Source organism: Grampus griseus, assembly GCF_964374135.1.
Source record: "Grampus griseus genome assembly, chromosome: 2".
NCBI lineage: Eukaryota > Metazoa > Chordata > Mammalia > Artiodactyla > Delphinidae > Grampus > Grampus griseus.
In genome coordinates, this window is record NC_139018.1 from 113333791 (window position 1) to 113476092 (window position 142302).

The window sequence follows — 142302 nt, forward strand, 5'->3', positions numbered from 1 at the left end:
CTTTTAGAGATTTTCATCAAAAATAGAGAGGGAGGTAGGAATCTGAAAAGCAGAAGTACTTTAAAGGGAATTGTGATGGGGTGAGCATAACTCAGGCAGCCGTGATGCCTCCACATGTGGCAAATTATCTTCCTCTTCCTTAAAATAGGACTTTACCCCTCAATTTTATTATCTCTAAGATTATCTGCTAATTAATACATTATTGGAGGTTAAACATACCTTTTCACAGTAAAAATTCACTTACAGTAGTTAACAAGTTATCAGTAATTTACAAATGAATTCATTTGGTCATACTGCTTTTTTAATCCCTGCCTCAGAAAGCTCCGCCATTTCCTATCTTGAAATAGAGGTGAGGGAGATCAAGGAAAATAGGAGTCTATGGTGGGCCTGTATAAGGGGGTGCAAAAATGGAGGATTTAGAGTGAGTGCACAGGAGGCCTGAAGGGACACAGGTAATGAATGCACAAAGAGAGCAGAAAGGAAGGCAAAAAATACCAGAGACAGACATCTACTTTAGAAATTTGTTTGAAATATCTGTTAACCAAGACTAAGATGAGAGCCACCTGTCAGAATGGCCATCGTCAAAGAGTTTACAAATAACAAATGTTAGAGAGGGTGTGGAGAAAAGGGAACCCTCCTACATTGTTGGTGGGAATGTAAATTGGTGCAGCCCCTATGGAAAACATTACGGAGATCCTTTAAAAAACTTAAAATAGAGCTACCATATGATCCAGCAATCCCACTCCTGGGCATATATCCAGAAAAGATGAAAACTCTAATTCAAAAAGATACATGCACCCCAATGTTCATAATAGCATTATTTACAATAGTCAAGACATGGAAGGAACCCAAGTGTCCAACAGATGATTGGACTACTTTAAGATGTGGTATATATGTGTGTGTGTGTGTGTGTCTGTGTATATATATATATATACACAGACACACATATACAGTATGCTTAGTGAGAATATTATGCTTAGTGAAATAGGTCAAACAGAGAAAGACAAATACCGTTCGATATCACTTATACGTGGAATCTAGAAAATAATACAAATAAATCTATATACAGAAGAGAAACAGACTTACAGACACAGAAAACAAACTTGTGGTTACCAAAGCGGGGGAAAATTAGGGGTGTGGGATTAACAGATACAAACTACTATGTATTAAATAGATAAGCAACAAGGATTTACTGTATAGCACAGGGAATTATACCCAATATCATGTAATAATCTATAAAGGAATATAATCTGCAAAAATACTGAATCACTATGTTATTCACCTGAAACTAACACACGATTGTAAATCAACTGTACTACAATAAAAAAAAATAAGGGGAAAGAAAAAAAGTGAATTCTTCCTCGTGGACCCAAATAGACCCAAAATGTGGACTATTCTTACTCTTAGTCACTGCATATTAGTCACCGCATTATTCCAAAATTTAAAAGTTATTTACAAAATAGCTTATGTTTCTTACCATCAAGTCCGATGGAAGCACTTAGGAAGATGCACCCTGTTTATCTCATGGCATGTGCCCCAAAGGGAGTTTTTACTCCGGTTTGAAATGATGTGCTGGACCCATGGGGGAAAGGCTGGCCGGCTTCACAACCAGGAATAACTGTGCTCTTCCTAATGGATGCTGTGCCTCACATATGTGATGTTCACTTCTTTGCATTGGCTGGTAGAAAGTAGAGTCAAATTGAGGCCAGTTCCAGAAAAGTAAGCAGAATATTACGGTATTCATGGCATGTTTTCTGGATCCCAAGCTGTTGCCTGCTTTTCCTATACTTTTAGTATTTACCATTCCCCTCTCCCTCACCCATATTAAGAAGAAAATTGCGAGCCACCTTAAAATCTTTTTTGTAATGAGGTAGGGCAAAAATAATAAATATGCATATTGACATTTCCTTGGGAACCTAAAATGTAAATTCAAGGCACTAGTTCCTTATTCTGGTTAGACACCAGATCACAATTAAATCTTTCTCAAATTCTCTGTTGTCCTGGTAACTGCTCTCCACTTAGAGAACACAGAGGGTGAGATCGCCCAAAAGGGTCTGGAAGGAGAGCAAGAGCATATTAAGGGATTCTTTCTGATGTTCATAACCACACAACAAGCTGTGCCAGAATGGTAGCACAGAGCTGGAGACAAGCCCTCCTCAGGTTACTCCAGTTGCTGTGATGTATTCAGGCTTTGCTGCAGTTAAGTGGCTATGTACATTATAATAACAAGATTGGCTATGGCACACCAAAAATATTGACAATGAATAGTATTTTGGATAATCACAGATTGCAAATCCTCTTAAATGCATTCGACTCTAACAGATATATTTAGACTTAGATGAACAGTAGCTGGGGGAATTTCTTAAAGTGTCAATTGGTGTGAATGAATAAAGATGGCTTTAAAGGAGCTATACTGCTTAGGGATTAAGGCCAACTGGAAAAATTCACTTTCTCAAAACAAGCCTCCAAGCTCAAGAGAGCAGCCCCTCTTTATTTGATTGAGGCGTATACACTTCAATCCTTAGGACTTGTGCTGGCAACCCTGTGATTGTTCATCTCTCTCCATTTGTACAAAGAAGAGTTTTTAATTGTGCATGAGTGGGAACTTGCAACTCCTGTGAGACAATCTTTGTAGCAACAACAAAGAGGGGAAAAATTTTAAGTAGCAGTCATTTTTATTTTGGCTTAACAGATTTTAGCAGGAAGACTCTGAATATGAAGCGGCTTCATTTTTAAATCCTAAAGAGAATTTCTGAAACAGCCCATAAGGTGCCACTTTAGTTGAAGGCAATTAAAAAAATCCTAGAATAGCAAGAAAGAAAATCACAAAATTTGTTTGGACATTGTAGGGAAAAAAGTTACAAATTACATTAACTCCTTTCCTCCATCCTCCCTGAGTCTATTTGTTCTCAAACTCCTACATAAAATTCTTCCCCAGTTTTTGGAGGTGGGAATGGGACAGGAGGTACGATGCAAATAGTAAGAAAAGTTTATATTATTTAAGATATCGCTTGTCATGATTTAACTGCAACAATGTCAAGTGTTATACGCACTTAATGAAAGGGATGGTGCAGACTTTTGGATGGTGCAGAATTGCTCCCCGTAGGTAAGTGGTTCTTCTCAAGAGTCAAATTCCAGTCCTTCCTTGACAATGTGGGCATCACTAGAAAAAGGTAGACGCTTATTAGAAGTCACTTCTCTCTAGGTCTTTTGTTTTCATAGTCCTTAAGGACCACTGGAGAAGGCATTTTCAAACTTAAATTCTTTACAATGTTGAGCTACCTGGAAACTATTAGAAATGTGGTTCCTCAAAGTGAAATGTCAACAGAGGGCACCCAGCTACTTGGATTTCCTGCAGGTACCACTTTTAAAGTGGACTTCACCATATTCTTCCAGCCTGTAAGAAAGCTACTTAATGATGCATAAAACTAATTATTATTTAAAAAGATTAAATCTGAATGGTAGCTGTTCACAATGTGGAAAATCACACTTTTTCATGGCCTATTTTCTTTTAAAATGTATGCCCTTTTCCCATCCTTAGTGTGTTCTGTACACGTAAAAATAAATACTCTTCACAGCAGGACCCGGGCTCGGAGGCCTTAAAACCCAATAAAAGAGTCCTGTAGTTTAATGGTCCTTAAATGCTCGACATCTTTTTCACTTAATGTAAAATCCATCTGATCTTATAGCCATGACTGAATTACAGATATATAATTTTCTTCTATTAAATGTTAATCTTCTGACTTGGCAGAGCAATAGAAGCTCTAAATTATTAAGAAGGCAATAACCTCTCTAAACTCTTTCCTGAATTCAGAATATTCTGTTACCTTGAAAAAAAAATTGCAAACCTGTTTAAAATATAAAAATTGGGCTCATTAAGTAAACTTGATGCCAAATATCAATTATAAAGGGCATTGTTTTTATCGATGTCCCTTCTATTATTTCACTATATATATATATATGCACGTGATGTATGTATGTGTATATACACACACACTTATAACTGGAGAGGCAACCCTCACAAATCTTGGCTTTTTTAAATTTACATATGACATTTTTGTAACCTTCTCTTTTTGGTTGAATTCATTCATCATCAATGTTTGCTCATGCAGGCACAGATAATGAAAATGCCCTCTAACGCATAAATGATGCCACATGCTCTATTATGCTCAATACAAGCACTCTCACTGCCCAGGGAGTCTTATTGGAATGCCATCTTTGCTGCAGTTTCTTCTTTATTTTTTTCTTTAAATCTCTACATTCATGACTCTCATGAGCCAAAGGTCCATATATACTGTAAGAAACAGAAGCCACGTTAAGAAGCAGGTTAGTATTTACCTGGAGAGGCTAGTATAGACAGTCTTGTTTCAAACAGCCAAGACCAAAACACAGGGAAGAATTTAATTTCCAACAACAAAGTCTTAAATCCAGTTTAGTTGGAGACATCACTGAATGAAATGGGAGCTGAAATATGTATTTTCCATTTTCCATTTTGTGCACGATATATTTTATGGTGCCATTTGCTTTTTTTCTCTTTCTGAAAATTACTCATAATAATTGTTTTTTTCCTCTCTGAAATTTATTCACAACATTTAGCAGCCAGGAATAAGGTCCAGGTTCTTCTTCCCCTGCCAGACATGTGCAACCACATTTTGCATGATTATCACAGGCAATTCTCTTTCAATCCTTATTTTGGTGCCAGAGGTACTGCCATGACTTTGATGCACAGAACTTGTAAGATGAAAAAGGATCACCACAAGGTTGCAGAATCCAGTGACGAGGAAAATAAAGAGGCATCAAGAAGCAGTTTTCTTCCACCATGGTGAAGCAGATGTCAAAAGAAGCTTGTAACCACTACTACTTCCCACTTGGCATTAGTGTAAGCAGGCACTGATGTATCTAGTCATCATGGACACCAAAAATTAATTTGAAACTCTTCCCTTTTCTTCTTTGAAACAAGTGGACTGAAAACATGAACCACGTTCTCAGTAGATAAGAAGCTCGTGTATGAGAACAATATTTAGGTCCTTGTTAGAAGAAAACTGGATAACACTGGGGGAAAAAAGTGCTCATGTTCTAAAGCTACAAGATTTTTAAAGCAGCGATTATCCAATGCATTTAGAATAATAGAAAAATTTAAACTGTATAATGTTGGTTAGGGTCAAGAGGAAAGGTTTAAATAAAAAACAAGCTATAAGAAAGATTAAGCTAAATTCATCTGGAATTTTAGAATAGCACAGGTGTAGCTAGTGATTAGAGTCACTGTATTATTAAATTTTAAGATGTTCATTGCATTAATATTTGATTTTATTTTAATAGTTCTTTATAACACTGACCCTCTATCAAAAGGAATGAGATTTTCTGATGAAGCGGGAATGATAAGAAAAAAAAAACAAGCAACCAATAGTAATAAAGCTTTCAACAAAGGACTGCGCTCCAAAAGGAATTCAGTGATTCTTTCAGACAGCACTCACATCTTAGACAACTGATTTTCCTCTTGGCCTAAGTTCAGACTTCATAGTCTTCCTGAATACAGAATAGCAAAGAAACCAGCATCACCCATTGTGCATGTTCCATTTGTTAACTATCTAAGAAACTTTCGCCTTCAGTGTTGTACATGCAAGCTCTGCCTTTGACCCAAAGGTGAGTGAATGAGAAAATGGGATTAATTCAAGCTTACTTGATATTGCATTCTACATAGCTAACTGAAAATGGGTGTCATCATCTATACTTTGCATTCTATCATTCTCTCCCCCAAATTCTCCAAAAATAGCAAATGGACTGGTTTACCGTGTAAATCTCTTACAAGATGTTCAAAACAATATTTCACAGAAAACATTTTATTGATGGTTGAAGACAAAATAAAACATATATAAACCCATATAGGGGTTCCCTTCCCACCCCTAATAAGGAAAATATAACACTGAAATGTAAGTATTCAGTTAAGAACTTCTCTACTCTAGAGCTTCAATAGGTGACCTAAAACTCATGACACAGAGCTCATGCTGAAGGACAACATTAAATATAAAAATTAAAGAATCCAAACATTGTTTATTGTATATACCTACCTAAAGAATTCAAAAGAAATCCGTTTCTGACTTTTCGCTTCTGTTTCTATACTGAAGAAACACAATGGCTTATTCTTTGGTGGAATAAGTTATTGATATTTTGATGGTTCTTTGTCCTTGTTATTACACAAAAATGGGATCAAAAATCTGGTTCAGGATGCTCAAAGATTATTGCTAAGGCACATTTTGCAATTTAAAAAGCTTGGCTGCAATGATTCATTTGTTTAGTTTATTTGCTAACAGTCAAATTAGTCATTTTCAATCTGAACTGTAAATAAAATATTAATAAAATAACAAAACATATAAACTTTCCTTAATGAGATGTAGTTAATAAAAATGGTTGGTTATAATATTTACTATAAACATGCCCAATTTCATTATTTTCTTGCTATCTATATTCTTACAGTTTACAATGTTATTGCACTTTTGTCTAAAACCTTAAAGATCTGTCTTCTAAAATCAATTTTCTAATGCTAATTTTGCAAAAAAAAAATGCATTTCACATTATTAATCTCATTAGTGCAATTTTCCTATAAATAAGTACAAAACATTTGGAGGATGAATATATAATGAGTGCTTTGCTACTACAGTAGCAAATGTCAGAGTAATTACTAAAAAAAGTCTAACATTTTTGACACTTTGAAAAATCCAGTATACCATTTATCATAGTTCTCTTCATACTGTAAAAAGAAAAGTCATTACAAGTGAAAATTAAGATACCGCTGCGGAGATTATGAGGAAATTTTATTATAAATTCCTGATATATTCCACCCTTGCCTGTTCTTAGCCTAAATGTAATTTAGCACTGCAAACCATTTGTGAAAAGAAATTTATTTTAAAAGGCATAATACTTACTAGTGTAGAGAGAAAAAATATCTGTACCTCCAAAAGAAGTCAAAAGCACTCATTAAGTTACTTTAATAAAAATGGAACTTGGCCAGCCAAGTTACCATGCATTCCTTGAAACTGCATTAGGTCTCATGGCTTGACTGAACATCTGAAAGATCTCTTGATCCACTTAAAAGTTGCTACCAACCCAATTAATTTCTCTGGAAGAAAACTTTAATAATTATTTCAGCCTAATCCCTCTTCATATGGACCCACTCATATGACTCATGTTTTATTGAGTACTCAATCAATTAAAAATAAGTAGCCAATCCAAGGCAAAGTGTTATGTTGTTTATCTAATTGTAAAATTAACGTATAAAGAATATAAGATTTGAACTGATATTGAAAAACTCAGTAACGTATTTGTCTAAGTTAAAAACCTACTAATGGATCAAAATATACTTTATTTTAATTATACTAGCACCAGCAGGGAAAGCTGAGGGAAAGTGAGGTCCAGAAAGGCCATGGAGTTGCACACAGAATGCTCAGCACCAGCAGGGAAAGCCAGCATCGGCTGGTGGGTGCTGATGCTAGCACACAAGCCCTTGCCGCATCTGTATGATCTGGAGTAAGGCCGCCTGCACATCTTCATCCATGTGACCCTTGGGAGAAAGAAGAAAGGGGAGAAATATTTTATGTCATCTTCATTTACACACAAATTCTAAAGACAAGGGCTTTATAATAGAACCTTGTTGGTTGTGATTCACCAAATGCTAAATCCTCACCATCGTGGTGATATTCTAAAGGTTTTATTGGAAAACAGAGTAGAGCTCTATCATAGAAATAGAGAAAATCAATTTAAAAGTAGTGCACATCAGTTGCTCTTAACATCTATTATCAGAGAAGAGACGGACAAACCTCTTTCTTTTTTTTACATAATGGCTCAGATGATAGGGGTAGCATAAGTTACAGATGAGCAAAGTAAACTAAAAGGAAATTTTTTTTTGCTTCTGCTGAGTTTTATTTTTTTTTTATTAGAAAAGTAACTAATGAAAAATACCCATATTTATCTTTTTTACATAAATAGGATCATATATATTATTTTGCAACTTGCCCTTTCACCTAGTTATTGCCTTAATTATTTTATTGATTGATTGGCCACACCGCGCGGCTTGTGGGATCCTAGTTCCCCAACCAGGGATCGAACCCAGGTCCACGGCAGTGAAAGCCCGAGTCTTAACCACTGGACCGCCAGGGAATTCCCTGCCTTAATTATTTTAAATTGTTGTGTAATATTCCACTGTATGGATGTATCATAATTTCTTTATTCATCCTCCTAATGATGGGCACTTATGGGGTTTCCAATCTTTATGGGCAGATTCCTAGGGAAGAAATTGCTAGGCCAAAAAAGCAGACTCAATTTTTAAATTTTGCTAAGTACTACAAATATCCCTGTATAGAGATAATAACGATTTACACTCCCACCAGCAGGGTATAAATGCCCATTTCCCACAATGCCCTGGCCAATGCTACAGACTATCATCTTGTTTAAAATTTGCCCATCCCAGAATTGAAAAATGGTACCTCCTTGTTTATTTGCATTTCCTCCTTTACTGGTTAGGTTGAGACCTTTTTACATGAATGTTTATCCGCTTAAATTTAGAAAGAGACACTTTAAAGTTAAAAAGACGGCAAGAGGTTGATTAAATGCAAGTCAGTATGGTGGGCTTAAAACACCCCCCCTTCCCTTTTTCTTTGCTTGAGCACTTGAATGGGTTTCAGCATAACAGTTCCTATTAATATAAAAAGTTTTGCTTCCAAAATCTGTTTCTATAACAGCAGGATGTTTAAATTCCAAACATTAGCCATAGTTGACTAAACTGAATTTCTTAGTTAACTTTATGATGCCAGAAGGCAAGACTATTTCAGATGCCAATTGCTTTTGTTATGTTTCATTAGGAGTCAGTGGAAAATAATTTTGAATTTCAGAAGCATACATGAAAAAAAGTTGAAAGCCTTGTCAGTTTGCGGTCTTTCAGCAAGAGTATGCTGTTCCCCCCTTGGCCAGTATCAGAGCCAAGTGAGTTCCTCACCCTCACTAACACAGATCTTCTACACTTTTCTACTGTTTTCCCTCCAAAGAACTCCCCATTCTGCCGCCCGTCAATAGTTTTGAATAATTGCAATAATAATATACTTCCAAATCCCAGCTTATCGTCTATCTACTAAAAAGAAAGTAGCCAAAGATGCTTTATCATATCATTCATTCTTTTACATTGGTTTCCCCCTCATCTCCTATAGAAAAGGCAGGCTCTTTTATTTCAAGAATTTGATATCACAAAATCTTTTCCTTTTTATTATTTAACCTAGTTTTTTCTTTCCTTTTTTTTTTAAATGATGATCTTCTCTGAAGTTTTCTCTCAACACCTTTTTTTTTTCAGTGTGGACACTTCAAATCCTAAACAATTTCTATTACATCTCACTTGCCATTCTAACATTGTCTCGATTGTCTTCCCCCCAGAATCTGAGAATTTTGGAGATGCTGATCACAGGGTTTCTAGAGCATTAAATATAAAATCCTTCATATGTTAAACATGTTTCTTAGTGTGATTTTTTTTAATAGCTTTCTCATTACACCCCCCAAAGAGGGCAATTCGTAGTCTTCTGCTTCACTGAGATTAAGGCTCAACAAATAAATATTATTGATATTCTAGCAGAACCACTTTTTTCTTAAATTATTAAAATTCTGTGCACATTTTACTTGTCATTTTTGCACTTTTTTGGTATTCTCTACCTTTCAAAGAAACACTCCTGAGCTACCAAGAAACAATGAAGTCCTTCCTACTCTCCTCTTTTAGCTAACAGACATGTGTGGATGTCAAGGCATCATCTCCAGCTAGCAATACCATTAACGTGTGCTGCCATCACATGTTGCCAAACTGTCTATAAAATGAATGACAAGCAGATGGAGACAACACTAAATTTAAGATGCTGTGTTGCCATACAGCTTTGTAAATTTCTCTGGGAGATAATGCAAGCCATGATTAAAAGAAACAATTTTAAAATAAGCATATGGGGGTTCAACTACTTTAAACATCAATGACTTTCACATAAATTTACTGGAAAATAAAAAATTATTTTCTCTGAAACAATATCCTAGCCAAAGGAGTAGTTCTTCTTTACCTGTGCAGCACTAAGAAGGTGTGTCCGATAAATTGCAATTACTTCTTGGTGCTGTCTGTCAGCATCCTACAAGTGTGGAAAGATGGACAGATCAGAATATCAGCATTCACATTTTCAACCACATGAAGGCTTGTGACAATGCTGTCCTCAGGCTTGATGCTTCTACACGGTAGTAGTACTATTTTTTTTTTTGCGGTACGCGGGCCTCTCACTGTTGTGGCCTCTACCGTTGCGGAGCACAGGCTCTGGACACACAGGCTCAGCGGCCATGGCTCACGGGCCCAGCCGCTCCGCGGCATGTGGGATCCTCCCGGACCGGGGCACGAACCCGTGTCCCCTGCATCGGCAGGCGGACTCTCAACCACTGCGCCACCAGGGAAGCCCTACACGGTAGTATTATTAAAGTGCTCCTGCTACTTCTTAAAACAAACCACCTTGGACCCACCAGACGCAAAATTCCATTGCATAACAATAGTATAAACTTTTCTAAAGAATGTGTGGGAACATTCACAGTGAAAGCAATGCACTTACCCTAGGTAACATGAAATTATTGCCTGAGTTCATATCTAATGCCATGAATTACCCAAATACTTATCAACTTATGCTTTGGATTATTGCAGAAACTTCCCATCTCATCCTCTGTCTCTAGACTTTATTCCTTTTCATGCTTCCAAGACTGAGGTAGCTCTTTCCTCGCATCACTTTTGACTCAAAAACCTTGGGTGACACCTCATTAGATATAAGAGAGAAATCAAACTCATCAGCTTGATTCTCAACAGTCTCTACAACTTGACCTCAAACACAGCTCCCATGCCTAGCCAGGCTGAGCAGCCTTTTACTACCCCTGGGGCATGCCACTTGATTCCACCTCCATGCCTTCCTTCACACTATTTCCTTTGCCAGGGAGAGTCTCTATTTTCCTTCCACCTACCCGAACACCATCTATCTACAAGTTCCGGCCAGGTACTCCCTTCCTCTTTGAAACCAGCTCCCACCACATCAGTAATCTTTCCTTCCTGGGAATTCATATCACTTAGAATCTGGGATCATATTCTTAGTTCTATATTTGATATTTTTTGTCTCGTTATTTTACTTTTCATGGATCTATATTTTGCCTAACTGCCCAGAACTCCTTGGGGACAGGAACTGTACACTCTCTTTATCCCTGACAGTACTTAGCATAGTGCCATGAACATAATAAACATATTTCTGAATACTGAAGAGACTACCATATCCTTTCGATAAGATCCAAATCAGTAATACGTCATCATTAATCTGTAGGGCAACGGTGTCATAAAATGAACACTTTAAAAAATAACTTTCTTCTATTCAAAAATAACTCATGACAAACTTCTATAGAATAGGAAAATATTACCCAACAATTTACATTTGGTTGGGCTATGTTTTACTTAGCCCCATAGCTCATCCAATTAAAAAAGCAAACAAACAATCAGTTCGTATTATCCTATTTTTATGGATGAGGAAGTCAAGGGTTAAGAGGAATGTTCCATGTCACTCTCTTTTAAGTGGCAGGGCTTAGAACTGAGATCCCAACTTCAGCTTCTTAATCCAGATGCTTTCTTTTAATATATAAAGGAGGTACATATCCATATAGGTATCTATATGAATATATATACACAGATGTTTTCTTTTAATATGTAAGGATATAATGTATAAAACCATAGGAATGCCTACCTTCATTCATAAGGATAAAAGACTATTAAAAAAACTTCCTTCAGTTTAGTGGACCAATATTTTAGAGAGTGTGCTACAGTTGGAAAGCTATCAGATTTGGAGTCAGCAAGTCCCAGGATTAAATCCTAGCTGTATGACCCCAGGCATATTTTCATCTTTGTTTCCTTAAGAATTAAATAGGGGGGATAAAACCTTGTAGGATTGTGAAGATCAAGTTTAAATATCAAGTATGTAAAATGTTTAGTGTAGTGCCTGGTATACAGTAAGCACACAAAAAATGATATTATATCATTAGTATAAGTAACTATTAGCAAAAATGATTACATTCTTGGATCTGAACATAGCCGAAGATCAATCTGGTTTCTAAATGAGATTTTACCAACAAACAAACGAGACCCTGCACAGATCAGCACGAAGCCCTACAGGCCCCGGTTACTCACCGCCAGCTGCTGCTGCAGGGACTTGATCTGGTGCTGCAGACTGCCAATCAGCTGACTCTGCCTCTTACTGGGACCCCTGCTCGCGCAGGTGAGCTGGGAAAGGCCACTGAGTGCTTGTTTTAGTCCTTCCACATCGCTGAGCAGTTCAGTTATCTTATAAAAAAACAAAGGAGTTGTGGGAGAAACATGTATTAGTCACTTATTCACTTACAATGAACATCTTTACACAGAACTCATTCCTTGAGACACAAAATTTATCTTTATATACCAGAAAGTTGAGGAATGAACGCTGTCAAGATTGTTATCAACAGTATGTGCAATATATAATTTCCTCTCAGTAAGGGGAAAACCTTTCATAGTTAAGAAAATTAAATGAAATCATAAATACATGTTTGGTATGTAGTATATGCTTAATAAATAGCGACAATTGTAAGTAGATATTAATAACTTGCTATTATAATTATACATTATATTCATAACTGACTTCCACAAAGCTGAGAGCACTAAAATTCTGGGTCATATGAGCAGACATGTCAGAAAGTCAGTACTTGTACCTGTCCACTGAGGAGGGCTGGGGCTGTGTCTGCTTTCACTTGTCACTACATCCCCAGCATTAAGCATAGTACCTTGCAGGTAGAAGGCATTTAATAATTATTTGTTGAATGGGTAAAACTGAACTCAATCTCCCTGATTTCTCATCTTCATAGTACATACTTTATTCAACTACCAGTACTGAAAATATTATTGAGCACCTATTCTGTAAATTGTACCATGAGAATGAATGATAAGATGGAAACATAAGTTATGAACCTGCTCTTAAAAACTAGTTGGAAAGGGCTTCCCTGGTGGCACAGTGGTTGAGAGTCCGCCTGCCGATGCAGGGGACACGGGTTCATGCCCCGGTCCGGGAAGATCCCACATGCCGCGGAGCGGCTGGGCCTGTGAGCCATGGCCGCTGGGCCTGCGCGTCCGGAGCCTGTGCTCCGCAACGGGAGAGGCCACAATAGTGAGAGGCCCACATACTGCAAAAAAAACTAGTTGGACAGACTAACCACATCATTTTTTTTTTTAATATTTATTTATTTGGCAGTGCCGGGTCTTAGTTGCGGCACACGGGTGGGATATTTAGTTGTGGCATGTGGGATCTAGTTCCCTGACCAGGGATTGAACCCAGGCCCCCTGCATTGGGAGCGTGGAGTGTTAACCACTGGACCACCAGGGAAGTCCCAACCACATCATTCTGACACGGTAATATATATGTTGTAAATGGATGGCAAAACCAAAATACAACATGCATTTTGGAAGAGGAACAGTTTACTGTAGGCTAGATTGGCCAATGAAGGCTTTAGGAAGGAGGGTTAAGTGATGAAGTGGGCATTAAGGAATGTAGAGGATTTAAGCAGGTAGAAAGGAGGGGCAAGATATTCTGTCTGTAGGAAGATACGGGGAAAGGATGTACAATGAGTTGGAGGGCTCAATTTACTGGTATGGGTGAGTGCCAAGATCAAGTCTGGTGAGCTCTGCAGCATCCTTAGTTTCTCACAGCCCAGAAACACAGTATTTTTTCCTCCTCTCCCTCACCATTCTTTAGGTACCTTAAAACCCACTGGGTTTTGACCATTCATTTTTGAGGCAAGTGAATCTTGAGTTTCCCCATCTTACCTCAATTCTTGGCTGTACCAGTTGAGGAAACAAAAGGAAAACTACTTTTGATTTTTGTTTGTGTGACTTTACCTTTTTGTCAACTCCAATTCTTTTTTTTTTTTTTTTTGCATACTCATAGTCAAACTAAAAAGGTGGCATTTAATGGTCACTTTGTTAATGCTTTTGTAAACTTGTCTTGTGGAGTGCTATGGTAAAGAGTCCTATTCTACTCTGGCAGTTCTGCTCTGGGGTTTCCAACACCAAGACATGCTTACCTAAAGTATTATTATTACCTTATTATCTTTAGCTTCGATCTGTTTGGCGGATTCCTGTATTCTTCTCTGTAACTCTGTGATTGTTGTTAAGGACTTATCGCATCGTTCCTGCTGATCCTTGATTTCTTGCTCAATGCTGAAATGGAGCAATTCCTTCTCATCTTTTGCAGACAGTTCCTTCTTTTTGGCATGCAAAACCTCCTCACATACTTCCTCATACTTCCTATTCAGATTGGCCAATTTTTCATTTAAGTTGGAAATCTGTGTCTCCAAATCACTTTTCGTTGCTTTATATTTAGACAAATCAACCACCTCCCTAGTCTCTAATTTTTTTAATGCTTGTTTCGTATTCTGAATCTCAGACTGGAGTTTGGAGACCTCTTTGGTTTTGTTTTGGCTCTCTTCTTCCTTTTCTCTCAAGCTAGCTTTTATGATTCCAACTTCTTTCTCAAATGCTTCCTTAATCTGCAGATGCTCTGCCAGGGGCACAGAGGAGTTCTTCTGATTCTCCAGCATCTGCCGCAGTTGGGTCACTGTCTGCTGCTCTTTCTCATAACACCTTTGCTTACTCTTCAGTTCTTCCTTAAGCATCTCAATTGTGCCATTAAGAGACTTTTTCAGGGCCTCAACCTGTTCCAGTGGAACATGCTGTTTCTGCAAAAGAGTTTGTGCTGCAAGCATCTCAGAGGTCTGCTTGGCATTTTCCTCCACCAGCTTCTCTTTCTCGTTCTTTACCTCTGTGTATTTCTGCAACAGGTCTTTTAACTGTCTGTTCAGCTCTTCTGTTTTTCTGCTTAATGCTCTTTCCATTTCATGAGAATTCTCAACAAGAACATTTTTATCCTTTAGATCCTTCTGAAGAGTGAGGATCTCCTTCTTTAACTTGTCGTTTTCTTGCTTGCACTTCTTGGCCTCTTCTTCGCTGATGTGATACTTTTGTGTCTGCTCGGATAACTGTTCTTTTAGTTCTTTCTCGGTAGCTTTAAATTTTCTCTCACACTCTTCAAAGCTGATAATTGGGGCATATTTTAGCTTGATGCATTCTTGTATTGTGTCAAGTTCCCTTTTCTGGGCCTCGATCTCGGCATGCAGTGTTACAATCTCCTCCTGGCCTTTTTTGTAGTTAGCCAATATTTCGGCACTGTTGTCCTGGACCTTCTTCATGCTCTTCCTCACAGCACTCATCTTTTCCTCGTGCTCTCTTAGGCTTATGTACTCAGCTTTTATTTGGTTCTGAGTGTTCTCCAGGTTTCTTTTTAATATTTCATTCTCATCTTTTATTTTCACAAATTCTTGATTTATATCTTCACACTTCTTCTTCACGTCTACTAATTCTCTGCTGGTTTTATCCAATGTGCTACTCAAAGCAGTTTTAATCTCTTCGTGGGTTTTCACTGGCACATACTGATTACTCATTATCTTTTTCAAGTCAGTGTTTTCAGATGTGAGCGAATATATTTTCTCTTGGTCATCACCACATTTTTTATCAAGTTCAGATAGCTGCTTCTTAAGTTCAACAATATTAGATTTCAGGGCCATTATCTCTTTTTCGTGTTTCTCTGGAGGTATGAACACAGTTTCCAGGTGGCTAACGTTCTTACTTAAACTGGCATTTTCCATCAGCAATTTCTCCATTTCCAACTTCTTTTCTGTGTATTTGTGTGTCACATCTGAAAGCTTTTTATTCAAATCATCAACAGTTACATCACGTGACTTTTTCATTTCTTCACTTACTTTTAAAGGGACGTAATGATTTTTCATTTCAGTCGTTAAGTTATGCACTTGTTGGTTGAGGAGCTTATTATCCAGATAGACCTTTTCGATCTCCTTCTGTAGTGTCTGATTTTTCGACGTTAACTCACTGATTCTCTTCCCAAGTTCTCCTGACTTTTGCTCTAATCTGCTCTTGAGCTGCTCATGTTCTTCCGGCTTGACCTGCTGAGCCAGTTTGGCCTTCAAATTCTCAAGTTCTCTCTTTAACGGTCTAATTTCGCTAAGTGATCTTTCGTATTCCCTTTCCATCTCTATTAATTTTTTTGCCTTCTCATTTACTTCATTTGACAACAAGCTCTTCATGTTTTCAAATTTCTCTGCCGGAATGGAAAGGGCCAGCTTGGATGACAAGTCCTTTAACTGGCCTTCCATCTCGGTGACCTTTCTCCCTCTCTTCTCTCGCTCCAGTTCACACATGCTCAATTCCTTCTGCAGTCGCTTAGTCTCTTCCATTAGCTTGCCTTCATCCCTCTTAAACTCTTCGACTAACATCTCATTTTGTTTGATTTGGTTTCTTAATTTCCCCACTTCTGCAGACGCACCTTCATATTTCACTTTCATGTCTTTCAACTGATCCTTCAGTTCTTCTGTCAGTCTGTGGTTCCCAGTAGCTGCGTCGCTTGTTAGGTGCTCTTTCAGGGCAAGAAAATGTGTCTGCATTTGTTTCACTTTACCTTCTGACTCATACATTCTCTTCTGAACATCTTTCAAGGCGTCTTCTAGTTGCTTTATCTGCTCATCTGAATCCTCTTTGATCCTTTCACATTCCAATGCTAAGGCTTTGCACTCTGCCACCTTGTGAGCCAGTTCATTTTGGAGCTTGAGTCTGTCTTGTTTTGCAGAATCACAGAAAGTTCTCATTGCTTCTAATTCTTTCTTTAAAATTTCATTTTCTGAATATGAGGTTTGATTAGGTAAGGCCAGTTCTAGTGGTCTTAACATAGATCTGCTTTGCATATGGGCTGGCATACCTGTGGAAGTACACTGCAAAAATAATAATAATAAAATAAAATATCAATTCCAAAAGCCTAAAGAAGACACTTACTTACTTACCAAACTTATTTACCAAACTTACCATTGGTAATACCTACCCACACATGAATATCAACTTTATCAACATACATTTACTATTTCTATGTTTTATGGCATATAATGTGCTTAGAACTTCAAATTCTGAAGAAAGTCATCAGAACCCTTGAGTAAAAACAAGGCTTTCACAATTTTACATCTGCAAATAATTCCACAGAATATTATTTTCTAATAACATATATTGACTTCTAAGTTCCCTCAATGTTAACTCCAGTGTACTGTTGTTTAAATTATAAAAATACTACCAAAATAATCCTAGCTAGTATAAGAATTGTCAAGAGAATGATGTTAAGCAACTCACAAAATAGAAACACGTTTTCTTCTCTCAAAAAGAAAGATAAATTAGAACTTAGCATACGATCTTACTACAAAGTTGGATTGACATCTTGTTTCCTCTATTACATGCTAACAAAAAGAAGTACAATTTAAGTTCTCATTGAAATATTTCATAAGTATCAGAACATATACCATGAAAGATTAACTATTTCTATTTTTCCCCAGCCACGCTATTACAGTAAGGGCTCTTTTAAAGTCATGTGCTATGAGTAAAAAAGCCATGTGCTATGAGTACAACCCACTATTTTAATAGGCAGGTTTTACTGTTGTTCATTTCAATCCACACTGCCTTCCCATGGATGAAGAAGAAAATTCACAACATGGAATAATTTCTCAGCCTCAGTCTGCTTCTAATTATCTTTCAACTTACCAGTTATCTTTAGACTAAGACTACTATCATCTACCAACAAACTACTTACACAGCTTCACAATTTCCATACTTATTTTATTACAATCAAATATTTATCTTATGTTCTTAAATATTATTCAGTTGATTGACAATCAGTCTCTCAACTTACAATCTTAGAAGTTTCCAGCTTAGAGTGATCTTAGACATCATATAGGCTAATTCACTCTTCTACAGAAGAAAGTATGTAAAAAAACCTTTAAAAGACCAAATATTTATCAGTTCTGCAGTTCACAGAAGGTACTAAAAATGCAAACCTTGTATTTACTGGAAACTAAAAGTGAGGAGCAGTTAAACAAGTAAGAAAATCAGATAACACTCTGCCTTGGAAGCTTTATTTTGTGGTGAATTTCCAAAATATAGAATATATATTTGAATGCAAGGAACAATACATTTAAAAGTCAAGACAAATGCCTTTTGAATTATTCATACCTGTCTCCCCCTTTAATGGGCAAATATGAAGAGGTGACCAACTGCTGTTAAAGAATAGAGGGCTACTGTCAAAGACAACGAAATTGTAATTCAAATCTCTTATTTAAGTCACTGTCACCAAAAATACTCTAGAGGGCACTAGACACAGCAATATCTGCTTTTATTAAACTCAAGACCACAAGGCCAACTTTTCTTTGATAATGAAAACCTTATTCAATGTACATATAGATGATAAATATACAATGCTCTTTTCCTCTTTTTAAAAAGGCACAATTATTTTTATAAATATATTTTAAAATAAAATATTACCTGTGAGTCTGTCATGTACATTTGACCTTGTTTAAGAAGCATATCTTCTTTTCCTAAATAAGTCCAAATAAATGATATCTTAAATATCCATATCAAAGAAGGCTAAGCATTAATTTGGTGTTATTATCTCCTTTATTATTCAAGTAAAAAAGAAGCATGAGTTACAACATAAAATCATCCTTGTTCTAAAATATCCATATTTTTCCTTATTATTCCTATATACATAAGGAAAGTATGTATATTCTTTTGAATAGATACTAAGTTGGTTTTTATATTTTATTTATTTATTTTTGGCTGTGTCAGGTCTTAGTCGCGGCACACGGGCTCTTCACTGCAGTAGTGGCAGCGTACGGGCTCAGTAGTTGCAGCGTACGGGCTCCAGAGAGCATGGGCTCTGTAGTTTGCAGCACGCGAGCTCTCTAGTTGAGGTGCGTGGGCTCAGTAGTTGCAGTGCGTGGGCTTAGTTGCCCCATGGCGTGTGGGATCTTAGTTCCCCAACCAGGGATCGAACCCACATCCCCTGCATTGGAAGGCGGATTCTTAACCACTGGACCACCAGGGAAGTCCCACTAAGTTAGTTTTTTGAATTATGTAAAATTGTTAGACTAAATAAGTTAAATGATTATTATGAAATATGTATCTTAGTTAAAATAAAAATGGTGTTCTTTGCAATTTATAGGATAAATATTTCGATTGTAGTTAGCTAACGGATAATTTAATATTCAACAAGAAGCCAAAAATTAGATTTTTCTAGAGAAATTGTTTAAAATTGGAGAATAAACAAAAGGGAAAATTATGTATAGTCTTAAAGTAATAAATATTTATGGAACATCTAATTTTAAAATGCTTACCTGCACTGAGACTATATCCAAAGATTTCTCCAAATCAGAAAACTATGTTTACGTCTCTTTCCATAAAAAGCAGGCACCAAATATCACAAGATAAATGTCTAACATGCGACAAGGCAAATTTGGTAATGCGTACAATATACAATTTAAAAATCTAGGTCCTAAGGAAAATCAGAGCCTCAGTGATTACCAGATTTTATGTTAGAGACTACAGGAGTTATTTTAATCTCTTCCTAGTTCCATGTTGAGGTATAACACACAAGTAGTTGGATGAAGTTTTGCAGCAGGAATATCATATACAGTTAGACGAAATAAAGAGGCATAAACATTCTTTTTTTTGCTTGAACTGTGTGAACTATAATGATAATCTTTACTTTTATACTTACTGTTACTGAAATGACTTCCCGATCCTAAATGATTGCTCTGAAATCAGAAGGATACATTAAAACATTTTAGGTGAATACTGCTTCATTTTGTTAAATTCTGTATCTATTTTAGCTCTAAATGATCCAGTCATTAAAACCACATTTTCAACATTCCTTGTTTCTCCTGGGTATTATTCTACTCGAACTCACAGAAAGGCAGAACACAGTTAGAGAGATCAGTTGGGAATAAACTACTTCACTCAGCATTTTAATAAAAGCAGCCAAGTATTTCAAGGAAAAACTTGACTGCTCAACAGAAAAAAAAAAAAAAAACAAGCTCCAAATGAAATGAAACAACGTTGAATGTATACTCTCTGCTGTTTCTTTACTTCAAAGGAAGGAAATGCCACATTCACCTCTATAAACCAATTTACTTTACCACCTTTGGGGAGCACGAACCCTACCTCATCGCCTGTGAAACATTAGCCTAACCCCCTCTTTCAGAATTTATGGAACACCAATTACCTTTGAAGGTAAAAGGAGACAGAGAGCAGGAAATGAAACTGAGGCAAAGAGCTACATATAGTTCATAATAAATCCATCAATACATCAGTTAGGAAAAGGAGAATAATAGAGAAATTTTAGATACTCTGAGTTAAAATATATTTGGATTGCTCCTTATCCCAAGTAAGCCAGACACAAAGAACCTAACATAAATTAAAATACTATACTTTTGAGAGTAAAGGTATGCAGATGTACTTCATGTTTGTGTATCTGTCTATATTAGTACTAATAGCTATGTGTCAGACTCTGATAGGTGACCATGATAAAAACGGCCCACAGTTCCATAACTAAATTAATGTCCCATTAATACTTATTGCCCCAAGGGTATGGAAAAATATCTGTAAACTTAGGTAAGCTCTTTGTTCTAAGTAATATTTAATACTAGAGTCTGTAATAGGTAGTAAATGCGCTTATACATGAATGGGTAAGGGGAGGCCAAGGCACATAAGGAGTTCAAAAAACTTAGTTTGGGTTCATTACCTTGACTTGATGACTCAAATGAAAACAAATGCATGAGTTACAACATAAAATTAGCCTTGTTCTAAAATATCCATGTTTTCCCAAACCTGCTCTATAAGGAAAATGCCTACATATTAAGTATTACACGTAACACAGCAATTCTGTTGGCAGTTTATGAAGACTTTTAAGTATGTGAGATGATATAGTAGTGGATATTCAATATTTATAAATTATGATTCCTTAGTTTTTAAGGACTGCTCTCATAAATACTGGGTCACATATAAAGTGGACCCTGGAATTTTCTTTTTGAAGGTTATAAATAATTTCTAGTATAAAAATTCATCTGACTGGGGAAAATGCCCCCATTATATTGAGTGCAAAAACTTACAGAACAGGATAAATAATAAGACTACCTGTTGAATTCATGTACATAACACAAGTTATGTACAAACAAAGGTCTGAAAGGATGTCAGGTGCTAAGAGTGCTGGGCTTATAGGTGTGTTTATTTTCTACTTTTAGTTTAACTATATTTTTAAATTTTTCTGAAATAAATATACGTTGTTTTATAAGAAACAGTAAGTATTTTCCTATAGTTTATAATAACCTCATTCAAAGTTACAGACTTTCTGAAGTTACAGAAAACCATCTATTCTTAAGACATGGGAGTCTACTCTTAGGAGAAAAATAACACAAAAACAGTACCCAATTATAGGTGTCAAACTTTGATGAATACTTCAAAGGCCCACATACACTTCTGTATCTTCTCCAGCTGAGTGTAAAACTAGTATTGTAGTTAGGGGCACAAACTGCCTGAGTTCAGGCTCTGGCTCTGACACTTACTCTTATTTATAAAACCCCGCACGGGTAAACTGCTTTTTGCCTCAGTCTCTTCACTTATGAAGTGGAGATAAAACGAAAACATACCATACCAAGTTGATGTGTTTATTAAATGCATGTAAAGTGCACAAAGCAATTTCTGGCACATGGTTGGGGGTCATGAACTTGTTAGCTATCACTAGTTTCACTACTAACCTTAAAAAAAGTCTTCAAATGTGAAAAAAGATAGAAGGCCCTATACTAGACTGTTCTTTAGCTTATAAAACTGTTTCTAAATAATTTCAGAATTCAGTCTATAAATATAAACACAGGTTTTTGGTTGGTTTTTTTTTAATGTATCAAGGCATAACTCACCTGCAATAAAGTACACAAGTATACAGTGCAATGAATTTTTGCATATGTACACTTTGTGTAATTACAACTCAGATCAAGATATAGAACCTGTCTAGCACGCCCAGAAGTTTCTTCATGCCCCGTCCTGGTCAGTAACCGGCCACCAAAGGGTGGCCTCTATTCTGACCTGTATTAGCATAGATTAGCTTTGTCTAGTTCTGCACTTCACGGAAAAGGAGTCAGGCAGTATGTGCTCTTTGTGTCTGATTTCTTTCATGCAACATTATGTCTTGAGATACATCCATGTCTTTACATTCTTTTTCATAGCTACACCCATATTTTAAAATTTACACACAAAAAATTTACTTTTGTTATGTACTTTGGAGTTATATTCCACAATAAAGATAAAAGACTCACATTGAATCAGCCACTCTCTTCAGTGACCCCAATGATGAACAACATTTATAAAATATATATTTTGGCCTTGCAGAACAAATCTATGCAGTTAAAAGTCTGGAGAGTGGTCACCCTTGGTGCAAGGAGCAAGCGTGAGGAGGCTTCTGGGTACTAGTTATGTGGTGTTTCCTGATCTGGGATGTTAGATTTGTGAAAATTCTTCAACTTACTCACTTTAACATGTTCTTTTTAACGTATATTGTATTTTGATTAAAAGTTTAAAGAAAACATAGTCTTGGGGGCTTCCCTGGTGGCACAGTGGTTGAGAACCCGCCTGCCGATGCAGGGGACATGGGTTCGTGCCCCGGTCCGGGAAGATCCCACATGCCGCAGAGAGGCTGGGCCCGTGAGCCATGGCCGCTGGACCTGCGCGTCCGGAGCCTGTGCCCCACAACGGGAGAGGCCACAACAGTGAGAGGCCCACATACCGCAAAAAAAACAAAACAAAACAAAACAAAACATAGTCTTGGAAAAACTAAGAGCTAATTGAGCCAAGAAAAGATAAGTATATGATCTGAGCCTTATTAACACACTACTCTCACCAAACAAATCCATATACGCACAAGGTCCTTTCTGAGATAATCCTGGGATTACTGCTTTTCACTTAAATGATGCTTTTTATTAACACCATCATAATCATTATAATTTTACAGGTAAAAGTATGTCTTGAAAAGGTAAAGATGACAAAGAGGAAGGCTGGGGAAGAGAAACTGGAACTGAACTAAATGTCAGTTTAGTCAATTTCAATGATCTCATTTAACCTTTAAAACAACTCTGTGGAAAAAAGGACAATCACCCCAGTTTTGCCAAAGCAGCACAAAGCTCAGAGACTTTAAATAAATTGCCCGAGGTCACACTATAAAGAAGAGAGTGATAATTCAAATTCAAGCCTGACTTCAAGCCCTTTACCACGGCCCATTATGAGTTACATGAAATAAATTATTTAAGCTTTCTATACCTCAAAATACTTGAATCTATTTTTCAGAGCCTCAATAGCTCTTAGGCTTTCTTCATGTTGCTTTTCTTTAGCTGCCAAAAGGGACTTCAGCTTTTCTTTCTGAAATGGAAAGAAATAAATACAGAGCAAAATCACCCTGTGCTTGAAATTGTGTTAAAAATGTGTTTTAGAAAATGTGAATTAGAATTACTTTGAGGACTATAGTTAATGAATTCTCTAACCTGGTCAATTTATTTTTTAAAAAACGGAACTTTTTTTTTTTTTTTGGCTGTGTTGGGTCTTTGTTGCCATGCGTGAGCTTTCTCTAGCTGCGGCGAGCGGGGGCTACTCTTCCTTGCGGTGTGCAGGCTTCTCATTGTAGTGGCTTCTCTTGTTGCGGAGCACAGGCTCTAGGTGCACAGGCTTCAGTAGTTGTGGCTCGCAGGCTCTAGAGCATAGGCTCAGTAGTTGTGGTGCACGGGCTTAGTTGCTCCGTGGCACGTGGGATCTTCCCAGGCCAGGGATTGAACCCGTGTCCCCTGCGTTGGCAGGTGGATTCTTAACCACTGTGCCACCAGGGAAGCCCTAACCTGGTCAATTTTTAACTATTAGTAGAGTTCAAAATTTGTAGAACTATACTAATAATATACAATATACACAAACAATATTATGAAAAATTCAAATTTCTGTGGTTTGTTTTAAATCTTATCATTTTCAGACATTTTCTCTATAATGCTTAGAATTTTATATCTTTTCATGAAAAGTTTCATAGAAAATGAGCCATTCAGAGGCTCATTTCAGTAACAAGAAAATGCCTACAATAACCCACGCCACTATACTCAAAACATAATTTTACAGTCACACATAGGTTTTGTTTTTTCCTTTGAGCAATAACCCAAAAGAGAATTCTGTCTCCACGTCAGTTCAGGACTTAAACCTCTACTGCAATGTTATCTTCCATTTACACAACAATTTACAGCTTTAAAGTAAAACTTATCATCCTACCTCACTTTCCAGATCATCAGCAACCATTACTTCCTAAATTTAAAAAGAAGAAGAAATGTATTTTCACTCTCGAAAGTTTATGTTAAAAAGCATGAGCTTGGCAAATATCTTTTAAAAAGACTGGTGCATGTCATTAAGATTGGGGATGAGGCTGTGAGAAGAAAATGCCTATGTGCTACTACTTCTGTGCTCTACGTTGTCATTCATGCTTCTCATTAACCAGGTTCAGAAGCACTTTCGATTCTTCTGAGACCCCATCAGTTACTTAAAACTCTTATCTACTCTTCCTCCTCATGTCTTCTGTCTACTTCTTCCTCTCTAATCCCACAACTCCAATCACAGTTCAGTCCTTTATCATTACCACAGACCAACAGTGTTCTCTGTTCTTAGATCCGACCTTGTTTCATGTAAAGGTCCTAATAAGATATGACTTTCCACAGGGCAATGACCTGATTTTACCTCCTTTAGCACCTGGCACCATGACTAGCTGTGATGGGCCGTCATTAACAATTTGTTACCGATGATAATGACTCGTAGTAAAACAGTTCTGGATTTTTCTGGTATGACGCAGATTATTTACCTCATTCAGCTGTAGTTGTAAACCATTTACTTTATCCAATAATATTCTCTGTTCCTGCTGAATTTTTCTCAACCTCTCTTTCAGATCTTCATTTTCAATCTCCAGATCCTTAAATAGCAAAGATAACAGATGCCAGACCAACTTTAAAGGAGCAATTCTTACGGAAGAAATTTCTAAAAGCAGTTCACTATCATAAACAGATATATACATATATAAAACAGCTTTAAGTATAAAGATACAATAATTTCAATGACATTCAAATAATTTAAAATCTATACATGAGAAATAACACAGAAAATTATAGTCCTATGATAACTAATAAATACAACTATATACAAAGACAGCAAACCATCATGATTCTAATAAATAAGAAATAAAAGCATCATCTGGAAATAGAAAATAGCAGAAGAATATGTCATTTTAACTTTTGCCAAACACCTCTCAAATTTATGAGTTTAACAAAGCATAAGAATATCAATACTTCAGTGCTCTGATAAAACACTGAAGCCTCCAATTGAAGGCTACAGTTCACTTTCTTAACACTACATAGTAAACTATGAAAACCCAAATAAAATGCTTTTGTTTTATCATATGGAAAAGGCTATTCAATTTATATTTTAATGGTATTTCAGTCATAAAATAAACCATTTAATTATGGCTCTTTTTCCAACACAATCCAAATAATAATTATTTTTTGAACACTTTGACGAACATAAAAGGTAAAAAGTGCTATGTGGTTACCGAAATTATTTTTCTTAATCAAAATAAAAAATACTTTAAGAAAAAGTTCAGATTTTGTTTATTTACATTGATAACCATCATTTTTATCACTATAATTAATTTTCTAAAAGGAATACAAATTTATGATTTATGGCCCCAGATATATTTAAATCAACAAAAACTTACAGAAAGTTATTAAATTATTTACTTCCTAATATATATTAAAACAATACTTCTTGTAAGATAATACTGACTCAAACATTCATATCAAAAGTTAATTCTTTTAGAAGGAATTTGGCAAGAAAGTAGAATCACAAAACATAACAAGCTGCCCTTCCATCCCCTACTCATTTCCCCCTCATTTTTGCTTCCTTTCTTTTCCCCAACCCCACTACAAACAATGCTGGAATTCTTTGCAAAGGAAGATACCAATTTTTTTTTTCTTTTTACCTGAATGTTTTGATGCTCCCTCTGATCTGATTTCATATTTACTTCATCTAGCATCTGCGTCAAATTTCGCTTTGGTAAAACATAAGAAAACACAGGTTAGCAAGTATGAGAATATAGAAAAGTACACTTTCCTCAATAGGCAATACACCCAATTAGTGATTTTCAGTTTATCCAAGTTTAAATTTTGCTGTACAAAACACAAGGTGGCAGTGTTTCCACTTAAAACTCCAAATGGAAAGCATTTTTAAGGATATAGGTTTTAAATAAATCAAGTATAATCTATTTTTTAAATACTAAAAAAATAACAGAATTTAAAACCCCTACTGCTAAGTATTTATTTTAACCAAAGTCACCAAATTTTAAAAAGGAGAATTTGTACTAGAGGCAAAACTCACGTTGTACTATAAAGCATCAGCTACCATTCCCAAAAGAAGAATTTGGTGTTTAAAAAGAGGAGGCAGGGGGGAGTTACATTAATGTTGAGAGAAAATATGGAAATTACTTCTTTGAGTACTGATGAGATAAAATATCAAAGGGTGTGATAAGAAAGAGATAGACAATCCACTGACTAAAGCTATATAAAAGATTTCTAAATGACTTGGTTGGGTACATGATCTGTTTTTGTACACTTACTGCTTTGAAACTTTATTCCAGCTTAGAGATTTGCTTTAATAAAAGCACAATACAATCACTAAACAAGAGATAAAATAATTTTTTTGCCCAAATTGATCTTTAAATCTACACAATAATTTAGAAAGGTATTTCTTTCTTCCTTTTTTAGAGCTAAAGAAACAAAACGTGAATGCTTTAATTTTCCAAGATAATTTTATGTTCCACATTATTTGTTGACTCATGTGTTTAAACTATCGTACTAAAGAGCTTGGATTTAGAATTAGAGGAACAAGTTCCCATTAAGACGATGCTCTGTATCCACGATTTGGCCCAAACTACATGTCTAGCCTCATTCCTTCTACCAAAGGGCCGTTCTTGACGTGGAATCTGACCAGTCTCATCATGCATACCACTTTCAGCCCCTGCCTTCCCTTCTGGTCTCTGGTTCCTGTCACTCTGCCCCTCTACTGCCCCACGGGCATGTTAAACATGCTCCTTCATCAGGGGCTTGGTACTTGCCCTTCCCTCTGCCCTTGAGGCTTCACCCACAGAGCCGCTGGCTCCCTCCTCACTTCCTTCAGACCTCTGCTAGAATGTCAGTCACTTCCTGACCACACCATCTAAAATAGCTTCCCGCCCTCTCCCTCTTCATTCCCTAATCCTGTTCTGCTTGTCTTCAAAGCATCTGCCATGGTGCTAAATACCCATCTGCTTACTGTTCATCTCTCTCACTGGGCTGGGAGCTCCATGAGGGCAGGGAATTTGAACGCTGATATCCCCAGCACTTAGAACAGTAATGGGCATATAGTAAGTAACTGAATACATCTTATTTTTTAAACTATACTGTAGGCTTCTTGATAACAAGGATTATATGTCCCTTAGTACACAAACAAATCCTATTTACAGCAGATATTTTAAAATGTATTTAATTAACAACTGAAACAAATGAGTTTTACTGTTCTTAGCAGAATATTAACTCCATGAATTCATTTAGATAATTCCTATTCATTTAGATACCATTCCCATATTAATATTCAATAATTCTTTCTTTTAAATACATGTATATTTCAGAAATAGTTTTTCTCTTAATATGTGTGAGATGCCTGGTATTGATATAAGAGGGCACATTTTATTTCCCTCCATACCCACTTAGGTTATACGAGGAATGGGAGAAAAGTCTGAAACAGCTGCTCCAGATGGGAAAGAAAAGTGACAGCAGATATGACCCATGCAGGGACATATTACTTAATTGTGATGGACTGAAAAGGAAGCATGCTTTCATACAGCTTTCAAATTCAGGTGCAAGCTACAGAAATGATACAGAATGATGACAGGATGGCTCAGAAGGTACCTGATTACTTCTCTTCAGGGTTTGGAAGTGCTCAGGTCCCTCTCATTAGAGAAAAGCTGAAAGCCTGGAAGGGGACAGTCAGCAGAAGAGGAGAGCTGCCTACACTAGCTTTGGGTGAGATGGTTTAAAAGTGCGCAAAGCAATCCCACACACTTTAACTCGAAGAGATCAGGGGAAATGATTAGACATCTACTGAGACTGAGACACAAAACCAGGGTTAAATAGTGATTTGATAATAAACTTAGTGCAAGGTATGAATTATTTCACGTACTGTGTTTTTTTAAAAGTCAAATCCTCATTAAATTAAATACAGCAAAAAAAAGAAAAAGAAATCAAAATGTTAACAGTGGCATTGAAATCACATATATAATCAGTTTTGAATTCTGTTTTCTTCATTTCTTATTGCTTGGAAGAATTTTCCCACATTAGGGGATATTCGACTCTGTTACTAAGGGAGAATAGGAGAAAACTGTCTAGGGTCTACCAAGCTAATATTCATCATCAAAGAAACTCAACAAGGTGCAATATTCCATACTTGAAAAGGCTGGATGTTCAAGACCAGCAATCAGGAGTCTACTTGTTTCCCATTGGATACATTCATTGTAATTAAGACCCATTGTCTCAAGCTGAGTGACAGTGTCTGGATAAAGCCTCAGGATCTCATGACCTAGGTTCTACATGGGCATGATTAACTGGGAAGAGAGAACGGCATGCATTTAAACTCAAAACAGTTATATATAACCATTACCTAGGTTTACTCAACACTTTACTTAAACTGCACAATATACATAATTTTTTAACCTGTTGTAAAGATGGTCCTTTCTTCCAAACTTCTCTCCCTGAAGATTTAAAGAGAAGGAAAGGGAGGAGAAAGAGGAACAGTGAAACAGCAGGTTAACTTGGGTAGATTTGCATTCACCAATTATGTAATTAAGTCAATATTAAAGAAATAAATTTTTAAGTTTCTTTTGAAGTTTACGACCTTACAGTTAAAACAACAATGAAATATCACTTTTGCCTATCTAATCGGCAAAGTATTTTTTTTTTCCTATGACAACATCCCTGTAGATGATATTCAATGCCAGGGAGGGGAGACAGGTGAAAAATACAAAATTTAAAACATCCTAAATTAGAAGGCAACTTTTCGATATATTTTAAAAGCTTAAAAAAATGTGCATAACCTGAAACCTCTTAATTCAATTTCTAGGAAGTTATCCTAAGGGTATAATAAAAATATGCTAAAATATTTATGCATAAGGACAGTCACTAAATGGTTATTTATATTAGTAAAAACTGTATAAACAACTTAAATGATACCTATAGAAAACTGCTTAATTAAATTAAACTTAGATGGAATTTTATGCATCAATAAAAATCATACTGTAGAAAAAATATTTATTTATGAGGGAAAAGTCTTCGAACTATATTACACAAAAAGTAAGCTACAGCTCACTACAGGTGACCTCAATTTTATGCAGAGAGAGAAGACTGGAAAGATATTCCTCAAAATGTTAGTAGAGGCTCCTCAGTGGTAGAATGAGTGGTTGATTTTACTTGCTGTGCTTTTCTGTGCTTTCCAATTTCTCTTTAATAAGCATACGAAAATACTTGGCACAAGTATTCAATAAACCTTACTTGAATATTTTAAATACATGTTTAAACAATGATTCTTTCTTTAAAACTTTTTAAGTACAAGACCTTAAGCACTTCACCCCTCCTTATCAAAAAATATATATTAGCAAAACACTTTATTTGGCTCTTTCTTTTCAGTTCTTAAATTACTCCACAGTAGAGTAGGGTTGACTGGATAAACTGGACAATAAATGTAACACACTCTGCCTCAGAACAAGTGACTATAATGTAAAAACGCAGAGCTGGGGCAGAGAGGGAGATGAACCAATACTGCTTATTGTAAGGAGTGTTTTGCCTCTTACGAACTGTAGCTCTACCACCTAAACCTTTAAAAGCTGCTCTTTATTAACTAGCACTTTTCTAGTGACAGAAAACTGCTGGTACCTTTGCTGGTATTTTCTGATGCAGTCTTCAGTAAGGTTAGAATGTCCAGATTGTCAGCAATTCTTGCATAGTAAGAACTATCATGGCCGAGGGCATCCAGCAAGGTTACATCAGCTCCATTTCTGATTAAGACTTCTACTGCATCTTTGCAACCATACTCGCAACCTAGCATGAGAGCAGTCCTAGAAGGCAAGATGGAAGAATAAAAGACCTTGAGAAGGATCAAAAAAAAAATTTCAGAAATCTCTTTCAGAGGTCCCCTTCTTAAAGAACAGATATTACTTTAAAAAGCCACGTTGTTATAGACACAGATTTGACTTCACATTTTTATCTTATATTTTAACTCCATTGCATTTATAAAAAACATTTGTTTTGTGGCTTAGTTTGCAGAGCTAGCATTTTACATCTACCTACACACATCTGTTACTTCTACTACCAAATTAACCTCCTTTATTCCAGTCCTTCTATGTACTACAAGTTAATTGCCACAAAGATCTTCCACAACTGATACTGTCACCTTATCTGTGCAAAACCTACAATGATAAACCCAAGCTATTTAAATCACTTTGCAGGCCTTTCCGCGTCCCTCGTGGTGGGCGGCAGGACAGAGTGGCACAGTCCTTTCCGAGGGTTCTCGGCCAAGGGCTTCATCGTGGGCCCTGCTGCCGCCAACCCCACTCCTCGTTGGAGAGAAGATGGAGGGCTGGAACAGCGCCATCTCCGCCGGTATGTGCGGGGCCCTTTTCATTGGGTACTGCATTTACCTTGACCCCAAGAGATGGAGAGATCCTAACTTCAAGAACAGGCTGCGAGAACGAAGAAAGAAACAGAAGCCTGCCAAGGAGAGAACCGGACTTTCCAAGTTACCTAACCTTAAAGATGCTGAAGCCGTTCAGAAATTCTTCCTTGAAGAAATACAGCTTGCAAGAGTTACTAGCTCAAGGTGAATATGAGAAGGGTGTTGACCATCTGACAAATGCTACTGCTGTGTGTGGACGGCCACAGCAGTTACTGCAAGTGTTGCAGCAAACTCTTCCACCACCAGTGTTCCAGATGCTTCTGACTAAGCTCCCAACAATTAGAGAACTGTAAGTGCTCAGAGCTTGGCTGAAGATGATGTGGAATGAGAAACAAATGTCAATATAATAATCTCAATTTAAAAATATTTTAAAAATCTTAACTTGAAAGATAATCAGCTCTGGGGGAGTAAGGGCAAATAAGCTTGTTATGGACTGTCCTACACTCAAATCTACCAAAGTTAATTTTTACTTTGTATAGATCCATTTGTCTGTTTTATTTATTTTCCCAGTGAAAAGTGTATTTTGTTAGAGAGGTTTTCATTTTATAAATACACTATCAGTTACTGAAAAAAATAAAATAAATAAATCACTTTGTGAACTGAACCACATCATGCAAACGTCACCAATGAATCCCTTCTATTCCAAAACAAGAATCAGATTCCTGTTCCTGATTTCTCTCTTTAGAAGAGCCTTTCTTCTCCTACACATCTCCTTCACATTTTCACACTTAATTTTAAAATTTGCCTTCTCAAATAAATCTTCTTTTTTTGTTGTTGTACGCGGGCCTCTCACCGTTGTGGCCTCTCCCGTTGAGAAGCACAGGCTCCGGACGCGCAGGCTCAGCGGCCATGGCTCACGGGCCCAGTCGCTCCGCGGCATGTGGGATCCTCCCGGACCGGGGCACGAACCCATGTCCCCTGCATCGGCAGGCGGACTCTCAACCACTGCGTCACCAGGGAAGCCCTCAAATAAACCTTCTTTGATTAACCCCATTATCATGGACCACTGGTTTATTCTGCCATGATAGAATCGTCAGCACTTAAACATTTAACAGCATGATTGGCAGATCATAATAATGCAACAATTAAATCATCATGGAAATTTAGAAGTACTCTAGAAATTCTCTATTTTTACTGCTGAGGCAACCAACACTTAATGAAATGAAGTGACTTATCCTATATATGATTCTGTCTTCAATTGTGAATATTGAATTTCATACGGAAACTGATTTTTGCCTTTATTTGATGTCTGTTCTATTCCTCTTTTATACTCCCCGGTAGTTGCTGGAATGCAGTTTTACATAAAACAGGCATTAACAAATTTTTTGTTAATAGGGAAAAAATGTTATAGGTAAGACAGGAAGAAAGAAAAGAAACTTGAATACAGAGTGTCAGAAACAGATTTTAATTTACCTTTAAAACCATTTGATATGTCGTCTAAATATAATACACATTGCCCTATCGCATTGGTTTTTTTGTGAAGTTCCAATGAAATAACACAAACATACTTGGAAAAATATAAGAGAAAGCATTGTATACGTGGATCAGCCAGATCACCCCTTTCTGATCCTAAAATTTATTTTTCAATCAAATTTTCTTAAACATGCTTGGAGCCAGATCACAGTATCACAAAAACAAAGTAATATAAAAAAAGCCACTTTCTTAAAAATCACATTAATGATTTAATTGCTTAAGAATTTCCTCCTTTGAGATGCCTGAACAATGAAAACAATCAGAGCTATAAAATCTGACATCCAAAGACTAATTATACTTATCTACTTCCAGTGAACTACAAACAATAGAATACGTGTTTAGAAGAATAAAAGTAACTGAAAAGAAACCAACAATTTTACCAGTAATCATCTATACAATCTCAGAAACTTGTCATAAATTACTGTAATGCTTCAACTGGTGGAAGGGATGTATTTCAGATACTTTGTTGTCAGAAACTCCGTGACTATAAACATCAGAATTATAATATAGCAAGCAGCATGATACACTAGACCCAGAAAAGAGGACAGAGAGAATTACAGATAGAAATTGTTAGTGCACACCAACTAAAATAACATCAAATACAGGTGCAGAAATAAATTAATGAAATCTGTATTGGGGTACAGAAATGAACTCAGTTTCAAAGAAGGAGGTGGCATTGTGCCCAGCAGAAAGGAGAGAAAACACCTTGAGAAAATCTACACTGAAACATGTCAAGCTCCAGGACACGCAAGAACTCCCTTACTCTCAAAAGATTCACTAATGAAGAAGTAGAGACTGTAAATGTCATTTTTTATTCTTCTTCCTTATTTGAGCCCATTTCATTAAAGATTATTTTATAAGCTCAAAATAACTAGGATATAATTACTCTTTTCTTCAGTTCTTTGACCTGAACATAGGCCATAATCACTGCCTGTATTTCGAGTTTACCCTGTCATCATCCCCCATTTCCCTCTCCCTCCTTCTTCAGCCAACTCTGAAGAGTAAGAAGAAGTGAGTGCTAATTCCAAGGAAGGGAGAACCACAGGGGATAGAAAGGCCAAGTCACAGCAGCAGAGCTTCAGGATCACTGTGCATCGAGCTGGTGCCTGGGGAGCCGTGATAAAAGAATTACCTGTTTTGTTTGTCTCTGGAATTAATATCCGCCCCTCTATCTATCAGCAGTTGACATATTGTTGGCCTACACATTTGAGTAGCCAGCACAAGTGGCGTCCGCCCATCCTAAGCAACAAGAAAAATAAGACAGCATTCAGACAACGAGTCTCCCAAAACATGAAAGTCAGAATACATGAGTTGAAATGAGAATAAACATAAACTGACTTACTACATCTCTGGTATTCACTGAGGCCCCGTGGTCGCAGAGCAGCTGTATGCTAGAAGGACAGTCTGCCATAGCTTTGAGGAACAAAGGAAAATGATAAATGGTGAACATCTGTTGGTAACACGTGGTGTTTTGCTAGACCCGTATAAGGCCTAAATTCTTCAATCCCTAAAGTACTAAACTTCACATCCTTCACTCTCAGTTTAGCATTATAAGCATTGATTTTTCTATCTGAAAATGGATTAGACAAGATCATTTTGTAAATTTTGTATAATTTATTAGGACCAAGGAACACTGTCACTCTTGCAGAGGACAAGAATATACTGCTGTGCTAAGGGTAACCACTGATAATGAAAATCACACTTAAACTTTCTATTTACAGTATATTTTAAAGTATGGCTATAACTTACTGAATCCTTGAAGTGTTAGTGCAGTTTTTTTAAAAGAATCACATACTTTTTTCTTTATAGAAGACCCACAGTAAATAAAGTATGATTCATACAGTTCATATTTCCTTTTCAAAACAGAAACTGCAATGTCTGCCCTTGATGCAAAAGCAGGGTCATTTTGCTAAAAATTATATTAGAAAATCACATGATGCCTCTTCTCTGATCAACACTAGAGTTCATATTTGTATCAGGAAAAAAGTGGTCAAATTCATAAAGTACGATTGTGTTTATACTTCCCACGAGTTTTTATAAAAGTTTTATAAGTTGATATTAGTTTATTTGCACAAAAAAGTACTAAGTCAGCGTTCTTTTTTTTTTTTTTTGGTGCAATAAAGTAAAACCAAACATACATTAAAAAATCACGTCAATTTTTCATTTCTGATGTCTTTAATCCAGCAGGTCTTTTATATAAAATATATAATCTTAAAAAAAAGATAAATTGAAACTGAATACATTAATTCAGGAATTATAAAATAACAACCATTCAGGCCCAATTAAAAATAAGAAGGAAAAAATGTAAAGCATAAAAAATTCCAGAGTTATACTATACTGAACAAATCAAGTCAGTATTAAAGGTGCGATGATGGAGAATGCCAGCCGTTCATCCTTGTTCCATGGTAATAAAACTGTGTTGGGCACAGGGTGGCTCACCTAGACCACAGTTCCCAGTCTCCTTTGCATGAAGGCATGACCACATGAGTTAGATCATGCCAATGGAGTCTGACATGAGGGACATGTGCTACCTTCTGAGTCTAGGGCTTTAAAAAGTGGTTATACATTCTTCCATAATCTTTCTCCTTCCTGCTAGCAGGATAACAGGTACCTATTATCAGCTTCAGCCTTAAAGATGAGGACAACACCCCCAGGCAATGGTAGAACTGCAAAATAGAAGAAATCTGGGTCCCTGAATGACTATATGAAGCAGAGGTACAAGCCAATCTGATCATTAGGGCTGTGACATGAAAGAAATAAATTCTGTGTGTGTGTGTGTGTGTTTAAAGCAAATGTTATTTTATTTTGTCACAGCAGTATAATCTTATCCCTAACCAAGACAAAAATTGCTATCAGGAGTCAGGTGCTGTTGTAACAGATACCTAAATTATACAGCACTGGTTTAGTGGTTGGGTACTAGGTGGTCAGTAAACATATTTCAGGCTAGAAACCTTGTGATTTTTCTCACACTGTGGCAAAACGTTTGATAGATCTATCATCTGTGCTAATTTACAAGGTACACTGTGTGAGTATGGAGCCTTTCTAGGTGAAGCAATAGAAAAGAGCCCAAATTTTAGGGCATATTGGCGGCTGCTTACTGCTTCTAGTAAGAAAGAGATGAGGTCAACAAGAAAGAGATGAGGTCAAGCAAGAATTAGTTATGAACACAGTTGGAAGGGAATAGAGTTTCTAGATATTTGGGACCTCACAGGTATAGAGAAGCCAATTGTTTCTCTATACCAAACAGCAAGATATAAAACTATTGTTGGTCACAACTTTTCTCAAAGACAGCCCAATAAGGAAAAATGAAAAAAAAACAAAAAAAACAGATCCAGTCCTGGAATAAAGATCAGATTGAGGATACTATATTCCCATCCAAGACTATTATTTCAGATGACTTTGAGGTGGCAGTATTAAAATGAACAAATGAACCTATTTACAAAACAGAAGTAGAGTCACGGATGTAGAAAACAAACTTATGGTTACCAGGGGACGGGGTTGGGAGGGATAAATTGGGAGATTGGGATTGACATAACACACTACTATATATAAACTAGATAACTAATAAGGACCTACTGTATAGCACAGGGAACTCTATTCAATACTCTGTAATGGCCTATATGGAAAAAGAATCTAAAACAGGAGTAGGTATGTGTATATGTATAAGTGATTCACTTCATTGTACACCTGAAACTAATACAACATTGTAAATCAACTATATTCCAATAAAATTTTTTAAAAACTCTGTAAATTAACCTAATGTTCTACACAGTACTGAACATTTTATAAATAAATTTTCTAAATTTTGGTTAAAAAAATAAAATAAAATGAGGTAGAGAATCATGAGTCCAGAAATAAAAACAAGAAATAAAGGAGGGTTAAGAACTTTATGTCCAGAAAATAAATGGTTCCTGACATATGAAAGTGGCTGGCAACAAATAGGCCAGAAACCTACCAAGGTTTTGAGGGAATGCACTACCCCAAAATCCAAAAGCCCAGTCAGCTAAAACTAATAACTCTTCCTGTGCTTAAGCTGCCTATATAGGGGGCATACTTTCCAACATCCAATTTACCTGTGATCTTGGAGGATAATGGACAAGAACCTTCCAGAAGGCAGAGCTAGGGCCCACAGAGGACAATAAGGGATTTCTCCTAGGAAACAAAACTGGGGGGCACCTGAAGGACCTAACCAAGAAATTTACTCCAAGATCTCAGTTGAAAGCCTTTGCAAGTTTTGCTCAGCAGTATCTGCAACCTGCTGTTGAATAGTGACTGCTGTGTATTTCCCAGTTCTCCTGTTTCCAAAGGGGAGTCTTTATTTTACTTATCCTGTTCTTGCTGCATCACTATATTGTGAGGAGCAGATCTCTTTTCTTTGAGTTTATAAACTGTTGGACCATGAAGAGCCATTTCAGAGCCAAAAATACACAAGTGCACATCACCCAGAAATCCCAGACTTTGAGGTGGCTTCAGTGACTGAATTGGTTATGTATCCTCTCCCTTGGGGTGGGGATAATGTTCTATGTGTGGAAAGTAGGGGCTGCAGGAATATCTGGAAGGCCAGAGGGCTGGACTGTGGCAATTGTTACCAAAATTTGTTCTCCCCTTCTTCTACCGTGTGGCAGCTCGGCCATGACTAGTTATCTTGAGATTACATTTCTGGGCCTCCTTTACAGATAAATACAACCAACTGACTTTGGTCTTATTGATGGATTATGAGTAGAGGGCTATTTACCACTTCCAAATCTGGGCCTCAGACTGTGGGCATGCGCTCCTCCTATTCTCCTTCTCTTTCCTGCCAGCTGGAACGCAGATATGACTACAACCCTGCTGCAATGACATTGCTGAGGAAGATACCAGAGGAAAGTGGAGCAACAAGATGGAAAGAATTCAGTTCATGAATGACCTCAAGCCACCTGCCAACCTATACCACTCCATTTTTTTTTTTATAAGCAACTGATATTGGAGTTCTTTTACTACATCAACTTGGTCTTCATTCTAACTTCATCTGTATACCTACTGAACAAATATTAAAATTTCAATCTGTTAAGTTGTACCAGTTTTAAAAACAGGGATAATAAAATCTATAATATACAAAAAATTACACATACTTACTGTACATATTTTGATGAGTTTGGACAAACGCATACACTGTAATACCCTCACCACAATCAAGGTACTAAACATATGGATCACCTCCACAAATTTCCTTGTGTCCTTTTGTGTGTCTGTGTGTTTTTTGGGGTTTGTTTTTGGGGGTTTTTTTTGGTGAGAATACTAAGTACTCTATCCTCTTAATATATTTTAAAGTACACAATACCATATTGTTAATTATGTGCAATACGTTATTACATTATACAATAATTATATACAAGTTTTGTATAATAATTATACCTCAATTAAGCAGTAAAAAAAATAAAAACAACTAGAAAAAGTTGAACATTGAGTAAATGATATTGAAAACATTTTCAAATGCATTAGGTGTAATAATGGTATTACACTTAGGTTCCAAAATAGAATCATTATCTTTCAGAGATAAAAGCTGAATTGTTTATGGATAAAATTATATGATGTCTTGGATTTGATTTAAAATATGCCAAGTAGAGGAGAATAATGGGTGGTGGTATAAATGAATCAAGATTAGCCATATGCTGACAACTGTCTCAGCTGGATGAGGGGTATAAGGTATTTTAATATGATAGTCTAACTTTATGTTTCAAATTTTCATTTTTAATAATTTTTAAAACATGATTATTAACATTTTAAAAACATGATTATTTTTAATTTTTAATAATTATAACATTTTTAATAATTTTTAAAACATGATTATTAATAAGGTTGGATGGATTAAAAAACAACTATGAGAAGGTGGTAGGAGAATAGAAATATCATGTGACATATATTCATACTTCATTAAGCAGCAAAATCATTTTAAAATTTCCATCAAACAATAAATTAGTGCTACAGAAATGAATTATAATTTTTTATGATTTTAAGTTTAATTTATAAATTTGTTTTGATGAACCCATAACTACACAAGCTTGATAAGTATATCACATATGAATCTAGGTCTATGTTTTTATTTATTTTTTAATTAATATTTTTGTTTATGTAAATAGTAATACAAAATTATCATAAAAATAGAAACTCACAGGAGTCATTGTGAGGCTTAAATGACAATGTATGTAAAAATGTTCTGAAAATAATAGCACTCTATACCAAAATTTTAAAAAATGCATTGTGTGAGAGATTAAACTATCACAAAAATACATAAGATTTTTTTAAAAAGGAAAAAAATCAAAAGTATAAAAGTTTGAAGGAAATTTGAAGTATAATACATTTTTAACAGAGACTACTCTAATCCTCTAATCTACCAAGGATATTCCATATACATGAAAGGAAACAGTAGGTTTTGTTTTGTTTTGCTTTTCCTTTGAACACCTAGTTAACTAGGAATTTCAGTCTTAGAGGAGTCTGCCCAGGGGTCAGACTATCTTACATTCCAAAAATCCTTAAATATTTAACTTTTTTCTAATCATTTTCTTTAAGACACCTAAAGAATAATGCAGATAAATTTTGATATACAGTATGATTAATAAAATCTTTGAAATTACTAATATAAATCTCTTTTAAAATACAGCAAATTACAATGGTATGTAATTCAGCACTGACACCTCTAAATCAAAACAAGCACCATCACCATTAATTAAGAAGTTACTACATGCCAGGTACTATTCATGATTCAGTTATAACCACTACTGCAGTAGTATTAGTAACTTCATTTTGCAGATGAGGAAAATGAGGTTCAGACATGTTAATGAGGTAAATATAGTTTTTAAGAAAGAGAAGTCTTCCTCATTCCCATTTCTCCTACCAGTTCCCAAGCAAACACATGGTACTTACAGCTCCTTGAGAGCAGGATTATGGTTTATTCATCTTTGGACTTTCAGTATCTAGCAACCTGGCCTGTAAATATTGGCTGAATGATTCTTTTTAAGCCGTACAATCCAATAAATTTCAAATCTGAATAAATAAAAAATTCATAACATTCTGTTTCTCCATGAATTATACAAATATATTCATGTTAAAACTTTGAAATTAATTTAAATGCCCAGCCATTTTAACAAAGATTTGTTTATGTCCAAGTGAAACCTTTGCTTATTACCTGCATCGTGAAGTGCAGTTCTTCCCTGCAGGTCTACATGTTCAGTGGGACAACTGTACTGTTTTAAAACACAGATATTTAGTAATCTAAGAAAGTTTTATTTCCAAGTTAAATATCGAGACTCAAATGAACAGCTGTTATTTAATCTTAAAAATATTGCATTTATCAAAAACTCTAAAGAGTACTAGACAAGCCATAAATATTTTGACATGCGACAAATATAATAACATTATACTGCAAATTTAACAGTATTCCAGTAAACAGGAAAACATATGGTACATTACAATCGCATGAAATATAGAAACTGTTATTGTTTGGGGTTTTTTTCCAGCAAGAATTAAAACTTGAACAATTGAATCAGAAAAAACAAATGAGTTCTGCTGTGAAACTTAGTGGCAAACATGTTTAAGGAAATGTGTGACTAGACCTTTCAACTGAAAACGTAATTTAGCCCAGTAGTTCACAGAATTTTGTGGTTGCCTGATTATAAGCTTAACTAATGATGTTATTACATAGTCTGAGTTATTGATGTTTATACAGAAATATATAGATCCTATGCTGTATCACTTCATCGCAAGTCATATACCAGATGACAGAAAATTCCAATCTCCAGCTAATGTCAACAGGAAGGTCAAGTCTTTGTTGTTTATTTTTAATACACTGAGTTATGCAATTCACTTCCCTCAGAGTCTTTGCTCTTTATTGTTCACATTCTTTCACAAATGATGGAAAAAATATTATGTAAGCTAATAGTCAAAGCTAGCCTACTATTTTCTTTGATCTCAAGTTCCAAAAACACATCTGTTATTTGCAGTCAAAATAATAAAGTCAAAGTATTAACCACTTTTACTACCTGTAGAAGTTTTTGTAGACACAGTGCATGCCCATACTTTGCAGCCAGGTGAAGAGCATTCCTCCCTAGAAAAGAAATAATTTTAAATATATGATAAGGGTCATTTTCTTCACATGTGAATTCTCCTTAGAAATGTGCTTCAGTTTTCCAAAATCAGTTGACAGACTACTTCATTTGTAGGCATGCTTTAAGTTTCTAAGATGTCTCACCCAGTTTCATATTTTAATTAGAGATAATGTACACACCAAAACAATGAAGATGGGAAGAAAAAATAAACATACAAACTCATTACAGAGCAAGAATTTTGTCTTATTCACCACTGTATCTCCAATACCTGGAGCAGTTCCTGAAACAGAGTAAGTAATTAAATATTGCCATAGGAGAGAAGGGAGAGAAAGAGAAAGAAAAAGAAGGAATGGGGATAGGAGGGAGAGAAAGATAACTAGATTTCACGTAACATTTCTCAACAGGCAGTGTGGATACCAAAATGGAGAAAGGTTAAGAGATGTGAGTCAAAGAAAGGGTATTCTCTAACTAATTTTTATGCTTCAACTAAAATTCAAAGTTTACAGAGAGATTCTGTCTCTGAAAATCAGACAATTTTTTCAAATATGTGATTAAAATGTGCAAATTTAAAGGAAATGATGAGGGGAGCAGGGAAGAGGTCACCAGATAATCTGGAAGGTTAACTCTGAATACTGAAAAAGGTAATTTGCAGAGAACATTCTACCTCCAAACACTATTTCTCCTAATTGTACTTCTTTACACAAATATCTTTCTTGGATGGTGAAAACTACAAGGGTTTCACCAGACTATTCCAGCTTCCAATCTTTAATGCTCTTAATTTCCCTCTAACTTCACAAACTTCTCCAAACGTAATTGTACTTCACAAGTAGACCTTTCTGCTAGAAAAGTAATGTGTGTTCTGTTCATCCTGGATGAAGGAATAAATTGACTTTCAACTCTCATTCAGTTTTATATGCATGTAGATAGGTGAATACGTTTTGCTGGGTCTGATCATTTCTGTGTAGCTAACAGGTTCTAGAGCAAAAGGCAGTGAGTCCAGACCTTTGAACAGGTAACATATTCAACCACTCCTAAACATCCTCTACAAATAAGTCAGATGTAACAATTTCAAATTTCAATTTGCTACTGGTCATGGACAAACTTTCTAGAAACATTTCACATCCTGAAAAGTGACTAGAATAACTGGTGCTTACATGAGAAGTAAGAGAGAGCATGGAGTGGATAGTGAGGATAGACACAGTGGCAACAGTCCCTGGTGTTTACCAAAACGCCACAGAAACTTGGTCACATTAAAATGTCAGGTCAGGGCTAAGGAAATACTAAATCCAGCCACTTGAGATAGGACAGCAAAAAATCATGGAAATATCACATCTAAAGCATATCACCCTGAATTATATCAAAGGCGCGTACCTGGCAAGACCTGGGTCACAAATACCTCAAAACCACACTAACTTGAAATCTGGTTATTTTCAATCTACTTTTATATTGCTAGCAAATAAAGGAGTTAAGATAAAATACATAAAGATTGTTTAATCAAATTTTTATCAAATATCCACATCTGGATTATAACAGACAATATAACAGCAAATGAGACAAGGTCCTTGTTCTCAGGAAAGGACAACTCTAAAGACAAACATAATTAAACCCATCAATAAATACATGACTAAACAACAGCAAAAACAAAAGACGAAATGGTAAAGCAAGGTATGCCAGAATGCAGTATATGAAAAGACGTCGTCTGCTGAGCTTGGGAAAGCATTTGAGCTTCATCTGCACTGAAGGAGGGAGGGCAAAAGTCACTTAGATTGGCCACTAGGCCGAAATGTCCAGAGCAGAATGAACACAGACAAAACAAGAAAGACACGTGTTTGAATTGGAATCAGCACAATAAATAAAGTCTTATGAATTCTGAAATGGTATGCTTAATCCAAAATTTCTAAAAATAAATATTCTTCTGCATCAGTGGAAAACATGTATATAAGTAATAACAGCTTTTTGTTCATTCAAAGGTGGCAAATAAATTGAGTTTCATCTTCAATTAAGGTAACTTTAGGTAAAGCTTTTCCTCACTAACTCATTTGTGATCTCTCTCTCTCTCCCCGCTTGCCTTCCATTTCCAAACACAATGTTGGTTAACAGTAATGTATTTATTTGTCCATACATGGAGTCATAGGATAAAAATTAAAGTTGTTAAGGACATTCTCTGCTCTATGTCAGCTCCCGTATTTAACTGAATAACAAAGTAGAAGTGCAGAGAAATAAGCTGCCACAGGTCTCAGAGAACTGAGAATGATTGTCCAGATGACAGAAAACTAAAACACTGAAGTAAAGCAATAGCTTTATTCAAATACTTAAAATCTATCTTGTGATGTGCAGACAAACTTATGCTGTAATATTTTAAAAGACAGACATAGGTATGACTAAGTTTAAGCAGAAGGCCTGGTAAGAGACAGACTTAAACTGTCTATTAGAAATAATTTTTATAAACATAGCTAGCTAAACACAGACCAGGTCTCCTCATGAGGCATAATGGTTAAAAACACAAACTCTGACTGCGACTCATCCACTGAAAGATCCCGGGTGAGTTGCTTAACAGTGCAGTGCCTTGCAGTCTCATTGGCTTGATGTGAGGATAAAATGAGTTAGTACGTGTAAAGCACTTAGCAGAGTAGCTAAGTCTATGTTAAATAAGTGTCACCTCTTCTTGTTATGATCACTACTGGTGATGTTGTTATTATGAGACAGTTAGTTCCTCAACACAAGAAATGTCCAACCAAAAACCAAATGACCTCAGGACAGTGAGAATTCATATACTGAATAGTATATGAGTATAAACTAAATGGCCCCTAAAGATTCTTCAGAGTCTGAGATTTTAGAATCCTGTAGCACTACCAAGACCAGCCCTAGACCTCAGGTCTCCAGCTGCTCATCCATTCGGTCATCCTTTCTGCTACATGCCCAGTACTTGCCCTCTCCCCCAGAGCAATACCTCAGTTAATTAGAAACAGAAAGTTAAGGACTTCTCTTTGTAAATCACACTTAGCTCTGATTTAGAGCATTGGCAGTGGACAATGCTTGTCTTCTCTGTTTGTAACTGACTATGGAGGCAAACGTACCTGCGGTGTCACTGGTTGTAATATCAATTCCATGTATGAGGATGGCATTCAAACACTCAAGATTCCCCTTTGAGGCTACAACATGAAAGCTAAACAAAAAGAAAATACTTGTTATGCCATGGAAACTACTCAAGGTCAACTTAAATGTTACATAAACGTCACCTTATATTCAATACTCACATACATACACACACGTGTGAACATGCATTTTAAAGGCTACATTAGAACACCAATATATTTAATCCAAGAAAAAAGAAACCTATCTCATATTACTGAAAAACTCATTTTAATCCAAATTTACATTATTACCTCTACAGTTTATCATTTCAATAACAAAGGCACTGGTGTTTAGACCTTAATAAATGCACTGAAAAGTTTCTATCAGATTATTTTACTTAGTTTCAAATATACTGAAACCGCCAAAACAAATGAAGTTACAACGGAATGCTAAGGCCAAAGACAGATCAAAACATTTATCCATCTCTTTAGAATTATCATATTAAACCTGGCACAGAAAAGTCTTCAAAACAAGCTAAGCTACACTTGAAAGCCACAAAAGATCTGGCATCACCTTCTTCCTGAAGTACTACCACATTATTCTTCCTTTTACTCAGAGACCTGTACGACTGGTTCAAATTTCACACAAACAGAGTTGAACACGAAATAACTTTAAGCCATCAAGTACTCAAGATACATGATAAAATATCCCATTGTTTCTTTGATCATCTAATACTTTCTTAATCAATACACATTTACAGAAATATTTTGTGTGCATTAAGAACTGACATTGTAAGTAAATACTGTAGGACTTGTTGGCAAAGGACATTGAACTCAGGTCCTAAACGAGTACCGTACCCATCGTGAAGTTGCCAGGAGGTAAAGGCTCAGCAAGGTGCCTGGATACAGACACACTTGGCAGCACACTCCCTGTCGGGGTCTTCCCTAACCATACCATTTGAAAATTTTACATTTCCCCATCCGCTGCAACCTTAGTACTCCTAGCTTCCCCATCCTGGCCTTCATTATTCTAAATAGAATTACACATTTTCTAATACTATATATAAATTCAAGGTTTATTTTCTTTATGGTCTATTAATCTTTTCCTACTCAACTAACTAGATGAAAGCGGGAATTCTTGTCTGTTCTGTTTCCTATTATATTCCCAGAACCAATGAAAGTACCAAACAGATGATGCACCCTCAAATATCTGAATAACTGAATGCTTAGAGACAAAATCTGGAGATAGCTAGCAAATTCATTTCCAGATATTACAACACTAGTTATGCCTCTATTAGTATTATAAGGGATATAAATGCAAACTAGAGACTGAGCACTACTAAGTAAAGTAAACCAGGTTTGTGTAAAGTTTGAATTAGAGAGAAAGAGATGTTTCTGATAAAAGGAATATAGTGTTCTTAAAAGTCTGATAAGTTCTCCTTAAATTGCTATAAGGCTGAGGGTATCAATCTCTTTGCAACACTGAAGTGGGGAATTATACTATGCAATGCACCATGAGAACCTTTTGAGGAATGGTAATTTCCATCAAGCAAAGGTTTTTAGTCTTCCAACAATCTTGGGGATCTCATTTATTGTCTGCTTGTTTTCATTTCTTAGCTCACAAAATCTGAAAGACTTCTTTCTTCAAAATAACTCAACATTATACTGATGATGCACTTAAAAGGGCAGAAATCACAGCAAATCTACAATGCATTATTAATACTGTTGTGCTATAAATAGTAGATGTGCTTCAGAAAGAAGATATATCAATCATTAAATTGTATGCAGAGTTGCAAAGGAAATTTGGAAAACTGCTTTATAGAAATACTCTTTTTCAATTAAAAAAATCAACTTTAAGTTTTCGTTTTTTAAACAAGACAAGTACTTTTACTTCTATAATAGGAGATCCAGGTAATATGGACAGTCCCCACCTCTGAGGACAACTAGAAGAGCTTCATAAAAAATAATGCATCTGCTTGAAGGTGTCAGTAGGCTAACAAGATAGTGAAAAATTACTAGGCCAGTATGCAGGGAAGGACAGAGGCCCAGAGAGGTGAGCTTGGTATTTGGGGCTACTTTTTGTCTAGGAGCATTTGCTGATTCCAGAGAAAACAGCTGGGAGGCTGAACAGTACTTTTGACAGCCTGAGGGGATGGGGAGACAGGAATTGGAATCCATGGCTCTCCAAGTGGCAGTGAAGCTTCTTGGTGAACCTGCCCCATTTTGCCTGGGCAAAGGGCTACACCCTAGGAAAGAGGCAAACAGGAAGAAAACAGATCCTTGCAGTGACTATGGCTAGGCCTCAAATATTTCATTTTTGAAATTGGATAGAGGTCAAGAAGGACATGTTACTTTTGTCTTAAATTTCAAAAACTGAAAACCAAAAAAATCATTCAAAATAACATTATTTTTATAATTACAGAAAATATATTTGTAATATGTCCTATACTTGACTAAATATAAAATGCTTTAATTAAGAAAGAATACAGTTTGTGTGTGAGTAACAAAAGGAAAATATTTTATCCTATGAATCCCAGAAAGAATTCTACTTCCTACAGTGAAAACCTCAGAAACTAATACTACTCAAATATTTCACAAACTAAAGTTCACTGTTAATCAAATTACACCAGATTTTCATAATTCTGACCATTAATACAAATAATTTCCCTCAAAGTTGAACCTTAGATCAAAAAAACCTGAACAAAAACTCAAGTAATCATTCTTTCAAAACATTCAAAGCATGGACGGACAGAACTGAAGAAATTAGGTTTCACTGAAGATTTTCATCCCAAAGAAGATCCTTTTATCTTTTAACATCTTGGCATTTTGGAAAAAAAAAATGAAAAACAGTCAGTTTTAGATATTAAATTTTCACTATTTATACTGTGAGCCCTATAAATGGTTTAAAATTAGCAAAAATAGCAGCAGGACTCAAAATAACCAGTTTCTGTAGCTATCAAATTGCCTACTTGATAAAACTGAAACAGTATAAAAAAATTGGAACTTCTCAAACTTTATTGCTCTTATGAACAACTTAAAGTCATGCTTTGCTATTTTCACTATACTTAAATATCTAAGCATTCTAAGGTAGTGACCTACATCAAACATTAACTATCCACTTCTTAATAGTCATTTCTATATTTAGTATCTGGTTTCCAGTTATAATAGTCTAAAAAAAAACTTACGCAAGTATAAGGCGGAGAGGAATTTTAGGAAACGAGACTTTTCACCTCTAATTTTGGAAGGTTTCCCAGATAAGGTTTTAACTGCTATATTTATAGAGGGTAGTAACAGAAGCTAGATCTACCCTTTAACCCAACTGCTCCCCATCCTCAACAGGAAGAGAAATGATAAAGACTGGGGAGAGGTGAGAGAAAAGATGCCTGGTTCATAAGCATGTAAAGTCCTCAGTAACAAAAGCAAAAGGGTAGGATCACTACCTGTATCTCCCTAAGTCACACTAGTCATTCTGCCTCCCTACTGCCTGAAACATTCTCATTTAAATTAATTACCCAAATATAAAAATGGATTGGGGGTTAAGAGGAAAAGGCAGTGTAATTTACAGAACTCTTCCAAGACAGAAAACTGGGGTTTACATCACAGACCTGTGACATTTTTTTTTTTTTTTGGCTGCATTGGGTCTTCCTTGCTGCGTGTGGGCTTTCTGTAGTTGTGGCGAACGGGCTTTTCATTGCAGTGGCTTCTCTTGTTGTGGAGCACGGGCTCTAGGTGCGCAGGCTTCAGTAGTTATAGCACGCAGGCTCAGTAGCTGTGGCTCGCGGGCTCTAGAGTGCAGGCTCAGTAGTTGTGGCTCACAGGCTTAGCTGCTCTGCGGCATGTGGGATCTTCCCGGACCAGGGCTCGAACCCGTGTCCCCTGCCTTGGCAGGTGGATTCTTAACTACTGCGCCATGAGGGAAGCCCAGACCTGTGACTTTTAATGAGACTAGACCAAGTTATTTAACCTCTGTAAACTTTTTCCTACTTTTTTCAAAGGGCCACTGCGAGGATCAAATATGATAAGGAGTATAAAAAAGCTTATAAACAAAATTGCACCGAATAAAAATGCACCAAATAACCCAAGCTATGGTTTGCCACAGCGTCCAAACAATTAGACCACTGGGTAGTATTTTAGTATTCTTTCTCTCACTTGAAAATCTTTCATATTGAGAACAATTATTAGTCCAAATTGTTTGAAAGTGATGTTGAAAGATTTTATAGTGTGGGTTTTGATAAAGGTTTTTTTAATTAAATGTTGATAACCATAATTCACAAATTTCATTTGTATCCCAAGGGTCTACCCAAATTTCCTTTAGGGAATTATCGTAATACTCACGCAGATCTGCCTTCCACATCTAGTTTGCCTGGATTGACCCCCTTTTTAGCAAGGATTGAGGACACTTTTTCTACATCTCCCCTTTCTGCTGCTTTCATCAATCGGTCATCATATTTGTTCCAATCTGCTGCTTGCTACAAAAAAGAAAAAAAGAACGTAAACATGGCATACTATATATATTAGTAAGACTTTCGAAAGAAGGGGAGAAAAAAAAAGAGAAGGGAAAGCAGTAATGTATAATACATCACTCAGTTACCAGCTGCACCCCAAATTTCCTTGTCCCTGCTGTTCCAACGTCACAAAAAGAACCTTTCCAAAACACCTGATGTACAAGAAATATTTTAATTATACTTTTGAGAAAAAGGATGTCTCTCATGTTTTCTGCCCTGTTTTCTTTGCCATCAGAGCAGAGAAAGATTGAACACCTACCCTGTTCCAGGCATGAATGACTCGAACGACCCTAGTAAACTAGAATTATCATCCTCACTTAACAGATGAGAAAAATCAAGACTCCAGGGACATTAAACGACTCAAGCAGCCAAGCTCAATCGAGATTTCTCATGACTCCAAAAATCAGTGTGCTCTTTTTTTTCCTATTCTGTAACTCATGCTTTCAGATTTGGCTCTGATTATCTCCCAAGACCCTTAGACACAGTGGAATTCTGCACACCTTTTAAGAACCCCACCACCACTACTCACTTAAAAGGCACTGTTTGAAATATAATTATGGAGACAAATTACACACACGTACACTCAAGAGAAAAAGCAATCCATTATGCTTATACGTTAGGATAAAAAGAAACTTCTACAAAGAATAAAATGAAAAAAAAAGACTCTAAAGTACTAACTACTTAAAAATCCTAAAATTATAGGATCACAGATGACTTTCATTTTCTTCCTTCTTTACATTCAACATATATTGCTTTTGTTAAAAAAGATTTTTTATTTCAACAAAAACAGTGCATGTGTATTTAAAAGGAAGCTCAAAGGCAATTTTTTTTATAGGAGAATGTATCACATGATGTATATTTTAATTATATCAAGGTTATCTTTAGCTTTGATTGGATAAAATATATTCAAGACATTCTGAAGCCCATAACTTCAACCTTTTCTTAGTAAGTAGAAATGTAGAACCCAGCACTAAAATATACATTATTTAAACAAGTAAGGTTTTAGCCTTTTAAAATTCTATACAGTAAACTTATTGCTAAATTCTTTGCTAAGTCCAGCATCATTTCTAGAACAAAAAAAGATGTACATATTTTTCACTTAACTTACAAAGCAATTCCTATATCCACAAACACCATAACAAATTTCTGGGTGGGGGTGGGGAATGAATCACTTAAATGAAGCATATCCTCTAAATGCTGGATCAGTATGATTATTTTATATCTACTATCCCCTCTAAACCAGAAAAAAAGAAAGCAACCAATTTTCTAGCTAAATAAGCAATGCATTCATTAAATACTTGAAGTGAAAAATATAAAAACTGAATATGAAAAAAGATAAATACATTAAAATTTTAACCCACCCCTGAAATCTGATTCAAGTACCTACACAGACTTCAGAATTGTTGTCGCTAGTCAAATTTGGAGATGAACCCACTTCTTTCTAACCTGAAAAGTTCAAACTACCAACTATGAGTAGTGGCTAAGCCCTACTCACTGGCTCAAAGTCTAAACTACATTTTAGGCATCCCCTTTCTTTAACTTTAAAACAAAACAATCAGTTTACTGACTCTAAATTGGGGAGTGGTAGTAGATGTAGGCTTTGTGTTTTCAAATGCCTAAGGGATTAAGTCACGTTTAGCGCACAAACGCTTGCTGTAAATTGATTAGTTTATCCTTTTAGTTAGAACAACTCAACTTTATTTCCAGGTAAAGTCCTGGTGGAGAAAGGAGCTATCTAAAACACTAAAACAATTGTAAAATCCAAAAGTAAGGCTCTTTAAAAGATAATTAAATGAGATTAAAGTCTCATATTATCCTGTGATTCTCAATTCTACTCCACTAAGCATTGTTTTCCATTTTGGTCCACTGTCAGTTAACAGAAATACTGCTCAATTATTAAGATTCTATTATATGCTTTTTAAACACAGAAAAAGAAACAAGAACTTTTGTTTTCGATCACTACCCCCAATCTGCTAATCAAATAAAGCAGAGAGAATATAATAGACAAAGAAACCAAAATTAATAAAACAGTACATTTTAAAAGAATACGGTTCAAAAAGCCTAGCCAAGACTCTTGTTACACTGGACTACAGGGATACCTACTCTGTTCTTAGGAGCACAAGAAAACCAACAGTTCATCATAGACAGGATTTAGTTTCTTGTTGCTAACAGCAAACTACTTCGCATTAAGTTACAAATCTCTGTAGCTCACAAAGCAAGCCCTCAGAGAAACGCCTAACAAGTGACTCGGTCCTTCCCGTTACAACTCTTCCTGTTCTGCAGTCTTCATGCTGGGCTACACTTAGCTTGGATCTCTAACGATATTTTCCTCGTCTTCAGAATCCTTCTCCGCCTTCATAACGCTTGAAAATTATCTTCCTTGCTGTGCAGCACTTGAGTAAGAGCAGCCCCCAAATCAGGTACTGTAACTCCTCCTATTTGTTATTCTTTAGAAGCTGTCTTTCAAAGCTGTCCCTTTTCAGGGACTCCACTGGAAAACTTCAACTCTGCATCCTGCCGCCTCAACACTGCAACACAGACCAGCATCTGTGCACGATAAAGCTGTCCACATCCGAATCATCCCGTAAGCAGTGTGTAGGCTGTCTCCCATTGGTCAGGATCTATTTTAGATTCCATAGGCCTTGACAGCTGAGTGATAGATAGAGAAGAGCAGCTAAGAATATACTGTAAATTCATGCTTCTCCTCTGAGTAATAAACTTGAGGTCTGCTAGGGAAAAATGACTCAAACACATTGTAAAACATGCTTATTATATCAAAGCAACTTGCGTGACATCACGACAAAATTGTTAAGAGACAACTTTGGTTATTCCACAAAACAATATTTAAAACCAGTTTCAGTCTTAGGATCCTCTATCATGAAGTTATAATGACCTTGATAAACAGAATATAAAATTCTATTTTAAGCAAATGTGTCACACTTTAATTTAAGGAAACACACACACACAGAAACATTTTCAGATTTTCTCCATTTTCCTTGTACCCCTATCAGTCTCGTTCAGCATACAACCAGGTTTCAGCTTACAACTGCTGCCAGTCTGTCTCCTAACATGTCAAATGAGAAGAGCCAGAGGCACTGCCAAGACATTAAATAGTCTGCATTATGATGAATACTTTTCAACAAATTTTAAATTTAACTCAGTACTCTTAATTTCCAAGTTTAGCACCCTGCCTAATATAACAAGTAAATATTTTATAAGTGGAATCAAATTATCTAGATTCAGGGATTTTAACAAAGAAATAAAACGATTAAATACTAGAGGAGACAAATGCATAAATCACTGAGCAAGTTTGTAAATAAAACTCCATTTGGGGACAAAGCAAACAACCTCTCCACATTCTCCATGATGCTTAACATGCTTGTACCACAACATTCCTTACATTATCAAGGATGGTGACAAATGTCTACAAGCTCCAGGGTGTTCTGTACCTTCTAGTTCCCACAGTAGCACGAGAGTACTTTACACTTCCTCCAAAAAGGCAGATTTGGGAAGTCATTTCATGGGAATGCTAAACATCCCAACACAACTGTTTATAGGAAGGAGGTAACTCTATACTATAGATCATGCTGCCAGTTAAAAGTTCTGTTACGAATTTCATCAAGAAATCCATTTCCTACTATTTAAATTTAAAATATTAGGTACATATTCTAATTATAAAATATATAAGATCATATACCATAATGTTTTATTTTTGAAACAATGATTTTTTTTCCCCCAAATCACATTAGACATCACAATGGATTCTGGCTGGACCCAGTGACTCCACCCACTCCATTTCACCGGTCTTCAGAGGAAATCTGGGTGGGATAGAACTCAGGCCCCGTCCTTTGGTTAACAAAGCAAGCACATTCTTTCTATATATAGGACAGCAAAGGCAAAGGAAATAAAAAGACAGGGGGAGATCTGTAATGTATAATAAAAGCCATATATGGAGCTGTCTGTGCTAAGGCTCAGGAGATGGGATTTATGTGCCCTCCTATTCTGCGGATATCCAGAACCTCCCCAGCCTCTGTGACTTACTCTCTTGTCCCTACTCTCGCTCCTGCCTTCCCAGGTATTTCCCAAGAGCTCTAAGCAAATTCCCACCTCTGCTGTCCCCTGTGTCTGTAAGGTTCTTCCCTCACCTTCATTCTGGTTCTTCTTAAATATCACTGCGTTAGAGGGCTTCTCCAACCTCTGTATCTAAACAGTACCAGCCCCATTCTACCCTTGCCACTCTTTATCTTTCTGCCCTGTTTCACTTATCTTCATAATAGTTATCAGTATCTGCCCTTATATCATATGTTTACCTGCTTATCAGCTTAATGCCTGTTTCTGGTATTTACTTCAAAAGAAATCAGAATAATCAGGGGGACAGATTGAATTCAACAGCACATTAAAAGGATTACACACCATGACTAAGTGGGATTTATTCTTGGAATGCAAGGACAGTGCATCACATGAAAATTGATCAACGTAATACACCACATTAACTGACTTAAGGACAAAAGTCCATGTAATGGACTTAAGGACAAAAGTCCAACTAATGTAGAAATATCATTAAATAAGATTTAAAATCTTTCATGATAAAAACACTCAAAAAACTGGAAATAGAAGGAAATTACCTCAACATAATATGGTAATATATGGGGGCTTCCTTGGCAGCACAGTGGTTGAGAATCTGTCTGCTAATGCAGGGGACACAGGTTCGAGCCCTGGTCTGGGAGGATCCCACATGCCACGAAGCAACTAGGCCCGTGAGCCACAACTACTGAGCCTGCGTGTCTGGAGCCTGTGCTCTGCAACAAGAGAGGCCACGATAGTGAGAGGCCCGTGCACCGCGATGAGGAGAGGCCCCCGCTTGCCGCAACTAGAGAAAGCCCTCGCACAGAAACGAAGACCCAACACAGCAAAAATAAATTAATTAATTAATAAACTCCTACCCCAACATCTTTTTTAAAATAATCATAATAATGGTAATATATAAAAAGCACATAGCTAACATCATATCAATGGTGAAACACTTATCCTCTAAGACCAGGAACAAGATAAGGATTCTCACTCTCACCATTTTTATTCAACATAGTATTAGAAGTCCTACCCAGAACAATTAGACAAGAAAAGGAAATAAAAGGTATCCAAATTGGAAAGGAAGAGGTAAAATTATCTCTGTTTGCAGATGCCATGATGTTATACATAGAAAACCCTAAAAATTCCACAAGAAAAAGAAACTGTTAGAACTAATAAATGAATTCAGCACAGTTACAGGATACAAAATCAACACACGATAATCAATTGTGCTTCTATATACACTAACAATGAGCAATCCAGAAATAAAATTAAGAAAACAATTCCACTTACAATAGCATCAAAAATAATACAATAATGGGGGTATATGTATACTTATAGCTGATTCACTTTGTTTTACAGCAGAAACTAACACAACATTGTAAAGCAATTATACTCCAATAAAGATGTTAAAAACAAAACAAAAACACTAACTTGAAAAAAATAATAATAATACAATAACTAGGAATAAACCTAACCAAGGAAGTGAAAGACCTGTATACCAAAAACTACAAAACATTACTGAAAGAAATTAGAGAAGACACAAATAATAGAAAGACAGTTTGTGTTCAGCTTGGAAGACTTACTATTGTTAAATGTCAATACTACTTGAAGCAATCCACAGATTCAACACAATCTCTATCAAAATTCCAAAGGCATTTTTTTCAGAAATAGAAAAATTCAGCCTAAAAATTCATACTGCCTTTCAGGGGAAACCAAATAGCCAAATAATCTTGAAAAAGAAAAACAAAGTTGGAGGTCTCACACTTCCTGATTTCAAAATATATTACAAAGCTACAGTAACCAAAACAGTATGGGGGGGGGGGCTTCCCTGGTGGTGCAGTGGTTGAGAGTCTACCTGCCAATACAGGGGACACAGGTTTGTGCCCCGGTCCGGGAAGATCCCACGTGCCGCGGAGCAGCTAGGCCCGTGAGCCATGGCTGCTGAGCCTGTGCATCCGGAGCCTGTGCTCCGCAACGGAAGAGGCCACAACAGTGAAAGGCCCGCGTGCCGCAAAAAAAACAAAACAAAAAAACAGTATGGTACTGGCATAGAGACTGATACTTAGATCAATGAAATAGAATAAAGAACCTAGAAATAAACCCTCACATATGTGGTCAAATGATCTTTGACAAGGGTGCGAAGACCACTCAATGGGGAAAGGACAGTCTCTTCAACAAATGGTGTTGAGGAAACTGGATATCCACATACAAAAGAATGAAGTTGGGCCTTATCTTACACCATATAGAAAAATTAATTCAAAATGATTAAAGGCTAAATTTAAAGACCTAAATTTAACATCTAAATATAAAACTCCTAGAAGAAAATACAGGGGAAAAGCTTCATGACTTTGGATTTAACGATTCCTTAGATATGACACCAAAAGCACAGGCAACAAAAGCAAAAATAGACAAATGGGACTACATCAAACTTAAAAACTTCTGTACATCAAAGGACACAAACAACAGAGTGAAAAGGCAACCTAAAGAATGGGAGAAAACATTTCCAAATCATATATCTGATGAAGGTTTAATATGCAGAATATGTAAAGAACTGTAACTCAATTATAAAGAAACAAATAACCCAATTAAAAATGGGCAAAGGACTTGAACGGACATTTCTCCAAAGACGATATACAAATGACCAACAAGCATATAAAAAGATGCTCAGCATCATTAAATTAGAGAAATGCAAATCAAAATCATAATGAGATATCACTTCACACCCATTAGGATGGCTACTATCAAAAAAATAGAAATAGTAAGTGTTGACAAGGATGTGGAGAAACTGGAACCCTTGGGCACTGTTGGTGGGAATGAAAAATGGTGCAACCACTATGGAAAACAAGACGGAGGCTCCTCGAAAAATTAAAAATAGAACTACCATAAGATCCAGCAATCCCTTTTCTGGGTATATATCTGAATGAATTGAAAGTAGGGCCTCAAAGAGGTATTTGCACACCCATGTTCACTGCAGCATAATTCACAATAGCCAAGAGGTGGAAGCAACCCAAATATCCATTGATAGATGAATGGATAAACAAAATGCGGTATATACATGCAATGGAATATGAATCAGGCATAAAAAGGAAGGAAATTCTGTCACATGCTACACCATAGATGAATCTTTAGGACATTATGCTAAGTGAAATAAATCCCAGCCCCCCAAAGATAAACACTGTATGATTCCACTTATATGAGGTATCCAAAGTAGTCAAATTCATAGAAGCAAAATGTAGAATGGTGGTTACCATGGTCTGGGGAAAGAGGAAAACGGGGAGTTGTTGTTTAATGGATATAGCATTTCAGATTTGCAAGATGAAAACCTTCTGGTGATAATTTACACAACAATGTGCATATACTTAACACTACTGAAAGATTCACTTAAAAATGGTTAAGATGGTAAACTGTGTTTCTTTACCACAATTAAAAGTAAAAATAAAACAAAAGAAATGCAATCTCTCACAATATCATTAGCATGATTCATATCAATTAATAAACTTTTTAAAAACAAAATTAAGAGGGTGAGGATATACATGAAACAAGATTGGCCATAGGTTAATAACTGTTAAAGCTGAGTTACAGGCTCATTGGGGTTCATTATACTAAACTATTCTCTCAACTTCTGTATATTTCATGCACTTTTGATACATGGTCCAATAAATCTGATGTATAAACTTTTAAACTATATTACATGCTTATTACCAAGACCCTTCACTGATTCATTAATATGGCAGGAAATGCAGTATATATCCCTTCCACTCAGTCTTCTCTGGATTAAAATGAAGCTATTGTCATTCACAGCCATATACTTACAAGATGAGCCCTGTGCCATCGAATGAAAGCATTCTAAAAAGAAGCAGTAAGTTTTTTAAAAAAGCATTAATGTTTACCACATTTTATAATAAATATATTTCTATACTTCAGTACTGCACTGGTTTGAAAAGAAGATATTCATCAAACTCAGAATGCAGCAAGCCAACACATTTATGGTAAAAGTCAAAATACAGCTATTTCTAGAGAATAAATATAACATTCTAACACAAAGCAGTTATTTCACTAGGTAGAGCTAAATGGATGATAGCTTTAAACTCTAGATCACCATAAAGGAAATCACTTAAAAGTTCTGACAGTGATTCCCTCATGTTAGCATCAACTGCAAATTTGTAACTTTTTCAGAAATTAAATCATATTTTAAAAACTTTTAAAGTGATTCATCTTCAATGTAGAAAATCTATAATATATTTAATTTTACATATAAAAACATAAATGACCTATAATTCCACCATGCAGAAAAAAATTACCAAAAATTTTGTATATTAAGCTCAAATTTCTTCTCTGTTAAAAGGTTTAATCAAAATTTTTTAAACATAAATAAGTCCAACAGTTGTTTCATTTATGCAATATTTAGGATAGAAGGTCTCCTGAGAAGAACTTTATAGATGCAAATAAACAAGTAGACTTTAAAATATACGCAAATTCATATAAAGTACTTACATATTTAAGGCATGGACTCAACAGACCACAGCTAATATGATTTGAAGACCAGTTTTAGACTCAAGGCAATTTTGGATACATTATCCAAAAGAGAAATATACAGGATTACCACAAAACTTTCATAGAAAACTGCTTAAAACCAAGAAAAGTCATGCTAAAGAAAAGTATCTAATTCACAGATCTTCATCATTTTGGTGTCATAGACCCCAGTAAGATCTGATGAAAGCAATGGACCTTCTTTTAAAAATTATACATAAGCACAGAATCAGAAAAATTTACATTTATTTTCAGATTATTTCATTGACCTCCTCTCTACAAATATGGAGTCCATAAGCCCCAAGATCAAAAACCCCTAATATAGATAAGGAGAAGCAGCAAAAGAGCTTTGTCTTTTACATAATGTTTATAAAAGAAGTACTGAATAACTGCCAAAAGATGGGATATTTGTTCAGTAAAAATTTACTGAGCATCTATGTGTAAAGGGATATGAATACTTGACTCAACATTCAAATATACATGACCATTTGATATGTGCTACACCACACGTTAGGTGCTGGATATACCATAGGGAACAAAACATACATGAGACCTGGCCTCAGGCAATTCACAGGAATAAAACCCAGTTACTTTCTTTAACTGATCTCACAATATGAAAAAGACACAGATATATATGTAAACATGCACATAATCATAATACACTGCTATAATACCACATTAATTACATGTAAGCTATAGAAGTAGTTCAAAAGAGGGAAATCAGAAAAAAATTTGTAGAAAAAAATGACTAAACTATCTACTAAAAGATGAGTAGGGAGACAAGACCAGAGGCTGAACTCTGGATCTGACAAGATGGCTGGGCTACCCCTCAGGATTATCAAGGAAACCCAGCGTTTGCTGTCAGAACCAGTTCCCGCCCGGCATTAAAGCAGAACCAGATGAGAGCAACACCCGTTATTTTCATGTGGTCATTGCTGAGCCTCAGGATTCCCCTTTTGAGGAAGGGGCTTTTAAACTTGAACTATTCCTTCCAGAAGAATACCCAATGGCAGCCTCTAAAGTATGTTTCATGACCAAAATTGATCATCCTAATGTAGACAATTTGGGAAGAATATGTTTAGATATTTTGAAAGATCAGTGGTCCCCAGCACTGTAGATCTGCACAGGTCCAGGCTTTGTGAAGTGCTCCCAATCCAGATGGTCCATTAGCAAATGATGTAGCGAAGCAGTGGAAGACCAATGAAGCCCAAGCCATAGAAGCAGCTAGAGCATGGACTAGGCTATATGCCATGAATAATATTTAAATCAATCCGATCGGCAAGTGTGCATCACTTCTCCAGTTCTGCCAAGACTTCTTCCTGTTTTGTTTGCATTCAATGGACACAGTTTTAGAAACATTACAGAATAAAAGCCCAGACATCTTCAGTCCTTTGATGATTAAATGCCCATCAGCAAATATGCCTTGTCCTGATTCACTGTTGTAAAGCATGAGCAGAGGCTAGAAGTATCATCTGGATTGTTGCGAAACATTTAAAAGCAATGGCCCCTTTCTGCTTTTACGCATTTCCCCCATCATGGTTTAAGTAGAAAGCACTGTGAATGAAGGTAGTTGTCAGGGTTAGCTGCAGGGGGATAGGTGTTTTTCTTTATTTTTTTTGGTGAGGGGGAAGTTAGTTTTATTTTAATTTTATGGGCTCCTTTCCCCCTTTTTTTGATGATCTACTTGCAGTGGTTAAAAGCAGCTAGCGAGTTCTTTAGAATATGCTCTCTAGCCAAGTCTAACTTTATTTAGATGCTGTAGATGGACAAGCTTGATTGTTTGAACCAAAATGGGAACATTGAACAAACATCACAACCCTCACTTATAACACTGTGACTTTGCTGTCAAGTGTAGAATCCTCCCTTCAAGAAAAAGCTTGTAACCATTTTGTATGGCTTGTCTGGAAACTTCTGTAAATCTTATGTTTTAGCAAAATATTTTTTGTTATTCTAAAAATCAAAAATAATATAAAAATAAAAGATGAGTAGAGAAATCACCAGGTTTGAAATAGCACCACAAATTAGGAAACTAAACACAAATGTAGCCCTTTATGGTTTATGAAGCACTTCATATTCATGATATATCAATTTAAAAATCTATTCACATATGACTCCCATACACATTTGCAACCCAGACTTCTTTATCTCCAGGCCCATGTATTCAAATATCTTCTTGACAATTCTTCTTCAGTGTCTTAAAAGTGTCTCCATGTCCCAAACTATAAACATGTTCTTCCTCCTGAAATCTGATCCTATTCCAAGTTTCACTAACACAGTAAATGATACCATGATCCATCTAGTTGTACAAGACAGAAACCTAGAAATGAGTCTTGACACCTGACTCACCAAATCCCAGTGACTTTACCTCCCCATTATTACTCAAATCCACCAGCTCATCTCCAGGTCCATCGACATTACCCTACTTCAAGTTAGCACCATTCCTTACCAGGATGACTGCATTAATCTCCTAAACAGTCTGTCTATATTCATTCCAGCCCCTTCCCTTGGATTCTCCACACTGTAGCCAGAGTGATTTTCAAAATGAAAACCTAATCATACCACCACCACTACACCACTCCCTTCCAAATACCCTCTCCCACCTCGCTTAAAATCCTTCAGTAGTTTTCTGTTCTTGTAGGAGACAGACAAATTCCTTTATGATGTCTACAAATCCCTGAATGGTGTTACCCCTACTACCTCCCTCAGCCCCATCATATGAAATGCTAACAGTGTTTCTCATATTATATGTGCAGAAATTGAGTCACTAGGAGATTACGGGATTTCGTATAAGGCAATTGCAGTTAGTTGCAGAATGATTAGAGAATCCTATTGTTATGACTTGTTGTCCAGTCCTTTCCACTAATTAAGCTATTTCCATTTCTCAAATCATCTGAAAATAAATCTTTGATGTAAAAATGCAAGTATCTTTAAAAAATTTAAACATCATAAACTTAGCTGTCCTTTACAGCAAAAAAAAGGGACAAAAATTGCCACATTTGCATATGCAAACTTTAATGAAGCACCTACTACATGTCATGCATGGCACTAGGGATACAGAAGTGAGTAAGACAGCCAAAGTCTCTCTCCTTTTTTAAACTGCTTTATTAAAGTATCATTGACATGTAAAAAGCAGTACACATTTAATGTGTACAACTCCATGAATTTGAGAATAAGTCTATTCCAGTGAAACCACCACCACCATCAAGGCCATAAACATATCAAAGTCTCTCTTCTAATGGAATTTGATGTTCTAAAGGAACAAAATAGGGTTAAACAACTAAGGAAAAAAAAAAACTATCAGGTGAGAATTGGGAAGGAGATGCGATGGAATGCTGGGGATAGATTATTGGGTTGGGTAACCCAGAAACTTCTGAGAAGGTGATATTGAAGATGGTATCTGAGTGAAAAGGAAGAGCCAGCCTGAGAGAATTTACATTTCAGAAGAGAACAAGCAATGAAGTGAGTTTGGCATGGTTGAAAGAAGGCCAGTTTAGCTGACTAATAATGAGTAAGAGGGATCACGGGATGAGGAGGGGGAGGGGGGCAGGCACTACCAGATCTAAAATGTGAGTTTCCCCAGTTTTGTCATCAAAATTTTTCAAAAGGGACTTATTCAGGAACTAAAGCAACTCTTCTTCATAAGGTTCTTTTGGCCACTTTAGAATCAAGTCTAAAAAAATAATTCATCCTAAAGTGCTACTTTTTTTCACTTCCAAGCATTTATATTGAACAATATACAGCTAAGTCTTAACTTGCCTTGAAATGTTTATAAGATTAATCAATTATCTTAACATAATAAATATCATAATGTACCTCACCCACCTCAGACCTGGAAACCTAAACAAACTTTGCAATGAACTACACTAAAAAAACCACCATAAAAGAGAAATAGCACCCCAAAAAACAGAATTTCACAATCACATCCTCAAGATAAGGCTCTTCAAGAAAAAGAACATAGAGGCAACTAAATAAAGTCTTCTCCCAGGGGAAAAAAATCCTAAATAAAAGCTAAACAACACATACATTTAGGCAAACCCCTAAATATCTAATTGAAACAAAGTACAACAGACTTCCACGGTATCCTACAATTATCACCATTCCTGTTACTAAACCCAAGACGAGCTCTGCCACAACTGAAAATGGAGCAAACAACAGAAAGCAAAGCTCATGAAGCATAAACATTCCTTGAAGATTAGGCTGCACAATTAAAAGCTGTTCTACAGTTCACTGGATTGATGACAGAAATATTTCCCCCATTCCATTTAGTCCAAAGATTATTTACTCTTCTTTCTTATATAACAGCAAATTAGAGCTTACATAATAGAAAAAGGAAAAAAAAAGAATGTTAAAATAAACCAGGGAGACAAAAGCTGCGCATCCACTGTCTTCTTGCCAGACCCCAGACTCTCTTCCCTTTCTGATTTTTCCTTATCCTTATTTAATTAGGCCCCATCTTATCCTCTCAAGCCTTCCACTGTGTGATCTGAAAGTACTATATAGTCAGGACTCAATGGAACAAATAGAGGAAAGGGAAAATTATACCCTATCCATCATTTTTCTGATTAAGATGTTAACAGGCTTAATCCTGCTTTACTGGATTTCTCTACATAAAAATGTCAAGCACAAAAAAAACAACAATAATAATAACTATTATTATTACTTAATAAATCTAACATCTTAAGGACTGAAGGTGCTATGAAATCTAAAAAAACTTTAAACAACTGGAGTCAAAAAGACTCAGCACTGCTTTGATAAGATTTCCTAACCACCCGGTTTGATTCTATTCTAGTCTGTTGTATAAATACCAGACTGTCTACCCCTAACTATTGCAGGTATTTGCTCCTTTATTAGAACTGTCTAGGGACCCAAAAGAGGTTATTTAAAATAGACAGGAAATTGCCTCTCTAATTTTAATAAGCCATTTTTTTCATAATATTACTTATTTCACCCTTCCTCACCAGAAGAAGCATTAAATTCTAAAGTAAATATATATATAGATCTTAAACACAAAAAATTATAAATGTATATCATACAAGAATAGAGCTCTCAGGCTGGATAAATAAGATTTTGTTTAAGATCCCCTTTAAAATGTTAAGCAATTGGTTATCTGGGAGAAATTAAATATAAACTTTTTCCTTAGAAAATTTTAGAAAAAAATGTATTCAAATTAGAATTCTTTAAATGCCTAAATGTCATGAGTGAAACTTTTTCAATATAAAGGTAAAAACAGAGAAGGGTCTATTATGCCTCCTACCCCACCTTACATACACCAATGAACAGAGTAATACCTCTGACGAGTTTTAACAAACATTTTGGCTAATGTTTGATATATATATATATCTCAAAACAGGAGGAAGCATTCTATGTTTATTCTTGATAAAGTAAAAAGCAAAACAGATACACTTAAAAAAGAGCCTCTGATGGGGTTTGACCACAGTGAAAAATAAGAGATATTTTTGTTTCTTTGGCTTTCTATTTTTTCTTGGCTTCGCAAAGAAACAAAAATATGTTAGCTAAACAAAAATATGTTTGCTAGAACTCAAAAGACCCTTCAAGAATTGAACTAATAATAAATCTTACCCTACTAGCCAGTATTTTTAAAATTAAAAGTGGGAAATATAAAGATACGTACAAACAGAGGGTTATAAGAAAATATATGTTTTTGTAAACACATTAGAAGTTAACTGCTTTTTTTAAATTATAAAATGAATAATAGTTCTACACATATGCATAACTCTTCCCACACAGCTTTTTAAGCAGGATTTCCTTCCAGTGAGTCTTAATATATTTCTTCCATATTAAAAATACATGACCAAATTAATAATGAGAAAGAATGAATACTCTCATGATATTTAGGTATATAACAAGAAAAAACAGCATTTAAAATAAAGATTCAGTTTCAAACTTCTTTAAGAAATACTTGTTACACTATAAGAAGAACTCTCTAAGTCATATTGTTATTTCTACTTTCCAAATGGGGCATAAAGAAACTAAGGAATTTACAGTGTTGGACTGTGCAGCTACTATTAATTCCTTTCACTCCTGTAAGCCCACCCTTTGCTACATGACTTTGCCATGATTCCCATCAAAAGATGGCATTTATCTCCTCATCCCGTAAATCTGGGCTGGACTTGTAACTTATTTTGACAAATAGAATGTGGCAGAAGTGACCCTGTAGAACTTTGAATCTAAGTCTCAAGAGACCTTATAGCTTCCCCTCTTGGGATGCTGCTGACACAGCGTAAGCAAGTTAGTGACCCAGAGCATGAGAGAGCTTAAGGGAGAAAGAGTCCAGCCACCCAGTCATGCAATCTAGCATAAAGTGCCAGACACATCAGCGTGGCCAACTTAGACCACCCAGCACTACAGGCGCTACCAGATGACTTGGCAACCACATGAGTGACCCCAGACAAGACCAGTGGAACAACCATGCAGCAGAGCCCAGCCCAAATTGCTGACCTATGAAGTCAGCAACAAGTAAAATAGCTGTTGTTTTAAAACACTACATTTAAACCTAGGACTGTGTGAATCCAGGGCCTAGACTGTCTCTACTAACAAAAGCTGCAATTTACTATTTGGTTGGGAAACAAATACATCTTGTACTCTAACTCAATTTTACAGATACAAGAGCAATCAAATTAAAAAATAATAGTTTACTTTTTTTTAACCCATGATCTAAAAAAAGGTGATGAGCTGGGTACAGAAATACCTTTTTAACCATCTTAAAAGAAGGAAAATAGATACATAACAATGAATTCTGCAATTGTAATAAATGAAGTTGATCAAATTTTATAGAAAAAATACTTTCTCTTCATTCCCAAAGATATGCAAGTATTCATTTAAAAACTAACAGCATTCGTATATATTTTATCCATAAAAACTGAACTCAGCATGTGATCTAAAAATTCTGAATGTCTGTGCAAAGAAACAATTAAGAAATTATTAAATTTTATGAATCTAATAAAACATGTGGCTTTCAACAATAAAACATTGCTACTGTAATGTTTAATAAGTATACATTCCTACTTGAATGGAAATACTGAACTAGGAGTGGACCATAACAGAGCAAGGACTGCAAGCACCATTTCTATGTATTCTTTAAGGGTTGGCAAACATTTTCTGTAAAGGGCTAGATGGTAAGTATTTTAGGACTTGCAAGCCATGCAGTCTCTGTTGTAACTATTCAACTCTGCCACTGTAGAATGAAAACAGCCACAGATCATATACAAAAAAAAAAAAAAAGTATTGCTGTGTTACAATAAAGCTTTATTTATATATATATATATATATATATATATATAAAAACAGGCAGTGGGTCACAGTTTGCCAACCCCTGTTTTAGATGCTCAAATATCTTCAGCCAAAATACATCTAGTTTATTAGTTGTGATCAAGCTAATTTGTTTGCTGCCTTACCACGAGACCTATTAGAAAGTACTCTCTGTATTCATACTCTACTCTCTGCAAAATAGCATTATGTATATATGAGGGTAAATTTTATATAACAACTTGGCTCTGCTATGATGACCAGTTGTTTGGTCAAACAGGAGGCTAGGTGTTGCTATGAAGGTATTTTGTAGATGTGATTAACATCTGAAATCAGCAGACCTGAAGTAAAGGAGATAACCCTTGATAATTTGGGGTAGGCCTCATCCAATTACTTGAAGAGCAAAATCTAAAAATTCCCAAAGAAGCAATCCTGCCTCATGACTGTAACACAGAAATCCTGCCTGAGTTCCTAGCCTGCCGGCCTGCCTTACACATTTCAGATTTTTCAGCCCCATACCCATGTAAGCCAATTCCTTAAAGTAAATAAATCTCTCTCTTAGATATAGATATCTATGAGATACAAATATATAGATATCTCCTATTAGTTCTATTTCTCTGGAGAACCCTGATTGATACAATATATTAAGGTAATGTGACCTTAAATTTTAAAAAGGATATACTCTGATTTTTGTGCATTATCCAAAACTATGTGAGAAAGTTGTGGTAGACAGTATTATTATTTGAGATTATTCAATCCCCTACTTCCTTGCAAGATGATTATATATATACATCCACATGTAGATGTGTGACTTGTGCATATCTCATAGGGAAAGAATAGACGTCCCTGGGTTATTGATTTGGGGACTGCCCATGTCATATGTTTTGGCCAATAGAATATGAACAGATGTGATGTACATCACATCTAAGCAAAAACTTGAAGGAGCAACACAAATTTGGGCCAGCCTTCTTGCTTCAGTGCTTTGTCAAGAGATTTCATATAAGGGTTGTTCCTTCAGCCTCGGTTCTGGAGGGGAGTCACAGGCTATTTCTACAGAGCTGACTCACAGTCTACAACATAAAGTCAGTAGGAAATATAAGTTTGTTATTTTGAGAAACCACTGAAATGTGGAGGTAATTACTACAACAAAGCTGAACACTGTCGAAACTGGTACCAGAAGCAGGGTGCTACTTTCATCACCACCACCACCACCAAAAATAATAAAAGTATGTGATGTAGGCATTGAGGCCAGTTGTTTGGTCAAACAGGAGTCCAGGCGTTGAGGCCAGGTGGCAGACAGCAAGGAAACTGTAATGGCAAACCACATAGTGTAGTGGTAAATAAAACTGTTAGGTATAAAATATTAGACAGCTTGGTGAAATGATTGGACTTGTGATTGGCATCTAAGGTGGGAGAGGGGCAGTCTTGCAGGACTGAGCCCTTAACCTGTAAGGTCTGAGTTAATTCTGGGTAGTGGCAGAATTGAGTTACCTTATAGGACACCCAGTCGGTGCCCACAGAGAATTGGAGAATTGCTTGGTGTGGAAAAACCCACACATACTTGGGAGTGCAAAAGTGTCAGTGAGTTGTGAGTAAAGGAAACAAATGTTTTCCTTTCACCCAGTAAACCCTTTCAGTGGAACAAAATGGCTTGGAGGGGAATTCCCCACAGGAAGAGACTAAGGATGTGGTCCCACAGAAGCCTGATCAGTTCAAGGTAATTGTATTGATGTCTAGAGAAAAATGCATATCTCAAAGAATTGAGGATATAGCTAGCGCATGGCACGTGGATCTGACTAAAATCAAATAGATAAGAAGACAAAAGACAACTTCCCAAACAATCCACAGACTGAGCTAAGGGTCTGTTACTCTTCTAGACCATCTTTGGGTGCCCAAATTTCTGTAGACAAGCAGGCCAGGAAAGCTGCTCAGCACTTACCTCATTCCCCAGCTAAGAAGGGTACACCCTCCAATACTCTGTTCCAATACGGATGAACATGGTATATCAAAGGAAATACCTCACGGAGGGCATAGCCCATGGCCACGGAAAACAGCGGACTAGAGCGCCTCACACAGGACCAAAACCAGGGCCTAATCAAGGAACATCCCCTAGTGCCAAGAAAAGGAGGCCTCACTCTATTTACCCAAGAATATTCTTACAATTGCCAAGGACAATTGTAGTGTGATTGCTATGTGCCTCTATTCTTCCCCTTTCTTAACAGGAGGGTTTACTGTGGATAGCCTATCCCTGCTCCAACATTGTATGTTGGAGAGATGGAGGATGGAAGATAACTGGTCTCTGAGTCAAGAAAATCTACATACAGAAATGATGTAGAAACTCTAACGACTGAAAGAAATTCTTGGGGTATTTTTCTCGAGGAAGGGATAAATAAATCTAGTATGCAGAAGGGAAGAAAGTTAATATTTGTAATCAAGAGGACAGATTGTGGTAGATTATATTATTGTTCACTCTTTACCATGCCCATCCTTGGAAGAGGCTATACAGCCCTGCCCATTAATTTATAACTTGCCTATACCTCCAATGGGAACAATATTTGTCCCTGTGCCTCGCTAACTTTGAGCCTAGCCATGTGACATGCTTTGGCAGTCATGAAGCACTCCACACCTGAACAAAAGCTTTAAGAGGTACGACAAGTTTCAGCCGGCCCTCTGAGTTCTCAGTACCACGTAAATGGCAGGTCCAGACAGACGCTGCTCCTTCAGTCTGGGTCTTAGAATGAAAACATGTGGAGTAGAGCCCCTCTGCACAGGCAGCCCAGAGTCTATGTGTAATGTAATGTGGTTATAAGCCACCAAAATTTGGGGGTTATTTGTTGCTGTAGCAAAGTTGATTAATACAGAAATCAAATGAAGCAAAAGGTAAAAAGGGGAGGGATTCTGCGATGCGGAGCTATTATTTTGGTAGCTGAATATAGTGCAAGATGCCTGTGGTTATAGACTAGTGCAGTTAGTGAAGGAGCTATGTTTCTATAGCAGGTAGGGGTATGAGTAAATACAGATTACTAAAAGGATAAATAAGTTCAGTTTAGTTGTTGGAAGTGAGGTTGTGGCAAAAATAAAAATAAGGTTGCAAACCTGATAAATTAACATTTATTATTAATAATAAGCACTTCATATACACTTCACGTAGTCCTCAACTATAAGCAAAAAAGGCTGTTATTACCATCTTCATTTTCCGTATAAAGAGAAACTTAGAGAAGTTTACTGACTTGCCAACGTTAAATAGCTACCAAGTGACACAGTAAAAATTCAAATTCAAGACTATCTAATTCTAAACTTCAATTTTTTTCTATACCATGCTGGCAAAAAAAAGGGTACAGATTATTTAATAATCATTCCATAGAAGGGTTACCTTGGTTTTATACTTTTTACCAGTTCTACAATATGGATGCGAGAGAAAGCCGATACCATTAACTCAGTTCTAAGTCTGAATCCTATTAAATAAATATATTATTCATAATGAATTTCTTCTTTTATACTCTAAGATGTTCTTATTAATGTGACAACCAAGATTCCAAAATAATACACCTTTTATTTCTACTGAATACATTTTCTTAAATTCAGACTACAGTAATTCAGAATTTTGAAGATTCAGATTAAGTGATGGCCTAAATTTACTTTGCTGATATGAAAAGGATTTCTCAAGTAAATCAATAATGCATTAAAATGATCGGTGATGCATTTTAGATTAAAGGAATATTTTAAACACTTTATAAACCATTTAATAGCCCTTACCTCACCCATATAAACAAAAAATAAGAGTTTTTTAAATTATATAACACAAACTCATGGTAGAAAAATTATACAAGACTAATACATATTCAAAACAAAAGCAGCAAAGACAACCTAGCAAAACCATCATTAAGGGATAATAACAACTTTATATTTTGTTACACATGCTTCCTCATTTTCAATACCTAGATATATATTTACTTTTGAATCAAAATACACACATTTCATTTAAATGGTTATTCTTAATATGCGTTCAATAGAATTGCTTACAAATGAATGTTCCTAACTTGGAGAATTCCAAAGTGTATTCAAATATCAGTCTTTCTGGCTCCCCCTGCTGGACACTAAGAGAAGCTTTTTATTATTATTATTCAATTCGTTTGAACACTCAATCTCAGAGAAGCACTAATTTATCATTATTAAAAACATCTTTGGGAACTTGTCTGAACGTACAGTTTGGCCAGAAAGAGTACAATGGTCTATTGTTGAGGGCACTCGCTCCTACTAGCCAACAGGGATTTGGTATCAGAAAATCCGGGAATAAGTTCCCAGTAAGTTCAAATTATTTATTCCTTTGGAGCTTCAATTTCCTCATCTGCCAAATGAAGGTAATATCAACCACCTCATTAGTCATAAGGATTAGAGTTAACAGAACAAGTGCAAAATAAGTGGCAGTTAAGTATTATGCTGCCACCACCACCACCAAGGAGCTGAGTTGTGGTTACACAGCATAACTCCTTAAGAATTACTACACAGCAATCAAATGCAAAGAGATTAACTTTTAAAATTTAAACTTAATGTATTTACACTCTTTTAATAACTTCCTGTTGCTCTCAAAACCAAATCCTTAACATGACCTCTAAGATTCTTCACAGTCTGGTCCCTACTGACCTCTGAAGTGTAATCTTGAAGCTGGATACTCTTCTCCCAGCCCTCTAATCTCTTTTCATAGTGAAGTTCTTCAAAAGTACCAGGTTCCCTCACAGAGTACCTGATTACAGCATTTCCTTCCTCTATGATACTTAACAATAGCTCATTTTTTTAGATCTCAGCTCAGCTTTTGCAGAGACACTTTCTCTGACTTCCCAGACCAAGTCAGACCTTCACTATTATGTATATTATGGTATACCTCTCCTTCACAGAGCTTATTACACAGTGCTGTAGCTTTATATTTAAATGTGTTAGCACTGTAATACTGTCTCCCCGCCTTGTCTGTCTACAAGTTCCTCAAGATCAGGGAGTAGCACTCCGTATCCTCACAACCTAGCCACTTGACTGCATAGAGCAGGCACTTAAGTATCTGTTGAGTGACTGAATAAACAAATTAACAGATAACTGAAATCAAAGAATTCTTTCTAAACCTGACTACTTCACATGCAAAGGTAGCCATATAAATATAAAGCAACATTGTGAATATTTTCCTTTGTATTACTTCTCAGGCAAGCTGCTCATAAAGTCTGTTCATAAAATCTGATACACAATAATACACAGAAATATCTTTAACACATATACTCAAAGAAAATGTTGTGCCTTTCAAAGAGAAGAATTTTTAAGAGCACAGAGACCTAAACATATGATAGTCCTTTAACACTATTTGATTTAAATTTTTTTAAAAAATTAATGTCTGTGACTTGCTTTTGTAACAAATATTCAGCTGAAAATTTGTCTGAAATTGAGTGTTTTACACTGTACTACAGAGTTTTACTTTTCAAGGGAATCTGTGGTTGCAAAATAGTAGAGCTAGCAATAACCAGCTAAAAGGTGTGCTTCGTGGCTTCTTTCACAAGTATGCATATTGTACTATTTTAAACCAACACACACCTCCAATTGCCTTAAAGAGTGAGAACTTTTTATAGATTTAACTCCTTCCTTAAATAGTAAGCATTCCCAAGTATACAGTAAATTTTGGCCCCAAATGGCTTTTCCTCTATTCATTTATACCAAAGCCAGAAAACAAGGAAAGCTCCAACCAAAAAAAGCAACAAGGTTTGCAACACATCTCCTAGACTCAAATCTTATTTGATAGAATATTTGATAAATTTATTTGATAGATGTATTAGATAGAGTTTTGTCTTTATTTGGTGATTTTACCAAATCCTATGACTGCAAAATAGCAATTGTTATTTTATCCCCACGAGCTGCACTGTGACGTACAGAAAATCTAAAAATTTCCTATGTTATCATTTAATCAAAAAATAGAAACGAAGAGTGGGAGCACAACTGAAGTACCTATGAACATACTGGGATGAGAGCAGAGGTGCATTTAAGAGGGAAGGTTTTCAGGAATTCAGGTACTGACCATGCAGGAACAATCCAAGGAAGATGACAGGGACACCAAGTCATCAAAATACAACAGCTTTAAACATTTGAATGGTATGACTCATTCCCACTCTTCTGATGCTACCTTTACCAGGCAAGCTTCTGATAAACTTGCTTCACTATAGGGGTAGACTGGATGGAGGTACCCAGCCCACTAGTCAGCTGCTTAGTTCTCATTATACAATAATAAGATGACACTTAATACCTCAATGGACTTTCAGTGTTCCTCAGCTTCTTCTAATTCAATCAAGATTGAGTTTCTGCTTAAACAAGCCTAATGTGAATTTATCAAAGTGACAAAAGGTATTTCCTGACAACAGGAAATTGGGTCTTCCCTAACAAAACTTTTAATTCAAACTTTTACAAGACATATAATACATGAGCAACACAGAGGAAAGTGTAAAAAACTGTGAATGGCACTGATTTTCTCGCTAGCTTAGAAGCATACTCTTTGCTGATCTTTTCATAATAAAACTAAATCTCTCCAAAATTCAGGTTTTAAAAGTACATACCCAATCATTCTCATTTACCTTGGCTTTAATTTTCTTCTGAACTAGAAATAAGATCACAGAGCTCAGTACATTGAAAAGGCATGCAAACATTAATCTAGGTTGTAAGGGCACAATTTTAAGGAATAAACATTCAGAAAAATAATGGAAGGAAATAACCAAAGAGTTAAAAGCTACGGAATGTGGGACTAAAGAAGACTTGAATTCTTTATATTTTCTGTATTTTCTGAATTTTCAACAATGAATATTGCTCTATTCAAGCTTCTTTACTTGCAAGAAATAAAACACCCATGCAGTTGCCTTAAGAAAAATGGGATTTATCATAAAGATATACAAAGAGCTGCAAGAAAAATCTCACAGAAAACCATAGTTGAGCTGAGCCCTACAAAGTCTGGAGCTAGGGGTGGCCCTGGCATCAATTCTGTTCCAGGAACCTCAAGAAGATACTGAGAGGAGCTGCCCACCAATGCTCGGCCATATACGTTGTTCAATTCTAGTCCATCCATGTCTTCCACTCTCACTATCAGCCACAGACATGCTTCCTTTGCTTCCACCTTAAACTCCAAATTTCCTTCATTTTAAGCATAAGGCTGTGGTTAAGGTATAAGAGGGTTAGGAAACAGGCAGCTTTTGCTTAAGGACTGAATTTTACTTTTTTAGATTATGAATTGAATACATACCCATGGTTTTTAGAAAGAGCCAACAGTATAGAGAAGGCAATATAAAAAGGAAAACGTTCCCTCCTCTTTCCTGGCATTTGGGGCGGGGGAGTACCCTATAAAAGGAAAATTAATATTTATGTTTCTAAAAATTGTAAAAATATTATTTAACAAAGAGCAATATCCATAAAGTTTTTCCTCACTTTATTACATAAACGATTGTACAATTAGAAAATGCACATAATCAAAACAAATAGGTTACTTTAAAATTATTTGACATAGCATCACATAGAAATAATATGAAGCACTATAAAACTGATTGGTTCCATTTTAAATAGATATTTTTTCTGAACTTTATTGTCCACAGAGCAGATAAATTTATATTGACAACCTATTTATAAATTATTTGAAATACTTCATCATGGTAGAAATATTTTCATTTCTAATACACTTTTCATCTGTCCTGCTCAGATTAAAGTGGCTAAAATGAATATAATTAAGAAAATGTTCTCAGAAACTAAAAACTCCAAATATACATTAAGGTAGTGACATTTAATTTACTGAATACCCTCAAACTGTCCTAGAACTTCTACTTGATATGGACAGCTATCTCAGATGGTGGTTTTCAAGTCTTTTTAATTTCAGAAACTTTCTTCAAAGAAGTCCTGAAATAAACAAAGAAGAGCAGTTTCTCTTTGAAGGTAGGGTCCCTTTACTGGCTGTATTCTTCCTTTGTCCTCTATCACCTAAAATACTCCACAGGGCAGCTCAGCCAGAATGTAGCAGGCAAGCGATCTGCACCAAAATGACCTGGTGCATGTGTTTATTCAACATGCAGAATGACACCACTCTAAATCTAAACCCATCCCTTAAAGTGTGGTCCAGGAATATCTTTGAGAACCCCACACTCCTGTACCCCTTAAACACAGGAAACTATTTTTAAGAGTTTAATGAAGAATTTGGTGTATACTTTTCCAATTAAAATAAAAATCTCCACTAACCAAACTAGGATTATACTAATAGGCTGTCCTCCAACTTGCTTTTTTCACATAATGTATCTTGGATATCTTGACATGTCACATATATGTAAATATGGAGATTTTTCACAATCTAAATGATAATTTCTAAAGATTTACAATTTTCTATAATCAGAGAAACGTTTTAAAAAGGAATGAATAACAAATGTTTCAGTTTTGCTATTTTTGTTATTTTGAGTACTTTGAATTGATTTTAGAATTTAATGTTGGGGATTATAATATTAATATTGTACTGGAAGATACCTTTATGGGACATACCCTCAGTTTGGTGTTTGGAAGTTAACTGGCAGATTTCTAAATTGGTTAATTAGTTTAATTATAGTTTTCATGTTTTGGAAATATTTAATAACTCTTAAAAGCAGTTTTGAATTTTTCATATATTTTACATCAGTAAGTAGCTGTATATGAAGAATAATTTGAATTTGGCATGAATAAGTAGTTTTCAAATTAATTAGTACACTTTAAGTGTTATTTTATAGTCAAATTATAGCAAACTATTCTAACAATTGTATTTCACTACACAATTGGAATTAAGATATTTTGTATTGATTTTAATAAAATGGTGGCATATTCAACAGCTTTCAAATAATACTGTGTATTTGAGAAATTATGGAGCTTAGTTAAAATTCAGTATCTTTATTATCATCCTAACAGAGGACTGTAGTTATTTGTATTGCAGCGATTATTCTAACTGGAGTTAATAAATGCTCATGCTTATAACCTCTTGGCTGATGGTGACAGAGCTCATGACTTTGCTAAAGGCAGGGCTAGGCACTGTGTGTAATATGAGTTTCAGTTCACTGGTTCTCAAATGCTGCCTAGTGATACTCTCAGGCATTGTGAGAGGTATGAGGGTGGCTCATATCCATTACCATATTTTTCTGAGTTTCAAGGATGTTTAATGATGAGCAGGTCTGAGTTCTAGAACAGTTGTGGTGCTTTAAAATCATTACTGTTCTGAGCTGACAGACGAATTTGAATAGGTGGCTATCAGGGCTCAGAGTGTGAGAGTGTCTTGGAAGATTTTCTGTCCCTTTTGAGTGTAGCAGGACCCTATCTGGGAACCACTTCCATATTGTGAACAAATTAAGAAGAGCTGAACATTTCATCCAAAGTCTTATATAAAGTATATACATTGAAGAGAAAAATAACTGCGTTCTCTTGAGGTCAAAATCATAAACTTTATGTTACATTCTTTCTAATAAGTTTTATTCAGTTTTAAATTTGCACAGTATTTTTCTATATTTAAAAACACTTGCTAGGGCTTCCCTGGTGGCGCAGTGGTTGAGAGTCCGCCTGCCAATGCAGGGGACACGGGTTCGTGCCCCGGTCCGGAAGGATCCCACGTGCCGCAGAGCGGCTGGGCCCGTGAGCCATGGCCGCTGAGCCTGCGCATCCAGAGCCTATGCTCCGCAACGGGAGAGGCCACAACAGTGAGAGGCCCGCGTACCACAAAAACAAAAAACACTTGCTAAATCTACATGTATACAATATAATTTTTTTTAATATAAGATGGTTAGTTATTTTTAAAAGAATATCTTTTGTACTTCAACCACAGCCTTTTACTTAAAATGTAAGAAATTTTTTAACAAAGAACAAGATCAGCCACAGTACTTAAACAGAAACCAAGCCACGTTCAGAGGTTCACTCCTACAAATAAATAATTTGCTTAGACTTTTCCAGTAATATAGATATAACACAGCCTCACACATTTTGTAATTTGTTATTCCCTGTTCACCTTTCTCCTGGAGTTATCCTTACTGTTTTGGGGGAAAGATGAGTTTTTAAATAGATCCATGAGTTTATTATTTTAAAAGGCCAATTTTTAAACATTTCATTATTTCTCAAGTGAGAGTATATGGAAAATGCAGAAGAAAGTTTTTAAATGGTCTACAATAAAATTAATTTATATTAATTAATGGCAATAAGAAGAACTATTATGGTTCTGTTTTGGGGGGTTGTTTTTGTTTTAGTTTCTGCATCCTGGACTATTAAATTAATCTACTAATTGGCCTCCCCACTTCTACCCTTGTCTCCCTTGTCTACTTGTAAGCTACATTCTACTCTTCACACAGCAGTCAGAATATTTTTTAAAACGTAAGTCAGATCATGTCACTCCTTTGCTTAAAACCCTCTAGTAGTTAGTATTCTTGCCATAAATATTTAACCTGAAAGTAATTATTAGGAAGAAGTCAAGCAAACCCAAATCGTGGGATGTTCTGTAAAAGGCAAACAAACAAACAAAAAACTGGCCTACTGGACTCTTTAGATTGGGATCCAAACACAATCCAAAATCCTTACTAATATATGATCCAGACCCCCAAGAGATCACTGATAAAATTTCCTTCCACTTTCTCCCCTTCACTCACTTCACTGCAATCTTCATGGCCTCCCTTCATGGTCTTTGAATTATGAAGGCAGCAAATACAATCCCATCTCAAGGCTTTTTAACAAGACTTCTGCCTAGAATTATTAGTAATTAGAGGAAAAAGCAGACTCCATTCCCTCCAAAAATCTTACTGTATCACAATGTATCAGTTTTCTATTGCTGCAAAACCAAACCCAGAGATTTAAAATAGCTACCACGTATTATTGCTCATGAGTCTACATGTCAACTGGGCAGTTCTGCTGTTCTGGGTGAGACTGAGTAATCTTGGCTATGCATGTGTCTGCAGTCAAATGGCCCAGCTGGTTGGAGGCTGACTGGTCTAGAATGGCCTCTTTCCCATGTCTGGTGATTGGCTAGATATCTGTTGGGACAATAGGAGCAACTGGTAACCAGCAGTCTAGCCAGGCAAGCGTGGGCTTGTTCACAAGAGAGAACAGAAGCATGAAAGACCTTTTGAGACCTAGGCTCAACATCATTTCCAACATATTCTATTGTCCAAAGCAGGGCACACGTACAACCTATATTCAAGAAGCAGGGAAATAGGCAAAGTAACATTGCAAAGCCTATGGATAAAGGGAAGGGTATAGAATGGGGCCACTTTGTAATCAATCTACCACATATCATGACAAGAGCACTATTTCAAAATGCTGGTACATCTAAGATGTGGGGGTGACGGGAATGAAAAATATAAAGGATGATAAAAACTATACTTTGTTATAAATCCTATAAAGCATGGTTTCTCAACCTTGGCACTATTCAAATTTTGCACCAGGTAAGTCTTTGTTGTGGAGGGTGTGTCCTATGCATTGCAGGACGTTTAGCAGCATCCCTGGCATCTACCCACTAGATGCCAGTAGTACGTCCCCAAGTTGTAATAACAAAAAGGTCTCCAGATATTGGCAAATGTCTCTCAGGGAACAAAAATCACTTGTAGTTGCGAACCACTGCTACAGAGGAATGAATTAAGGTAAAGACAACTTGGTCTTATTCTTGCCAATATAATCTAATTTTACTTTAAAAGGCCGTTCAAATGATTCTAAAATGCAAACTTTACTTACGGACATGTAAGATGTATACCAAATTCTTAACAGTTTACATATTAAAAATTCAAAACTTCATTGACAATACTTAGATTCCTGCTAATTTAACCAAAAATATTACCAGATTTTTGAAGTCAATATGAAAGACGTTAATTGTCAGAAGTTCAACTAAACTAACAGTACTGGCTCTAGGATTTGGTGTTGTACATATATAAACCCCAGATTGGTCTATTATTTATATTTTTATAACAAATAAAAATAGAAATAATAGAAATAAAAGAAATGGTGGTGTTTCTCTCCCAACCCCCAAATATAAAACTCTGTCTCAAAACTATAGTTCATGTCCAATCCTCCTCTCTTCCCATTTCAAGGCAATGGCAATATACCTCCCAATTCCACCTCTGACTTTAGCACCAATTACAAATGTGAAACACGCCAAGAAAACCTCCGTAATAAATTACAGGAGTAGAAAGTCTCAATAAAAGAAGGAAGAAAACAACAAATCAGAACATTCCCTGGGCATATTGAAAACCTAGCAGTCATAGTCATGAAATATTTATTGATCTAAACTGTTTCCACAATACTTATGTTCATAAAATGCTATATACGAACCAAACTGCCTCAGATACATAAACTAAATATTCTCTAACTTACATTCATGTACAAATCTGTGATAGCTCTGGCCAAGTGAAGTCATATATACAAGAACCAATTTAAAGACACTTTCTGGATTCTCTGGGTGAAAAAATAATAGTCTCTCCTTCAGAGAAAAGAAAAGAAAATGGGATAACTTGCTAACCCAGTGATGCACCAGTGAGCAGGGCTGCGACCAGGGAAAGGGGAGTGAAGTGCTTATGGCACAAATTTAAGGAAGGACTCACTCTAAGGGGCAGGCAATGAGCCAAAACATGAGGCAAGCACCTGCTGTTTTACTCTCACCTCCAGTCCATCAGGAATTGCACTTAACAGCAGAAACAGCACCCTGATTTCTGCATCCCCAAGGTCTGTCCTATACTAAACTTTGGCACTTACACCTTACTCATCATCTCTGTGACCCCTCAAAGAACCACAGGGCCTGCCTAATCTTCTAGTCTGACGGTACCAAACAAGGAACCGGGGAACCCAGCAGAAAGAGTCACCCACACGTATACAATTGGAACACTTAAGTTTTGAAGTTATGAAGGTTGGAAAAAAGAAGCATTCCAGGAGCTCCAAAACTCTGTTCTTTATAAAGTTGGCCTTGCGTTTAAAAGTGGTTTATAATTTTTAAGCATGCGTATTCACACTTTCAATGGAAATGTTATCATTTTCCACATCTTTTCCCAATTATTGCTATTTAACTGAATCAATGTCATCACCCAGGAACGCTGAAAAGCAATAGCATACCTTGTGGTTAACAATGTTAGTTTTAATAAAGCAGTTTCATACAAAAAATAAATATAGGATAGGGTTTCATCTTCATGATGCAATACTATTCTCTTCCTACTTATGGTCCTCTTCAATGCTACCGAAGAGCAGACACAGGAAGTTTATAAGTTAGAATCAACAAAAACCCTACATGATCACCTCACTGCATAAAACGAGACACTTCATTTGTTTTAGGAGTACACCCAAACACACCACCACACCCAGCAGTGTTTCTCAAGGGTCCTAAGTGGAGTTCCTTCCTCTTGTGACTCACCCTTTCCCACACTATGGAAACAGTTCAACAGCAGGAATGCAATTAGATCTAAGCAATTAGGAAAACTGCTGTCCCATCTCCTCAACTGTGCATAGAAAGAGCTCTGATTAGTAGAGCTTAACTTGTACGACCCCTTGCAATAAAGCTCTGTATTAAGGCTAAATCACTTCAAGTGGCTTGAAGACAAGTAATATTTGGAACAAGGCTTTTCACATCTTTATTTAAAAGCCATAAATAAGCAATTTAAATCTACCTTTCCTATGGCCATGTCTTGACCTCTACACGGAATCTCTTTTCCAAAACTGTGCAGGCCTGTGTGTTCCTCTCAACACAAGACAGCAAAAGCTATTTCCAAAGCAAATTAGTGATGTGGTGAATGTTAAGGAACATAGGGGTTTTAGTTTATCACCAACAGGTTCTTTCTACCAATGATCTTAATTACATATATTTAATAATTAAGCCAAGGGAAAACACTCAGAAGCTTTTCACGTATAACACTTACCAGTAAGAGCCTTTCAGGGCTATGAACTTGCATGTTCTCAGTAATAAATTCCCCAATAAAATTAAGTTCATAGTTTTACATAAATAAGTGTATTAAAATTATGTTAATATAAATATATTTTAATTACAAAATTTAAAATCATAACAAAGAAATAGAAAATAAAAATTTCATAATCGATAACTATGATCATCTTTGTATATCCCCCACTGGTCTTTTCCCATGTGAATTTTTACATGACTATTATCAGGTTGTACCTATATTTTTTATTCTGATTTTTTTCACTTATAAGATTTTCATATCTTCCATAGAATTTCTTCATATAGCAGTATAGACTATGGCAAAACAGTCCTGCATTTTCTACTGCCATGTAAAAATTACTACAAACTTAGAGGCTTAAAAACACTTATTTATGAGTTCACAGGTCAGAAGTCCAAGTGGGGTTGACCGGGTTCTTTGCTTAGGGTCTCTCAAGGCCAAAATCAAGGTGCCAGCCAGGCTGGTTCTCATCTGGGAAGAATTCACTTCCAGGCTCATTCAGGTTATTGGTAGAATTCCATTCCCTGCAGCTATAGGCCTGAGGTCCCTGTTTCCTTCATGGCTGTCAGCCCAGAGCCTCTCTCTCAGCTCCTCAAGGCCCCTCGCATTCCTTCTCACATGGCCCCATCCATCCTCAAGCCAGCAACAACATACCAAGTCCCTCCTGTCCTTCAAATCTCTCTGCCTTCCAATTCTGCTGCAACCCAGAGAAAAGTCTGTTTTTTAATTCTCATATGATTAGAATAGGTCCACCTGGATAATTTCCCTTTTGTCTAACTTGAATTCCAGTGGTTAGTAACCTTAAATTACATCTGCAAAATCTCATTTACCATGTAATATAACATAACCATGGGCACAGTATCTCATCAAATTCAAAGACCTGGAGATTAAGGTGGGAAATCAGGGAAGGCCATTTTTAGAATTCTGCCCACCACATCTCTGTCACAATAGAAAATGTATTTCTAACTGTGGATTATATAGTCAAAAAGCTTAAAGGTCATCTAGCCGCTGGGCTAGAAAACTTTAACATCCTTTCGAATCCTAAAATGCTAAAAAATCTAACATTTAAACATGTTAAGGAAATAAAGTGTAAGGTTATTTTAGTAAAGAAAATAAAATTATATGAATTTAAAAATTAGTTAAATTGAAAAAGGAGCTGAACTTTCCCCTAGTTTAAAAAAAAAAAAGACATGTTTTTGCAAAATTGTCACCTTTTGGAGCCAATTTTCTAGTTACACCAAAAGGCGAAGCATGAATGTGGAAACAAAGGTTAGCACCAAATCATAATGCCTGGGTGAACCAGAAGCAAAGAACACTGAAACCAGTGATAACTTCTATAGTACAAAACTCTAGGTTGATCCTTGCTATAAAGAGTAGAGGAGGGGACTTCCCTGGTGGCGCAGTGGTTAAGAATCTGCGTGCCAAGGCAGGGGACATGGGTTTGAGCCCTGGTCTGGGAAGATCCCACATGTCACAGAGCAACTAAGCCTGTGCACCAGAACTACTGAGCCCACGTGCCACAACTACTGAAGCCCACATGCCTAGAGCCTGTGCTCCTCAACAAGAGAAGCCACCGCAATGAGAAGCCCGGGCACCACCACGAAGAGTAGCCCCGCTCACCGCAACTAGAGAAAGCCCGCGTGCAGCAACGAAGACCCAACGCAGCCAAAAATAAAAATTAATTAATTAATTAAAAAGAAAAAAAAGAGTAGAGGAGGTAAATGGGCCAAATGAAAACCTAGCTCATAGACTGTCTATTCTACCCAAGGTTCATTATGGAAAACTAAGACTAAGGATACAACCCTGGGATCAGGCTGGCAAGGCATTTCAGAGTGATTCGGCCAGCTGAGTTTGGTATGAGATAGTCCCCATGCCCACCACATAAATCTAGCTAAAAATAAAAAAAAGGAAAGGGGAGGGAAAGGAAGGAAGGAAGGAAGGAAGGAACCAAACCAAACTGAACCAAATCTGGCCTATAGAAGGTGCTAAATCAATATCTGTTGAATGAAAGTAGAATGTAATAGACCATAAATGTTTGTTAGCCTTCAGGAACTGCCCCCCTCTGGACAGAGAAGAGAGCTCTTTCTAAATCTCAGCTACTAATGGGCTAAACACTGCTAATAGCCTGCCAATAGGCTGACACTGGGTCCAAGGTGGGGCAATCTTCAAGGGGACTGGATAGCAGTTCCTGGGAGCGAAAGAAGAAAATGAGGGCAGACAATAAAAGTGCTAAGACCAAAAAAACGTCTGAGAAATAGGAGTGGAAGTGAAATTTTTAGTCTCAGAGTAACTGTAATTTATACAATGGCAAATATACAAGTAGATAGAATGTCCCTCAGCAGAATTCCAAAGACTTGTTCCCAGCAAAATAAGTGAGATTCTGCCTATTTGTATTAACCAGTGGAAAGAGTATATTGATAGCTATGAATGATACCACGGAATGAGAAGCTCATACAGTTGTAAATATAAAACACTAACTGTAGCTTCAACTGTATCAAACGCACACATAACGTCTTCCTCAGGTGGCAAAACACTCTAAATCAAGGGTTCTTATTCACCTCTGCTTACAATGATTATTAGCATAGCAAGTTAAGCTTTCAAAACTATTTTTCAAACAACATCATCAGAACTTTGAGCTATTCATCCAAATTGACTATGAATCAGTGTACTTTAAAACGAGGCTAAGTTGCTACCATAGGAAGATGGAGACAGTGTTCTCCCCGCCCCCCTTGTGAGTTATTACCTCCATTCTGGGACTGTACCTTCCCCACACTGCATCAGGCGCAGGGGACTTAGTGGGACTCGCTCAAGGCTAGCAGGCAAGGGCTCTGACCACTTGTCTGTTGACTGTGTGGCTGGCAAGTCACAACTTCTCTGGGTCTCAGGTGACCCATGTTTCTCTAATGGATGCCTCTTCTCCATCCCTTCCAGCATTGTTATGATTCAGGCCCTCACTAATCCTTGCCTACGGTAGCACACTCATAAACAATCTGCCCACCTCAAATCCATCCTGAACAGAGCGACCACGGTAATCCATCTAATAAAACACTTTTGATCATATGACTCGCCACTTCAGCATACACAGGACAAAGTCCAACACTTAACAGTGTAGCGTATTTTAAGCCATTCCAAGATGGCTTAACCCCAACCTCCCCTCCTGCCTACCTCCCCTTCAATCCCCTTGCCTATTATTTTGGTGGCAAAAAGGTAAGCTGACAATCCAATTGCCCCTTCCTCCAACTCTGACATTTCCCCTCTCCATGCCTCTGCTCTTGGTGTTCCCTCTGAAAGAAATTTCTTCTTTCCTGGATCACTCCTACCCACTTCTTTTAAGTTTCAGATCAAGAGCCTCATCCTGCAGACTGGTGGTGGCCAGGGGGCAGGGGAGTTGGGAAGCAACTGCTTAATGCATACAGCGTTTTCTTCTGGAGTAATAAAAGTTTTGGAACCAGACAGAGATGGTGCTTACACAATACTGTTAATATACTATATGCCACTGAATTGTTCACTTTAAAGTGATTACTTTTATGTTATATGAATCTCACCTCAATTTAAAAAAAAAAAAAAAAACTGCAGCAGCAGCTCCCCCTGCAAAAAAACCTTCACCAACTCCTCAGCCCCAGATTGGATCAGCACCTTGTACATTCCTCTATCACAGCAGTTATTACTTTATATTATCCATTTATAGAGCTCCCATACAGTATTTTGAGCCTCTTTATCTTCCTCATCTTCTCATCCCCCAGTGCTTAGCCTAGGCCCTCAAGAAATATTTTTTTTAATAAATAAAAAAAATAGAGATACCATTTACCTCCCTTGGGGCAAAAGGCTAGGGCAGATGATCTTTTGAAGATCTAGGTTATATAAAAGCCTATGAGAGAGCTTCCCTGGTGGCGCAGTGGTTAAGAATCCGCCTGCCCATGCAGGGGACATGGGTTCAAGCCCTGCTCCACGAAGATCCCACATGCTGCGGAGCAACTAAGCCCATGCACCACAACTACTGAGCCTGCACTGTAGAGCCCGCGAAGCCCGCGCACCACAACGACGAGTAGCCCCTGCTCACCACAACTAGAGAAAAGCCCACTCGCAGCAACGAAGACCCAACACAGCCAAAACCAAAATAAATAAAATAAAATTTTTTAAAAAGCCTATGAGATCATGTATTAATTGGAAAGAAAAAGATCAGGAAAGACTGCTATTCATCTGGTTATAAAGGATAAAAATGGAATGACCTCTGGTGAGATTTTTTCAGTGAGTAATAGTAAGAACTAACATTTATTGAGCTAATTGCAATTATTAACCCCATTTTCCAAATAAGGAAACAAATATATTTAAGTAATTTGCCCAAGGTCATAAAGCTGGTTACTGGGAGCAGCAAGATTCAAGTCCAAGTCGTCCAGACTGCAGACCTTGACCCTTTAACACTAACACACCAACCTGCCCCTTCACACTGCTCCAGGCATAGTTTCAAGAGTTATGAACGGACAGTCTTTGGCCCACAGTGTGCCTTTTCTAAGACTGAGAAAACACTCTATTTTCCACATTTATCTACTTATCCATTGCCATGAATATTGTTTATATTTCATAGCGTTTTTAAAATACAGAATGTTAATTTTTTAAAAGAATCCAACAGTCAAAAAAAATAAAGGTGAATCATAAAGTAGATCTCCCATTAAAAAGACCTCTCACATGTCAGTCAGCAAGTGTTTATGGGCTATTCCTCATGTACACAGCAGAAAAGATCAGAGTATGCCAGCCTCACTAGAACCACACACAGAAAGACTTCCCCACTGTAGACTCATTTTCACGGTACCCCAACCTCTGCATAGGGTAAGTATCTTGTGGATAAGAAAACCACAGAATAACAAAAACCAGCTAGAAGAAAAATTACACATTCACTTTTTTAGTTGAGAAAGCATGATTGTTTTACGTCCTTCCCCCCACCTTTAAAAATGACACAATCTGGTAAGAAAAAAATTAACCAAAAGTCAATGAGATTTTTAAAAATATATTTGTGCATCTGAAAGGGAAAACTTTACTACAGAGGTAATGTCAAGCCTTGACAACATATCAATAAGGTCAATATTAAAAACATATCATTTCCCCCACCCCAAAAAGCATATACCCTTTTAGACACACATGTATACATGCACACACACGTGTGCACGCACATACACACACACCCCTCTCCAGAGAGTAAGCCAACAATTCTTAGTTCTATTGGATTCTCAGGACTTACTTTACCCATACATCCTCCATCTAATGCTAAAACCAAGGATGATGGGATAATATACTGGGTGAACATACAAATATACACAACAACAAAAGGCAAAAGGGATATAATATGACAGTATCAATATCAAACAATGTAGAATTCAAGACAAAAGTTATAATGGGACAAATTACAGATTTTTATAATCACTAGTTACACTTTAAAAGAATATAAAGTAGCCAGGAAACTTAACGTATCAATTATCACAAAATTAAGTACATAAAGCAAAAACTGTTTGAAATATACAGGTGAGAGGACAGAAACACAACTATAGTGAAAGACACACTACTCTCAAAGCTACAATAGGCCCAACACTAAAAAACTAGCAAAACTAAAGATATAAAGCTCTTAAAGATCAATATGAACAAGGCATCAACAGAAAAAATGGTCAAATAACACGAATAGACAATTCTTAAAACAAGAAGTGAAAGTGCCAATAAGCATAAAAATATCACCACACTCCCTAGAAATTAAAAACACAGATTAAAGCAAGAAATTTTTTGGTTCATAAATATGTTTTAAGTAATAGGATCCATTATTGGAAGGGTGTGTGGAATGCAACAATTTTATACACTGCTGGATGGGACACAAATTGGTTTTGAGACTTACCATAAAAGGCCTTCCTTTTGCCCAAACACCCCACCCCACAATTTTTTTGGTCTTTGGCTTAAGGTACAAATCCCATAGCTTTAAATTTTAAATTATATCAGTTCACAATGGTTAAGGACACGGGTTCCAGAGTCAAGCCACCTGGCTCTCCACTTATTAGCGATAGCACCTTGGGCAAGTCAATTATTTAACTGCCATCTATAAAATGATGGCAATAGTACCCACTTCTTAGGGTTGCTGTGAGGATTATGTGAGTTCATGTAGAGCACTTAGAACAACGCCTGGGACATACATGCTCAAAAAATATTGACTATTGGCACTTGGACTTCTTATAAGTTATTTCTATTTAAGTAAATTCACTAGCATTTACTGAGTTCTCCTAATGGGACATTTGTATCTGCTCAAGTCATTTCCAATTACTTGTAATTTTAAGTAAAAAGTTTCTTAGAATCAAATATGATTCAAAAAGACATACATATCATTACTGCGGCAGTAAGGTAATTAAATGCTGACTAAATAACAAAGAGGCACTATGAGATCTTTAAAAATAGCCTAACCTGTGGTTTATGATCTGGTGAATAGAATTACAATTGACTTGTTTTGTTCTTTATCTTCAACTATATTTTGTTTTCTACAATGAGCATGTATGACTTTTATGGGGGAAAAATAAGATTTTTAAAAACAACAGATAGCCATTTATCCTCACTGGTTCAGTCAGGCTACTCTCAGTCAATCTACTCTCTCTCAAGGGCACTTGCCAGTCTGATTCAATTATATAAATACAGTTCATCAAATCCCATCCTAGGTCAGAGCTTTAGTCACTCAACTGTATCAGTTCGTGTTTTACACTTCATTTTGGAGACTATACTATGTGGAAATAAATTAGTCCACATCAATAATATTCAGGATTCCTGAGAATAAAAAAAGCCCAACAGACAAAACTGTTTTTATAACTATAAACAAGTGAGTTTATTCTTGTGTTTTTGTGCTATATTTTTAAACCTGGAAGAGCTATTACTCTTTCTAACTATATAAAAGCTATACAAAGCTTTTAATTGTTTTATGATTTAGGAAAAGGCAATATGCATGTATTAGCCTATCATTCTGCTTATAATTTCAGGAAGTACATTTCAACGATCTATTTGTAGGCAAATTGCCTACAGAAATCAATTTGACTTCTCTTGCATAGATAAGCTCATGCAGGTGGAAATTTTCAACAATCTGTTATATGCCTTATGTGAGGTTAGACAAATGCTTGCATAATCTGTAACAGGACAGTAAAGGTTTCCATATGATAGACATGAAACACAGAATACGTGAGTTATGTTTAAATCTAATATTCTGGGATCTAGATTTCTTCACCAAGGCTACAACCATAAGTTAAACAGGGTTAATGAGAACAAAATTTTGCTGGCTAATTTAGCTAATTCTAGGGGGCAGGGGATAAGACAGAAAATGAACTTGTTAAGTTATTAACAGGATAATTTCTGAAGATGAAACTTTACTAACTCCAGTCAGAGATCTCTCTAAATGACAGTTTAAACTTGTCAAGGAATTCAAAGTTTTAATTCAAGGTAAAAAACAAAAAGGAAAGAAAAATCTTCCTTTGACTATCCCCCCAAGCTGTCACCCTATAATTCCTTACTTTCACTGAAATTCTTGTCAATAACTCATCTGCACCATCCCTTACCAGAACACCAAAGTTTGTTTTCAAACCCGATGCTCCCACAATAGGCAATATCATTTCACAGCTCCACACCATTGTGCTCACTTCTCTTTTGCCTGCAGTGCCCTTCAAACTGTCTGTCTGGCTCAGGTTCAAGCTTCTCCTTTCTACCTTTATCCGTGACCCTACCCTACACATCTGTGCTCTCACAGCAATTTATACACACCTATTGATATATTATGGCTCTTAACATACTGTAATATTGTTATTTTATGTCTAGTTCTCTTAAAATTCATGAAGGCCATGACTTGATCTTTCTTATTATAGAAACTTTAGAACATATACAAAATAGTATCACAAAAGTAAATACAGTAGTGTCATTACCCAACCACTACAATAATTATTAACTCACAACTAATCCTATTTCAACTATACCCCCCACTTACTTCTCCCACCCACCCACAGATTATTTTGAAGCAAATTCCAGACTTCACACCATTTCACCTGTAAATAGTATACTTTTAAATTGTTTCCCTGAAAGACAGACCTCTTTATAAACATGACCCCATTACTACCATTGTCACACTTAAATCTTTTAAAATAATAATTCCATAATATCAACACAAATCCAGTTGGCGTTTACATTTCCTCAATTGTCTTATAAACTTTTATTTTTACAATTATTTAATCAGGGTCAAATGAAGTCTACCATTGTGATTAGTTAATGTCTCCTAAATCTCTCTCAATATCTAGATTTCTCCTCCATTTTTTTTCTTCTTCTTATAATGTATTTTTGAAAAAACTAGGCCATTTGTTCTAGAGTTTCCCATGATTAGAATTTTGCTCATTGCATCCCCATGTTTCTCTGTCTTCTGTATTTTCTGTAAAATGGTGGTTAGCTCTAGAGGTCTGTCATATTCAGGTTTGGCTTTTTTGGCAAGACTGTTACTTAGTAGAAACGAATATTTCCATCAGGAGATAAATTATGTCCAACTGTCTTTTTTTTGAGACATTAGTAGCTACTCATAAATGACTGTCTGATTCTATAGCCATTAATTCATGGGGAGCTGTAAAATTGTGATATACTAATTCTATCGTCCCTTCTTCATCTATTAGCTGGGGTAAAATACCTGTTATAAAAAAGAAACTTCCCCTTATTGAGTATTTGGTTACCCTGAGAAAAAGCCCAAGTTTCATTCTTTCTCTTTATTTTCTGGATCTTAAAAGAACACATCAGTTCTTTATTATGAACTCAAAGATTTATTAAAGAATTCAGTCCAGTGCCACATTATCCTTATTGATGATCAAACAGGCCCCATCACTGGTCGCCTCTTCAAGTTGGCTCCCTCTCGAGTCCTGACCTTTGATAACTTCTTTGCCTTCTAGTGTGACAAAGGATGCCATGCTCATCTTGCACATTTTCTGCTCCCAACTTGGAATTATCCATTTCTTCAAAGATGACCTAATTATTAATTCAGTCTTGAGCCTAGCTCATGTGTGCCATAAATGTTTCCCAAACTAAACAAGGCAACTGCCTTATTATGAAACTAATGATTTTAAACTTGAAAAATGTGTATGATGCCCAATAAATAAATGCACAATCATTATTCCACTCTTATTAAAAGAAGTAATTAAAATGCTTAACTACTCATCATTTAAGTTCTTGGACTCATTATGTACTAAAAGACATACCAAAGCAACTCAACCCTTCTGATTTGGTATTATAATAAGGTTCAGCAATTAAAGTCAGCGTGATGACCTGGGCAAAACTGCTGCTGGGCTGAAATCCAGAAGTATAAAAAGAGGGCTTCTTTATTGTGATCTTCCTTCAAGAACCACGAGAAATACAACGCAGGGGTAACCCTAGGAAACTGTCTGAATAAAGCTTTAATTAAGGTAAACATTTTTAATTAAAGGTTGGCATCTTTAATGAAAATGAGTAAACACCGCTCAATTAAGTATCATGAGTTTAAACTAAACATAACTATTTGTGATCTTAATTTTCACATTACCACAAAATCATCAATATAAGAATAACAATAACATCCTTTCAAACACGCCCATATCCCTGAGTGGAAAACACAAATGCTTCATTCTCGAAATCACAACTAAAATCATATTTAATCCTTTATGCTTTCTAAATAATCTCAAACTTCTACTCTTGGTGGGAACCAAAAGAAGTTTTTTAAAGATTTTTCAGTTGTTATATTTGTAACTCTAAGTTCTTTTAGAAATACCGAAATTTTCTCAGGGTACTGAGACATTACGAAGATGCTTTAGAACATACTTGGTTGCTGATTTATAAAATTCATTGCCCCATTTTAACAGAAGCCTAAAGAAAGGGCAGCAAAAATAATCACTGAAGAACCTCCCAGGTCAGAGATTACCAGTATAGGTACAATTTAAAGTAGAACCCCCTTCCAAAATGTCTCCTTGCAATACTGCTTTGCAGTTTAATTACTACTCAAATTTCCTAATCTGAACTAGGTGAAAATGAAACAAGCCTATTCTCACTGTACATATAACTGTACACATAACTGACTGTATATATAATTGACTAGATCTGATATAGCATTTACAGTCATTTTTTTTTTAATTAATTACCACTCTTACTTTTTTTTTTTTTTTTTGGCTGCATTTGGGTCTCCGTTGCTGCACGTGGGCTTTCTCTAGTTGTGGCGAGTGGGAGCTACTCTTCATTGCGGTGTGCGGGCTTCTCATTGCAGTGGCTTCTCTTGTTGCAGAGCAGGCTTCAGTATGTGCAGTATGCGGGCTCAATAGTTGCAGCTCACAGGCTCTAGAGCACAGGCTCAGTAGTTGTGGCACTCGGGCTTAGTTGCTCTGCGGCATGTAGGATTTTCCCGGACCAGGGATCGAATCCGTGACCCCTGCATTGGCAGGAGGATTCTCAACCACTGCGCCACCAAGGAAATCCCTACAGTCATTTAATTATCCCTTTCAGAAACCCGAAGCTCCAATTTAGTAATTAAAAATAAATCTAACAACAAAAATTGTCTTATTTTATGATCAAAAGCTACAGCTATCTCCAGATTTAGCTAGTAAAGGACTCTCAAATATATTCTGTGCACAACTTATAATTGTGAATTATATTTATTTATATGTGTATAAACACCCTCCCATTTAGTGAACTCTAAACTCATTGACATATTTATAACCACGGTACTACCCAGAATATTTGAAATGCCTTATATAACATATAACTATAATTTAGCATGTTAAGCTAATATGCTATATTTCACATATGATAATATCATAAAATATTTACATACCTCAGTCTATTTCTAATGTGTCTCCAGATAAGCTTAAATAAATACATGAAGAAAACTATTTATGAAATACACATTTTAACATTTTTTCTCAAAGTTGTACAAATCGTGATCATTTCCCTGATGATTAAATGAATGCTTTAAGATTCAAAATAGGTAGCCACGAGGGGAAAGTGGAAGAGAAAGAAGAAAGCAAGATGTATACCTCTTACCTTACACCAGAATAAATTCTATATGGATCAGAGAGTTAAATGTAAAAATGAAACAACGAACAAAAAACTAGATGAAACCAGGGAGATTTTTCTCTTTTTTTGCTTAATATTGTAGAGTGGAAAGGCTAAGATTTAACATAAACTTAAAAAGTCACAAAATAAAAGGTTGATAAATTTAATTGTACAAAAATAACTACACTCTGCATAGCAAAAGCCACCATAAACAAAGTCATACGACAAACAACCAATTAAGAAAAAACATTCATATTAAAAAGTATTAAAAAATCCCTTGTGGCGCAGTGGTTAAGAATCTGCCTGCCAACGCAGGGGACACGGGTTCGAGCCCTGGTCCAGGAAGATCCCATATGCCGCAGAGCAACTAAGCCTGTACACAACTACTGAGCCTGCGCTCTGGAGCCCATGCGCCACAACTACTGAGCTCGCGTGCCACAACTACTGAAGCTCGCGCGCCTAGAGCCTGTACTCTGCAACATGAGAAGCCCACGCACTGCAACAAAGAGTAGCCCCCGCTCACCGCAACTAGAGAAAGCCGGCGTGCAGCAACAAAGACCCAATGCAGCCAAAAATAAATTAATTAATTAAAAAAAATAAAAGGTTAACTTCCCTGATATAAAGTACATACAAATGAATAGGAAAGAAATCAACAACCAAATAGAAAAATGGAAAGGGTAAACTGTTCACAGAAAAGAACATGGAAGGAGATTTTAAAAATATGAAAAGATACTCAACTTGACCCATAATAAAAGAAATACAAATTCAAACTATCCTGAGATACCGTATTTACCTATCAGGCTGGCAAAACTTAAAAATCTGAGCGAACTTTAAAGAAAAGCATGGGAAGTGATAATTGCTCACACGTTGGGTACATGATGCACAGAGGAAATTTAACAACGTTCTTTAAAATTACATATGCACATATCCTTTAACCCACCAATCCCACTTTTAGGAACTGATCCTACAAGTATGTATATACACACACACACACACACACACACACACTTGAAATATATACAGGTTTATTCATCATAGCATTTTTTATTATAGCAAAAGATTCGAATGGGGATGCTCTGAAAGGGCCTACATACTGGAGTTTAAAAAAATATATGGAACAGCGGGTACAATGGTTACCATTTCTATAAAGGGTTAATACTTGTATTAATATTTGCTTGTATATGATAAACTCTCTCTGGAGGGATATGCAACCAATTGATAACACCATTGGCCTCTGAGGAATGGTGGGGGGCAGGCAGAAAAACTGAAGGACACAGGTGGGAGAGGGGTTTTTTGCTGTAAATAATTTTGTTCCTTTTAAATATTAAGCCATGTACTATGTTACCTATTCAAAAGCAAATAAATAAAATTTAAATATTTTTGAAGGCAAAAAGATTAAAAAAAAGATGCTCAGTCATAACAATACATACACATGTGACCAAATAGGACATTAGAGATTATGGTTTATAGACTGAAAAGCAGAAGGAATCTATTTCCCTTGTAAATGCATTGTACTCTATCAATGCTTGGTTTGGTTTTATTAGTCATCACACTCATTTATTTTCATTTGAATATTTTACAAAATTTATTTGAATATTTAACTAATACTGAGAGATGTTCACTTTTTCTAAGCAGGTAGATTCTATTTTTTTATATACCATATATTTCTCTTTATTTTTATGCCGTTATTTTAAGAAAAATAACAGAATGCTCAGTGTAACAAATGCTGAAGATTTAAGCTCAGAGAGATGCGCTTCATGTGCCAAATGTATAAAGTGCAAACTGGCATGCTGATAATACCAATAACAACTAAATACTCCGTATTTCTAGAAGAGGAAACAGGCTAAAATTAAGGTGTACAAACCTAGAAATGGGATGTGAATCCTTGTGCAAACCAAACGGGTATAATACTGTGAATAATCCTAGAAAAGTGTATCTTTAAAGCTGAAAACAACCTGCACTACAAAGAAGTTGTATCTTTAACTCAACTACCTATAGTGACCTCTGATATCGCTAAATGACGTTTCTGCCAATTATTTTATTTTAAAAAATAATGTTAAAGTAATCATTCCTTCTATGGGCTAATTAAACAATTTCATGCTTTATTAAACAATATCAAATCATCAAATATCATGCCATCTGAAGCTATCCCTTTTTTTTTCTTTGTTTTTTTCAGTTGGGAATTAAAGAGCCAAGTTTCGCCACAATTTCCTTTAAGTCCAAGTAAAATCATCCTAGAAGTAGTCAGGTGGGGAGAAAGGCACAGTTCTGAATTCACTCAAAAGCCAAAGCAGATTAATTAGTATTCTCATAAAAAGCATATAATCATTGGGTAAAACCTATGTAAACTTATTAAGGTGCATTTTAATTACTCCAAATGGGCAACCAGGCATTTTGAGCATTACATCTCGTTTACGTTTCTGACTCTTCCAAGACTTTTAAAATAACGTTTATTCTAATAATACAGAATGCTGGTGATATGGCCAACTCTTCTAACTTGCCAAATTATCTAAATCCCAACATCTGCAGTCAGGCTGTTTCTCAAGATTTCTGTTCTCCTGCCAACTTAAGAGAGGCCCTGAGAACTTCTTAGCGTGCACACTGAGGCCGGGCTGCAGATCTGCGCCGAATGGAGGTCTACACAGGTCTGTCCCACAGGTGAGACTTACACGGTCCCACAGGACAACCACCTTCACTTCCAGGGTCACCACCCATTGGGGGCGTTGTCTTTACAACTACGCTCGATTCCATCTGCCTCACTCAGAAATCAAACTTTCCCAGGGACCTCGCGACAGCGTCCAGGACACGACTTCCACCCAGCCCGGCAGCGCTCACCCACGGAAGGTCCGGAGTCCGGGCGGGGCGGCGCCAGGTCCATTGCCCTGTCCACCTGGACTGCGGGGCGCCAAGCCCCCGCCCGGCCCGCAGCTCCGGGGACAGAGGGGCGCCCGCCTGGGCCCCGTGGAATCGCGCCGAGTCAGAGCGCGCGTGGGATACGGGGGCCAGCCCGGGAGAAGGGAGGGGCTGGGGTCGCCGGGGAAGGGCCGGGATGGGGGACAACCCCGAAAACCGAATTGAGGAAGAGGGTGCGATCCAATCCCGAAGGCCAGGAGCTGGGAGACCCCGGGATGAGGGGCGGGAAAGGGATCCGTCGAGGCCCGGGGGCGGCGGTGGGCAGGGTCCCCAGGGTCTCCGGGCCGACGCGGAGCCCTGGCCAGAAGAGGGAGGAGGAGTCGCCGGGGCCGACCCAGCGGGACGCTCTGAGGCAAAGCCGAGCAGAGGAGGACTCCGCGGCTCGCGGGAGGGCAGCTCCGGGAGTCCGGGGCGCCCACGGGCCGCGGGACTCACCGCGCTGGCGGCGGCGGCGGCGCCGGACGACGCGGGGCCGGACGCGTCCTGCCTCCTCAGGCGGGACTTGAGGCTCTTCATGGCCAAGTCGTGGCAGTCCCTCTCCCGCTGAGCGCGGCGTGTCTGATCCGCGCGCGAACCTTAGAGTCTGAGGACTGCAAGCGCGCAGAGGAGGCGACAGCGCTGGCAGTCCGGGCCCCACCTGCCTGCCACCTGGGGGCCCCCGGCGGCTGTCGGCCCCTGGCGGCGGTCGGCCCAGGGCCTGCGGCGCGGCTCCCCTCCCACAGCCAATCCGCCTGCGACCGTGGCGGGGATGGGGCCGGCCCCGACCAATAGGAATCCGGGAAGGGGGAGGGACTTCCCTTTCAAACTTAATAACACCCTTCCTCTCCCTGCTGGAGAAAAAGTTTGGAACTTCTGATGGGGGAGTGGCAGAGGTGGGTGGCCAGCGGTCTGGAGAGACGCAAGAGGCAGGCTCCAGACCATCGGCGCCTGCCTACTTGGGTGATGGAGCCTCAGGTCTAGAGAGAGCATGGGGTCCAGCCTACACCAGCTCTCATCTTCCCGGACTCCCTTCCTCTTCCCACCCACGTGCTCTTTCCCAAGTAGAGTTCCCTTCCTTCCGTCTGATCCCAGAAAGCACTCCTGGTCACCCGCACACACAACGGCTTTCAAGAGCAACTTCCCTTACATCTGAAGATGTTTTACTACACAGATCCCAGTATCTGGGAACAACCACGCACATCAGAAACTACAGAAAAAAAAACGCTTCTAAAGAATAACGTGCTGGTTGTACAGAAACAAAAATAGTTAAGAACAGACTTTGAAAGATGTTATAGAAAAATCAAAGCACATGTCCGGTGCTCAATAATTATTTGTGGAGTCCATAAACCACTGCTTTGGAGGGAAAGAGATGGAAAATGGAGGGGGACAGCTTTAATTAAAAAATGGCCAAAGTGATATAAAAAGCTGTAAAAGAAAAAAAATATTGTCCTTTCTTCAAAAAAATTTTTTGTTTCCTGTAGAAACACATTACTGGTAAAAGCATACAGTGAAATTAATTCATCCTACCCAGAAATCTGGATTATTGAGAATTATTTAAGGGAAGGATGGGTAAACGGGCAAGTGAGCAACACCCAATAATTTGTTGTTACAGTGACATCTTCAAAAGTCTTCCTTGGAGTCAGTTTTTCCCAGCAAAATGTTTATTCTAGCATTCACCAAGTTGAAAAGACAAACAATCCACATTTCCGACTAGCAAAGTACTCTTTTTGTCTGAAAGGTCAGTTGCTTCTTTGAGTTTCCTTAGAATAACTCAAGGTTTTATTCAAATAGTGTAAGAAAGTTTTCAGAACTCTTTTAGAGAGACAGTATTTAAAGACCGTGTTAACCCTTAACGAAATAGTAAGTAACAATGAACTATTTGAGAAAATTAATAAATTTTCTCTTGATTAGTTCTATGGAAGGAAATTTTCTTTGACTCCTCCTCCTTCCTCAAGATCCACAGCCATTCAGTTTTGTTGGCTCTTCATAGTATCTGTAGATGGCTAGTTCCTCTGTCCTCAGCTGCTACTGCAGATCCAAAATTATCTCATACCTGGATATTATAGAAACTTTCCAACTGGTCACCTGATCTCTAGTCTCACCTCTCCTGTCACCAATAAACTACCAACCATCATCAAAAAATCTTACAAAATATTCCTCCCTTGCTCAAAAACCTTCAGCAGCTAATGAATAAAATTTACCTCCTTTACTTGGCATTTAAGGCTCAACAACATGAACCCAACCCTGTTCTCCAGCTGACACTCCAAGCAAATAACTCTTCAGCCCATTCCTCAAACATGGGTCTTGCATTTTAATTTCCATACCTTTATGCACGTTGATCCCTCCTCCAGTAATTTTCTTTCTGTCTACATTCATCTAACAAAATCCTACTCCCCCCCAAGAATGGTGGAAGAGAGCACAAAGGGAGCTTCTAGAGTATTGCACTATTCTATCTGATTATATAACTAGTGTGCTGGTTACATAACTAATGTGTTCAGTTTGTGAAAATTCAGTTAGCCTATAGTCTTTATGATATGTACACTTTTGGGGGGGGGGGGTTCACGGGCCTCTCACTGTTGTGGCCTCTCCCGTTGCGGAGCACAGGCTCTGGAAGCGCAGGCTCAGCGGCCACGGCTCACGGGCCTAGCCACTCCATGGCATGTGGGATCTTCCCGGACCAGGGCACGAACCTGTGTCCCCTGCATCCGCAGGCGGACTCTCAACCACTGCACCACCAGGGAAGCCCTGATATGTACACTTTTGTGTGTGTTATACTTTAATAAAAATTTTTTTTAAATCATACATCCATTCCAAGTGCCCACCTCTCTAGTAGAGCCTTCTCTGATCACTCAACTGAAAGTGATCTCTCCATCCTCAGAATGATTACCTTGAACCTCTCAGATAATACTAATACATATGTTCTGAACAAGCATTATTTCACTGCTAGACTTCAAACTTCTTAAAACTAGGGAATAAGTGATATATGTTTGAATTCCCTAGAGTGCTTAGCATGTACTAGGTGCTCAATAAATATTTCTGAATAGATTGATGCATTCTTCTTGGTTATTAGAGTGAATTATAGTTTGTTGTGTGTATTCATGTAACACAGGGTTGGTACTTTCCCTGTGGTGAATACTGGGTATCTCCTGTAGCATCTAAGTTCTCATAGTCCTGGCCTCTTTTCAGTTGTTACTGGATAAAGCAAAGGAAGCAGACAGAGCCACAGTACAGCTTGCATCAGTTTCCAAAAATGTTTGGGCAAGTTATTTTTATGAACTGTCTGCACAATGTCCCCATGGTGTCTTGTGTTCAGTGGCCTTTGTGGATTTTTCCAGGCTAGAAACTTGATAGCTGATGTCTGCTTATTCCCATTTGAGAGCTGCTAAGTAAATAACACTGGTTTGTATGCGCAGTACCTCTTTTTTATATTGATCTGGAAGCTCCCCACATGAAGTAAAGTCACTATTATTAGCATTCAGCCAGACAGGTTTTGTTTTTTAACTATTACCACTATTATTTATTTTTATCTTCCCTTCAGAGCAAAAGGCACTTATCAAATCTGGAAGGAATTTATTTGGTACCATGCTGAATCTATATGATTTTTTTTGTTAGTTTTGCTTCTTGTGTTTTATAAGATATGAAACCCGGAAGGGAAATGCATCTTTAAAAATTATTTTAATAGGTTACACATGCACAATGTAAAGATTCTCAAATAATACAGAAGGGGAAAAGTGAGTCTCCTCACCGCCTCTATTCTTTGTCCCTGGCTGTCAAGGAACTTGTGTTCTAGACTGGGGTACAAAGCTAACATACACCACTTAACTGGAGAGCAACTACTTACTGAGCTGTATGGTAGATAGCAGATGTGGGTGGTATTCAGGGAAGGAAAGATCAGGAAATTAGTCTGCATGAAGGGGGCGTACCCAAGGTTGGGAGGAGCTTCAGTGAGTGCACTGAGAAGGGACACCAAGATGACAAAGGATTCCCCTGGGGGACAGCCATAGCAGATAAGAAAGCACCGTTGGGAGTTGCTCACTGATAATGATGTGATGATAATGTCAACAAGACGACAAAGACAAGATGAATTAGACACACAGAATCAAAAATTTACACTTAAAACGATCCCCTTTCAAGCAGGAAGATCTCCTTCAGACAATCTTCAGTTATGAATTTTATATCCAACGACTTCCCTCTTCATTTTCAGAACTTCCTGCCAGTTCTGGTAGCCCCAAGGAACCCAGCCAACAAAGTCAGTCAGTAATTCCATGGAGGATCCCAGAACATCAGTCATTCTCTGCCAGCCCAGATACCAAAGCAGATAGGTGGCAGAACCACATGTGGCCACGGGGTCCTGAGGAAAGACACCTCCACCTACAACTCATATGGCAGTCCCAGGAATGAAAGACCTGAGGCTGTTCTCACACCTTCTTCTGTTGCCACAGTCAAAACTAAAACACAATGCATAAGAGAGCTTTAAAAAAATAAATAGGTGATCTTTGGCACTAATTTTAAAACCATCTGTATTTCTAGTAAGCTCTCCAATGACTACATCCTGGAAAACTAGGGTGGGAGGAAGAAAAGCGAGAAGAAGAGATAGCTGCTTCCCTCTTACAGAAAATTCTTTAATCTCCCCCGCTGATGGTTGTTTTGTGCTCTGCTATAAGCAATCTTGAGCCTACCAATTACCTCCTGAAGACGGCTGCTTTCCATCTAACTCTCTGTCCTCCTTGGCATTTACAGACTGTCATTCACCTATGACACATCAAGTGTGTCATTAGCTTCGGTACTGAAAGAGGGAGAAGAAAAGCAGGGAGGGGCATGGTCAGGAACAAAACCAGATTTCCCTGACGTAATTGAGCTTACACCTAAAAGCTGCCGAGATACCCACAATTATTTCTCTGAATTCAGTTTTAATGTCAGAGAAGCCAACCCATTTCACTTCGTGAAAATTAACCTTTGTTATCAAGTCTTGATTACACAAAGTTCCAGAAATACCGTTGGTCTCACTTGAGACTGACGGCCCTCAGTGCTCATGTCAGAAGCTCTTGATTGCTCCTTTTATAACAGGCTACTCATCCTGGAACCCAGATAAACGCACAGCATTTGGTTCATGAATCAGTAACCATCTGACTTCCATAATGAACTTTCCTGGATTCCAGACCCTGGATTTTTCTTATCTTGGCCAGCACATCAGGATATGCACAAACAATGAGTCAAAAGACTTTCAAGCCTTCAGCACTGTCGAAGTGGAATAGAAAAGTTTCTTGCTTTTGAATTGAAAATATGGCAAATAAAGACAATCTCTACGGATTTTAAATGATAGTTTATGTGTCCTCCTTATAATTTTTCCCTTCCAAATCTCCAGGGGTCTTTTAAAATTCTGGCAAGGTATTATTAATACTTCTGAACGAATAATTACTAGTAAATTATGTGACTGGTATACCTTCAGTTACTCCATACCAATCTTTGCTACTCATCCTAATGAAAGGACATTCCAGACAGAATAAGTCAAGGTAAATCTCACTTTCAAATATGCTTGGTAAATGCCCCAAACTTTATGATACATATTTAACAGTGATCTTACAGTAGCTTAAATTAAGATTACCATTGACTATAGTGGTTTAAGTTATGCTGAAAAGAAGGTCATAGGCAAAATATTGGATAAATAGATGTTCTAATAAAGTTATATGTAAACACAGCTTCTGTATATTATTATATTTTACATCATACAAGATTATATTATATTATTATTTATAAGTACTATTTATACTGATATTATTACTTATAAGTACTATGGACTTTCATAAAATATCTTCACAAATTAATTAAACACAAATTAATAAATCTTTATGTAAGTCCTAATTTTCATATAAAAAAATTGAACCCACATTAGTGTGGGTAACCTTGTATTTCAACAGATTAATCTTAAAAATCAATGTCGGGCTTCCCTGGTGGCGCAGTGGTTGAGAGTCCACCTGCCGATGCAGGGGATGCGGGTTCGTGCCCCGGTCCGGGAAGATCCCACATGCCGCGGAGCAGCTGGGCCCATGAGCCATGGCCGCTGAGCCCGCGCATCCGGAGCCTGTGCTCCGCAACAGGAGAGGCCACAACAGTGCAAGGCCCGCGTACCGCAAAAAAAAAAAAAAAAAAAAAATCAATGTCATACAGGATTTCTGTATGTATGTATGTATGTATGCTTGGATTTGGTTAACAAAAGACTCAGACTTTTGCTTCCTGGATGAGAATAGCTTGCAAAAAATTTTCCTCTATGCACCTTCTTCAAAATTATTTGTACCAATGTTTAAATTATTATCAAAAATTAAAATTTAATTTTGTATCAAATTTCTCAGTAATACTTAATTACAATGATTATTTGAGAGAAAATTTTAAATTAAGGTACAATTCTTGTATACAGTGGCATTATTCCACACTGCATATAAGCCATGAGGGCTGTTTTAAAAGCATACTTTAACTATTCAAAGAGATTTGTCCACTATGATGTCCTCATGAATTAGCCATGTATATATTCTTTACACCATCAACATCGATTTAGTACAAGCATCAAAACATTCAATAATAATGGATTGATGTATGCTCTCCCTATTGCTATTTTATGAATGCTATTGCTACAAGCAAAATATATAAAATAACTAATCAATTAAAATACCAACACATTCTGGACTTCAAAAGAGTTACATTTTAATTTTGTCATACTAGGGAGAAGCATTATCTATTATGCTCCATAAACTTCAGAACCATCCCCAGATCTAAACAACAATTAAGAACAGTTCTTTTGAACAGTTCCCTTAGGAGGGTGTGGTTCATGAATTAGCCTAAGATCAAGGCATAGCATTTTAAGCCTAAACTAAAAGGCATCTTTCTTCCACTCCTGAGACAGGAAGAGAATAACAAACTCTCAAGATGCAGCAGCTCTTCGGCTCATAACTCTGAAGTGACACTTGTCAAGTCAACAAATACAAATAAGCCTGACAACCCAGAGGGTTGGGCTCTGATTAGCCAAGTAAGTCCTAATTAAATTAACCTTAGGGAATCCACAAATATGAATCACAGCAAACCCCTAACAACAACAAAGCTCACACTACCACCTGAACCCTTATGGCCAGAAAGCTCCCATCCAATATCACATTGCTCCAAGTCAACACTAGATGTCAACCCTTTCAATGTTTTCATTTAAATCATACTTCTCTCCAAAAAAAAAAAACGGAGGTGACATAACAAATCTCACTACCATACTTCCCATAACAAAAGTAGGAAATAAACCAGAGGAAGGGACTGTTAGAACAACCACTATTGCTGTCCTGGGTTTGAAATTTGGCTTTCCACTTCCTAACAGCCAGGGCAAATCAAAAATGGAAACCATCAGTGACAGCTCTAATATGGGGAAAGGAAGAGGCACAGCAGGTTCTTCACAGAAGTTTTCCTGATGCTGCATTCTAGAATACATTTCTCATATGGGTGTGGCATTACATACAGGACAGTGAGCAGTGTAGCAGTCAATTTCTCACCTACATTTACCCTTGTAGTATTTAGAAATACCTTGTTCAGTGTCCAGAATGGTCACGCATTCACTCAGCAATTGTTGGTTAGTCACAGGTGATGTGTGAGGCAGTGCAGGGGAAACAAGGGAACAAGGTAGGTGAGGGGCTTTGCTGTCATGGAGCTTAATTCTCACAAGCATGGTGGAAGGGAGGAGAAAATGTAAACACACAAATAAGTGACCAAGATAAATTCAAATAGTGGTATGTGAGGAAAACAGAAAGAGTCACGTGTTAGAGAACAAGAGAGGAGAGGCTACTGTAGAATGGGTGGTCAAGGAAGGTCTCTTGGAGAAGTGACTTTGAACTCAAGTCTGGAGGACTGAAGGGAGCCTTCCAAGTGTCTATGTGGAGGCAGAACACTACAGGCAGAGGAAACAGCAAATGCACAGGCCCTAAGTGGAGGTCCAACTTAGCAAGTTGAAGGAGCACATTGAAGACCAGCGTTACTGCAGCGTAAGGGGGGAAGTATAGGAGCAAGATGAGTTTGGAAAGGCAGGCTGGGGCCAACACAGCCTTGTGGGTCAAAGTAAGGATTTTAGATTGTTTTCTAACAGGAAGCTAGTTAAGGTTCTAATAGGAAGTTAATTAAGCAGGGGATGTTGGCATCTTATCTATATACCCCAAAGATCTTTCTGTTTCTGCAGAAAAAACTGATCATAAATGACCAAGAGGGAAAGCAGAAGGGTATGAAGAGGATTGGGTTATAGTCTAGGGATAGAACTGACTTGCTAGTAGACTGGATACAGAGAGGATAATACCTTAGACAACTAGGTGGATCGTAGTGCCATTGACTGAGTGGGAATGACTACAGGAGCTGTGTTTCAAAGCGGAAGTTAAGAGTTTTATTTTAGTCATGCTGGTTTGAACTTCCCATTGGGCGTCCAAGTGGGGATATATCAAGTAGACAGCCTAAACAGCAACAGTGAAACTCATCGGAGAGGTGGGGCTGGAGACACAGATTTGGGAATCAAGGGCAAAGAAATAGACTTTAAGGCCATGGGACCAGATGAGCTCTGTTATGGAAGAGGGCCAAAGGCCAAGACATGGATACTGCAACATTTAGAAAACAAGCAGAGGAGAAGGCAAGGAGGAGGAGACTAAGAAGGAATGGCTAGAGAGCAGGCAGAAAACCAGAGGGTGGTGATGCAGCAGCCAAGAGAGGATGGTTTTTCAAAGTTCAGCCTTGCCAAGTAGCGCTGAAAGTTGGAGAAGCATGAAGACAGATGAGAGACCATTGGGTTTGGCGTCATGGACGGTACTAACAGCCTTGACAAACAGTTTCCCTCAGTTTGGGCTAAAGTAGGTTAAAGACAGAATGGAAGGTAATGGGATAGAGACTATAATCAATGTGGTGTGAAGGGGAGCAGAGAAATGGGGATAGTAGCTGGAGGGTGAAAAGAGGTCAGCAGAAGTCTTTTTAAGGTGGGAGCTACTAAAACATTTTTGTAAGCTGGGAGGAGAAGGATCCAGTAGAGGGGGAAGGACGGATGAAACAGAGAATGGGGATATTCGTACAGATTAAGTCCTTGAGAAGGTGAAAAAGGGGTCTGATTCCTCACATAGAAGCTTGAACCCATCATCTGTAGTAACAGGAAGGAAGGCAGAAAATACAGGTACAGATATGTATAGGTTGGTATATTTAGCAGAAGGAAAAAAAGAAGGTCTCAACTGGGTTGCTTCTCTTTTCTCATGAATCATGATCATCAGTTAAAGGAAAGATGGGCAGTGAAGAAACAGGGCTTTCGGAAGTTTCAGGAGAAAGGAGAAAGTATGAAATAGCCAATATCTTTCAGTCTTACAACTCCAAAATATCAACTTGATCTTCCTGATCTAAGAGATCCTCAATGCTATTCTGGGAGTATGAAGATAAATACTCAACTAATCTCCTTCTACCAGCAAAGGGATCCACTCAGACAAGGACCACCAATATCTAAACCACCAAGCAGCAAATATTGGTTAATTTGTGTTCCTGAGCTGTATAGGGATTGGTCAAAATATTTGTCCACCAAAATACCACATCTTACCTTATTGTGTGTATGTACCTCACAGCACAAAGTGCTGCTACTACTGTTACTACATGATAACTAAAATTTATTGAGATACTACCATGTACCAAGCACTGTGCCAAGTTCTTTACCTGTGTTATTTCTTTAATACTCCCAACAACGAAGCGAGCAGCATGTACTATTATTATCTCAGTTTTATAAGTGATGAATCTGAAGTTTACAAAGGCTAAATTATGTCAATATGAGAGACCATGAAGTTGTCCAGGAGATGGGAAGGACAGAGAGCCAGCAATTATTAATCATGCCACGTAATTACAAAAGTAGTTTGTAAATAAATGTACAACTAAATCCTAATCAGTTATTCATGCTTGTTAATAATTTGCCCATAGAGAAAAAAAAATCTCTAAAACCAAAACTGAAATCAAAGACCTATACCTGTAGATGGATAGGATTCACTATAGAAAGTCACAATACTTCAGAAAGTCCAACACTGAAAAATGGGAATTTAGAAACCCCTGTTGACTCAGCAAAGTCTGTCAAAGAGACTGAAAGACTGAACAAGTGATGTAATGTTGGTGATTTAACAGCTGGCATTGTTTTTTGGTGGGGGGAATCCTGGTTGGCAGTGATTGCCAGTCTCCATGGTATAAATACTCCCACCTCGGAGTTCAAGCTAGCATGGAGTTCAACCAGCTCGTAAAAATCCCTTAAAATTTACAAATCAGCTGTTATAGATTAGCTCCAGCACATCACTGGAAAAAACTAGTAAGAGCCCTTCTGGCACCACCAGACCTCATGCTTCCTTGGGTACGTCTAGCAACGATAACTTTGAGATCTCAGAATTTCAATTGGTCTGACATTATAGGCCCTCTCCTATGGGCCAAATGAATGAATTAAAAAGAAAACTCTAGCCATGAAGAATACTGATTCTAATGTATTTTTGATATTATGGTTAGGAATGGGTGCAAGAGACCATCTTGTTCCAGTGTTTGTCTTTTGTTCATATTTTCTCTCTTTTTTCCAAAATATTGAAATAATGAAGTGAATAAGATATAATCACATATAGAGATTCAGAGTGGTCACTTCCTGTGTTTCAACATCTCTGTGTAATTCCAGGCCTATGCTCTTAAAGCAGTAGTTATACGGCTTCCTCAAGTAAGTGCTGAGAAGTTGGTGTTGACTTACTGAATAATGTGACTGAGTTTTCTGTATGAAAACAATTCACACAGAGAGATTTAGCTTAATATCACCTTAAACAAAGGATTCATTGACCTTCTAGTTTCAGTTTTAAGACTATGAATATTCACCAGAGTGGTGCATTTATAAAGTCATGGGTGATTGTTATGTGAACTTTCAAAAGTATGTCTTCCCAGTTTCATTCCTGGTTCATGTCAGAACAAGTATGGTTTACAGTCCAGGGCTGAAACAAGACTCTAGGGTGGAATCAAGTTTTCTTTCAGACATGTTCCCCAGATTTTTATTTTTTTGCCAATGTTCCTGATATTGTAGGAGCACTGCGTTCTCTTGTCCACTTTAAACAAAAATCTAGTCAACGCTGTCCAAAATTGAGATGCTAAATACATATTTCAAAAAACAATTGAAATAGCAAACAGCATCATTAAAAACAGGAAAAATTAAGCAACATGAGAGTTTGTGATTGAGAAAATTAATTAATTCAATACTACCTTTTTAAAAGATTTTTTTGATGTGGACTATTGTTTTTTTATAAATTTATTTATTTGGCTGCATTGGGTCTTCATTGCTGCGCGTGGACTTCCTCTAGCTGCGGGGAGCAGGGGCTACACTTGGTCACGGAGCGCGGGCTTTTCACTGCGGTGGCTTCTCTTTGCGGAGCTTGGGCTCTAGGTGCGTGGGCTTCAGTAGTTGTGGCTCACAGGCTTAGCTGCTCCGCGGCATGTGGGATCTTCCTGGACCAGGGCTCGAAACCGTGTCCCCTGCATTGGAGGTGGACTCTTAACCACGGCACCACCAGGGAAGTCCCTGATGTGGACCATTTTTAAAGTCTTTATTGAATTTGTTACAATATCACTTCTGTTTTATGTTTTGGTTTTTTGGCTGCGAGTCACGTGGGATCTTATCTCCCTGACCAGGGATCAAAACTGCACCCCTGCATTCGGAAGGTGAAGTCTTAACCACTGGACTGCCACGGAAGTCCCTTATTGAGTACCTTTCAAGTGTCAGGCATTGTTCAGACTCCTTGAGATTAATCATTGTTCCTGAGGGACAAAGAACCGAAAGTGAGAAGTGCCCACGTGGCTGGAACAGAATGAAAAAGGGCAAGAGATGGATATGAACTGAGCGATGTAAGGTGGAGTGGAAAGCTACATCATGTACTTCCCAGAAGGATATTATAAGGGCTCCAGACTTTTCTCTGAGGGACATGGGAAACCGCATCGGGGCTTTGCAGTAATCCAAGTGAGAGGCAGTAGTGACCAGACCAGGGTAGTAGCAGTAGAGAAGTGATCAGATTCTGGATATACTTTGAAGATTAAGCTGATAAAAATTTCTGATGAATTGATAGGAAAGACGAGAGAGCCAATTAGGAATTGGAGCAACTAGAAGTTGTCATCACTGAGGTGAGGAAGGCTGTGGGTGGACCAGGTTGTGGCACAGGGACTAGAGTGAGGTGAAAGCCAGGAGGTGGATTTAAGAGATTTGGGAGAAAGAATTAATAGCCTTTGATGACTGACTTGGATGTAGTGGGTGGAAGAGTGGAAAGTTAATGATGACTTCCTGGTTTTTAACTTGCACACCTGGGTGAAATAATGTTACATTTTATTGAAAGGGCACAGCAGGAGCAGCAACAAGTTTGTGAGGTAAGACAGTTTGCTCAGCTTGGGATATGTTGAGCTGGAGTTGCCTATACTGCATCCTTATCTAGTAGCACGGAGGCTATTCGGGTCTGGAGCTAAAGATAAAATCTCAGATGTTGTCAGCAAATATAAATGGTAATCTGAGTCACAGGAATAGATAAGAAGGTCCAGGAAAGGTGTAGAGTAAGCCAAGCCTAGGACAGAGCCTAAGGAATGGCAGCTTTTAGAGGATGGATGGAGAAACCTAGGCCAGCAAACTCTAGGGTCATAGAGGCCAAATGTCAGGAAATATTAAGTGCAAGTGATATAGACAGAAGCCAATAGCCACTTTCCTTCTGACATCCTCACGCAGAGCACAGCTTGTCGAACACTCAGAACACTTCTGAGCCACACCTCTGCCCAATCTTCACTCAGGAGAGAGCAAATAAACCTGAGGGGCCGGACACAGCAAGGCTGTGTTTGCACCGTTGATCACAATTATTCGGGACATTTATTGGCATTTATATCTTGGTGTTTCAATGAAACAAGGTGCAGAGAAGTTGATTATTATAGCAATAAATCCTATATACTAGCAAATGCTCAACCCATTGATATGAGAACCATGGGTTTAGCTACATGACGGGGAAGGTCTGTATAATGATGTTTCCACAAAGAGCTCACATGCGATCCAGTGACTCTTAGAGGTCCTGCATGCTGATCTCCATGGCGTCTGTACTACACGCATGACATATCTGTTGGCAACCGAATGGCTCAGTTCAAAGCTGAGGCTAGCAAATTTGGGGTCGAGGGATCGTTAGTCTGTTCCTCATCTGTAGCCACATCTTGGACTATTCCCTTTGCACTTAATGTACAACTTCTGTCCATGGTTCAACATTCTTCTCAAATCTGGCTGCCATCACAAATCCTTCCTTCCTTGACCGTTTCAGCCTATGGGTCGTGTTCCTTCCTATGAACTTTTATCACAGTTTCTTTGTGCATCTGGTTCTTGATGATATCTGGTTTGAGATTAACTTTACTCTTGATCTTATTTCACCTCTGAGTTATTTGCTGTCATTAGGAAGAATATGGAAGGCCTTGACATCTTCTATTCATTCCCCTGGAAGCTCACATCCACCTCTGTCCTTGGCATAGGTAATAACTAATTACCCATTATATATATAATATAGACATATATCTAATCATATATAAACATGATTGTGTCATGTTTATAGTGTTAAGGTCAAAAGTCATCCTACTCAGGACCAGTTACAGTCTGAAGCAATTCGTTAATTATTGAGGAAGGCATAGAAAAATAAGCTAAGATCATGTCTAGGCCAGGTACAATACAACGGTTTCATTTATTTCTTACATTTTAATGTAAAATTCAACAAATCAAAGAATCGCACATTACATAATGATGATGCGCCAGTTATTGAGTTATTGCTTCTCATCTCCAAATCTACCCTTCATTGCCCAGCAAACCAGATGCTGTAAACATTTCTCTTTACCTGATGGCATGATGTTAAGCTTTGTCAGTAGAGGGTTCTGGAGGGACACTGCAAAAAAGCAGGAGAAAGGGACTTCCTTTCCTGGTTCGTATGTGCTTTCTTTTCCTCTTACTCTTGTGGCTTTCCTGTAGCAGAGGAAGAGGGGCGGGGTTGGTGGAGGCATACTCACCTCAAGCCAGTTTCTGTGGCACCCTACAGGCACTTCTGTGGAGTTCCACGAGCACCTTAGCTGACTTTCCAGTGAGACCAGCAGCACTCCCATGGGCAGCTCCTCAACAAGTTTTTCAAGTGCTGCCAGCCCCAGCCTGTAAAACCTCAATGAATTCCTGTGCCATTCACTGGGTTACAGCTATAAGGCTTTATCTCAGCCTCGGGAGTGGGGACTCTCCAAATTTGTCCCTCTGCCTCAGCCCTGGAGTAGGTCCTAGGCCGCTCCCTGCATCTGCTGTTCCAGTATTCTTCAAAGTTTGCTCTACCCCTGAGTTGCTAGTTCTCTGTTATGAGTTAATCATTCTTTATATTACACCTCCCCCGTTCCTAGTACCATGTGGTTTCTGTCTCCTACCCTGAATGACAAAGGTAGAAGGAGAGAGGATCATTTCATACAACTCCCTCACTTTATAGGTAAGGAGATTAGACCAGAGGGACCAGAAAAGTAAATGCCTTGCCCAAGTCACACAGCTAGTGAGCACTAGAATCAGAGAAAGTGACATCACCTAATAGTCTTTCAAGTAGTGATTTCACTCGACTAAACAGGCATAATGGATACAATGACTGAGTGGATTAATGAATTAAGGCTCTGAGAACAAGGCTTTGTTGGGGTAGATCAGGAAGGAGAAAGTATAAAGGCCCAGGAGTCTTTGATAGTAATGAAGAAAGTTATCACTGAAACAAGAAAAGTACACAGTTAGGAGAGGCCAAGACCTCTTAGCAAAGAATTCTCTAATTGCTTCACAATGGAGCAGGCTAAACCAATAGCTTGACTTCAGGCCACAGATGGCCAGGGGGTTGGCCGCAGTTTCTTTCTTTTTTTTTTTCACATCTTTATTTGAGTATAAATGCTTTATAATGTTGTGTTAGTTTCTGCTGTACAAGAAAGTGAATCAGCTATACGTATACATATATCCCCATATCCCCTCCCTCTTGAGGCTCCCTCCCACCCTCCGTATCCCATCCCTCTAGGTCATCACAAAGCATGAGTTGATCTCCTTGTGCTATGCAGCAGCTTCCCACTAGCCATCCATTTTACATTTGGTAGTGTGTATATGTCCATGCCACTCTCTCACTTCGCCCCAGCTTCCCCTTCCCCCTCCCCACCCCCTGTGCCCTCAAGTGGGTTCTCTGCCTGCGTCTTTATTCCTGCCCTGCCACTAGGTTCATCAGTACCACTTTTAAAAATTCCATATATACGCGTTAGCATATGGTATTTGTTTTTCTCTTTCTGGCTTACTTTACTCTGTATGACAGATTCTAGGTCCATCAACCTCACTACAAATAATTCAGTTTCGTTCCTTTTTATGTGAGTAATATTCTATTGTATATGTATGCCACATCTTCTCTATCCATTCATCTGTCGATGGACATTTAGGCTGCTTCCATGTCCTGACTATTGTAAATAGTGCTGCAATGAACATTGTGGTACATGTGTCTTTTTGAATTATGGTTTTCTCAAGGTATATGCTCAGTAGTGGGATTGCTGGGTCATATGGTAGTTCTATTTTCAGTTTTTTAAGGAACTTCCATACTGTTCTCCATAGTGGCTGTATCAATTTACATTCCCACCAACAGTGCAGGAGGGTTCCCTTTTCACCACACCCTCTCCAGCATTTATTGTTTCTAGATTTTTTGATGATGGCCATTCTGACTGGGGTGAGGTTATACCTCATTGTGGTTTTGATTTGTATTTCTCTAATGATTAGTGATGTTGAGCCCCTTTTCATGTATTTGTTGGCCATCTGTATGTGTTCTTTGGAGAAATGTCTATTTAGGTCTTCCGCCCATTTTTGGATTGGGTTGTTTGTTTTTTTGAGATTGAGCTGCATGAGCTGCTTGTATATTTTGGAGATTAATCCTTTGTCAGTTGCTTCGTTTGCAGATATTTTCTCCCATTCTGAGGGTTGTCTTTTCATCTTATTTATGGTTTCCTTTGCTGTGCAAAAGCTTTTAAGTTTCATTAGGTCCCATTTGTTTATTTTTGTTTTTATTTCCCTTACTCTAGGAGGTGGGTCAAAAAGGATCTTGCTGTGATTTATGTCATAGAGTGTTCTGCCTATGTTTTCCTCTAAGAGTTTTATAGTGTCTGGCATTACATGTAGGTCTTTAATCCATTTTGAGTTTATTTTTGTGTATGGTGTTAGGGTGTGTTCCAATTTCTTCATTTTACATGTGTCTGTCCATTTTTCCCAGCACCACTTATTGAAGAGGCTGTCTTTTCTCAATTGTATATTCTTGCCTCCTTTATCAAAGGTAAGTTGACCATATGTGTGTGGGTTTATCTCTGGGCTTTCTATCCTTTCCATTGATCTATATTTCTGTTTTTGTGCCAATACCATATTGTCCTGATTACTGTAGCTTTGTAATATAGTCTGAAGTCAGGGACCTTGATTCCTCCAGCTCCATTTTTCTTTCTTAAGTTTGTTTTGGATATTTGGGATATTTTGTGTTACCATACAAGTTGTAACGTTTCTTGTTCCAGTTCTGTGAAAAATGCTTTGTAATTTGATAGGGATTGCACTGAACCTATAGATTGCTTTGGGTAGTATAGTCATTTTCACAATATTGATTCTTCCAATACAGGAGCATGGTATATATCTTCATTTGTTTATGTTATCTTTGATTTCTTTCATCAGTGTTTTATAGTTTTTTGAGTACAGGTCTTTTGTCTCCTTAGGTAGGTTTATTCCTAGGTATTTTATTCTTTTTGTTGTGGTGGTAAATGGGATTATTTCCTTAATTTTTCTTTCTGATCTTTCATTGTTAGTGTGTGTATAAGAATGCAAGAGATTTCTGTGCATTAGTTTTGTATCCTGCAACCTTACCAAATTCATTGATTAGTTCTAGTAGTTTTCTGGTGACATCTTTAGAATTTTCTATGTATAGTTTCATGTCATTGTCAAACAGTGACAGTTTTACTTCTTCTTTTCCAATTTATATTCTTTTTATTTCTTTTTCTTCTCTGGTTTATGTGGCTAGGACTTCCAATACTATGCTGAATAATAGTGGTGAGTGTGGACATCCTTGTCTTATTGCTGATCTTAGAGGAAATGCGTTCAGTTTTTCACCATTGAGAATGATGTTTGTTGTGGGTTTGTCATATATGGCTTTTATTATTTGAGGTAGGTTCCCTCTATGCCCAATTTCTGGAAAGCTATTATCATAAATGGGTGTTGAATTTTGTCAAAAACTTTTTCTGCATCTCTTGAGATGATCATATGGGTTTTATTCTTTAATTTGTTAATATGGTGTATCACATTGATTGTTTTGCATATATTGAAGAATCCTTGCATCCCTGGGATAACCCCACTTGATCATGGTGTATGATCTTTTTAATGTGTTGTTGGATTCTGTTTGCTAGTATTTTGTTGAGGATTTTTGGGTCTATGTTCATCAGTGATATTGGTCTATAATTTTCTTTTTTTGTGATATCTTTGTCTGTTTTTGGTATCAGGGTGATGGTGGCCTCCAACACGCTTGGGAGCGTTCCTCCCTTTGCAATTTTTTGGAAGAATTTGAGAAGCATAGGTGTTAGCTGTTCTCCAAATGTTTGATAGAATTCACCTGTGAAGCCGTCTGGCCCTGGACTTTTGTTTGTTGGAAGATTTTAAATTACAGATTCAATTTCATTATCTGTGATTGGTCTGTTTATAATATCTAATTCTTCCTGGTTCAATCTTGGAAAGTTGCACTTTCCAAGAATTTGTCCATTTCTTCCAGGTTGTCCATTTTATTGGCATAGAGTTGCCTATAGTAGTCTCTTATGATCTTTTTTATTTCTGTGGTTTCAGTTGTAATCTCTCCTTTTGCATTTATAATTTTATTTTATTTTTTTAATTTATTTTTATTTTTTATTTTATTTTATATTTTTTGTGGTACACGGGCCTCTCACTGCTGTGGCCTCTCCCATCATGGAGACAGGCTCCAGACGTGCAGGCTCAGCGGCCATGGCTCATGGGCCTAGCCGCTCCGTGGCATGTGGGATCTTCCTGGACCAGGGCACGAACCCGTGTCCCCTGCATTGGCAGGCGGACTCTCAACCACTGCGCCACCAGGGAAGCCCCATTTCTAATTTTATTAATTTGAGTCCTCTCTTTTTTTTTCTTGATGAGTCTGGCTAAAGGTTTATCAATTTTGTTTATCTTCTCAAAGAACCAGCTTTTAGTTTATTGATCTTTGCTACTGTTTTCTTCATTTCTATTTCTTTTATTTCTGCTCTGATCTTTATGATTTCTTTCCTTCTACTAACTTTGGGTTTTCTTTGTTCTTCTTTTTCTAGTTGCTTTAGGTGTAAGGTTAGATTGTTTAGTTGAGATTTTTCTTGTTTCTTGAGGTGAGCTTGAATTGCTAAGAACTTCCCTCCTAGAACTGCTTTTGCTGTGTCCCATAGGTTTTGGATCATTGTGTTTTCATTGTCATTTGTTTGTAGGTTTATTTTTATTTCTTCTTTGATTTCTTCAGTGATCTCTTGGTTATTTAGCAATGCACTGTTTAGCCGCCATGTATTTGTGTTTTTTACATTTTTTCTCCTGTAATTGATTTCTAATCTCATAGCGTTGTGGTTGGAAAAGATGCTTGATGTGATTTTAATTTTCTTAAATTTTCAAGGCTTGATTTGTGACCCAAGATGTGACCTATTCTGGAGAACATTCTGTGTGCACTTGAGAAGAAAGTGTATCCTTCTGCTTTTGGGTGGCATGTCCTAAAAATATCTATTAAGTCTATCTGGTCTATTGTGTCATTTAAAGCTTGTGTTTCCTTATTTATTTTCTGTCTGGATGAACTGTCTATTGGTGTAGGTGCAATGTTAAAGTTCCCCACTATTATTGTGTTACTGGATGGTTGTTAGCATTTGCCTTATGTATTGAGGTGCTCCTCTGTTGGGTGCATAAATATTTATAATTGTTATGTTTTCTTCTTGGATTGATCCCTTGATCATTATGTAGTGTCCTTCCTTATCTCTTGTAACAGTCTTTATTTTAGAATCTATTTTATCTTATATGAGTATTGCTCCTCCAGCTTTCTTGTGATTTCCATTTGCATGGAATACCTTTTTCCATCCCATCACTTTCAGTCTGTATGTGTCCCTAGGTCTGAAGTGGGTTTCTTGTAGACAGCATATATAAGGGTCCTGTTTTTGTATCCATTCAGCCAGTCTATATCCTTTGGTTGGAGCATTTAATCCATTTACCTTCAAGGTAATTATTGATATGTATGTTCTTATTATCATTTTCTTAATTGATTTGGGTTTGTTTTTGTGGGTCTTTTTCTTCTCTTGTGTTTCCCGCTTAGAGAAGTTCCTTTAGCATTTGTTGTAAAGTTGGTTTGGTGGTGTGAGTTCTTGTAGCTTTTGCTTGTCTGTAAAGCTTTTGATTTCTCCGTTGAATCTGAATGAGATCCTTCCTGGGTAGAGTAATCTTGGTTGTACGTTTTTCCCTTTCTTCACTTTAAATATGTCCTGCCACTCCCTTCTGGTTTGCAGAGTTTCTGCTGAAAGATCAGCTGTTAACCTTATGGGGATTCCCTTGTATGTTATTTGTTGCTTTTCCCTTGTTGCTTTTAATATTTTTCTTTGTATTTAATTTTTGATAGTTTGTTTAATATGTGTCTCGACATGTTTCTCTTTGGGTTTACCCTATACGGCACTCTCTGAGCTTCCTGGACTTGACTATTTCCTTTCCCATGTTAGGGAAGTTTTCGACTATAATCTCTTCAATTATTTTCTCAGATCCTTTCTTCTTCTCTTCTTCTTCTGAGATTATAATTCGAATGTTGGTGCATTTAACGTTGTCCCAGAAGTCTCTGAGACTGTCCTCAATTCTTTTCAGTGTTTTTTCTTAATTCTGCTCCCCAGCAGTTATTTCCACCATTTTATCTTCCAGTTCACTTATCTGTTATTCTGTTATTGTCAGTTATTCTGCTATTGATTCCTTCTAGAGTATTTTTAATTTCATTATTGTGTTGTTCATCACTGTTTGTTTGCTCTTTAGTTCTTTGAGATCCTTCTTAAACGTTTCTTGTATTTTCTTCACTCTGTTTCCGAGATTTTGGATCATCTTTACTATCATTACTCTGAATTCTTTTTCAGGTAGGTTGCCTATTTCATCTTCATTTATTTGGTCTTGCTCCTTCATCTGTAACATATTTTTTGTTGTTTCAATTTTTTTTTTTGATGGGTGGGGCTGTATTCCTGTCTTACTGGTTGCTTGGCCTGAGGCATCCAGCACTGGAGTTTACTGACAGTTGGGTGGAGCCAGGTCTTGGTGCTGAGATGAGGACCTCCAGGAGGCCTCACACAGATTAATATTCCCTGGGGTCTGAGGTTCTCTGTTAGTCCAGCAGTTTGGACTCAGGGCTCCCACCACAGGAGCTTGGGCCCAACCTCTGGCCTAGGAACCAAGATCCCAGAAGCCATGTGGTGTAGCAAAAAGAAAAGAAAAGAAACAAAGGAGCAGTACAATAACAGAATACAAAATAAAATTAAATTAAAATTAGAAAGATAAAATATATATTAGGAAAAATAAAAATATAACTGAAACAACTGCAACAAGGTAAAACAAAACCACAACAGAATAAAGAGAAAAATAAAGGAGAGGGAGCAAGCCAAAAGGAGCAGAACAAGAACAAAGTGTAAAGAATAAAATAAAATTAGAAAAATAAAAGATTTATTGGAAAAAATAAAAATATAAATGTATCAACAACAAGGTAAAACAGAACCCCAACCTAAAAGAAAAAAAAACACAAAGTGCTGGGGCTATGGTGGGCGGAGTTTAGGCGGGGGTGTGGGGGTGGGGGTGGAACTTAGTCAGGGGTGGGGTTTAGGGTGGGGCAGGACCTAGGCAGGGCTGGGGTGGAGGGGTGTGGTGGGGTGATGTTTAAGTGTGGGGCGGGGCCTCCGCTTAGGACCTGCACCGAAGGGGAGAGGCAGCACATCCAAAGGGGGGCTTCCAGAGTGTGGAGTTCCGGAGTTTGGAGGTAGGGCTCTGGGTGAGGGTGTGTGGGTGGGGTTCAGGCCAGCGCAGGTGGAGGGAGGGGGTTTCCGAGTGTAGAGGTGGGGCCCTGGGTGGGGGTGTAGGGGCTGGGCTTGGGGTCTGCATGGCAGGAGGGAGGCTCTGAGGGCAGAGGATTAGGTCCGGGGGCCTGCTGGGACCTAAGTGGACAGGGAAAGCGCTGGCTGAGTTCCCTTCCGTTCCTCTGCCCACCTCCCCCAGGGTCTTCCACGAAGCCACTGGACCCCTATCCGTGGGTGTGTCTTGCTGGATGTAGGAATTCCTCCCCTCCCCCAACTGCCCCTTGGGGTGCCGGTCCTGTAGGTCTGGCATTTACTTTTGCTCCCCCTTCCCTCCCTCTCACTCCCTCAGGATCCAGGCGGCTGGAGGGGGGGCCTCAGTGGGCAGAGGATCAGGCCTGGGATCTCAGCAGGCTCCCTGGGGGCCCAGGTGGGCAGGGGAAATGGTGGCCATGCTCCCTTTTGATCCTCTGCCCTCCCAATGTACCCCCCTTCCTCCTGTGGGCGTGGCATCCCTTCCCCTCCCCCAGCCTCCCCTCAGGGGCGCCAGTCCTGTTCTGCCTCCACTTCTCCTCCCCCTTCACTTTCCCCCATGCCCCATGTCCTACCCGATTGCTGGGGGTTCCTCCCGTCCCCTTAGGTGTCCATGGTCCCCCAACAGTGCATGGTAAGTGCCCTAGTTGTGTGGAGACGCGAATTTCGTGTCCGCCTAGTCTTCCATCTTTACTCTGCCCCTGAAGGTAATTTCTTAAGGGCATTTGCCTTCCAGGTTCCTGAGCCTGGGGCATCCTTGGCCAAAAGTCATGTCTGTGTATCCCAGTGCCCACCCACTGTCTTTTCAGATCACCCAGACTGTCTGAATATTCACCCGATGGTGACAGCTTCCTGGAAGGGTCCCAACCTAATTGGTTTGTGGTATCCTAGAGAAGGCAGCTCTCTATTGTGGGTGAACCCTAATGGCACTGGAGAGGGGCCCTCCAGAACCAGCCCCATCTCCCACTGACACTCATGAGATTCCCCACAATCCACAAAGCAATGGTTTGGATTTTGTAATTAATAGTTTGTCTTTTATAAGACGGTTTTGGCATAGGGGGTGCCAATACACAGTCTCTTTGAAGCATTGGCGGGGGTCCAGGAGTTGCTTCTAGTTTTTAAGTAGGGCATGTTTGGATAGCAAGAAAAGGAAGGCCTGTCTAGCATTGTGATTAGAATAAGAAGGTGGTAGGAAGGGTTAGCCTCAGGGAAACTTATTTTATACAAGTTGTTTTGGCAAGTTCAGTAAAAGGGAGGGAATTCCAGGGGTAACAGGACAGAGTGGAAAGTACACTAGCCTTGAAGTCCAGCTCCCACATGCCAAGTCCCGGCTCTGCTACTAACTGGTTGTATGATCCTGGGCAAGTCACTTCACCATGGGAGCCTCAATACTCTCCACTATGAAAGGTTGAACAAAATGATTTCTGGACCCCAGCAACAACATTCTATGAGACTATGGGATTCAGAGGCTCCTGGAAGGAAATAGGAAAGCCCCCCTCCTCTTCATCCACTGCTCCCTTCAAGAAGTTGACTACTGTGTGTTGCAGAGTGAATGTTATTCTTTAAAAGAATGAGGGTTTCACTTGTATCTATCTAGGAACAAATGGCCCAAAATGCTTTTTGTGCCCATTCATTCATTAAATTATGCTCTGAGCACCTTCCAGGGCTGAGGAAAGCCGGCAAGTCCAAATCATCTTTCAGGTTCACACTCAAAGCTCTCCTCTACAATGCTTTCCTGCTCAATGGCACACTTTCCTTCTTTTCTGTAGTCATAGCATTTAGCATCTGTTCAACTCATTTCATAATTCATCCTATAACCCATAGAATTTACCAGTTAAATTGTTACTTTATGTATCTCAAGCCTTGCTCTCACAGTCTTATTTCATTAATTCATTAATCCATTTATAGAGACATTTGTCATGTCTCTATAACTAGACTGTGAGAGCTCAAGGGTAGGAACTGGATCTCATGCTTTGTATCTCCCACAGAGTCAAGTTCAGTGTCCTGTTCACCGTTAGTGCTCAATTAATGATCCTTAACTGATTGGTTCATTAGCACTGTGGATGTACAAAGGCATGAAAGAGGAAGCTCTTGTCCTCAAGAAGGATTCAGTCTAAATGAAGGATACAGTCCAACCTGAAGAGTTACATGACAATGCAAGAAATATCCCTTGGCCTGTGATTCATTGTAAATAAATGCAGTAGGCCAGTGATTCCCAAACTTTGTACCTTGAATCCCTTGTAATTTATGGGTTGAATTGAGCATCAAAAATCCATACAAGCTGGGCTTCCCTGGTGGTGCAGTGGTTGAGAGTCCGCCTGCCGATGCAGGGGACATGGGTTCGTGCCCCGGTCCGGGAAGATCCCACATGCCACAGAGCGGCTAGGCCTGTGAGCCATGGACACTGAGCCTGCGCGTCCGCAGCCTGTGCTCCGCAACGGGAGAGGCCACGACAGTGAGAGGCCCGCGTACTGCAATAAAAAAAAAAAAAAAAAAAATCCATATAAGATGACTCAGACACATCTCAGAAGGTGCATATATTTGCTGTTCAAATATATGTTATGATTGGCGAAATATATAGCTACTTAAAAGCCTGGGATTCTATGCTATCCTTTAGTCATCATGAATTTTTATAATAGGTTCTAAAAGAACAATTATTGTCATGTGGGTTATGAAAACATTTTGTTGAAGTTAAAAAAGAGAAATTATCATACCCAAATAGGGTTGTTCAAACCACTGGCATAGACAGCCAAAATTTAGAAAAGAAAATGAACATATTAGCCTAGGTGGGTCAAAGGATGTTTGTTTTTTTTTTTTCCTGAAAGAGATGGGATTTGAATTGATCCTTGAATAATGATTAAGTTTTTAACAGCAAGGGCATATCTGAGGTTCAACACATTTCACATGTCCCAATGTATATAAAAGAAGAAAGGCCACAAGACTCATACCTACATGCTACAGTTCTCTCCATGACAGGTCATGATACTTCAAGAGCAGAAAGTACGGAGATGAACTGGAGCATAGGTGGATGTAGACCTCACGTTACTTAAAGAACATCCAGAAAATTAGCAAAGGCACGAGAAACCATTCACCTTAGCAATGTATACCAATCAATCAGACTTTAAAACTTACTTGTTTCGGATTATTTTTTAAGTGCATCTTCTAAGCAGTGTAGACAACTGTACACATCCTCAAAAGTTAATGAGGGAAACATGTACAAGGAATTATGTATACAGGATTGTACTGAAGTACAATGGCTTTTATTTGTCATCAAAAGTGGATGGAGAAATGGGTATTAGTCCAAGATTTTCCAACAAACTAGCTGTGAATCACTTCTTGGGCACAAGTCACATCATTTTTCTAGGCTTTGATCTGACATAATGAGGGGTTGGACCAAAGAATCTTTCAGGTCTCTTCCTGTTGGCACGTTTCTGCCTTTTGGATGGTGACTGTGGTAGGAAGAGCCATCTGTCCACAGGGGAGCTGGCTGGTCCCACTGCTCAGGCCTCTGTCCTAGGAGAAGTGGACAAGGGAGTTACCCAAAATGGTGAGCAGAGGAAAAGCAGATGACTTTCCCAACGCATCTGCAAAAAGTCCCGAAAGGCTCTCATTCCTACAGTAATCCTTTTGTGAAAGTTGTTCTCTTTGCAAGAGGTAACACTTCACACTCTCCCTTTCTGACTTTTTCCTTTAGGTTAAAATTTGCCAGGGAGCCCGATTTCTTTCTTTCTTTCTTTGAACTTGGTTTCACTCACATCACAGCTGCTTGTTCACTCCCCTGCACTCTGGAAGGAGATCACATAAATTGACCTAGGTCTTTTGGAAAACTTTTCTGCATGAAGGATCACAGGCTTGAAAATATTCATAGCCCTTTATCTTATAGTCCTAAGATAGCAATCTTAAGGAAGTAATTCTATAATAAATGTCATTAAACATTCAGGCATAAAGATGTTCATCATCAAGTTGTATAATTTATAATTGTAAAATATTAGAAGCAACCTCAGAAGAGGGGGATGGTTAAGCCGTAGATTATTGAAGTGATGAAATATTGTGTTGACAAATAGTCTTAAAGAGTTTGAAATAAAAACTTGGAGACTGCTTATTTTCCAAAGTGATAAGTGGAGAGAGTGGGAGACAAAATTGATTGTATGCTATGATTTTAACTCTGTAAACCAAAAAACTGAATAAAAAATATCCAAAAAAAAATCAAAATGTTAGCAGTGGTATTTCTGGAGGCTGGGATTCTTTCTGGCTCATATTCATCTATTTTTTTATCAATAAGCTTTTATTATTATCAGCATAAAAATATGATGCAAATATAAAGAAACAAAATGACAAAATATTAACAATGAAACCTCCTAATGAAGGGAATACGATTGTTATTTATTTTCTTCTTAATATTTTTCTGCATTTTCCAAGTTATATATTATTTATATAATCAAAGAAAAATAATTTAAGACAGCCCATGGTGCAGGAGACCCTCCCAGGATGATTCTCATGGGGCTCCCACACCAATTCCCCACCTCCACGGTGGCCCTGATGAAATGGTGGAGTACAGCTCATCAGCAGCTCAATGGCCTGCCAAAGTGACCCAGGCCAGAAGGTGCTCTACTGTGCTTGTCTCTAAATTTAGACTACAGGTGGCAGGAAGGACACAGGAGGAAGTATGAAGACCCAAGGGGGTGGCTGCTTAGCAAGTCTCAGAAACTTAAATCCGGGTTGTGCTGTTGAATGGAAACGGCACTTCCAAACTTCTTGGCCAACCAGTGCCGCTTGTTTATCCTGAGAACTGGAGGTGGACTCACCAGTCCACATGAATGCCCAGCCCATGTACCACCAGCAAGAGTCAGCCGAGGCCAGTTGCCAGCTGGACAGGTGACTCCATGAGAGATGTAGGGGTGTGCTCTGCCCCTTCCCTCTGCTGCTCTAAAGACAGGCAGACTCCACCTGCTGGGAGGTCAGACTCCCAGCAGATTCCAGGCTGGACAAAACCCAGGAAACAATCAGGAGTTCTGCCCTTCATCACAAACATCTGGCTCTGCAGTGGGAAGCACATTTGTCTTCCAGCTCTTCCACTAACTAGCTGGGGGACCTTGGACAAGTGGCATGATTTGTGCCTCAGTTTCCCCATTTATCCTCGAGATGGGACCTGGCATATAGCTGATGCTTGATAAATGATGATAAAGGGTAAGATAGGGTGGGTCTCATCAAGCAGGCCCCTGGGGAATGCTCACGTCGGCTTCTCCCGCTTGAGAAGAGACATATGGTATGGCATTCCCTTGCCCTACCACACCCATACCCCGCTTACCTGAGACCAGTTCTCTTCTGTCCGAGGAGGCACTTTTCTGGCTTTCCTCTTGGTAGGCAGGCACAAAATGGACAACCCAGCCTACAATTAGGCATTACTCAGTCTTGTCTCCAGTGTCACCAGCCCAACTTCATTCAATACCTGTTCAAACACATGTTAAAGAAATAGGTAATAAGCAGAGCTGGAAACGTATGTGAAAGACCCAGTACTTGCCCTTACCAAGCTCACTGCTCAGCCAGAGGAGAGAGAACTAGTTATGATTGAAAGTGCTACGTATAAAGGAGAAGCCTGTACCAAGTGCTCCCTGGGGGCCTCGGATTGAGGGGATGGGGGAGGGGGATGGGAAGGGTGAGACAAATCTTCACCTTTTTTTTTTTTTTCGGTACGCGGGCCTCTCACTGTTGTGGCCTCTCCTGTTGTGGAGCACAGGCTCCGGATGCGCAGGCTCAGCGGCCTTGGCTCGTGGGCCCAGCCGCCCCGCGGCATGTGGGATCTTCCTGGACCGGGGCACGAACCCGCGTCCCCTGCATCGGCAGGCGGACTCGCAACCACTGCGCCACCAGGGAAACCCCAAATCTTCACCTTTGAAGGGATGCTGGAGGAGGAGCAATCTGCCTGACAAATGGTTCACAGTTGAATGAGAACTAAAGGAAGAGGACATGGTGACGAGAAAGGGAAAATTTGCCTGTTCCAGGGATAGAGTGAAGAAAGCCGGGAGCAGGGAGTGGAGACCCTAAATGTCAGCAAGAGAGTGTGTGCTGTCGGGGAGAGGGGCTGGAGCACCTGTCCGGGGGGTCAGGCATGGGAGATGGTGCAGAGATGCTGTTAGGAAACCAGCGGAGGCTGAGGTGAGCCTCTGAGTTGTTATGGGGTTAAACAGAGACACACTGCAAGAAAGGTGCAGGGGGCAGAGGAATCCTGGGAAATAAGCCGCAGGACTCTTAAGAAATCCCAGGAAGAGCTTTGTTGTCACAGGCGGGGGGTTGGGGGGCTGGTCAAGAGCTAAGCTGGCAGGAGCCCGCCTAATGGCAGGGTTGGGGACAGCAGAGCTTCCACCACTGGTGGGCAGGGTAGCAGGAGCTGCTTTTCTCCATCTGGCTCACAATCTTGCTTCCTCTAACATATTTCTGTCCTTGTCGTAAGCGTGATGTTATTACGTTATCTTTAAAGATCTGGAAAGGCCCCCACCCCCATTTCCCACCAGCCCTACCCTGCTACACTGCCTCTGGTCACACACAGTGGAGTCCAGGCTTGAGCCAAGTGTAACCAGCCCACAACAGCCAAGAGGACCCCAGGGGACCTTAAACATAAAAGAAAAACGACAGCACATCAAGGCATTCCCAAGGGGCCAGCCAAGTGAATGTTGAACCCATGCACATTTCTCAAAGCACGCGGAGAGGGATAGGAGAGCTCCCCTTGGGTGGGCCTGAGGGAAAAGATAAACAGAAAGGAAAGTCAGCATTCAGGCGAGACGAATGCAGGGAAAATGTCAGAGCGCCCTGTGAGATGGAATAGTGTACCCACAGCTCTCTGTCACTTTGGATCCAAGGCTACAAGGGTCCCTGGTACCACAGGGGCTTCCTTTCAACTACTGGAGTAGAGACAGGGGCATGTCAGGAGCCAGCCCTGGTGACCAGTCCACCCTGGGAATTCAAGCAGAGGAGGGCGCATGGCGTCAACTGATGCCTGGGTTTTGTGGATGTAGAGGGCGAGTGTGTGTGTGTGTGTGTGTGTGTGTGTGTGTGTTTAAAATGGAGTTTGCCCACCTGCTGATCAGGCCCACCAGTAACAACTGCTCCAGCAGTTGGGGATTTGGGGGCTTCCTCTGAGCCCAGTGTAGCTTATTTAAGTTATCTGTCTGCTGGAACTTAGTTACAACGAAGGTTTAGTGGGATTCTTCCTGTGGCTGCTGTGGTTGAACAGAGATTCCTTTTAAATGAAATCTGAAGAGTAAGTCAAAATAAGCCCGGTGGGGCTTCCCTGGTGGCGCAGTGGTTGAGAGTCCGCCTGCCGATGCAGGGGACACGGGTTCGTGCCCCGGTCCCGGAAGATGCCACATGTCGCGAAGCGGCTGGGCCCGTGAGCCATGGCCGCTGAGCCTGCGCGTCCGGAGCCTGTGCTCTGCAACGGGAGAGGTCGCAACAGTGAGAGGCCCGCTTACCGCCCCCACCCCCCAAAAAAATAAAAAAATAAGGCCGGAAAACTAGGGATGAGTAACTCCAGGATGAAGCATGAGCTGGGCAGAGAGGATATCTATGTGGAGCACACAGGCCAGAGTCAAGGAGGCAGTGGCTTCCTCAGCCCTGAGCCAGGGTGTGGCATCCTGCCCTCTCCCCGTCCCACCACTGTTCTATATGGAGTGGGTCTTCTTTACAGAATTCTTGAGCATGATTGAACTTCAGTAATCATAGTCAAGCCCCCTTGTTTGTCAAAATACCATTTTTTTATTGCTTTCTTTTTCAAAAGCACCACTGCTCATAAGAGAAAAGTTAGAAAATAGAGACAAGTGAAAAGAAGAAATGGTAAAATACCCATAATCTCACCTACTTTGAACGATCACCAATAACACCATGTTAGATAAGTAAAGTATCCCCCTAGATAAATAAAGATTTCTTTTTACAATTTGTATAGCATTTTACACCATGTTTGATAATTAGAATACCCTCCTCAGGAAATATATATCTGTATATATGTTATTATATATAAGAAATATATATTGTACTATATATAATATATAAGGTACTATATGTATTATGTATAATATAATTATATACACACACACAAATGTATCTTTTTAAAGCAAAAATGGGTTCATCCTGTCTATACTGTTTTTGTGATTTTTTCCCCCGTCTTTTACCTAACATTTTCTGTGGTTGTAGATACATTTCTCAACATCATTTTAATGCCTGCATACATTTCTATTACCTGAAGTACTAAGTTTATTTAACCAGTCCCCCACTGCTAAACACTTAGGTTATTCCAACTTTTTCTCTGTTAATAACAGTGTTGTAAAGAACATTCATGCAGCTAAATATTTGCATAAATTCTTAATGCTTTTTTGTAATCCATTCCCAGAAGTCAAATTGCTCGCAGCTTCTTGATTTCCATATGTTAGGAAAATGAAACCCAGAGACCGGCCAAAAGTACTACAGAAAGAATAAAAGGTGGTGGGGTGGCAGAACAGGCAACCCAGGACCAGAGCCCAGGCCTACCGGCTGTTTGCACTGTGCGAGATGAGGAAGGGACTCGCCAGATTCCTCTGACAGTTGGTGTCAGAGGATGGGGGCCAGCTGTGCAAATGGGGGATACAAATGTAGTACAACTTCTTGTCAAAGCAAAGGCTCTGAATTCAGAGTCATCTATGGGAGTTACTCATCTTCTAGAGACCCAGGTCTGGGGTGCTCTTGGGATGTGTACTACATGTATCAGACCTGTCAGTATTTACCTCCTTGGATATTGCATCTCCATCCCTTCTTTCTCTCCTGCTGGCCACCGGCAGGATGAATTGAGATATAAATGTTTTTTGAAGTTTTATAGGAATTTCCTTGCCTATTACACAGTGGATACTTCTCACTTAACATCTCTGCCCTGAATGTATTTGGAGGACAATTCAAAGGCCTCAGAACAGAAAAACGAATTTTCATATTTGTTAGAAAGCAGGGTAAGATTCCTCCCATCCACCACCCCCCCACCCCACCCTCCTAGTACAATTTAAACTGAGCCACCTAGTGACTAAATATGTAAACCAATGACCTTCCCCACTGAGGAGGGAGGTGGCTGGGTAGGGAAGGGGTGCTGGGTCAGGCAATAGAGGAATACAGGGGCGGGGCGGGGGTGGTGTAGAAGAAAGGAGAGGGCATGCAGTGAGTCGACAGAGGGTTAGCCTGGGAGTGAGCAGACTGGGCTCCAGCTCTGCCAGTGCTGTGTGGCTTTGAAGAAGTTGCTTTCCTACTCTGGTCCTGTTTCTTCATCAATTAACCAGGGGCACCAGACCAGATGAGTTCTAGTGTCCCTTTCTGCTTTAGCTGCTCCGCTGTTTTCCTCCCTCATTTGATAAAATGTGTTTAGTAACATGGTTTAGAGCATTCCTTTTGTGACTTCTGACAATCTTTTGTGTTTTCTGAATCTTATAGATGAGTATTGATCCTGCACTAATGCCATGGAAAGACTCCAAGGCAAACTTTGATGTTCTGATGCCGGTGTCGAAGTCCTTCAGTCACCTCTCCTATAGCAACAAGCTCTCGTTTCTAGTTGACCACGTCCCCTGTATTTAAAACCTAGCACACGGGGGCCCCTAGGAGTGAGGAATGTCCGCCTCACACATACTTGGATACTTCCCTACTTCTTCCTCCTTTCTGCAATGCCTTTGGGTCACCGGGGACTACAGAGTTGGCAGGCAGATTTCATCCAACATGGCAGCCTAATCAAGGGTTATACTGAAAAGCGCTCTAAGCCCCTCCCATTCTCAACCAGAAAGATCACCATGTCTGCCCTGAGGAAGGAATGTGGGAAGCAGTGGCATCACCATTTCTCACCCTCCCCGACCTTCTCTATGAAAACCAGCATGTTTGTTCCGGTTCCAGCTTTCCGAAGGGTTCCTGTGCTCCACGATGGAGATACAGAAAACCAGCTGTCTCAAGGAAGATGAGCTGAGGGGGAAGGAGGGGTTGTAAAGCAGGGCTGCCTGGCACCCGAAGCCTGCTCACAGCTTGGAGGCAAGTTGTCTCCTATCACCTGTACACTTGACTTCCTCAGATTTTCTCCTCTTAGGTGGTGGCTTATCCTCTCCAAGCCTTCTCTTTATGTTCATTTATAATTTTCTCCTGTGTCACATTTTGCTTTGAGGAGGTAGGGTGGGTACTCACAGGGCGATTGGCTCCAGGCCTCTGTTTATCCATTAGGAGGATGCTGGCTGGATCATTTATGGCCCGGAAATTGGAACTTCAAAGAGAATCCGCTATCTTCTGGCAACAAAAGATTTAGAAGCTGGCACACAGGGAAATGTTTGATATTTCCCCTCATTCTTTCCATGGGAATACAAAGTAAAGCAAGTTTAAAATGGCTATTAGTGGAACTGTAAGACGTGGAGTAGAAAACCCCAGCAGGGTTTGAAAGCAGACTTCCGAGACCTGGAAGGAGCATGCAGCTCAGTTCGTGGCTGTGTGAGTACTGGACACGCCAAGATCTAGAACTGGGAAGCTGGAGCTATACTTTCAGCCTTGTCACTCACTGAGAAAGTCACTTCCCCTCTCTGGGCCTCAGTTTCCCCATCTGTTATCTGCCCTGCCCACCTCAAAGGGTCTTGGGGATGATCTAATGAGAGAAAGGATGTGAACATGCATTGGAAAGAAGGCTCAAGAGCTATATAAAAGGAGGGAATGATTGTTTGTTTTCGTAAGTGGAGTTGTCTCTTTGCCATCACTGCTGGAGAGCTGTTTGGACCATAAGTATTTGGCCTCTGAACTTTCCCTCTGGACCGGAGCAGCTGTGGGTGGCAGGAATGTGGGGAGGGAGGAAATATCAGAGTTAGCAAGCATGGGCCTCAGTCTAGGACTTGGCCAGGTTTCTAGGGGGAAAAAAAAGTCTCAAGTAGCTCTTTGTGGTCATGAAGAACACACTTATGTGATTGTTTTGAATGTTTTAGAGTCTGAAGAAAATCTTTAAGGGACATATCATAATGGACAACAATAAAGTTACTCATCGAACCAAGGCTGCACAAAACCACACGAAATGGGGAATAGAAGAAATTATCTAAACAATTCAACACTCCTCATCCTTCTAACATGTACACGCAGGCAGGTGCAGAGATTATTTCATCCACCATCATTCAAATAGCAGTTTGAACTCTTCCCTCTTTGCACCTACTCAGAGCCTTTCCAGTCTTCAAAGTGCTTCCCAATTTCTTTGTCATTTTATACGCTGTGCCAAGCACAGTATCTGGCACTCAGTAAGTTTCTGATCAATGAAGTACCAACCAGTCTGGCGTATATGGTTAAAGAAGTGGCCCCCAATGAATCATGCCTCTCTGAATCCATGTCCTTGTGTAGGTTCTTCTATGTTGACTCTAGGCTTGGCCACATGATTTGCTTTGGCACCAACAGGACCTTAGCCAACGTGATACAAACAGGGGCTTGAAAAACACATCAGAACGTGCACACCATATGAAGTAGCCTGTGCCAGGCTGCTGGAGACGCATGGCCAGTCATCAGCCAGCTCCAACTGCCATTCAGGTGAGCAAGGCCGTTTTAGGCCCTCCATTCCCTATCAAGCCACCAGATGTCTGCAGCCAAAGTCAGCAGAATGCTTGCCCAGGTGAGCTCAGCCCCAGTTGTTGACCCATAGAATCATAAGAAAATATAACTGTAGTTTTAAGCCACTGAATTTTAGTGTTGGCATGTTATACAGTAACAGATAATTGAGATACTACTTCTTTGTAAAAAATATATAGAGACACCTTTAGATTAGGAATGATAAATAGGTTACATCTCATCTATTAACTTTATTGATTCGTAGTGTTTTCCTGGAAGGCTGTGTTGAGAAGAATTTGAGGACAACTTAACGGAAAAGAAAGCCAAGATTCCAGTAACGTGGGCAGAGAACATGGGCGGGAATAGTGGCAATACGTCTGGTTAGATTTGCCATCCTTGTTCCATATTATCAATCAGAGATCAATGAATAACGAAAGCAGAATAACCAAAGTTAAATGTTAAGTGGGCTAACTGGAAAGGGGATTTTCCAATGAATTAGGTAACATCTCCCTGGAACAGTGATGAACTCAACCAGATATTTTTGACATCACCAGCGAACACAGTTCTGTGACTAAGGAAAGCCACAACGTGGGACTCCAGCTGGTGACCCAGGTTTCCCGGGGGCAGTCACAAGTGGCTTTATTATGGCCACAGATCTCTTCATCGGCTTCATAGGCCCAGAAACACAGTCCTGCTAGTGCATCTGGAGCTGACTGGGCTCTTGGGAAGAGATCTACAAGAACCACATTCATGGGATACTGACAGCAAAATAAAATGTGAGGACATTCCAAGGGTTCAACAAAGCTTATCTGCTCCCCAGACTAAATTAGTCATCAAAAAGGCTCAGTCCGGGCTTCCCTGGTGGTGCAGTGGTTGAGAGTCCGCCTGCCGATGCAGGGGACATGGGTTCGTGCCCTGGTCCGGGAAGATCCCACATGCCGCGGAGCGGCTGGGCCCGTGAGCCATGGCCGCTGAGCCTGTGCGTCTGGAGCCTGTGCTCCGCAACAGAAAAGGCCACAGCGGTGAGAGGCCCGCGTACTGCAAAAAAAAAAAAAAAAAAAGTAAAAAGACTCAGTGCCACGAAGAGGATGGAATGAGAGGAAAGGAAGTGGGAAGGTTCAGAGCGAATATTTCACATGAGTCAGGAAAGGCGGATAAAATACCTCTTTCTGACAACAGTGCCCTCTCCCCAGCAGTAGGACAACCTCAGACCCTCAGGTCCAGTGCCTGTCTCCCTTGAGAATAACTGGGGGCACACTGGCCACTTGTAGACATTGATTCCTCTTGCAACATCTCTGCAGATCCCATTCCTTCTGAGAGACATGCTTCCCCAGACAAGTTAATATAACTGACGAAGCCATCGCTCCTTTTCTATTCAGAAGCACCTTCTGGGGATTCAACCTTAATTAGAGTTTGTTTTCCCAAGTTCCTAACTACCCATCGCCACCTTGATTTATAAGGCATCTTGCCCCTTCAAAGATTTCTATGTAATGCATTGATTTTGTCTGTCCATCCAACCATCCATCCATCCAACCATCCACCCATCGTTTCATCGATTCATTCTGTAAATACTTAATATACACTCAGGTGCTGGGAGACACAAAGAGGAACAAGGCGTGGGCCCTTCAAGGAGTCACAAAGGTGAGAAAGGAGACAGGAATCCAGGTGGGAGACCAGTCTTAGACAAGTCCAGGGAAGACATGAAGATACTCTGACCAAGACTGAGCAGAGGTGATAGGGAAGATGGGGCAGATATCAGAGGAAGAGGGTGTTAAAGAGAGAAAATGGCAGGTGACTGCCTAGTGGGCAGGTAGTGAGGAGACCAGGGTAATAAAAATGATGGTTAACTACTAAGCATTATTAGTGTCATCATTATTATTATTAATAGCCAGTGTTTATTGAGCACATGAACCATGCCAGGTACTATTCTAAGCCCTTTCTATGCACAAATTCACTTAATACTCACAATCCAGAAAGACAGGATCTGTCATGATGTCCGTATTTCAGGTGAGGAGGCACAGAAAAATAAGTAACTTGTGCAAGGTGACACAGCTAGTAAGTGTCAGGGGTAGGATGACCCTCAGGTGACCAGTTCAGTGTCCACAAAGATAGGAAATATAGGAGGAAGATACACAGAAAAGTTTTAGAAATGCACAATTTAGGAGGCCTGGGACCATCCCAGTGGAAGCTCCCGTAGGGAGGTGTGTGTACAGGACAGAGGCCAAGGAGAGCGTCTGTGCTGGAAACATGAACTTAGACACCATCCGCGTCCACAAGCAGTGGTGGAAGCCATAGGTGTGGTGTGGAATGTCAAGGACAGGGCTGAGGTCAGGACCTGGGAGAGGCCCCAAGAGTGAGGGGGCATTTGGAGAAAGAGGAGCCTGGTGGGGAGTATGGGAAAAAATGATTAAGGAGGTAGGATATGAACCAGGAACGGGGGGGCATCACAGAGCGTGAGGGAGTGAAGAGTTTCAAAAAAGAGGCAATGCTTCCCTGAGTCCCAAGCCAGCAGGGAGCATATGAAGAGGCCTGAAAGCAGCCAGTAGATCGGACATTCAGGAGGTGTGACAACTAGCGACCTTGACAAGCACAGTTTCAGTGGCATGAACTCCAGCTCCCAAAGCACCCGGGTCAGTGGTTCTCAAACACTGGTGCAAAACAACCTCCCGGTAGTTTATTAAAATGCAGATTCCTGGGAACTACCCCTAGAGAGTTGGATTCAAAAAGCTTGAATTTGGGCCCCAGAGTCCCAATATTTAACAAGTCCCATCTCCCGACCTCTATTCCCCGGTGATTCTGAGATGGTTGATTCACAAGCACTATTTTGATAAGCACTGCCCTGAAGACACAAGCGTTTCTCTTCCCACCTGCCCCAGGTTCTGGCTTCCCGTTAAATGGGCCACAACCTCCTGTGAGAGATCAACGTTGTGAGTGACCAACCTTTGCAGTTCACACCTTCCCACAGGGGCCTTGCCCCACAGGCCCTTTGGCATAAATCATATTTCAACACTATAATTAGCAAAACGTTCATACAGACACACACACACACACACACACACACACACACACATTCATGTGCACACACAGAATAGGAGAAAGGGAAACGTTTATCTCAGAGACTTATAAGCAAATAAATACACAGGACTAATTCAATGAAGGAGAGGAGGAAACTAGAACAATAAAAAAAGGATATGGTCAAATGAATCAAATACCACCAAAGAGAGCATATAAATGAAGTTATGGAAATTTATATTTACTCTTATAATACATTTTTATTTACTCTTAGGAAAAAAGAGCCAAAGGAACACAGAGGAAGGGGTAACAAATTCAGCTTGGAGGACTTGGTTAAGGCAGCCTTAAGAAAGTGACATTTGAGTTAGGCTTTGAAGGGTGAGTAAGAGTTCCCAAGGAAGAAAGGGAACAGAATTCCAGGCAGAGGAACAGCAAGTGTGAAAGTAGGGAGGTAGGAAGGAGCACAGTGTTTCCAGGAAAGATAAGAAGATTAGCGTGGCTGGGATAGAGGAAATGGGGTGGAGGGAGGGAAAAGCAGATGGAGTAACAGTGAACTAGGGTGGAAAGCTACCCTGGACCACCCACCCTTTGGAGGCTCTCTGATGCATGCTAAGGAATTTGTACTTGATCTTGGAAGAAATGGAGAGTCCGTGCGGTTTTGAAGCAGGGGTTCTGTCTTTTGTTTCCTGGAGCTGTGAATATCACAGTGGGGGAGCTGGCAGATCTCGTCCCTTCTGCCTACTATAGCGTCCAATAGAGGGGAGATCTCTATTAGAGACAGAATCCTGAATTCACATGGTACTTGCAGACAGAGCTTTTGAATTTGCTTCTCCTGAGCTGTGGAACCTGGAGACTATCATTTGGGAAATAAACCATGGGGAATGAGGAGGGAGAAACAGAGTGGGGAGAAAGTACCCTCGACTCCAATTCCCCAATTGGAAAAAAGAGAAGTATAACATCTCCTTGGCTAAACATGGATTTAAAATAATCACAGAAAATAAAGTTTCATTTTTGCAGGATGGGCTAGGGGAGGAGAACTAAAAATGATCAAAGAACAACAAAGTAGAAAAAACAAGCAGAGGAGGAAAGAATATAAAAACAGGAAGCCCTCCATGAGGTCATTAGCACAGGCCCCAGGGGCTGATTCTCTGGAGGTCATGGGGTGGGGTGGGGAGAGAGAAAGCTGGGGTACAGCCCTTTTCTCATAGCTGTGGGCTCTAGAACAGGCCAGACATGGGATCAATGCCAGACACCCCTGGGAAATTCCACAAAAGAATTATTTCTAAGTGGGCTGGGGGAGGAGTAATCTCAAAGCTGCCCACTGGGCCTTGGGGTGAAGTAGGAGGCAGCAGCTGAATTCAGGTCGGAAACTGAGCCCTGTGTCTGGGTCTCTGTGACTCTGGGCAAGGGTCTCTGCCTCTGTAGGTCTGTTTCCTCATCTGGGGTTTAATGTGATTGGCCAAGCCTCCATGCATGGTGGCTAAAGGGCACATTAAAATCCAGCTGTACACTTTGGGGTGAGCTGTGACCAGGAAAAGAGTGTTTTACTTTTCTAATTTACACTCAAGCGTCGTTCTGCCAGCCAAAGCCAGAGCCATAGGGCTGTGACCACCCAGAGAGGTACCTTTTTCTCATTCATACGTAGGTGCTTCACAGGCTGATGGTGGCCCTGAACGGGGGTGTGAATGGAGGTGCAGTGGGCTAGCTTGGAAAAATCGGCTAAGGCCTACCCGTGGAGGGTCTTGGATGCCATGCTAAGGAACCTGGACTTAGTATTAAAGGAAATGGAAAGCAAATGTGCTCGAGCCCCCTGGCCTCCCACCAAGCTCTTTTCCTGGCCCTGCTCAGTGGAGAGGCTCTACCGAGGCTGTCACCCACCTCCTAACAGAGCAGGCTGCCTCAGCCACCGCGGAGTGAGCCCTGGGTTTGGGCATGACCTTTATTATGTCCCCTGTGATGGGAGGAGCTGAAACAGCCCCCGGACCCATGTCCACCCTGACCTGGACCCACTGAATTTGGCCCCATAGCTGCCCAGAGGGCCCAGCTACACAGCCCGTAAGTACAAGAGAGTTAATGCCCCACAGGGTGAATTTTGACCAGAGAGAGACCCACAACAGGGAAGAAGCAACCGAGAGATTCCTAACTCTTCTCCCCGACAGACCGTTCCACAGTGCCGTGGTTTCGTGTGGTCTCCTGGAAACATGCAGCATGGCTGAACCGTCCTTTTAATTCCTGTGGCGCCACAGCCAGCTCCATAATGGACCACTTTGCATTTATTCTGCTCTTTGTCTGCCCCACTTCCTCTTTCTCTCAGTCTCAGCCGTGGGATTAACTCCCCTCCCCATAAAGCTTTACAAATATAAGCTTTGCCTCTTGTTTTTTAGAGAAAATGGGCTAAGACCAGGGCTGGTATCGGCCCTCTTGCTGACCCTGGCCAATGAGACCTTGCCAATTAGCATACGACTCTTCTTGCCCCTGAGTTGTTGGAACAAACTCATACTTGTTACAGCCATTTGGGCCGTAGAATCAAGAGGGCACGGAGTCAAACAGACTGGGGCTCAAATTCTGGCTTCAGCGCTCACTAGTTCCGTACATAAACTTGGGTGATGACGTCTTTGAGTCTTAGTTTCCTCTTGTGTGAGATGGAGATAATAAAACTTCATGGAGTTGGGGATGATTAAGTGAACTGAGATAAGGTATGCAGAATATTTAGCATATTGCTGGGCACATAGGATGAGCTCAGACAACGCTGTTTTTGTTGTAATGATTGGGACAATTGAAGAGTCGGCATCCAGGAGGCTTTTGAGTCAGTGCTCAGCAACAGCATCTGCAAGAGAGGGACGTACTCAGCCCGAGGGAGAGGCGTGCCTGTGACACCAGGCCTGTCTGGAAGACTTCCCAGACGGGACTCTGAGCATGGCGGTTCTCTGCTCTTTGAACATGGAGGGTGACATGAACATTAGTCCAAGTCCCCCCTCGCAATGTTTCCTCCACAGGCTGCACGTGCCCATTGGCTGCCCACTCTGACCTCGGCCCGGAGCATGTCCACCCCTCAGTGCTATTTCTGCTGCCACTCCTGCCTCCATTTGATCCTCAGACAGGACAGGCTTCTTGCCTGGCTTGTGTCCACTCTGGCCTTGGTCTTGGAGACAGAAGGCACGATTTGGCGGGAGGTGAGGCCCAGGGCAACCTAGGACAGGGGCCCACTGCGCACAGTCTCGGCAGCCTGCAGAAGCCTCTGATGCCAGCTCGGATGTCAGCAGCTCAACCTCAAGGTCACTGTCACTTTATACAGCAGTGCTGCTGCTGGGGTCCTGCGTCTACTTTCACTGCTCCACTGCTGAGTGGTAACAGACCACTGGTAGGGTGGGGAGAAGAGGGGAAGCGGCTTCACCTCCTCCCTCACCCCGTTATGTCTCTACACCTGTCCCCCGTCTGAAGCTGAGCACTTAGGTGTGAGGGAACGGAGACAGGCTGGAGGATGGGCTCCTACAGGTTTGGTTTTGTTCTGTTTCATTTTTTTGTTTTTTTGTTTTTTTTTTGTGGTACGCGGGCCTCTCATCGCTGTGGCCTCTCCCCCTGCGGAGCACAGGCTCCGGACGCGCAGGCCCAGCGGCCATGCCCCACAGGCCCAGCCGCTCCGCGGCATATGGGATCTTCCCAGACCGGGGCGCGAACCCGTGTCCCCTGCATCGGCAGGCGGACCCTCAACCACTGCGCCACCAGGGAAGCCCCTGTTTCATTTTTTGATGATGGGGGAGCTTGCACATGGAAAGAGCCAGAAAGACAGAGAGACGTGAAAGTTGGTGGAGCAAAGACCCAGAGAACCCTGGGAGGGGTCGAAGGCTCTGGAATCAGGACACAGGTGAAGAGCTTCTGGTCTCCATATGAGCCGGACACCTCTGCTCTCCGACGTCGGTGGGGGGATGTAGGGGTGCAGACATAAACACATCTGTAGGAGGGAAGCTGGAAGTTGAGGAATTTCATGCTGCACGATCTCAATTTTCTCTGGGAACCAGGAGGCAAACCCATCTACTGACAGGGGAGTTGAAGTAAGGGTGGAATTAGAGAGTAGTGGTGAAGATCTGGAATAGCCATCGCAGGGAAGGGACAGGATACTTTCTAGAGACATGTCAAAGGATGGCCCCGACGCCCTGAAGACTGTGAATTTACGATTTCCTCTTCAGCAGTATCCAGCAGTACAAAGATTTTAGTCGCCAGCAGGCCATCCCCGTGGTGTGCTGTCTGCCTCCTCTCCCCTCCAGGGTCAAGTGACTGGCTTTATGGACAGCGTGGGTACTGCCGGAGCAGATGGCCAGGTAGGGAGCCCTACCTCTCTGGCAGTGATTGACCGCCTGGAGCCCAGTGTCCCAGGAGGCAGCACGCAGCCAAGGCACGGTGGAGCCTCCCGTCGCCTGGAGTATACATGCTCTTTAGACACTAGGACCTAGATCTCAGCCTATCAATCAAACACTGCTCATGAGATGCCACTCCACTGCCTCTCCGAGGACCAGCAAGTAGGCAAGGAATCCCACCAACTTTCCCTGGTGCCAAGGCCAGCTTGATTAAAAGGCGCTTGTCCAGAGGTTGTATTAATTGATGTATAACTGATTGTATCTGTTTCCGCAGATTAGTTGTTTCCCTGAAACTCCCCAGGCGGGTGGGTGAGGAGATCTAGGGACCAGGGTGACTTGGAAACATGTTTCCTGGAAGAGGATGTATTGGCAGAGCAACCGAACTGGGGCTACTTACTGACCTTATACGTAAAGTAGCTTAGTGCTCAGCCCTGGCCTACCTTCCCGAGATGCCACGAAGCACATAGATGTCAACCAAGGAGCTCAGCCTCTTAGGAGATGAGTCCTGTGAATCCATTGCGTTCTCACTTTTTTTAAACCACCTTGAATTTTGTTGATCTGCTTATCTAAAAGGATAAAGAACCAAAAACAAAAGCCTCCGCCCCCCCGCCCCCCACCCATATGCCCACACCTATGCTCCGTTTTTTATCTCTAGGTTCTGCTATTCATCCCTTTCTGTTTTGGCAGAGTTGAAACATTGTTCTACAGTGATCTTTCGTAGGTCGCCATCTCGTGGTAGAAGAGGGTAAGTGCCCATTTATGCTCTTGAAATAACGAGTTATTACAACAAGTACTGTATTTGTTGAGAGTCCACTCTCTATGAGGCGCTGTATGGTAACTGCAGTCATCTCTTTACATTAAAAATAAGTCTGCGTATGTGGTGGGAAACTTCCACTGGGGTGGATGATAACCGTCATTCCAGACCCTCCGTAACAGCTGCATCGTAGGAACCCGATACCTCACTCTCCACTCTATTTGAAATTTCACTGAGAATCTTGGATGCCCAAAGGAGCCTGATGGAACAAGGCTGCCTGGGGCTGCAGAATTCATTTCAGGCACAACAAAACGTGACCTCTTCCAGCTGTGATAATTTCCCATCCCTACACATCAGTGGTTCTCAGCCCTGCTGCACATCAGAATCACCTACAGGCTTTGACAAACAGTGATGCCCAGACCTCATTCCCAGAGATTCTGATTTAATAGTTCAGGGGTGAGGCATTGGTATTTTTAAAGCTCTCCAGGTGATTCTAATGCACAGTCAGGATTGAGAGATGCTATAAAAATTGGTAAGCACGGGTCAGGCATCACCCTTTTTATTGCTATTATAACTGGGAGAATTTCTCCCTTACATACACATGCCTTCCTCACTTGCCCCCAACTCAGAGAGGAATTGGGAGCAGCAGGCCCCCATCATCTAAGAGTTTCATCTGTCTCTCATATTACAAGGAATATTTCCCAAGTTTCTAGGGGGGCTCTTTGAGAAGCTCCACAAGCTACTATTAAAAGGTATATGACCAATAGGCCCCTTTTCTTATTCTGGGCCAGACTAAGGGAGTACAATTTGAAAGAAGAATGGGTGGGGAAAGAGTTGAGCATAGAAGCATATTCCGGTCCCCAAAAGAATGTAAAGTAAAATTTCAAGGGGGCAGCCTTGCAAAGTACAGGAAGTTAGGGGAAAACAAGTTTTTCTTTTCTCCTTATGGGTCTAAAGTTACTCTATGCTATCCTGTGAATTAATGTTTGTCATTGGGAGGGGTGTGTGTGCACCAACTCTTAGTCCACGGGTATTTGAAAAATAAAGAGGTCCATTTTCTTTTTTCTTTTCTTTTCTTTTTTTTTTTTTGCGGTACGCGGGCCTCTCACTGTTGTGGCCTCTCCCGTTGCGGAGGACAGGCTCCGGACGCGCAGGCTCAGCAGCCATGGCTCACGGGCCCAGCCGCTCCGTGGCATGTGGGATCTTCCCGGACCAGGGCACGAACCCGTGTCCCCTGCATTGGCAGGCAGACTCTCAACCACTGCGCCACCAGGGAAGCCCCATCTTTTCTTCTTAATTTTTAAAAATTGATTAAAAAAATAAAACGTAATGGTACAAAAAGGTTGAAAGTAAAAGAATTTGAAAAGATATACTGTGCAAATATAAACCCAAAGGAAATTATATAATAACAGATACAGTAGACTTGAAAGCAAAAGCGTTTCTAGAAATAAACAAGGGCACTTCATATCAAGTCCAATTTACCAGGAAGTTTTAAATTTGTATGCACTTAACTTCAACTTACATAGAGCAACAGAGCTACAAGGAAAAAATAGACAAATTCACTCTCATAATAGGAGATTTAACGTACTGCTGTCGTTCACTGATGGAGGGTAAGGAGGTCCATTTTCAGGCCACGTTTTGGTGGAAGACCTTAAATAGGACCAGGTATGGGGTTCCCACATACCCCACAGCCTACCTGGCTCTGGAGGACTTGCAGAGCCCACGTACAGCTTGCACGATTTGGCCGAGCCATTCTGGATGGAATAACTAAGCCTTGGTTTAAACGAACTCCTGGGGAGTTGGGTTGGTGTGGAGATCCTTGTGTGACAGACCTGTCCCTATAGGTGGGAGGTGGTATTTCTTAAACATGGGAAGGGATGCACACCCCAGCGTGGGGAGGTTTGCAGAGGGAGGCTGTCTCTTCGAAAGGAAAGCAGATATAAGATCAAGGGAGCAAACTTGGGTTCTGGAGAGCCCGCACGGAAAGAGTTTCCTCCTATGAGACATTTAATTTCTTGGATTCTTTTCCAAGAAAAGTGGTATGGATGGCTGCTTAAAACTGTCTCTTTTATTTGTTGTAACTTTAGTATTTCCAACCTTTAGGAAAGCCTGAAACATTTATTTATTCCTGTTTGTGTGATAACATTGTGAAGAGAAAAGAGACGCATTCATCTGCCTTCCCCTGCACGTAGGCCGTTATTCAGGAAGCAGCAGGATGCTGGGGGCGCCTGCCCAGTGTTGACCTGAGTTGTGACCCACACAGAACTCAGAGTCACCAGGAAGAGAACCGGACTCAGAGGGACAGAGGCCAGGGAAACTCAGACGTGGGAGAAGGGAGACAACCCTTACTTCTCTCCCAAATATAGAGGGAGGAAGGGGACGTTTAAGAAGGAAAACTATCATTTAGGTTGTACCATAAATTCTGTCATCACTGAGATAAAGGGGGAGAGAAGGATGGTTGACTGAGAGGGCTGATCCAGAGATGTGATTTTAACTTAATTGGTTTGGGGTAATAGCAGGACATTCAAGTAGAGACTTCCCACAGACATGAGGACATATATGGTAAATAGAAGGTGAAAAATTTAAGACCAAAAATAAAAATTGGACAGTTTAAGCAGTATGGAACTGTTCCAGGTATAAGAGGTTTTGGAGATATAGATCAAGTCGTAGCCCTTTATTTTCCACCTGAGGAAACTGAGACCCCAGGAGGGGCAAGGCTCACTGACATGTCCAAAGCTACAGTTATTTGACCTGAGATCCATGCCATGGACCCACCTCTCCTGACTCCCCGTTCACGTCTTGTTTTTGTTTGTTATTTTCCCAGGTGTCATCTTGGTCCTGGTCATTTTAACATCGACGCTGATGAACACATGAAAGGCAATGCATTGGATGTTCTGGGGAACTCACTGACCAATTCTCCTTCATTGGGTTTTCTGGTGTTAATTAAAGGAAACTTTTATTTTCAGTTTTTTTAAAGTCTATTTTTGCCTTGTTTTGTTTTTAGTAATTACCAATGTTTGTGTAGGCAGAGAATTAAATCCCTTAGTCAGAGTCTCCTCTTTGTTTTCAGTATACACAAAGACTAGGATTGCGTGGGCAAAGTGTATCCAATGGTCACATTTAAAAGGGAATTTGAAATTGAGCCACAGAGCTTGGCTGTGGTCCTCACGCTAAGTGATTTCAAGAGGAGACATTCGCCCGTGACCAAGGTGACCAGGGCTTTGAAGAGGAGAATGAATCAGGAAAGAGGTGCACAAACAACCCAGGAACCAGATGAAATGCTTCCTTTGAATGGGAATTGCCTACCTTGGGCTAGCAGAAAGGGAGTCAGTGATTCTCAGAGCTCAGGCTTGAACCTCTCTCTCTCTCTCACACAGGATTAATGTCTGTATAGCCATTTTGTTGGCATTTGGGTTGGCATTTCTGCTGCCAGCCAGAGTCCAGCAAATAGACACCTCTGTTGGTGCTCAAGTATCATCTCTTTTCTGCGTTAAAAGAGAAGGCATTTCAGGTAGTGACTCACGGGCCTCTCAGTAGCCTCATTTTCCAGTGTTTTCTGAGGCCAGAGGTGCGAGCCCTTCCCGTGATGCACTGTGCTCCATGGTTGAGCCTCACTTGTCCATGAAGAGTCGAGATGGCATAAAAACGAGTTTCAGGATGTGTTCAAACTTGCCCCGAGTGGCGTGTTTATAGCAACAGGACCCAAGCGGTAAGCTGGCCATAAAGCTTCTGTGGTTTGGATTGGGTCACCCTGTACCTGGGACCCTCAAGAAAGCTTGGAGACACCACGTTTGTTTATTCTGCGGCAGAAAGCCAAGAAAACACATTGGAAGGAGCCCTGACCCTTCGTCATCAGCGTTAGCCAGACATGGAAATTCTCTGTAACCACAAGAAAAAACCACATTTTTAAATGCAAACTGCTTTCTTGTCCCACCCAGTCTTCAGTCTCAATGTTCCAATCATTTGGAACTCTCTTCTCAAAGAATGATTACTTTCCTCTTTAATTAATCTTCTTTTTTTTTAAATGAAAAATCCCTTTTCCCATTATTCACTGTTACAGATCCATTTTCCACCTAGCAGCCAGAACAGATTCCTTTCCAAGTCTTTCTATGGCTCTACATGGGCTGGCCCTGCCCTTCTCTCTGATGTCACTGTGTCTCCTCCCAGCCCTTAGCTCCAGCCACACTGGCCTTTGTTTATTTACTAAGCACTTCAGGTTTTCGGGACTGATAAGGATGGACTAGTTGGCATATACACTTGAAACCACACATCAATAATTTTTATTATTTTTTAAAAATTTACATACAGTAAACTCCATTTTTGCCGTTGTTCTGTCCTGTGAGGTTTTCCACATACATAGATTTTTGTAATCACCACTACAAACAGGATACCAAACAATGCCTACACCCAAAAGAATTCCCTCATGCTGCCCCCTCGTAGTCAGTTTCTGTCCCCACCCCATGGCAACCACTCATCTGTTCTTATACTTTTGCCTTTTCCAGACTGTGACGTGAAGCGCATCACGCAGTATATTATCCTTTGAAGCTGGCCTCTTTCACCTAGCATGACGCATCTGAGAGTCACGTACGTTGTTGTGTTGTAGCAATAGCCCATTCCTTTTTTCTTTTTTTTTCGTGAGTAGCATTTCATTCATGGATGTATCACATTTTTTTTTTAAATCCATTGGAGAATATCTGAGTAGTTTCCAGTTTGGGGCAATTATGAATAATGTTGCTATTAATGCTGCTATTAAAAATTAATGTACAGGTTTTTGTGTGCATGTAAGTTTTCCCTTCTCTATAAAAAATAAATCCCTACAGAGATTGCTCAGTCAAAAGGTAAATATATGTTTAATTTTTTAAGTTATTTTTAACTTTGTAAGAACATATCCAACTGCTATCTAGAGTGTCTGTCCTGTATCATATTGCATTCTCATCAGCCATGTACGAGAGTCCCATTTGCTCCATATCCTTGTCAGCATTTTGTATTATCAGAATTTTTATATTAGCCATTCTAATAGGTATGTAATGGTATTTCACTGTGGTTTTTAATTTACATTTCCCTGATGACTGATGTGAATAGCTGTTCATATATTTATTTGCCATCTGTATATCTTCTTTGGTGAGGTACATGTTCATCCTTTTGTCTGTTTTAAAAAATTGGGTTCTTTGCTTTCTGACTGTTGAGTTTTGAGAGTTCTTTGTATACTCTGGATACCAGTCCCTCTTAATGTGATGCACAAGGGATGAACAATCAGCTATGAAGTATTCTTGACAAAAAATTGAACCTGAGACTGACCAAGCCTCTAGCCAGAGCTGATACTAGGGGGTGCCAAAAAAGTCAATGATCAAGATAAACAACATTTTAATGCAATGTTTTTAAAAATAGAAATGAATGCAAAACATTTATGAACAAAATACCAAAAAATTACATAAAGACAGAATCAGAATTACTGGTTTTCCCTTTGCCCCAGGTTCCATCACGGCTCAGCTGTATTACTGATCTTGACCCTGGTCTAGAGTCTGCATCTAATGACCGTCTTACAGAAAACATGGGAATAGAAGAAAGGTTGAATGAATCTGGTATGTGGGAAACAATAGGATGATGATAAGTTTATTCAATAAATAAACTGCAAAACAAACAAACAAAACCCCTGGAGTGCCAGAGTGGTAGTTACACAGATGTGTTCACTTGACGACACTTCAGCAAACTATAACCTTATATGTGTACTTTTCAACAGTCTGCTATATTACAGTAAAAATCTTTTTTAAAAGATGGAAGAAAGGGCTTCCCTGGTGGCGCAGTGGTTGAGAGTCCGCCTGCCGATGCAGGGGACACGGGTTCGTGCCCCGGTCCGGGAAGATCCCACATGCCGCGGAGCGGCTAGGCCCATGAGCCATGGCTGCTGAGCCTGCGCGTCCGGAGGCTGTGCTCCAAAACAGGAGAGGCTGCAACAGTGAGAGGCCCACGTACCGCAAAAAAAAAAAAAAAGATGGAAGAAAAAGCACCTAAATTCAAACAGTTACTAAGTTTGGGTGATTCGATTATGGCTATATATATATATATATATATATATTTAATTTTTATTCAAGTATGGTTAATTTACAATGTTGTGTTAGTTTCAGGTGCACAGCAAAGTGGATCAGTTATACATATACATATATCTACTCTTTTTTAGATTCTTTTCCCATATAGATTATTACAGAGTATTGAGCAGAGTTCCCTGTGCTATACAGTAGGTCCTTATTAGTTATCCATATAATTTTATTTTTAATGTTGTTTCATAATGTTTAGTAATTGTTTTATAATTTTATAATAGTATGTTATATGATTTATATAACTATAATTACTATTAAAATGTCAGGTTATGTTATATTCTCATATATTTATAATTTTATAATTTACACAATTTTTATGAATTATAACTTTATTTCAACAAAAGTTTAAAAAAAACCTTACCCAGCTCTGAATTACTAGAGATGCATACTGAACTATGTAGGGGTGAAGTGAATGATATCTGGAATTTGTTTTAAAATATTTCAGAAAAAAAAGAGAAGAAAGGAAAAGGGCCAAATGAAATAAATGTGGGAAAAATTGATAATTGTTGAATCTGGGGAATGCATTAGAATCATTACACTCTACTTTTGTATTTGCTTGAAATGTTTTCATTATAAAAACAAAAAAAAAATAGCCTTGCCTTTCACCCTTAGCTGTCGTCATTTTCTACTCCATTACATTGTTTTATTTTTTCTAAACTATTATCTGAAAGTATCTTGTTTATTGGTGTATTGTCTCCCTCTTCCGAGAATACAACCAGCATGAAAACAGGATGTACCTGAGCCATGTTCACTCTTTTACTCCCAGCAACTAAAACAGTTGAAAACAATGAACTTTACCAGCATCTTACTTCTAATATCATTTCTCAAACAGGTGATGCATTGTAGTTGACGGGTATTTTATTTTTGATATTATTTAAAGAAGAAGATCTCAGGATAGCCTCACTTTTTGTCTCAAAGGGATCCCAGCTCTTCACATACATGTCCCAGCTCTTTTCTCCTTGGATGGAGGGCAAGATTTTGATGATGCAGAGACTACATCCCCTCCAGGAGTTCTTCACAATCATTTCATGGCCCCCAAATCTGGTTATTTGCCAATATGTAAAGGCTACAAACCCCAGCACTCTAATTTCACCGACTGTTACATTCCCTTGTGAAGTTGTTAAGATCAAAAATGTTGGGGTTTTATAGGCTCCATCTTCCTTACATTATTTTAAGGCTATAAACGAAGAACAGATGGTACACTCTATAAATCTTGCAATTACCAGCTTCTAATCAGTTCTCAAGGTCAAAGTCAGCTTCCCCATCTTGTGAAGGGGCTATGCAACTCAGAAGAAGTATGTTTCTCTTCCAAAATTTAGGTCCTTAAAAGTGAAAACACAGTTGACGTTTCTCTCATACTTTTTGTGCTTAAAACTAATCTATTTGTTGGTCTCATTTGTTTTCTCTTCTGGGTTGTGTGTTTGTGGACTTGTGGTATTAGAAGAATCACTTTTGGATAAAGAAAATATGCATGTTCCTAACAGTTACTGTCTGTTCTCTCTGAAGTCTGTCCAAGATGACATTTAAAGACGCAAGTACATTTGTATAATTGAATTCATCTGGGTGCTTGTTCATTGGGTTGGCCCTTCAGAGTGTACTCCAGGTGCTTCAGGGTAGGACCATCACCCTCATTTTACGTTCAAGAGAGGCAGCCTGGGTAGTCTCTTGGTTCTGACTTCCAAAAATCTCTACTCCATCATTCCTAAATTCTTCCACATTGGTCCTAGGCACTCATGCTCCTTTTCAGATTCCTCGGTGGTTCAGAGCTCAGCAGTCCCCATTCTAGACTTAACCCTGCAAAACATGCTTTTCCATACTTTACGATGGGACGTATGGACACTCCAAGGTGGATTCCAGGGCCAGAGAATTTCAGGACAAGGTGAAGTTGTCAAACAGTGCTGAATTATAGAGCCCTTAGAATCTATATGGCCTACTTGGATGTTTGGAAACACTAAATTTATATTACAATGTACAATATTTTTAAGACTGAGGAAAATAAGTTTTTATTCAGTATCCATTCAACAATTATTTCCTGAGTTCCAGCCATGGGCAGATGCTATAAGAAGTGTTGAGATAGTGGCTCTTACCTCCTGGTTCACAATCCAGCAAAGAAATGGTGCATAAACAATCGCTATAATGCAAACCGATTAGTACTATAAATAAGCCTTTCCCATCCTTCTTTGAATGAGTTTATGGCCGGGAGTTATAACGACGATGTATTTTGGGGAGCTATTTCCTTATGCTGGAGTACCTTCCACGTATTACAGTATTCCCTTTAATCCTCACAAGAGCACTGATGTTGTAGGTATTATCATTCTCATTTTACAGGTGAGGAAACTGAAGCTTAGAGAGATGAGACAGGCCTCACAGTCTGACAAGTGGCAAGTCTGGTACTTAGGGTCGTTCTTGTTTCCCAATCATGGGAACATCAGCTGGACTCTGCAGGTACCAGGTTATGTGCCCTTTAGACAGGGCTGTGTCCCAATTTGGACACTAGAGGGAACTAAGAGAGCAAAGTAATGAGAAGAATTTGCCTCTGGGCGACCTCTCCGAACAGCCACAACAAATTGACCTACCCAAATTCATCTTTGAAGGTGGATTAACTATAATTGCAATGGTGAGAAGGCAGATCTGAACCTACTGCACATTCCATTTACAGAAAAGGGCAAGGATCACTTAGGAGTCATCTTTCATCCGAAGCCCTTCAGCCCGCTGCTTCTTTTACCCATATTGGGGAATATTTGTGGAATTTATTGATGTCTGTGTACAGTCACAACACATAACTCACTTGCTTCTGCTCATCCTATAGCTGATTCCAAACCAGGGCTGCTGTGCAAACAGCTGCTCAACTAGAAACTGGTCCAAGTGAAAGTAGCGCAGTTCACCGGTGGGCTGCATACACACTCCTGACATGCCCCCCACGACCCCGTTTATTCCAGCTCCCAGAGCAGTGAGTGGCTGGTATGGTCCCCGCTCCATTGGCTCCATTGGCAGCAACGCAAAGGACTGATCCATCCGCATGACCATCATCCTGAAATATGCTTCATGAGGAGGAAGTTCTCAGGCTGTCACTTACAGGATTACCTCTTCACTAAGCAGCATCAGATGGCTTTGGAAACAAGTCAACACTCCCTGCTGTTTCAATCCTTTCCTCCTTAGAGTTTTGCCATTAGTTTCTAGGTAGCTTTTCCAGCATGTTTTACAACTCATAGGGAATAGAATATGTAGCTGAAAACTACTGGAAAAAACGAATTCACGTTTTAGGGAAAGTATTTAAAAATAATCACTGACCTATGTGTCTTCAAAAAGTACTTTCTCATGTGCTTCAGTCCCACATGAGACTATCCATGTTTGGTTAAAACCAAACAGAGCCTTTTCAACCCGGCCACACCCTGGGGTGATGCAATAGTAAACAAGATACAGGCACGGACATGCTTCTGGACATGAAGCTGGCCCGAAGCTCAGGCCACCCTACGGTCCAACAGACTGTGGATCAACGAGCTAATGTTCAGAGAGACCTCCCTCCAAGACGCACTCCATGGCAGGAATTTGAGACAGCTTGGCCCTTATTCTGTGTTTAGGAAAGGGGCAGCCAGCAATTTTTTTTTTAAAGTTAGGGAAGTTATGCAAACAGAACTCTGCTTTAGTAAGATGGGTTTGGTGGCATGACGGGGGATAGATTAAAGATTAGGATTGAAGA

General features: G+C 39.0%; 1 protein-coding gene and 2 pseudogenes across 7 annotated transcripts; 2 read left to right on the forward strand and 1 right to left on the reverse strand.

Annotated features, from left to right (window-relative positions):
* Positions 1-7343: 7343 nt before the first annotated feature.
* Positions 7344-92377, reverse strand: UACA (uveal autoantigen with coiled-coil domains and ankyrin repeats). Of its 5 annotated transcripts, none has more exons than XM_082647417.1 (19): positions 92143-92377; positions 47778-47911; positions 43446-43534; positions 40303-40367; positions 39450-39507; positions 33627-33697; positions 33417-33523; positions 30013-30194; positions 28798-28835; positions 26034-26102; positions 24864-24971; positions 24284-24316; positions 23300-23398; positions 19719-19749; positions 18479-18531; positions 14152-16890; positions 12215-12367; positions 10080-10145; positions 7344-7558 (listed from the first exon to the last, which is right to left on the reverse strand). In XM_082647417.1, exons 1-19 carry the CDS (start codon positions 92221-92223, stop codon positions 7487-7489), a joined length of 4248 nt encoding a protein of 1415 aa, XP_082503543.1. In that variant the 5' UTR covers positions 92224-92377; the 3' UTR covers positions 7344-7486. The 5 variants fall into 5 exon arrangements, with proteins under 5 accessions (XP_082503543.1, XP_082503542.1, XP_082503544.1 ...); XM_082647416.1 differs by having other exon boundaries at positions 19713-19749; XM_082647418.1 differs by lacking the exon at positions 92143-92377 and adding an exon at positions 50051-50505 and having other exon boundaries at positions 19713-19749.
* On the forward strand, positions 30708-31139 carry LOC309818588 (mitochondrial import receptor subunit TOM20 homolog; annotated as a pseudogene). The gene has a single exon. The product of its transcript is annotated as a mitochondrial import receptor subunit TOM20 homolog (transcript).
* Positions 57362-57813, forward strand: LOC309817870 (ubiquitin-conjugating enzyme E2 N-like; annotated as a pseudogene). The gene has a single exon. The product of its transcript is annotated as a ubiquitin-conjugating enzyme E2 N-like (transcript).
* Positions 92378-142302: the final 49925 nt, after the last annotated feature.

Excerpts from the sequence above, each read along its gene's own strand:
- UACA (XM_082647416.1), bottom strand. The coding sequence starts at position 92,223 with ATGAAGAGCCTCAAGTCCCGCCTGAGGAGGCAGGACGCGTCCGGCCCC. Across the intron at positions 24,972-26,033 it reads GGGAGCATCAAAACATTCAG|GATCTGGAGATTGAAAATGA; the intron begins GTAAAAAGAAAA and ends TTGCTATTTAAG. Across the intron at positions 23,399-24,283 it reads CTGATGATCTGGAAAGTGAG|AAAGAAAAGCTGAAGTCCCT; the intron begins GTAGGATGATAA and ends TTTCCATTTCAG.